At 37.3% G+C, this 144,179-nt stretch overlaps 4 protein-coding genes across 4 annotated transcripts; 2 read left to right on the top strand and 2 right to left on the bottom strand.

Moving 5' to 3' along the window:
- Positions 1–66,497: 66,497 nt before the first annotated feature.
- Positions 66,498–83,509, bottom strand: LIPI (lipase I; the record flags this gene model as incomplete). The annotated part of the gene is made up of 10 exons (XM_079542917.1): positions 66,498–66,585; positions 70,134–70,307; positions 70,662–70,773; positions 73,295–73,387; positions 74,949–75,116; positions 76,249–76,338; positions 77,681–77,782; positions 78,610–78,718; positions 79,913–80,289; positions 83,431–83,509. 10 exons carry the CDS (start codon positions 83,507–83,509, stop codon positions 66,498–66,500), a joined length of 1,392 nt encoding a protein of 463 aa, XP_079399043.1.
- A 3,804-nt stretch (positions 83,510–87,313) lies between these two features.
- On the top strand, positions 87,314–93,233 carry RBM11 (RNA binding motif protein 11; the record flags this gene model as incomplete). The annotated part of the gene is made up of 5 exons (XM_079541112.1): positions 87,314–87,415; positions 91,098–91,260; positions 91,929–92,007; positions 92,713–92,806; positions 92,901–93,233. 5 exons carry the CDS (start codon positions 87,314–87,316, stop codon positions 93,231–93,233), a joined length of 771 nt encoding a protein of 256 aa, XP_079397238.1.
- Positions 93,234–94,980: 1,747 nt separating this feature from the next.
- On the top strand, positions 94,981–127,259 carry LOC306946049 (multidrug resistance-associated protein 1-like; the record flags this gene model as incomplete). Its single annotated transcript, XM_079534976.1, has 28 exons — positions 94,981–95,022; positions 96,086–96,147; positions 99,455–99,596; positions 100,679–100,836; positions 101,905–102,082; positions 104,230–104,484; positions 105,925–105,990; positions 106,606–106,743; positions 108,056–108,202; positions 109,397–109,481; positions 109,594–109,660; positions 110,778–110,904; positions 111,425–111,601; positions 112,103–112,270; positions 113,678–113,864; positions 115,608–115,677; positions 116,556–116,613; positions 117,734–117,953; positions 118,375–118,529; positions 119,511–119,666; positions 120,537–120,736; positions 121,519–121,645; positions 122,965–123,066; positions 123,739–123,882; positions 124,718–124,876; positions 125,389–125,555; positions 126,482–126,676; positions 127,148–127,259. The coding sequence occupies 28 exons, from the start codon at positions 94,981–94,983 to the stop codon at positions 127,257–127,259; spliced, it is 3,864 nt and encodes a 1,287-aa protein (XP_079391102.1).
- A 7,407-nt stretch (positions 127,260–134,666) lies between these two features.
- Positions 134,667–139,318, bottom strand: HSPA13 (heat shock protein family A (Hsp70) member 13; the record flags this gene model as incomplete). The annotated part of the gene is made up of 5 exons (XM_079549231.1): positions 134,667–135,337; positions 136,741–136,908; positions 137,460–137,673; positions 138,392–138,732; positions 139,294–139,318. The coding sequence occupies 5 exons, from the start codon at positions 139,316–139,318 to the stop codon at positions 134,667–134,669; spliced, it is 1,419 nt and encodes a 472-aa protein (XP_079405357.1).
- Between the last annotated feature and the right edge of the window lie 4,861 nt (positions 139,319–144,179).

Here is a 144,179-nt window from a genome sequence, read left to right as displayed (position 1 = left end):
AATCAAAACACATGCTAGATAAAACTAATTTTATCACTCTTAAAGTAACCCTTGAACATCACTTGTAATGGTCACAAGGACCTCTTCTCTACTTTAATCTAAAATTCCAGGTAATGCACATATTAGAAGTGCATTAAAAAGCTCTTAAGCTGATTGGATTTTTAAAGGGGCCAAAAGGTGAATAAATTGGTAGATGTGTTACAGAGAAGTCTGAAAATTGAAATTTCCATTTCTGAATTATTTATGAAAAGGAGCATTGTAAACAACATGTTGAATAGCAGGGTTTTTTTTTTTTTGTTTTTTTTTTTAAACTCATGAAGTGAAATTTTTCAGCCATTTTTCTAATAGAAATTCAAGCCTACATTTCCATCAAAGCAACTTCTCACACACACACACACACACACACACTTTCTACAGCTCTAAAGACAGACAAAAATATTATGCAAAATACAACGCACACTCTTTTTATTTGGCATTACAATTGAGTAGAGCAGGGGTGGAGGTCCCCATGTCATGAGCACCTTGGGACGCTCATGAAGGTAACTGCCCAGATATCCGTGGAGTGTCTTATCAGATATAGATGCTGCTACTGCAGATTGCACTATAAGCAATAATAATAAGCATACAATAAGCCACTAATAGTATTGATTAAAAAAAAATAATAGTCAAGAGCTGGATCTAGAGAACTTCTAGTTTTTGAAGATTTGGTACTATATAGACATAGTAATTTCTCCTATGGATCACCTTCACAGTAAAAAATAACTTAAAAAAAAAATAACATCAAGAAAGACACTATCGGGAATACTATCATGAAAATACAGAACGTGCTTTGATGTTATGTGCTGGGTAGCAATGTTTGGCATTTATTAACTAAGGAAGTGTCAATATTTACATTTTTATTCAGTGGTTTAGTAATTGTCTTGTTTATCTGGCTTAATGACTCTACTCCAAATTTTTAACCTTGATATACTCCTGAAATACTTGATAAGCCTTGAAAGCTCTTCATAATTAACAGTTGACTAATAGCAAGAAAGCTTCATCAAATGTCCTCTTGTATTATTGCTCAGCAACAGTACTTCTCAAAGTATAGCTTCTAAAATGTCCACTCCTACTCTCCAGGCTGAGCAAACACCCAGTTTTCACATGTGAAATCCAAAACAAATGAAAAACAATATACTGAACTGGTATGCCCAGGTTGCTTACATGCACGGAATACTCATCAAGGATGTACAAAGCATGATTTAAAATCATCACCTTGATGAGAAAAATGCTTCACTGAAAGAGAAAGAAAAATAAAGAATTGCCAATATTGAATATGGAAAATAAGCCATCTGAAATGATTGAAACAGTAGTCTGGATACTGCATGAAAAAAAGCTTAAGTTAATTTTTAAATACACTGTAATATAAAATGAATTTCCTTGATTTTATATATAGGTATACACACACACAGGTAATTAAGTGGAAATCTGAAACACCATTTCAGACTGCAAAAAATATTATGGAGATGACAGAATAGTACAGTACATATGTACTCTACAGCACCCACTTGAGTGTATATGTGTATATACATATATATACACATATACACACACACCACATCACGAACAGAACACAAAGTAGTAGCAACGTGAAAATAGAGCAGATATATTGCCACAGATTACAAAAGGTTACATAAAGTGTAAAGTCTGGAACAGTTAAATAGAATTAAAAAAAAAAAAAGGGGGGGGGGGAAATAACAACGTTTTACTGAAAAAAATAACTTCTGCAAGTTTAAGAAAATATTCTGCTTTTTAAATTTTGGATCTGGAAATTAAGAAACCAAACGCACTTATTATTTCTTTTAATTAACTGGAAACAGATGGATTCTCCAAAGTGTGTTACTAGCAAAACTCAGAAATAATTGTAAGAATAAAAGAAAAAACACTTAAATGCAAGATTTAAGTAGAATCAACTACTTAGTTATTCATGATTTTCCATAAAGTTCCATCCCATCAAACTGATTATAAATAATCTCAGTTTCCTTTGAGGTGAGGTTCTGCTATCAGCCATCATTATAATATGTGACCAAACATAACTACTAAACTTTTAGCTAAAATATAAGTAAGTCACTCCAAAGGTAGTGCTTTCTATTTATTTCCATGGAAAGATACAAAGAGCACAATAACACTGATAGAATTCTCAGGTACAAAGCAGTGTTTTTTCAGCATAATCACCACCACGAGTTATGCACTTTCACAGCAATGAGCTGGCGAAATGCTGCTCTTGCAAAAAATCTGCACCACTGGAATGTCACTGGGTGCAATTTTCTTCCTCATGGAGGCATTCAAAAGACAAACCTTTGCTTCAGATGGGCTTCTATGTCAGGCTGCCCCTCTGCTACCATCTGTCACATAGCAACAAAATGTAACAGAATATCAGTGGGAAGGTTCAGCCTCTACCTCCGTGCCACCAATATCTGCCTCTGAAACTGTGAGCCAACATTATAAAATAAAAGGCATTACCTTTGGAGAAGTCTTCATATCAAGGAATAACACACATAGAGAATTATTAGAAAAAAAAAAGAAAAAAAAAACCATGATTCAGAATAAATAGATTCAGTTTTCCTCAAAAAGCAGGTTTTGTTTTTGAAAAGATATCTTCTGTATTCTGACTAGCTTTGTTGCACCCTTATATGTATAAATGACTATTTTCTACAGTATTTTAAGTAGAAGACAGGAAGAGGAAAAGAGGACCACAGAGAAAGGCTTTAGAGTCAATCGCATTTTATCAACTAATGCAACAAACTAAATAAAAGATGAGTTAAATAAATGGATTTCCAATATTTGCAGCTAGCGACCTCTGAATTAGAAAACCTCAGAAATTAGCTCAGATGAAATTTAATTACTTGTAGAATTACCAATGTCTTCATTAGTAACTGGCCCTTTGGTATGGATTATCACATAAATCTTTACCCATATTATATCTAATCAAAAGTAAACTAGCCAAACCTTGGTGTAAACCCATTCAACATATACATATTAAGGCAATACTTATGCTAGATCTTATTTTCTCTGAACTCCAATATCCATTTGCAGCCTCTAATAAAGAATCAAATGCGACAGTAATGCTTGGCTGGTCCGCTGCCAAAGCACTTGACGCTGAGTCCCTGCCTAGCTTAAGTGTATAAATTGATGTAGCAGATCCACCAACTTCAAATCTGAGGCAGCTACTTTGCTCTAATCGCAACCTTTATGTTATGAATTAAACATTAATTTCAAGATGCATGTTTGTGGGCACAAAAGAAGATAGTGAGGAAGGTAACTTCATGCAGGGGCTGAGCACGTGGCAGGGGAAAAATCCACGTGCATGTAGGACATCCCAGCAGGATAGAGGATGCACTGGCAGTTGCAGTAGGGGCTGAACCACTGCCACTTGGTTTTGTTCACCTGAAAGACGGGCAGCTTTGAAGCGCTGCCAGAAACAAACTGCAGCAGCAAAACATAAAAAAGTAAATTTCCTGTCTTTGCATCTCTATTTCTCACAAAGGAGCAAGAACTCCATACAGCCACATGTAACAGTTAGAGATGGCAGCTGCATGGAGCACTGGTGACATACCAATCTCAGGTACCACAACAGGGCAACAAGCAAGATGTTTCTACTTAAGGATACAGCCCTGCACACCTTAAGTAAGGAGCCACTGCTTTCAGACTGAGCGGCTTGAAAGTCCAGACACAAATGTTGAGCTTCATGCACAGCGTGGGTGAGCTGCTACAACAGGTATTGAATTTGAGACCAGAGGTGGGGAAAAAAAAGAATAACAACCAAAGATAGTCAGGGAATCTGAAGTTGCATCATGTTGACAGAAGTGTCATGAAACCAAACTGCATCCCTGTCTCCTTGAATGCCTTTGTGAGGCCTTCTTACAATTGGAGGAAGATACTACACATTGATTACAGCATCACCAGCTCTGGAAATTATAAAGATGCTATCAGATAATTTCCTAGCAATTTTCCGCTGTAGGTATGAGGACTCACTGGAGATTAAAGTACATTAATTACAAGGGATTAATTGAAAGTGATAATTTATATAGTTCATATAGAACATATAAAAATATAGTAACAAATCAGAATTTATTGTTGTGAAGTTTGTATAATTACACAGGAATTTTTCTAGGCATTAAATCTAAAATGGTTAGGTTGTTTTTTTGTTGTTGTTTTTTGTTTGTTTGTTTTTGTTGTTGTTGTTGTTGTTTTGTTTTTAAGAAAAAGAAATCACCATCCTTAGCATACATCTGCACAAACTGAACAGTCTTTGTTTACTATCATAGTACTTTCACTTCCTTTAATTTTTCATCCTCATTCTTGGATCAAAGTGATTATTATCTCTCAATAAGCTAAGCTAATCTAATACAAGTGCTCTAATGGACAGATCCATTTTAACCTATGACAGTTATTACTGTGAAAACAAGCAACAAGAAGAATTAGAACCATTTGTTCTCATGCTTTTACAGTGTGAAGAGACTGCTTCCTTCAGATAGCTTGTAAAGCTTTCTTTCAGAAATGCTTTCTAAACTTCTCCTTAGAACTTGATTAGAATGCTTCACTTCCCAGTACAACATTTGCAAAAATCACTTTTCCAGGAATCACCTCTTCTAAATTACTACTTGCAACATTTTCACAGTATTAGTATACTTATATTACTATCCCGGTTCACTGAGGGAAAAAAACAAACAAAAAAAAAACATGCCTACTCTAGGGAATTTACTTAGTAGGGAGCTGAACTAGATCTCCAAAGGTCCCTTCCAACCCCTACAATTGTTTTCATTCTTCTTTTTTCACAGAAATAAAGCCACTAATTGATACAAGTAACATTCTCTTAAATTTGGACAGTCCCAAAGAAACATCCTTAGTGCCACAGACTTTGTGTTTCTCTGGGAAACTTGAGAATTAATAGTTCTTATCAGTTCTAGATAATGCTGAGTTATGTGCAGTCTTCCTCTCCCCCTTGCCCCCCTCAAAAAAAAAAAAAAAAAAAAAGAACAGAGTATGAGTACTTCAAACCTGTGTAATCTCCAATTAGAAAAAAAAAAATCACAGGCCTTCTCAATGACTGATCTCATAAAGGACCAAAGCTTCTATCAGACAGGATTCAAGACTGGTAAGATTTATAAGCTGATGGTGGTGTAGAGCATAGGACTGCAACGCTGTGGTCTGCACTGGGGTGATGGACAGCCCACTGAAATGGTCAATGGACCACTGCCTGCCACATACAGACATAAGGAAGAACTTTTTCTCTCAGAGTGGTCAGGCACTGGAATGGCTGCCCAGGGAGGTGGTGGAGTCACCGTCCCTGGCAGTGTTCAAGAGGCATCTGGATGACGTGCTGCATGATATGGTTTAGTGCTGGTGGTGGCAATGGTGATGAGGAGATGGTTGGACTAGATGATCTTGTAGGTCATTTCCAACCTTGTGATTCTATGATACATGCTTAAATTAACATAACAATCTTCATCTAGCACTGAAAACACCCTCCTCATCTATTTAAGATTGTCTAGATGTGACATATCTTTCATACAACACCCTTGAATCTTTAATCTCAGGTAGAAAGTGCTAACTATCAGCATTGTGAAGCCTCACACATCTCACCAAGTTCTCCACTGAACTTTACACTACTTTAAATTAACGAATGGTAAAAGTTTACTGCCAGACGTATTGATCTTGTTATTGAAGGCAAATTCCACATGCACTTCACGAACACGTAAATGAGGTATTTCTTAATTTCAAACATCTAAAATGTAGCAAACCAAACCACCAGACAATAACTGGCAAGTGCTTGGTACATGCATATACATGTGTAACTGCAGTGTTACAATGAACATAATAAAATTTCCCTAGACAGCTACTTTATTATAAAGAAAGTGCTTGGGATTTATTACTAGCAACGATTGGTGCCAGATGTTTTGAAAGAAACAAATTGCAGACAGAACATGAGTGTAGCCTGCTTTAGACTTTAGCTATAAAGTTTGGTATTTCTCAGAGAAAAAAAAAACATTCCACTCAAACTTCTTTAATCTTATGTAGTTCAGACACATGTGATACTATTTGCTTAATCTTAGCCAAAAAAAGATAAAATAAATCAAGTAGTGACCATTTATTCACTACATTTAACATGGACTGAGTGAATAACATTTTCACTTTCAGAGTAGCATATTAAAACAGACAATAAATTTCCATTTTCTACTCCATACTGGGTACAAAGTGATATCTTCATACATGTATTTTTAATGCTGCGATCCTGTAACTATGAAGTATGAAGCACTGAACGCTGTTAAATGAGATGAAAAAGCTACGAGTTATATGTATCTGAGCCAGAAATATGCTGTCAAAGTTAATTTTCATGAAATTAATTGTGCATTTACTGGCAATTTTTAAACAGTGAATGAAAGGCTATACTGAAATCGCATATCATTGCAAAATTATCTAATACATTTGAGACAGCTCTTTGAATATCACTTTACCTGAACAGAGTGCTAATGACAAGCTCCTCATTTTAATAAACTGTAAGCAAATGAAGTAATTTTCATCTAATAATCTTGATTAAATGGCCACCACTGGACAGATTCCATAACTGGTGTTGAGATAATGATTCAAGAATCTCCAGAATGAGCACTGAAATGGACTACATGGGAGCCAGTGCAAACTTGAGTTAATGGATTTACATGCAGTTAAATGGTCTTCAGTCCCTCTTTATTCCAAGGGGATCTAGATGAGTTACTGATGACCTTTTCAAATTCATTTCAAATTAAATTCATTATCTACCAAACATATTTTGGGAAGATATCAACAGAAAAAAAATGACGTACATATTCTAAGCATTATTCAGTCAGTATAGGAGCTACAAGTTCAGGACTGTTAGCCAAGTAGCAGCGGTAGAACCTATGATAGGCTCACCGTTCTTATTTATTAAAGCTGTCACAGGGTTTGCAGAGAGTTCTGTTTTTGAAGAGACTAAAATTGACTTTGCTCTTATGTTTTTATTTATTAAAATGTCGGATGTAAATCCTAAAAAGCAGCTGAAAAAGCCTCGCTTAAAAACAAATCTAGTCCAACTATCCAACATATTAAACATGCTTGTTTGAACTATGAGCTTCAATGCCTGAATATCCTTTCACACATTTATTTCAGCTCACCAAGATCCAATAGCTTACAAGCATGGTAACTTTTTAAAAATAAATTACATACAGAAAGTAAGACAATTCAATCCTGACATGCTTAAATTAAAATGCAACATAAATAAGACTCCAAGCTGTATTTCAATAAATATACATTAGGACACTTAGTACTTGTACAGGTTCCAGGATTAAGTGCTTTATGTGACATGCATTGTATCATTCTCCTGACTGCCAATTTTCATTATTTTTTATGAAGCTTACTACCACAGTGACTGCCAAGAACATTCTTGAATCCTCACATTCTGTTTGAAACATCAATAACACCATATTTTTTAAACGAAAGTTATATTTTAAATATAACTTTTATTTTATTATGTATCAAGTAAATGGAGTTTTCAACCATATCCTGTTTTCTAATACTCAAATTTAACTTTTCTAAAGAAAAAAAAAAATGGAAATTTAAGAAAAACAACACTCCTTTGAAGTTCAAGATTTATATATTAATGAAAGAATCTATGAAAAAGAAAAATCACACTTTTCACTGCGTTCTGTAAGCATGTCTCTCTACTAGTCTTTGACTGACTACTGGATATGAGATTCAAAAGATTGCATGCACAGGGCACAGCTTCTCTTTTAATAATAAAGAAAATAAGAAGATCTTATTGTAAATTCTACTTCTGTCTTACAAAGCAACACGTGGACAGGTGAGCATTAGACAATACCTGCAGCAAGAACACGTACAAGGATATCTTAAAGAAGAAAACGTTCACTCAATCCATGAGAAGTTATTGCTAAAGGTATTCCTTTGATGACAGCAGAACTCTTTCCAAAAACATGAATTATTAGCTAGCTTTACTTATCTTTTTTTTTAAAGAAAAGAGAGACTACTTGGCAATTTTCAAGTGACTAAGTTTAACCATTCCATTAAAAACAAAACAATTCCTCCTTTCAAAATATAGCGTTGCTATCCATTAGCAAAGCAGCATAACATCTAGGAGATAAAGGTTAAGTACTAAATCATGTTCAATTGCTTTAAAAAAAAAAAAAACAAAACAGTACTTTAATAGGGCAAAGGAACATGCTGATAGTGTATTTTCAAAATTTATTTTAAGAACTTTATTATGAGACCTGCATTAGTCACTTCGCATTAAGGCTGGAGCTTCAGTTCTTTCATAAAGCCTCCTTCAATTCTCCTACAGAAAACAAAAAAATAAGATTCTTCCTGGCAGATCTCAGAAATTATACAAAGAAATATGTAGACATGCAAACCCCCTTCTCCTTCCACCTATGAAGTGTAATTTACTAGATTTATATAAACAAAAGTGAGAACAGAATTTCTTGATGTATCATCCATACTCATGCCTCCTAGTCTTTCAAGCAAGGTACGTCTCAGTCTTGAGGACAGAGGCTTTGGGCTTGTTGTTTCTATAGAAACCACTCAAGTGTTTCTAAATGCCTTTACAGGATTCAGAAAACAGAGCTAGCCCACAGACCAGTTAATGACTTCAAAACAAGTTAACTCAAGATCTGCTGGAGATGCACAGTGAGGAAAAAGTAAGAGCAGAAGAACAACTGCAGTACTACACAGCATGCCTGAACACTTCCAATTGTCCTGTGTCCAATTATTCTTACCAGATTAGCTGAGTTTAGAGTAGGTCATAGAGCACAAGCAGAAATCACTGAACTTGCCAACTGGGTTTAACCTAAACTTGGATCAAAGCGCAGGTCTTTCAGACTAGGCACAGAACCTCAAGTGAATCTTTTCCAGCTCTCTGCAAAAGGACATTTCATAGGAGAGCAATACAGATCAGTTTTATTTTACTGCGATGAGCTTCAGTTTCATTTAAAGGATATGAACTGATTACCTTAAAACAATCTAATGCACCGTGCAACACATTCCTGAAATCCCTAGAGAGACATTAGAAGTAGATAGATATTTCATTAGTGCCTACATATCTGAAGGGGATAGGAGTTGTAGGAGATTTGATTCAAGTGAAAAATTTTAAGTATATGTAAGTGGAGTTGGTGGTATGCATTAAGACTACAGAGTGATTCAGAAATTGATACAGGAGTTCCTGAACATAACGCCTCCCCATCCCCCCCTCTCCCATCTCAAATGTTTTCTCTCCAGAAAAGAAAAAAAAAAAAAAAATTTCCTGCATGAGAAACAGAATACAGTGATAGGACTTGTACTTCAATGCTGCTTTTGCACACACCAACTTCTCCTGTGACTTTTCTCTACTTCTGATAGTCCAGTTAATACCAAGTCAATCACATTAAACCTATCCTTGTACACATGTTCTCCAGAACACTGCACATACCTAAAATACATAATATATGCATATTAGTGTGTACATGTATGGTTTTTAAACAATAAACTGCAACTTTCTGCATTTACGCTATCAGACAAAAGGACAGGTTTTTGTTGTTGCTTTTTTTTTTGGGGGGGGGGGGGGGGGGGGGGGAGGAGTGCCACTTCACTGAGATGCTCAAGAATGAGGAACAGTTATTCAAATTAACCTAATCCTGGAGATTTGCAAGCCTATTTAGCCTTCCATTCCCTCCCCTTATATCCTATCACCTATGGGTTATTTAGCCTCCTTACTGTACATGCAGGCATTAGGCTGCTTCTAATGAAGAGAATGGAACTAACTAAACTAAAACTAACTAAAGATGCAAGGGGAAATTACAACACAACTCTTGTACCTTGCCCAGTCACAGCAGGTCACTGCATCCCACTGTGCTCCCCAGGATGGTTGCGCTTCTTGGTGCACAATATATCATCTGTGTCTAACCTACCACTGCTATGATCTTACTGGTAGTGGAAATCACAGCTAACTTTTTATCTTGGCAAATTATGAATGGGATTTCATATAATGAGGCAGGAAGAGGAGGTCACTTGTTTAGTCTGAGGAAATCCCTCACGTTGATTATTAATCTGCTAGGCATCAAGGTTTGATAACCATTTCAAAGGGAATACTGAGAGCAATTGTAAGTGTAAGCTTACCCAGCATCTGACAGCCTTCTCATAAGTTGCTGAATGTGTGCTTTTCAGGTACAAAAAAGTAGCTTCTTACAGAGAGTTACTGGGCTAAGATCTTGCTTTATGGTTTCTGGTTGTTGCATTATATTCCTAGTTTGTTAGGAAGCATAAAGTTACTGATTTTTAAATTAGCAATTTCATAAATATATATTCTCACATAATTACAAAAAAAGATAAGGTTGAATAGAACCTCTGAAGTCTGAAGAGTCTTCAGACCTCCTGCTTAAAACAGGAGCAACTTCAGAGTTAGATCAGGTTGCCAAGAGCCTTGCCCTATGAAGCCCTGAACATTCCAAGTACAATTGCTCCTAAATGGTTACAGGTAACTTGATAGTCTTCTCACACCTGGAAACCTTGCATTCTTCCTCTCAGCAGGCACAGATCTCATGTACTGGTGTATCCCACAGGCTTCGGAGGGGCTAGGTAAACTGCTAGCTAGAGAAGCTCCCTCCCCATAGAGAAGGCAGTTCTGGGCAGCAATACCACCCACCCTCCTCAGTATCACCACAGGGCTGCCTATTTTTATATCAGGAGACAAGAGCTCAGTTATGCATATGCACTTGGCAGATTTGGCCATGCTGGAGATGAGCCATGACTGCACTGCCAAAACATGACATCAGGATCAGCTGAAGTGTGAAATGGGAACCAATTTTGAAAGTCTCAGTTTTTATTTTATTTTATTTTTAAAAACACAGTGCTTTGTCTTTTTTTTTTTTTTTGACAAAAAAAAAGAAAAGAAACTCAAAACCAAAAGGCACTTGTCATTTATAAATATTATATGTGTATACACACACCAGCTATATAAAAAATGATTAATTTCATATCTTGTCAGGCAAGCACGTAGTAAACAAGTGGTAGCTGCCTGCATACAGCTGACTTAGCCCACAGTGATATGCAGAGGTTAGAAATAGGTGCTATTCCCATGGGCTACGTTGTGTAGTTAAGCAGTAATTAGTTCAAAAATAATTCCAAAGCTTAGTCTTCTGAGCTTCTAAGTATGGTGAATTGTTACAGTGTTTTAGAACTCTATGTCAAAAATAGTTAATATGGCTAGGTCTTTGGAAAAAAAAAAAATTCAAGATACCCATCATCTGCTTTTCTTCCCACATATAAGACACAGTAACCCCAGGATTGAGAAACAAAATCATTATTCATTGTTTTTGCAGTACATGCGGAGCATATGGGGAAAAAACATATGGTGTCCATATGCTTTTCCTCAGCAGTACAGACAAAAAGATCGAAAGCAGATAAATTGAATGCCTATTTTCAGCTTCAAGCATCAACCTCATGACTCTGAAGTGTAGCAAAGACATTATTTTACTATTTCTGAGGATATATTGATATAGCCTTTATATTGCAAGTTAGCAGTAGTGCTAACTGAATATAACCTGTTTTATTGTCGGCTATAGTTATCAAATACAAAACAAAACAAAAACATCCCCCAGAATATCATTTAAACCCAAAAGTTAAGGTGATTTTCTCTAAATGGAAGAAAAGTGCCGTGAAGGTGAAAGATGTGTTTGCAGGAGGGGAATCAGAGCTCAAATCAGTAGCAACCTCCATTACTTTCTAGCACATTCAGTCTGGGCTCTGAAGTCTCTCTGCATTAGCACACCATACAGCCTTTATCCTTGATCATTAAAGGAACGAAACTGTCAACACTGTACACTGACAACTCTAAGAAAATAGATTCAGAAGGATCCTTTCTACATACAGAAAGATTTTTAGAAGCACACATCCAAGATCAGCAGCCATAGTGGTGCATTTTTCAGAGAGCAGATCTTTTCTATTTAGAATGTTTGGGGGCTTCAAACACTGCACCTTCTTACTCTATACAGCCATGAAGTTGCCCATATGAAACATTCACTTATTTCATAAGTCTAGAAATTATTAGATTCTATTATTCATTTTCCATCTGTGGATTGCATGCTCATATCAGTAGTGTTAGAGAAATCATAGCTGAAGTCTTAGATCACTTTACCAATAAGCAGATTATTGTTCTATGATTTTCTCACAATTTACTAACAAAAGAAACAAGTGCAGCTGCCTCAAGATGTTCGTGATTTCTCACGGTTCAGTGTTAAAGAGAAAATATTTTTTAATTTCTTACAAGTATAAGATATGTTGCAGCGTGCTTCTGGACACAAAAAGAGTGAAGTAATATTTAGCTAACTGAGAAAAATAGAATTGATGCAAAATATGCAAAGTGACACATCTGACTAATATGCAGGAGCTCTGCATAAAAGGAACCAGTGTCATCCATACTTCAGTCTGCATGTGAAACACTGGTTAAATTGGTGGTAACTAATAAGCTTCACGTAAAGAGACCAAGATACGAGCATTCTTCTGCAGATTCACAGACCAAAAAAAAATAAAAAAAATTCAATAGCTTGGGTAACACATAAAAAGAAGCAGGAATAGCTGTTGGAAAACAAAGATTTTTTTGATTTGAGGTTACTATTCACATTGGAAATGGCAGTAGAACAAATGTGGGCTTTCTAACTTCCGTAGCAACACACTCATACTGAAGTTATGCCACTCCGAAGTTGTTTTCTTTAAATGCAGCCATATGGCTTTAAAACCTTTTTGGTTTGATGCCCAGATACAGAATAATTACTGCTTCTTTTTATTGTCCTAGTAGACTCTGAACACTGAAGCACTACAATTCTATCAAATTATTTCAGTTTTCCTTTCATCTTCACAGTTTCTTGCAAGGTTTGCTTTTTACTTTAAGAGAAAGTGCTAATAGAAACCCACAGCAAAATTAAAGATATGACCATTAACTTCTCTCCTACAAATTCCTCATCTTTCAAGCACCCTGTACTTGTTATTAGAAAGTTTGTTTCTTGCTTTTATAATTTGCTGCATAACTTCTAGAGGATTAAACATTCACATTTCACTTGAAAGTTTAAACAAGGAGTCATCTGTAGTTGCATTAAGAATACATTCTCAAAACGATATGCTGAACTTATATAACAGCAGAGAAGTAGTCTACCAACACTGAACATAACAAGCTTTACTGAATTGGGCCTAAGTTCAGTGTATTCCTTAGTATACTCAAGCCACACAGAAACCTCACAAAATTAGTTAAAATAGAAAAATAGCAATGCAAAGTTCACATCTTTAGTCTCTATTAAGACATTATTGCCAATTTTAGGAAAATATTTTACATTAAAGGAGTATGACACTTTAGTCATGTTTAAGGTTCAAATCTTCTTTCTAAGCTGTTTTGGTAACTATAAAAAACAAACATAGGACTACAAGGCAACACTTCTTGCTCTTGAAGAGGTATAATAATACTTAACCAGAATCTGCTGGTCTATTGCTTTGTTTCAAGGCAATGATTTCATGGTTGAAAACTGCCTCAATTCTAATCAGATTAGGACTAAACACACTTCAATACAATTCTCATCAGGAACCAAAAATATCAGTTCAGTTAAAAAAAAAAATACAATGTTCAATGCCTCTTATCCACAAATTCTAAATGTATTTAGAACCCCGGAAGACATCTTTCACAGTTCAAGCATAAAACTCCTGTGAGTTATCTTTCCAGTGTTCCTTTCCATTATACGTAGTACAGATAATTTCACTGTTCACCAATATGTATTATACATTTTAATATAATATCACAAGAAGACTTCAAATATAACCAGCTTTCAAGACAAAGACTGTGTAAGAATAAAAGCAGGGAAAAGAACATCTCTAGGAAATCAAATCACTTCTTCCCCCTGTACAGTTGATATTACTGAAAATCTTTTCTGAATGTCTAATGATTAGCTGCAAGATGTTCATAACTTATTCTACACAAGTGCTTTGTGGGCTTTTAGGTTAGCTTTTACTATCAAGTTCCACCATGAATTTCAGAAGTTTCCTGCAGAACACCGTTCACAGTATACCTAAAACTGTGCCAAGCAAATGTAAACCTGCTATTGTAGCAGCCAAAACCAGTACTTCTGTCTTAAGTGCACACTGGAAAGGCCCACCATCAGCTGCATACTCTAGATATCATCATTCTTCTTAAACTGGAAGTGGAAGATGTACACCATTTCTTCCCCCTCAGCAAAGTAATTTAAACTCAAGGCAAGCTTAGCATATATATATACATATATATATATAAAATTTATTTCCTAAAGTTAGCCTGACATACCACAAAAAGGAACAGCTCTTCCTTATACATCCTTAATTTCAGTGCCCTCTAACTTATTGCACATTTCCCTCATAATTTGACCAAGTAAGTAAACATTTTCCATATTGCTTAACTACCTCTAGTACAACAACACTTATTACCTCTCTCTGTACCTTAGACACAATCTTTAGAACAGAAAGATGCAAATGAAAAACTAAGAGGAAAGTTCTGTTTGTTTTTTTTTGCCTTGAAGGCTTTTTTTTTTTTTCTTGCAGCTGTTGTTACAAAACAAATAAGTAAGACAGGAACACAGCATGGAAAATATTCAAAGCATACAAGAAAAACCTTTTTGCAAAGTTCATTCATTGTAGATATCACAGCTAAGTAACGCAAAATGCCCCAGTCTATAATCCATTCAGCAACAATTTCTCCATATCTGGAGAGCCAACACAGAGAATTTTATTTCAAAAGACATTCCAGCCACAAGGCACAAGAAAACAAGCTCAAGCATCTGAGTAAACCCACAAGGACTTGAGGTGACATCTTTCAAACAGCACTGAGCTCCTCAACTGAAATATTTCAGATTTCAATATTATTCTTCTTTGAAAAAAGTTAAAACAAGTTCAGGACATGACCACACACCCTTGTTTCTCCAACCAAATCACATGCAACACCAAACAAGTGAAAAAAAAAAAACCAAAAAAAACAAAAACAAAAAAACACATTCAAAAGGCTCTCACTTGTTTCCTCTTATTTTGATCAGCAAACAGCTCAATAGAAAGAAGATCTTCACTTACCTTGTCCTTGTCCACTGACCTGATGACTCCACAGCAGCAGAATAATTGCCAATATCCAGTGTATCCATCTGGTTAATCTGATAGTTAGTGGTCTTCCAGCCATTGCATTATCAAATACTGTAAAAAGAAATATTATTGAATGCTTCAATTATACCTCCCAAGAAATTATACCTCCAAGAAATATACTCTTGAGAAGACTTTGGGAGTGAGGAGAGGACACCACAGATTTCCATATTATATATGTATCACTCTAATAAATACTCAAATGTAAAAAATAGCTTTTATTCAGAACCTTCCTATGTCTACTCAAGGCTAACCGCTTAGGCCATTACAAAGTAGAAGTTGATATAAAAACTCCTACACCTACCTTTTGTACAGAAGTCTTAGATTTCACAAGAGAAATAGGTTCCAATACTGTTACTTAAAACTTTTGTAGTTGGAGGTCCTTAAAAGCAGCAAAAATTACTTCTGATAAGTTCTTCATAATACCAGGCAAAACATCACTGGGAATCCCAACAACCACATGCAGGAAAAAGCTGATAAGCAACAGGGTCTCTTAGCTACAGAGCAGTCCTTCTGAAGCAGCACCCTTCATCAAGGAGCTTCTCTCCCTTTGGAAACTAACCCTTAATGAGCCCAGGGAGGGGATGGAGATTCTGGCACCTGGCAAGCACAAGTTCTTGGCTTAGCCACTCCCCTCACCAGGTGCTCAATCAGTTCAAACTGATACAACAGTTCCCTTAAAGTTGTATAGCACAAAATCCTTCAAGCGTGCAACTTGAATTAAAAAAAAAAAAAAACAACGTTTAATAACACTGTGTTATGTTAACAGTTGTCTTCCACTGTGGGTATTCCTGAGACAACTAGATATCAGAATTGTAGAATATCCCAAATTGGAAGTGATCGTGAAATCCAACTGCTGGCTGTGCAGAGGACCACCCAAAAATCAAACCCTGCACTTGAGAGCACTGTCCAAGTGCTTCTTGAATTGCAGCAGGCCTGGAATCATGACCACTGTCCTGGGGAGCCTGTTCCAGGGCCGAACCACCTTCAGATGAAGAACCTTTTTCTAACCACTTTCCTGACACAGCTCCATGCCGTTCCCTCAGGCCCTGTTTCTGTCACAGCGAGCAGAGCTCAGCGCTGCCCCTCCACTCCTTGTGAGGAACCGAAGCCACCGTTCAGGCCTCCCTTTATTTCCCCTGCTCTATGCTGAACCAACCAAAGGCCCTCAGCAGCACCTCGTACATCTTGTCCGTCAGACTATTCACCATCTTCAGGGCCCTAGTTTAAGTACTTTTTAATAGTTTTCTGTCCTTCTCATGTTCTGGTATCCAAAATTGCCCCAATCCCTTCCCTTGCCATGGCTGGCAGCACTGGGCCTGATGCACCCCTGGAAATGCTGACTCAATTCATCTTACCATCAGCCAGAAACCCCCAGAATCCCTTCCTGCAGGGCTGCCCTTCAGCCTTTCATCCCCCAGTCTGTACATAGATGTAGGATTGCACCATCCTGGCATTAGCTCTTGGTAAACTTTATCAAGCCCTCTGACTTGCCAAGATCTTCCAGGAGTCCCATTTTTTTTGCAATTCCCATCATGACCAGATCCAAAAGTGATTTTTATTTATTTATTTATTAGCACTGTGACTCCAGTCTTCTTATTTAGATTTTTTTTTTTTTTTTTAAATCACTTGTCAAAATTATACTCAGAAAAAAATAAAATGCAATTTTTAGTCCGCAGCCCAGGCGGTATCACAGAAAGTGGTATGCAAATAATCACCCTGTATGTAGAAATTCTTCTTGAGCTATTTTAATGAAGATGGCATTGTAAAAAATTCTTGTCATTTTCATTTACAATATTTCAAAATTCTTGCAAACCATGTTGTAGGAATTAAGAAGACATTAGGAAAAATGATAGCAGAAGGGCATGCTTGCATACTGGCTGATTAAGCATACTTTTAATATTGCTATTGTTGTTAATTTTTGTTTTCAGAAAAGAAAGTATTTGACAAACCCACAGTCAGAGTAATGGCTGTTGCTACTCAGGGACTGACTAGACATTGGTGAGTGGATGGTGAGCAATTGTTTTGTGCGTCACTTATTTTCTACATACATACTAACATTTGGGTGTGTGTATATATATAAATATAATTATATATATAATTATTTTTCTCTTCCTTCTTGGTCTTAGTAAATAGCTTTTATCTCAAACTACGAGTTCTACTTCTTCCTTTCCTTCCTCCAGACCCCAATACTTTTCTCCATCCTACTGGGAGGAGACAAACTAGCAAAAGTCTGTGTGGCATTTAGCTTCTTGCCAGGTTAAACCACAACAGACATTCATAACTAGTGAATAGAAGACAATGGTTACTGCTTTATTGAGATGAATTGTAGAGGTCAACATCAATATTGTATTTAAAGAAAAAAAAAAAAAAGGGACAAATTTTGAATTCTCATTTTGAATCTGAGGGGAATTTTCCTTACACTGCAGCAACTATCCAGTGAAGAAAAATAAAACACAACATAGAAGAGGGTACACAGGGTGGGAAGATGCAGAAGATGCAGAATATGTAAAAACAACACAGGATTACAATGGGAGGAGGAAAAAACGTATGTATGTTATCTGTAATGTTTGTGAAGAAAAACAAGCAAAGTAAAACTTCTGCCATATTTGTAAAACTAGAACATCCTTTTGTCAAGAAAATTCAGCAGAAGATAGTCGTGTAAGCATAAAACTAATTCAGAGCCCAAAACACAAATCTCATTTGAATTCAGAACCTTGTTTCCTATGCAGTAGGTTTAGGATGAGAGAGCTATCTTAAGAAAACACATTTTTAATTAAAGAACAGTTGTTCTCAGAGGGTCCTCTGTTGCAGAAGAACTTAACTGTCAAGACCATGGCAAACTTCATATCTTAAGAATTCACACTACTGTTGGTGCAGCCCATCTAATACAGAAAGAAAGTTGCTATCAGGCATCACAGTTCGGTAGAAGAAAATAAAGACTTTTATCTCTCTTTTATCATTAGTTATCTCCCAAAAAGTGACCAGAAATTACACTAAAAATACTGACTAATTAAAAAAGACTTTAAAAGCACATTTGATTTTGTTGTTGTTATAAGAACATTTGCAAGAAAACCAGAAAGCATACAGATTACAGCTTACATGAACAAAAATCTCATTAATCATTGTAACTAGATCTTCAGGGAAAAATTATCTATTTTTTCTTCTCTTAACACTGCTAAAAAATGAAAACGTATCAGAAAAGAGAAAAACAGCAAGCTGACAGAAAAGTGAAGTCTTACCTAAAGAGATAAAGAGTTCTCTTTACTTCTTGTTCTAAAGCAACTATTTTTCCCTCACTAGAGAAGGGGGAAGGGAAGAAAAAAAAGAAAAGAAAAAAAAAAAAAAAGCCAGACCCACCACTTTTTTGGTCTCACTAATTAAGGCTCAATTACATTAATCAGCAACTCAAAACAGCTATGTAAACACATTTCCAACTTTAGAAATCATAGGGAAAAGGTCATTCATGACTGCTATTTATTTTACTTTTCTTCCCCTGCAAACTTACACATATAGAAATACTCTGCCTAAAAGGAAGAGAAGGAACAAAAAAAAAAAAAAAAAAAAAAAAAAAAAAGAAAGGCTATAAGAACACTTGGCAGTAAACAGTCAAGACAAAATAGCAAGACTACCTTCTCTCCATTTATTGACAATTAGCTGTAACTAGTTTAGAGTAAAACAGGTGCAGTCAGCTGGCAAGAAATCAGCTAACATGGATAAATCTGGTGTATCAGGAAGTGTAGCAAAGCTTGAAATTTGTTACAGTTAAAACTTTAGTAGAGGTAGTGTGGGTGATTTTCACAGTGTTACTAGAGACCTACTGCTGCTTCCACTAAAATCCAGAGATTGTTTAAAATTTTATTTGGGGATGACAGTGACTTGCATCTATTTTGCTTTTCTTCTGTTTCTGCTTAGATTATTTTATATACTTTGATCTGTTCTGAATCACTGAATACACTGACTATCTGGACTTTAAAACTATCTTTGTTTAGTAATTTTTTTAAGTAAAACTTCCTTTCTACATAGTGTTTGGTCTATGCTAAAATCTACTTGATAAAATTTTGATAAATAATTAAAAATATTCTTCTGGTAAATTTATTATTGCTTTGTGAATTTACTTTTGAAGGTAACTTAAATGACTAAGTTCTCTTCATTTGAAGTTCTGTTTTTCTCTCTGTACGCCACTGATGAAAATCGAAGGAGAAAAATAAAAGACCAAAAATAAACCTACACAAAGCATCCTTTGTACTTGGAATGTTTTAATAACAGGGATTCACTGATGCCTAAGGAAATTTTAAGGATATATTAAAACTTTTGCTGTTATAGATTGAAAATTCTATGCGATTCATCTTACTGAATGAGAATCTATGATGTACCTGAAAGGATGGAAGATTCTGATTTCCTTAAATGCATGAAAATCTTTGGCATCAGCAAATGTGTTTATATCCATGTAACTGAAATCATAACCTGGTCTGATGCAGTTAGAAATAATTAAACTTATCACTGATGTATTACATTGCCTGTTGTAAAGACTGTGTGCTTTAACCTCATTTCTGTTAGTGCATTACCAAAGACATTATAAATACAAGATCCCTCTGAGGGCCATCTGTGCAACCAGATACTGTCTGATGAGGACCTCACTGCAGTATCAGAATTGTTTGCGCAGCATAATACACAGTAGTGATAAGATTTTTCCTATTTAAATTTTCCTATTTAAACTTAGAAGCAGTATAAGAACAGTACATAACCTCAACTGACTGCTGGAGGATCTCAGGGGTGTTGGCCCTAAGTATGAAATAGGCTGAGGTGCACAGTCATGCTCTTATGAGACATCTCTTCCATTCTGCTCCCACAATGGTGCGTGTTCTCTCAACCATTGCTAGAATACACTAGTGCAATATCAGAATATGTACAGAATATCTTCTGTACTTTCTAACTATTTCTTCAGAGCTAAGCACACCTCTAGAAAGCTGTGTGATGTATTTAAACTTTCTAAAAATTGTTTAGCAGGAGTTATTCATAATACTAGTTAGTAATTATTGATTATTCAGGAAAGTATTAAAACATTATTTCAGAAACTTATAGTCAGGTTTGTGTTCAGTATCTTTCCAAACCTTAGTACTGACCGATTCCTCTATAATCTCTTATTAAAATTAAAAAGTAGTAAATCACTTTTTTAATTATTTTTTTATTTTTGCAACAAATCAATAGTAAGAAGAAAGTAACGCACATGTAGTGCTTAGAGAAATGAGAATGGACAACAGGCATACTATTTAACCTTAAGTAAGTTTCCTCAGTTCTTTTGTATACGGAACACTTCTCAATTTCATTTTTATGACACACTTTGGACTCTCATGGACACCTCACTGAGAATGAAAAGGTTGTGGGGTTTTTTTGTGTTTTTTTTTTTTCTCCTATTCTTCTGTAACAGACAGTTTTATTCTTGGATTACTTAAGCTTTTAAGATTTTTTTTCTTGCAATTGCTCAACTATTTGATATAGGAATTCTCTGCATTACTATAGAGACAAGCTAATTTCTGGAACTAAAAGAAATGATTCTGTTACTATCAACCACTCAAAAAGAGTGCTTAATTTCACAAATGACCCCAGTCAACTTTTTGTTGTTGTTTATCTTCTGATGCTATTACCTTTGGGATTCATATTTTCAAGCCTTTTTGAAAACTGCAGTAAAATTCAATCTCAGAATCTAAGGTTCCTAGACAATGATCTAATCACTGAAACAGAATCCTGAAAAATACACTAGATCTCAAAGAAACAAAACAAGAAATCTCTTAAATCATAGAATCATAGAATTGCTTGTGATGGGAGGGACCTTCAAAGACCATCTGGTTCAACTCCCATGCAATTGAGAGGGATACCTAGAGCTAAATCAGGTTGCTCAGAGCCCCATCCATCCTTATCTTGGATGTCTTGAGGGGCAGGACATCCATGACAACTTGGAGTTTCACTACAATGCACTACAGTGCTTGACTACAGTTATCATAAAAAAAAACCAAAAACAAAAACAAGAACAAACAAACAAAAAAACTTCTCCTTACATCTAATTTTATCTCCCTTCTTTTAGTTTGAAACCATTTCACCTTGTCCTGTCATAACATACCCTGCTAAAAAGTCCATCCTCTATTTTCTTTCAGACCTTTTAGATACTGAAATGTTGCTCCTGGATCTCTCTGGAGCCTTTTATTCTCCAGGCTGAACAGCCCCAGCTCTGTCAGCCTATCCTTATAGAGGAGGTGTTCTATCCCTTGGATCATTTTTGTGGCCCTTCTCTGGACACTCTCCAACACGTCTATGTTTCTTCTGTACTGAGGACTCCACATCTGGATGCAGTACTGCAGGTGAAATCTCACCAGCACAGAGTAGAGGGCAGGATCACCTCCCAAGACCTGCTGGCCATGCTTCTTTTGATGCCACACAGGAAAAAGTTGGCTTTCTGGGCTGCAAGGGCACATTGCTGGCTCATGTCCAGCTTGCCATCCTCCAGTGTGTTTTCAACAGGCCTATGCTCTATCCTTACATCTCCCAGCTTTTATTGATAGTGCAAGACTTTGCACTTGGGTTTGTTGAACTTCATGAGGTTAGCCTGGGCCACTTCTCGAACCTGTCTAGGACTCTCGGGAATGTTTTGCTATATATGGCAACCCATCACTGAGGTGCATCAACCACACAACACAGCTTGGTGTCATCTGCAAACTTACTGAGGGCCCACCTGATCCTACTGTTGATGTCACTGATGAAGATGTTAAAATCCCAGGACTGACCCCTGAGAGACATCTCTCATCTCTTGTTAAAATCAAGTGTGTGCTTTTTTTTTTTTTTTTTTAAGAAAATGAAACAAATTGTGATGAAATATGAGCATCTGAGTTGCTCTCATTTTTTTAAAGACCAAGACAACTTTCAAAACATATGTGTATAACAGGTTATAAAACATCAGCATGTTTTGGATAAGTTTGAAACATACCAAGCTTGCAGAACTTTTGCTTGCATGCTTATTCTTAATCCTTAATTTTCACACTGAAAGCTTCCCTGAATTTCTTAAACATTCAAAATATCACACTTAGGTTCTGACTCAAGGCAAATTGAATCCAAGTTAGCAGTGTACCCTGGCAGTCAAAAGGGCCAACCATAACATAAGGTGCATTAGGGATAGCACTGCCAGCCAGGCATGGAAATGCATTGTCCTGCACTGCTCTGGTGTGGCCTCACCTTGACCACTGGCTGCAGGTTTGGTACTGCAGTGTAAGGAGGTAGCCCTTATACACTTACAAGGGCTACCTTGTACACTTATAAAGGTACACTTATAAAGGAGGGCTAAGAATCTGGTGAAAGGGAGCCTGCAGGACAAGATCTATGAGGAGTGACTGAGATCAGAGGAGAGGAGGCTGAGGGGACACGTCATGGCAGCCTGCCGCTCGCCATGAGGGGGCAGAGGGGCAGTGCTGAGCTCTGCTCTCTGATGACAGTGACCTGAGGAAATAGCATGGAGTTGCTTTGGCGGAGGGGTTAGGAAAAGGTTCTCCATCAGAGAGTGACTGGGTGCTGGAGCAGGCTCACCAGGACAAGTGGCCTGCTGCACTTCAAGAAGCATTTGAACAGTGCTCTCAGATACAGGGCTTGATTTTTGGGTGGTCCTGTGCAGAGCCAGGAGTTGGACTTCATGATCTTTGTGGATCACTTCCAACTGAGGACATTCTGTGATTCTGTGGTTCATCCCTACCTACCCCTGCAAGTTATGATTTTCATATCGCATGAATAGTATTGGCAGGTGAGAAATGGATTCCAAAGTCATTTAGTTCTCCCCATTCTGCTCTGGACTACAACTAGTCCTACTTTCCTCCTCCCCTCCCCCCTTGAAAAAGGGATAGACTTCTAATTATCCGTTACTGGGCAGTAGCATTTGCCATCAGATAACAACATTTACTGACAGATGCTTGCAACACTGTACATTTTCACCTGAGTATGTCTACTTTCTGTGGCTATATGAACATTTCTCATCAACTGCAAGATGTTCTCCGCCACCACGCAAAGGGATTTAATCTTTGGTGAACCTGAACAGTGCACCAATGTTTTTTTTAATCAGTCCTAATTATCCACTTTTGGTTATCACTGTTATTTTGGCCTTTGAGTCTTTCTGATTATTGAAAGAGAACAAAAGCAAGGAGTAAATAAAACTGTGACCAATAAATATAAGTGTCCTAATTAACAATCACTCATACAATCTACTTTTGCACTAGCAGAATAAAATCAATTTAATTGACTTTTGCTCCATAAAACCACTTGTTTTGTTTTTCTTTCCTATCTCAAATACTAAGAAATTAACTTAACAATGCATTATGAAATTCCAGATAACTCAATCTGTCAATACAGCACGAAGAATGAGGAAAAAGTGAGTAGAAGAGTAATATATATTTCACAAAGTAATGGATCCCATGAAAAAGTTAATGATGTTTGCAAGGGAGAAAATGTGAGAATCAAAAATTCTCAAGTTGCTGAGTGATAATAATGGTGCTATCTATTGTGCATCCATCACAGTGAAGTGTCTGACACATATTTTGGACTGCTTTCATGCATTTTCTTTATTATGATTAATAGTAGTATTGCACCATTTGGAATGGCAGCCCATCACACAGAGAACGATATAATAAGTTCATATGATAACAACTTTGATCTCAGAAGCACATGGGGAAAAACTCAAAGGTTAAAACTAAAAACTGAGAAGTACCCATTTTTGAGATAAGGGTCTATTGCAAACAGAAAACAGAGAAAAAGAAGTAAGAAAAAAAATGCACTACCTAAACACAAATGCTTTTCCTTATCAACTGTTATTCTGGCATCTTTTCCATGTTCTCTATTTATATTAGAAAGTGCTGAAGAAGATGCTTCTTCTGTTGTTACATTTTGAAAAGGGGGTTACTATACTAGGTAAGATAATTAAATTTCTGTAACCAAAAGGAACAAAAGGTGATATACATCATCCTCCTATTTCTCACATCCTGGATATGCTACAATGCTCTACTTCATCTCTCACATAAATCACAAGTGCACAGAGTTGATGTAATGTAGAATCATAGAATTTCCCACATTGGAATGGACCCATGAGGATCAAGTCCAACTCCTGGCTCCATACATAATATATTCTTTTCTCCCAATTCCTATAACATTTTGAATAATGCATCTATTCACTTTTTCTTTTAAGCATAGGGAGAAAGCTAAGTTAACATAAAGACACTTTGCCAGTGGTTGGTTGCCTGGTGAGAGTGAGAAGTGGGGTTTCCTCACAAGGTGACCCAACCATTGTAAAGATGTTTCAGGGCAAGTGTGCTTATGCTGATACACTTTATTTTGCTGCCTAGGAGGATGTACTCTTGCTATGGCTTGGATAACAAACTCCAACTTCACCTCTTCAGAGGAGGAATTTTTTATAGGAAAAAAGTTGCTTTGGAGGTATACTCTTTCCTCTGACACAATCAGAACAAATGAGGAAAAAAATTCCTACATTTATCAGAAGAATGGGCATAGTAACAGTCTACATTAGTGTCACAAAGTATTTTAAATGACTAGAAATCATTCTGAAATATGAAGATGTGTCATTCACAATTAAGAATGGCAAATTCCTGCTTGAACTTTCTTGGAAATCTTCTGCACATTCCTGGGAGCAGAGAAACAGCGTCATACATCATCTTCCAACATAGGAACAGAGCTGCACAACTCAATGATTCAGTCCTGCAGCAGTCAACAGACTTGTAGGTTTCGATGGACCATAACTAGGGGATGACAGATGGCAGTCAAATTTGTGGATCAGCCCGGGTACATACAAGTAGTATGTTAAAGTTTGACTAGGTCAAAAACTCTCACCACTCTTAACAGCCAAATATGAATAAGTAAGGGCCAGATGAGTTGTTTAGAATACATAGAATGGTCAAATCTGCTTGAAAGGAAGTTTAGTCCCTTCTGCCTTGTGCTTTTTATTACTTTTGTACAGTTACAGATATAGTCATAGAATCACAGAATGGCCTGGATTGAAAAGGACCTCAAATATCATCTAGTTTCAACCCCCCCTGCTATGTGCAGGGTCATCAAACACCAGACCAGGCTGCCCAGAGCCACATCCAGCCTAGCCTTGAACGCCTCCAGGGATGGGGCATCCACAGTCTCCTAGGGCAACCTGTTCCAGTGCTTCACCACCCTCTGCGTGAAAACCGTCCTCCTAATATCTAACTAAATCTCTCCTATTTACGTTTAAAACCATTCCCCCTTGTCCTATCACTATCCACACTCATAAACAGCCATTCTCCCTCCTGCTTATACTCTCCCTTCAAGTACTGAAAGGACACAGTGAGGTCTCCCTGGAGCCTTCTCTTTTCCAAGCCAGACAATCTCAGTTCCATCAACCTTTCTTCATAGGAGAGGTGCTCCAGCCTTCTGATCATCCTAGTGGCCCTCCTCTGGACCTGCTCCAAGAGCTCCACGTCCTTCCTGTACTGGCAGCCGCAGGCCTGGACACAATACTCCATATGGGGCCTCACAAGAGCCGAGTAGAGAGGGACAATCACCTCCCTCTCCCTGCTGGTCACCCCTTTTTTAATGCAGCCCAGAACACAGTTGGCCTTCCAGGCTGCAGGCACACACTGCTGCCTCATGTCCAGCTTCTTGTCTACCAGGACCCCCAAGTCCTTCTCTGCAGGGCTGCTCTCAAGGAGATCTTCTCCCAGTCACTATAAATATCTGGGATTTCCCCATCTAAAGTGCAGCACCTCACAGTTGACCTTATTGAACCTCATTAGGTTCTAATTAGATTCTCGTGAGCCAAAACAAAATATGTAACAAAATATGCATAATAATATTGCACATGGTTTTTAAGAAAAACTGAATTAACTTCAAGTTGAAATATTGAATACCTTCCAATGAGGCATTATATAACATAGCGAAGAGAGCTTATTGTTTATATACTACATATTTTAAAAATCATTACCGTTATTGAGAAGTATTGGCATAGTAAGACTAGTTTATCTCCTCTGATTAACTAATAATAATCCTGAAAAATATTTCTGGACAAAGAAATTCTGAAGAATGGGACCATTCAATAATTCACTTAATTTTGTGAATGGAAGCAGCAACAAAGATGGGAATAGTTATTTAGTTTTTATCTGTTATGAATATAAAATCCAAGTAGTCCTAAACATGATAGTTAATAAGAAAGTTAATGTTCCACCCATACCAGTAATATCATACCTTCATGTATTCAGAAAGGGCATGATTTACCAAAGAGAGTTTTGAGAGTAGTCTGACAGGTTTTAATATTGTAATTTCACTTGCAAGTCTTTTTAAAGGACAAGTCTCCAGCACTTAGCTGTCTGGACTTGTTAAGGGTAAAAAGCATGATAGCTAATAAATTTTAAAATCCTCTATAAATTCTTTGAATGACTTCCCTACGCATAACAATGTCATATCTAATGACTTAAAAGAACTGATACACCAGGGCTACAAACATATATGTGATTTCAGGAAAAATGCTTACTGAGAGGTTAAAAAGTCTTTTTATCTGGCCAGGATTCTGGAGACATGTTAAATCTATCCTTCATCCAATATTTTATATATTTAAATCTAGGCTCTGGTTATCATATTTCTCTGACAGAGTGTTCTTGTTTAGCGAGTGGAAAGGGAAGAAAATGTTTCTGCTTTACTTTGGATCCACTGCTGCAGGACATTAGTCTTACATTTAATGAAAAAACTTGAACATTCTTTGAGGCACTGGATTCCAGAAGAAGTCATAATGGAAGCTATTTTCTATGTCTTTTGTCAAAAAAAGGTAAGAAAGGAGAAACAACTACACTGAAAATCAACATTCTGTAATTTATTATATATTATATATAATTATATATGTATAATATATATATATATTTATAATATATATATATTATAATATAATATTTATTATAATAAATATTATAATAAGTATTATAATATATATATAATATATATATAATATATATATATAATACTAGGTTTTCCTCGTGACATCCCAAATCCCAGAAGACAATATGAATCAAATCCCATGAAATTGTAAGGTGCCAGATAGAACTGATTAAGAAATTATGCTGATTGAGAACATGCTAGTAGATATAACAGAAAAAAAAAGAAGAAAAAACAACAATAAATCAAAGTTTGAGCATCAGTAGAACGTAATAGCAATAGCCCATTTTGACACCTTGACTGAGTTTGTTTTTGACTAAGATTAGCATTACTTTTTCCCCTTACACCAAATTTAATCCCTGATGTCAAGTTACACATTTTCATCTTGTCCAGTATGGGTGACTTCTGCCTCAGCTCTGGTTACCACCACATTACTTGTTTCTCTCTTGCACAATACCTCCTACATTCTTTTTCTCTGTGATTTTCTCTCTCTCATGGCAAGTTAAATATGCAAATTATCATTACTACCAGAGACTTATTAAATACTGCAGGTATGATACTTGGATAAACAGATGTGCAGGCTCCTGGTTTTTTTTTGTTTGTTTTTAATAAAAAATGCAGACTGCTTTCTCCTTCTCACAAAATATTTCATCAGCAGAGGTTTCATAAGTGGTCATTTGTTGTTTCTTACAATTTCTAGCTGACTATGTAACAGGTTCTCCTACTTCAAAGTTTAAAAGCAAAGCCCCTGGGCTGGAGATCTTCCTCAGCTTTTTCAGTAAGCTGAACCATGGATAAAGATTTAAGCTTTTGGCAATTCCACATGTTCATTAAGCTCAGTTTTTCCACAGGGGAAAAAAAAATTTAAAGGCAATTGCTGTCAGACAAACCATTTTGCCACTGCTCAGATAGCCAACAGAGAAAACCACCAGCTCAAAATGTTCTTTAAACAATAACTTGGCTCCAGTTTTGTAGATACATTAAGCAATTTCAAATGCTTCTTGTGGAAGTATCTCACGACCTCCCTCAGTTTTTAATTATAGTCCATACTTAAAAAATAATCAGTGGAAGGCAAAAAGAGGTAAGAACACCCACCTAGTACTTGACTTTGCCCAAAACCATATATCAGAATCTAATCCTACCATAGTTGAGTATAAACTTGCTAAGAAATCTTTTCGTCTATCAAGTTATATATTTTCCTTCTCAATTCTATACATGATTGGATACAGCATTGCATTTTTTCCACTGTAATTCTGAAGTTTGTATATAACCTGCTTAATTTAGGAATTATGGGTTAAAGGAATGCTCAGTACTTGCATTTTTTTTCCTATTTTAATTTGGAGAACTCTACTGACTTCTACACAGATACCGTTCATTCATCCTGAAGTCAGAGAAAATTGTGTGACTGAAGTTTATCACTATTCGTAGAAGCAGCACCATAAATAATCTATCAGAGCTTTGAGCAACATGAAGATCGGTTGGGAGTCTTGTATAAACATGAAGAGATCATTTAAGAGAGGAATAACCTGCATGTACTCCTAATTTTCTCATGCTAAAGAAAAAGAAGCATATAAGCTTGTTGTTTGTGTTTTCTTTCATAGTAGTATGAGATTCCATTTGCACATAGATTATTAAAGTTACAAGACTGACAATTTAATATACTTTATAACACTAGTTATACCAATGTCCTTATGAAAGTATCTTGATCTATATCTTGATAGAGTCTTGGATGGGCAAATTCAGCCCATCTTCTACTTGCATCAAATTTGATCAATGGTAGAATAGACCTATTTCTCACTGCCCAAAATGAGACAGAAGACAAATGAATTAATTGCTTTCATAAACTTGTCTCTGTGCTTCTGGATTATACCTCAGGAGTGACAAAAAGCAACTACCTGTGCACTTGCTATCTCCAGCTGCCTAAAAATGCCTGAGAAACAGTGTAACATGTACCAATCATACAAAAGTACCTGGAATGTAATACAGAACATGTAACTCAACAATCGATTTCCATCAATCTCCATAATGTTAGGAATAACATGCAGTTGATTTTCCACAAGTATTTTAATTCATTAACAATATTTACTCCAGGTTAAATCCAAAACACATAACAAATATCAACAGCTTCAAGTCATGATCCATATCTGCAGCATGCAGGATTATTTCTCCTGATTTACGGCTAGTACCCTGATTGTTACTGTCCTAAGATTTTGCAATGAAATTAGAGACTACTTCTGCAATCCTAAAGGCCTACATCAGTTTCCAGCTTGACTATTAGTGATCCATCCTGACCATAAATTCTTTATCTGTAAACATGTGTATGCAATGGATACCTTTCCTCTTATTCATGGGAAATATCATCTAAAGTTATGAAAACTGCAGATGAAAGGCTTCTGCTGTGTTGGCTGCAATGATCTTAGATTTAGAAGGCTGGGTTTTCTTTGGTGAAACATGCACGTATGGAAGTGTCACCAAGCTCACTTGCATTTGCATTACATTTCCCAAAGCTAATTACAACTATCTTTATTGCCTAACTTTTCCTTACCATTAACATCAATGTAATTGAACATATTATGCTAGTCCTGGATTAATAAAGGAAGTCTGCAATTTCCTATTTACATACCACAGTCTATTATACTTAGGAGCTAATCTGCTTTGTATATAGTAATCCACAATTTGAAATAAAAGACTGTCGTTTTTACTGCTAAACTGTCCACACCACAAGATTAACGAGAAAAACTCCTCGGCCCTTTCTCCACAAGAGCACTTCACTTCAGCTTTGCCATCAGAGGAAGTCCAGAGCAGCGTAAGGGGGGAGAAAGAAACAGCTTTGTGCCCTTGTCCCAGCAGCTGTTCCGCCCCCCACCAAGCCGAGGCCGCCCCCCTAATTACCTGGTCGTGGCTGAGGGGGAGGCTGCCCGTGGAGGGGCGGACAGAGGTGGGAGATCTCACAACCTCCGGGGCCTCGCAGGCAAGGCAGGGGCGGCCCGGCTCCTCCCTGCAGCACTCAGCCCCGGTTCACCTCGCCGCGGCTCCCTGCTCCCCCCGGCCGCTCCCGGACACTGCTCCTGGCAGAATGCGAGCTTGCGTGGCAGGCAGTCTTGGGGAGTCCCCTCCCCGGAAGGAGCATCGCACTTTCTGCTCACCCAGCGCAATAAGTCTCCCTCTGAGGGGTCGAGGGACATCGCTCCCCCCCGCCCGCTCTTTTTTTTTTTTTTTTCCCTTGTCATCTCTTCTAAAGGAAATGCCACTCTTGAGTCCCATGCCCACTATTTCCCTGCCAGCATCTTCCTCTTTCTGCCAAAAAGGGTTCTCCTTCTTCCCCGAGCCTGAGCGCTGCTGGCAGCCTCCCGTGGCGCCGGTAAGGGATCAGCGGGGTACGGCCGATCCCAGCCCCGGCTCTTACCTGGGCATCGCCGCAGCAAAGCCCGAGATGCGGTCCGGAGAGCGCCTGGGGGCGTGCTGCCGGCCGAAGTTTATCAGGGAAGGGCGGCGGGCAGATCTTGCTGAAATTATATTACCCCCCAGCCCCAGATCTCTGCGTCCGCAGTCAGCAGTTCACCCAGTCCAGGCAGAGCAAGTTTACTTGTTCTGATAAGAAAAAAAATAAAGGAAAAAGGAAAAAAAAAAAAAGAAGTGGGTGTAACAGGCGAGCGAGAGGATGGCATCCGCTCCTATGGGCTTCTGGCGGTGCAATTATTACAGCTGAAGGGAGGAGTTAGTTTAATTACAGGCCGTGCTCCCAGGAAATGTGCCCTCGTGGACGCACGCACGGGCGGGGGCGGAAAGTTGCCGCGCTCCAGTGGGCGACGGCGCCGCTTCAGCACCGCGGACAGCAGCGGGACAACCCGCTGATTCCACCATTAGGTAACCTGGGACAGGAGCTACAGACCCACACAGAGGTCAGATTCATACAAAACTCTGCATCTGAGTATATTTAACTTGTGAGCTCACCTTCCTTCTCATTTCCTTTCCTCCTTGCTCCATAGCTACAAATGTCTCAGTGGTACCCTGTATGGTTTGTATGTCAAATCAGGAAGATTTTATGGACCTCACTCAAATAATGAAGTATGATTTGATGCCCTTCAAATATAGAAAACTGCTGTTCAGATTTTAAGGCTTCAACAAAAAGAAGCAGAGTTTTATGAGGAGCAGTCAGTAAGGATCATGAATACCAGCCCCTTTGTATTGTCAGAGATGAGTATTAAAGAAGTTGGATAAGAACTGACACCTAAACGTCTCCCAAGTCAAAGGGAGAGATAACAGCTTCTGTAAATCTTGGAGAGAAAAAATAATCCAAAGATGAAATACTTATCATTTTCTCCAATATTTAATATTAAATTTAATACAATGTTAAAAAGCATTAAGTGTTGTAGAGTAAGCATTGAAACAGGAATGGAGCTAAGTTTATTTTGGAAAATAATAATTGATATATGAAAGTGAGAAAGGGAATTTGGTTTACTAATTATTCATACAAGTATTAAGTAAACCATGACTTGCTGGTTGTTAGAAATAGTTTAGAGATTGGAAAAAAATAAAGGAAGGGTTAGGAAAAGATCATTAATGATCAAGGCAGACATGAGGAAGGCAAAGTGAATCTTAAAAATGGTACTGCACGGCTGTTCTCTTCATCAAAATGTATATGATCTATTTGTGTGTGTGCTTTTTTGAAATGCACATATGACATGAGAATACAAATTACAACTGTGGTAAAGGAAAGAAATACGACAGGCTGGATGGATTGAAAAACACTGAGCTTTTTTCATTAGCTAATAAATTACATATGTAATTATACATACAGATAAATACGTACATACATCTACATATATACATACATGACAAAACCTAATGCCATTAATTTGTGACGTGTTGTAAAGTGGAGCAAACTAAAGGAAATATAGACCCTGAAAACATAAGATTTAAGATGCAGACAGTAACATAGGATTATAAAAAGGTTTACGGAGTAGTAACATAGTTAAAATCACGCAAGCTTTCCCAACAACAGCCTGAAAGCAGGTGTGCCAATTAGTCTGGTCACAGATTGTGCAGTAAAGACAGAGTCCTCTTTAGTGAAAGTGTCTTGGAGCATATCCAGTACTAGTACATGACAGTGAATATGACAGTGTCAAATCAAGACTGCTATGGCTTCGTGTTCATAAGTCACCTTGCTGTACAGATGGTCTGAGAGATGAAGCATGGAGGAAGAAAACTAAAATGCTAGTGGCAGAAGTCATGAACTGAGCATGACCAACTGCACGAAGCAATATGTGACATACTCTGCTGTGGCAGTTTCTTTCCTTCACCATGCTTACCACACATTCACAGTCAGAATGCTCGTTTAGGGCAGTGAACAGTTTGGTATGCTCATTTTACAGGATAATCAAATCCTTATGGCTAACCTTTGACACTGCAGGTAAGATTGCTCTAATACAGATTGAGTTATGGGCATCCATAGTCTCAGTGCACTTCCTACAGGGCAAATTTTTTTGCTCAGGTAGTACAAATCAAAGTTAAGCAACATTGAAGCAGTTATTCTCAGAAATGATTAGAGACTGAGTAACAATCAACTTTGATCAGAATTAAAAATGCTACAAGAATCACGCATTATTTTCAGACTTTCTTAGTACTGTCTACTTTTGCTATAGAGCAGAGAGGATTCCATTATGCTAGATATGGGATAAGTATGGAACAGAAACAGCAAAAACTTTCCTTCACTGAAGAGCTTATAATTCAGTAAGGTAAAAATTTTAAAAAGAGCAAAGTGCTTACTGTGTAGGCAGCATAAGTTTTATGTGTTCTTAATTATTTATTTCTATGCTTCTTAGTGCTTTGATTTATACATGATATGATGTGTACATGCAGTGTTGATACTCAGATAACTTAATTGTGTTGGTAATATAACAAGGCATATGATATAATGTCAATTGACTGCACCTTGTGTGCATTATAGAGCTTTTCCATATTGATGCTTATCCTCTAGTGGCAAAGCTAATGATTCCTAATATGTATTCACAGTAAGAAAGAGACTATAATAGACACTTAATAAATGGTTAAATAGATTGATGAGAGAGCCAAACTTGAAATCAAATATTGGCTTTGAAATGTTTTTGAAATGGTATAAACAGATGCAAAAGATTTGAATGCAACTTAAAGTTATGTTTCCAGAAGTAATCAAAAAAGAACAAAAGGGAAGGGAAGGAAGGGAAGGGAAGGGAAGGGAAGGGAAGGGAAGGGAAGGGAAGGGAAGGGAAGGGAAGGGAAGGGAAGGGAAGGGAAGGGAAGGGAAGGGAAGGGAAGGGAAGGGAAGGGAAGGGAAGGGAAGGGAAGGGAAGGGAAGGGAAGGGAAGGGAAGGGAAGGGAAGGGAAGGGAAGGGAAGGGAAGGGAAGGGAAGGGAAGGGAAGGGAAGGGAAGGGAAGGGAAGGGAAAAAGAAAATTAATCTAACAGTGGTCCAGCCACTTTTTAGTATATGTAGCATTTATTGCTCAAGTCCTCTTAAAAGAGTTTAGATTAGGTAGGTATCAGCAGCTGGCTGTTCAGAACAAAGAAGAGATGCTTAACTTTATGCGCCAACCAATCTGTACCAAACATCAGCTATTCAAGAAAATTCTTGTATCATCCTACTTCTACTGAAAAAAATATTTTTTCTGAACAGATTTTCCTTTTTTTAGATATTAGTATTACTGCTGGGTAGTGAGAAAAGCCAAAGATCACCTCTTATAGTCAAAATAGGAAGATCAGCTAGAGCAACTTTCAGTAAGTAGATACATATCTAGCTGCATAAATTTCAAAAAGGCTGAATTTCGTGTATAAGCATTTGGCAAACTGAAATGAATTTTGGCAGTAATCTCAGCAGGATTAGAATATTATTAAAAAGTTTTTGTATGTGTGGCATAGGAACATATTAACAGAATGGGAGGAGGATGGAGAACGGGCCATATATGTAACAACATCCCTAATTAAGCCTCTAAGAAAAATACTCAAGTCACTACCATAATTGCTGTGATTCACATTTTCTTTTTAGAAGGATATCTACTAGCCCCTTTATTTTCCTCCAATTAGCCAGATTTACATTCTACCAGCCCAAAGAGGGGCATCTGACTCTTCCTGTAGTAAATTGATGGCACAAATAAGAGCAAAACCATTATTTGTGGTATCATAGTCACATTAGTATAAAATAAAAAATTTGATTACCAGGAGAAAATAAGAGGTCATTTCCTTTTTTCCAATTAGTTAGCCTAAAAATTCATACTTTGAATGACGATTTGATTTGAGTTGTGTCAAGATCAGATCAGTTACACTACAAATAACAGTACTGCCTAATTACTAATATAATCGTGCTTTTGTGTGAAAATTAACCTCATAATCCCCATATGGTGCTATGGCATAGAAGGTTACGTACTTAGATTATTTTGTATCTAAAATCTGATCCAGGTTCTCAGTTTCATAATGCCGGAGCAATTTGTAATTGATTTTATACCACCATTGATTCTTACAACAATGTAAGTCTTCATACAATTGAGTTATGGAGGAGAAAAAGTCTGTCACAAAGATACAGGAGCATCCATCAAAGATACATTTAGGACAAATGGACAATGTGCTTTTTTAAAAAGTTGCAATTGTATTCAAGGGGATGACATTTAGCAGTCATCAACTGTAAGTTATTGAAATATTCTGTGACTTGGCTCCACTTGCAATTGGAAAGAAAAACCACAAACAAAACTGCGGGGAATAAGGAAATTGAATTTTGGTCTCAGTTACTTTGTTTTGAAAATGTTCAATAGTAAGATAACGATCTTAATTACTCTCACAACTACCAATTTTGGTATCAGTGCTTAACCAAAAGCCACATGCAAAATAACCCCATAATCAGTAAATTCGCAGACTTAAAAGTATTGCAGCTGGAATCCATCTACATATAGGTGAGTCAGTACATACTTACTAGAGCAGGAAAATTATTTTGGTAAAAGCATGGTTTTATTGAAAAAAAAAAAAAAAAGTAATAATATATTCTTTGGAATGTTTAAACCTAAGAAATACACACGCAACATATTATAGTTTATTTCATTAATACCATATAAGATTAAACTATGGTGATGCAGCTGCAGTCAGATTGGGTGGGCATTTTCCACTCTGATATGTTCTTGTATATAAAGCAATATGTTCAATATGTTTAGGAGTAAGGCCTTTTTTTTTTCTTTTTTCTTTTTTTTTTTAAATTTCAGAAAGGACGAGAAAGAAAAGAAGTCAAAAGCCAAGGCTCAAGGATCTAGTGAATAAAGATTTTTATTTACAGATTGTGTCTGTACATTGAATTTAGCTGATAAGTAAAGAAGTAGGAAGAGAGGAAAGCAAGAACAGAAGATCTCTGCCTGACAGCGGTTGTTAGATCAGCACTCTTGATTATCGTAATGGGTTCACTTGTCAAATGCCTTTCATACCAAAAGCAAAGCTGTTAGATGTTAGACTGTCAATTTTTTTCTCCAAAGATAAAGCACTTCCTCCCCCCAACCCCTGAATGAACATTAAAAGCATTTTAGTGCTTGAAACAATTTTATTTCCAGGGGGATATCATAGCATCTACCTGTCTTGGTTGGCTCTGAACACTTTATTCTTAACTTCAAATAATGAGTCAGCATGTAAGGTTTCTTCTAGAATTTACTAGCAACAAAGATACAATTTTACCTCTTTTGACCAATAGCATTCATAAATAAGCTCTAGTTCTTGCTTTGCATTTCCTAAAGAGATTGAACATTGTACCAAATATTGAAAGCCTCTGCACATTTTTCAGCTCTTCAGTGCCGAAGTTCCCATAAAAAATCAAACGTCAATACAGTTTCTGTATTAGTTATTAATCTGACCCTACACAGTGACAATGTGAATATTTGAACTTTTTAAATTAAAGAACAACAGCAACAACAAATTCCTCTACTGCCTCAGAGGCAAAAAAATTTGAAAAGCAGAAAAGGAAGCAAGACATTTTATCCATTTAAATTAATGCTTTCTCTAGGTGTTCTCCAGGCAGGGGCTGCCACAAGTGTGGCTGTTCCAGCTTGGATGGCAGAGTACAGTACTGTAGCAAAAACAAGTGTCTGCTACACTAAAAGGGAAAGAATCTCATGGATTCCTTCTCTTATTGTGCTAAATGTGAAAAAGATGTTACAGTGAACAGATGGACAAGTGTTCAGAATTTTAATAGCTGAAAAAACAAATGATTGCTCTTAACGAGAGTTGTTCAGGCTATCAACCTGAACCTATCAGGCTATCAGGCCTCAATCAGGTTGTTCACCACTACTTATAGTGGTGGAAAGGAAATGATTTTAGGCATCGAAGTAGAGCTGAAAATAAGAAGATGCATCAAGAGCAGGAAAGAAGGAAGCTATGCTACTTCTGTTTTTTTTCAGTAAGCAATGCACAGTGAAGGCAGTTATTCATGGGGTATGTGGAAGTTCCATTGGTAGTGGATTAAGAAATCTATGAAAATATATATCTGAAAGACATGTGAACCTAATGAGTTTTAACAAGGTCAAGTGCAAGGGGTTGCACTTGGGCTGGGGCAATCCCAGCTATCTTTACGGACTGGGGAAGACCTTCTTGAGAGCAGCCCTGTGGAGAATGACTTGGGAGTCCTGGTAGATGAGAAGCAGGATATGAGCCAGCAGTGTGTGCCTGCAGCCCAGAAGACCAACTGTGTTCTGGGCTGCATTAAAATAGGAGTGGACAGCAGAGAGAGGGAGGTGATTGTCCCTCTCTACTCGGCTCTTGTGAGACCCCATCTGGAGTATTGCGTCCGGGCCTGGGGCCCCAGCACTAGAAAGACACAGGAACAGGTCTAGAGGAGAGCCACTAAGATGATCAGAAGGCTGGAATATCTCTCCTATGAAGAAAGGTTGAGAGAACTGGGATTGTTTGGCTTGGAAAAGAGAAGGCTCCAGGGAGATCTCATTGTGGCCTTCCAATACTTGAAGGGAGCATATAAATAGGGGGGGGGGGGGGCGGGGAGGGGGGGGAAATGGCTGTTTATGAGTGTAGATAGTTATGGGAAAAGGGAGAATGGTTTTAAATGCATTCAAGACCTGACTGGATGTGGCTTCTGGGCAGCCTGGTCTAGTGGTTGGTGACCCTGCACATAGCAGGGGGGTTGAAACTAGACAATCTTTGAGGTCCTTTCAATGCAAGCCACTCTATGATTCTATTAAATATATTACCACAAAACATGATTATGACATTTAACGGTTATTACAAATAAATACTATATATGTTTTTCCTCACCTCTTTATTTTCAAAGAGGTGTTTTGAAACAACAGTGGTATTGCTAGGGCAAGATTGAGAAACTTAAAAAACACTAAAGACATAGAAGTCTCAGTAGTCTCTGAGTAGTAATTGATTTTTTTTTTACATTACTTTAGGCGACTATAGGATGTACCACTTACACTTCCATACACACTCAAATTTCTAGAAGAAAGAGTGTTGATTTTTTTGGCGTTAGACAGAGAAAGTTGATTTTCTTCCCTTATCCCTTCATGCAGGGCAAGTCATTTCAGATGCCTATGTACTAGCTACCTCGTTTCAAGGACAGGAAAGAATAATGTTTGTATGCCTCACAGATTTGACAAAATACATTTTTCTTTGCTGCATATGTAGAAAGGACAAATATCCAATTCCATGTTAGAGCAGAGATGAGTACAGAGTTCTGTATCTCACTATTGCTTGAGATTTATTGGAAAATAAAAATTTCAATTATTGTTCCCATATTACCTAACTCAGTACAGATCCAAGTTATGATGCATTTCTGAGGTGTTCCTATTGGCTGTTAAGCTATCAAAACACCTGGAAGCCATGTGAATTCTTTAAGATGTGCAATTGTCTTTGCTAGCACACAATGCAAAAATTCTAAGTGTGGTATTCCATTGCAGATACTGCAGGTCACTAGGCTACTTTCAGAATTTAAAAGGACTATAAATAAACATCTTAAGGGATAATAAAGAGAAGGGATAGACATAATGGGGAAAATAATCCCTTTGAAAGTGAAACTAGATTTTCAATGATTTTTATAAACCTTTTTTACTTCAAGGCAATGAAGAGAAAAAGCTAGTACATTCAAAGAAACCTCAGTTCTTTTTGCTACCATTCCCTAAGAGATAAACTCAAATACCATTAATATCTTTCTGAAAGACAGAGAGTTGGGAATGCAGCATTACTTTTATTAGTTTTGTCTTTTAATTGAAAGAAAAATGGTTGCTCTAGATTTTCTTATTATACATATTGGGGGGAAGAAAAAAAAAAAGTTGCAAAAGGATTAATTCTGCAAAATAGTACCAAAAAAATTTGAAAAAAGATCAATGCCAACAGGAATCTAGGGAATAAAGTTTTTGAAAAATATCAGAAGTGCTGGAACAATTACTTGAGAATGACAGATGAAAAGGATAAATCAGTAGAAAGCTTTGAAGAAGGTACCATAGGAATAAATGAATATTTACTCCAAAAATATTAATGTGTTTCGTATGACAGGCAAAACCAATGGAACCAGTCATCATAAAATGGAAAATAATGTAACATCCCATAACATTCGGTAATGACCTGGAAGAAACTGTAATGTTTCGTGTCCTATCTTAAAAAATGTTTTTATCTTCAATGCTACTCAGCATACACTTGGGTTTCAATGATCTGGTACCTCACAATTGAATTAGTGCATTTTTGAGAGATTTGACTTTATTCCGTTCACTTTACTTAGCTAAGTAGAAAGAAAGCAAAAAAAAAAGGGATATTTAAACTTCATTCTTCCTCTTTCTGAGTATATACAAACAAAAGTCTAAAGTCAGAAGAATCTTTATGGAAACTTTGGGAAAATAGCCACAGATTAACAGAGTAATTGGGGAAAATGTGAGTACTATTTCCCAAGTTTTCTAGTCCACTGTATAAACTAATTTCACAGCTTCCTTTCATCTACTAACATTGGTTTATATATATACTAATCTCACAATCTATAGCTATTCTTCAGGTACGCTTTAAAAGCCTATTTCCCTTGTGTCAAAAATAATTCTGTCCTGCCTCAAGCAACTTCTCCAGACTTTCCTTTTAACCAGTGTATGAGAAGTCATTTTGCTCTCATTTCCTGATAAATTCTCAGTCGTATCCTTGATATATTTTAAATCAGGCTTTCTCTCTTACCAAAGGATGGATACCTCCCTTCCAATTTGTTAATGGTTTTCTACTTTCTCTTGCTGTTTCCCTCTCTCTCATCATCCTCCTTGACCTCAGGGTTGCTGAAACTCTACAGTTAGATTAGACAGACCCAAATCATCCTCACAGAAGCTGATAAAACACTTTTGCTTTTTGTGTCCAAAAGCATACTTGGACTCACATGCTATTGTATGAATGCCATTAATGGTAGGTGTGTATGGATGGATATGACTACTTTTTGATACAAATTAAGGTATGAAAATAATGCAAACCAAAACAAACAGGACTTGTTTTTGTAGCCAATCACAAGCTACGTATAAGTCTCTGTAAATGATGTATTCAAAACATTGTTCATTACCCTGAGAATAACACTTCGAGTAAAAAAGTAGAGTTAACAAAGTCAGAAAAAGTAATATAAACAAATTAGGAACGGGTTGTTAAAAATGACACTGTGATTGAGTTTATGTGCAAAGGAAATAATATTCTTAATGCAAAACAACTAGTAAAACTAGCAAGCTGGAGTGGGAAAAAGGATTTTTTATATGGATTGACAAACTTCTATTTTACCAACTTCTCTATTTAGTGAAGAAACAAGGTTCACCCAAGAATGCTCTCTAACTCTCACTTCTTATATTTCACAAAAATGTTAAAAGGATAGGAGCTTTAGGGTAAATGCTCATTAAGAGTCCTTTTCTGCATTTCGTTAGTGTTGAAATAGTAAAGTGAAGGCTATGTAAGGAAAACATTTCCTGAAACAACAGCTGGTAAGAGAAGCAGAAGTTAAAAACAGCAGTTGATTACGCAATTGAATGAAATGCTAAAAATTATTAATTAATTGCAGTTTAGCAAGCACCCTTCACAAATATGTAGGTATGGCAGTGTCTATACTTACTATGCACACTAACCTGCTAATTAAATAAATAATGATAAATAAACCCAGCAGTGGTGAAGTAGTTTTATTATCTATGATTTGTGTCTATCTTCTGACTGTGTCTTGCAAATGGGAAACCCATCACTAATCTTAATGGAAGATATTTCATGGAATGTTAAATCTTTTTCTCTTTTTCTCAAAGAGAAATGTAATTTAAATTTTGTACTCTTAGCAGTGGCTCTTCTTGCACCTCACTGACTCTCTGCTACTAATGTAGGGGCAGGATCGCAGAGATGCTTGGGCTCTAGCACTGTTGCATTCACATTTCAATTCCTGTGACTGTGACAATTCAGTTTTGTATACGAGGGCTACATGTAGACTGCTTGAGCTCTTTCCAACATCCAGGATCAAACTCACCATCCACATCTCCTCTTAATTCTTTTGCATTTAGCCAGAAAATGATAAATCAATTATCTGAAGAGTTCTGAAGAGTTGATATTGTTGAATATAGGACATTATACAGATCAGATTTTTCAACTCTCAGACAGCCTAGCTGATGTAGTCTGAATGCCAATAAATAATGAAGCTTCTATTTTTGTGATGCCATTACTTCATCTATTATAGTAAGGTAAAAGAATTTCCATCATTTTACTGATGTGAAACAATATTTTATTAACATTAAGAATTTCTACCCTGAAAGATATGTCATTAAAGAAGAAAGTAAAGTGCAGTTTCTAAGTTATAGTGAAAGTTAACTGATAAATAAATACTAGCAGAAACTGTCAGAACATAGGATTCCCCATACCAAATGAGTCTCTTAAGAACTGCAACTAATCTGAATAAAAAAATGAAGAATATAAAGCAGGATGTTCTCCTGTAGTCAGCCATCCTTTTAATGATAGTCACTCGAAAAACTAAATTCCAGAAAACTAGATCAATATAAGCAAAGGAATGAACAAGCTTGATCTTACTAATTATTTTAGTCCTTCATACAACTAAACTAAGGGAAATCAATTCACTCAGTGTGACACAAGACAAAATCATTATTGTCAGGTCATGACTACTGTGCATATCAAAACTAACTTGATCAAACTAAGATATGCTTTGCTTAGAAAGTCAAAAAACTTCAATGCTATTTCACTGAAATCAACAAACCAGTCAAAAAATCAATCAGCCTCAACTCTAAACCAGGATTTAACTTCATTAAAAACAACTGTAAGAATTTAGCACCTGAAATATATTCAGATGAATCCACCTTATTTGTAAATGTCTATGCTTTAGGAAGTCAATCTGAATTAGATTTATTTCGCTCTCCTGAAATGTATGATTATCTCTCCAGAGTAAAATTGGTATTCTAGTGGTTCCAGTTGTACTCTGGGTTCAGAAAACCTTCCTTCTACTGGCACCTTATTAGTAATATGATGTATTTCAGTGCATTTTGATGAGTTCAGTGCATTTGGATATTTCCATTTAGTGTTTTGTGTATCCTTTTCAATACTCTGCCATGTATCAAACTTTGTTAATTATATTTCAAATAGTGGGGCAGACAAATTGTATCTGCCAAGATATACTTTCAATTGAGTATTGAAAGTACCTGCTTAAAATTCCCCTTGAATAAATTTTTGTTAAAAAATATGTCTTACCAAGCCATTAATTGCCACATAATTATTTGTAGTAGACTATCACAGTAGTATATATAGTACTACAAACATGTTTTATAAATAAAACGCAAAAAAAAGATACTGATAACTTTTCCCTCTGAAGAATTTGCTAAATAAGTAAATAACTTTCATGTCTTACATAAAAAGAATTTTAAGGATCAAAAGCTGTTATAAATCTGTGTGTTTTCTTTCTAATTAATTTTTTTTACCTTCAAATGCATGGTAAGATATACTTTTGACAATTTCGATCTGCAGCTTATGTTTTATTTTGTGTTGAAATTGAAGAATGGTCTCCACAGAAGAAACTTAAAAATATTCAGAGAAGTATCAAAACCCCTTCCAAAGGCATCTCGCATCTGCTTTTATTGTCATCTTCACTAGATCATTTGACAGTTAAAACTCCAGCTCCTTCATACAGTTAGAAAACATCAAGAGCTGGCCATTGAAAGTCTCTTCTTTAACTACAGGTCTCAATCTAGGACAAATATCACCAAGATTCCCCTACTTTAGGAATAGCAAAAACTCACCACAGGTATCAATCTTTTATGTTCTCCATGACTATGCTGTCTTGGTGAGATCAGCTTTCTTCACAGCAGTCTGTATGGTGCTGTATTTTGGATTTGTGAGTAAAACAGCGTTTGACAACACGTCTATATTTTGGCTTTTGCTGAGCCATGCTTGCACAGGTATCAAGGCTTTCTCTTTTTCCCACATAGCCTCCACAATTAGTAGATTGGAGTGGGCAAGAACCTGGGAGAGGACATGAATGAGACATCACCCTAATTGTCTGGAGGGATGTTCCATGGCATAAAACATCATGCTCAGGAATAAAAACAGTGGTGCAGAAAAAAAGGCGGTGCAGGTGGAGAAAGGGTAAGTCTTTATTCCAAAGCAATCATTGCTCAGAGATTTACTGGGCATCAGTCTGCTAGCCAGGAGGTGGTTCATCACTACTTGTGCAACTTTTTTTCTTTTTTTCTCTATTTCTCCCTCTCTCTCTTTTTTTTTCTCTCCTTCCTGCCTCCCTCCCTCCCTCTGTTCCTCCCTTATCCTTCCTTCATCTACTAAACTGTTTTCATTTTGATCAGTTATCTTATTGTTCTTCCCATTATCTTTTCTACTCCGCTGCAAGGAGGGAGAGAGGGAATGAGAGGCTTTCTATAAACCAATCCTAATGTAATAGTTTTAGCAAACATTTTCTAAACTTGCATAAATATTTGCATAAACTGGTATTTTTTAGTACAAGCACACATAGATGAATCTTTTCAGTGTCTACCTGAAACACAATCCAAAGTTTGGACTTTGAGTAACTTTAATCTTGTTAGTTTGGGTATTTGTAGCTAACTACTCAGAGCAGCATTCAAGCTTTACCTGTATTAAATCACCTGGGCCACAGGAGGGGGGTACACCGCCAGGGAAAACATGAGGCTCTGCTCCATGTAACCAGATGAACCCACAAGAAATTAGCTGGGGTCTGTGAAACTTCACTTTAGAATCTCAGGGCAGCAACAACCTCAGCAATGACAGAGCACACAGTGGCTCAGTACGTGGTCTCTCACAACACATAATTATACAATTTGTTCTACACATATTCTCTATTTGCAAAAACTTTCTCTCCAGGTACAGGAATCATAAGGCAAGACAAACTATTTGTTCTATCTAGTAGTCTGTGAAGTTTTCATTAAATTCCTGGGGTAATCATTTAGATATTTGGAGAAAGAACAGGGTTACTGCAGATATTGCAGGCAAGATTGTCTGTAACCACTTATTGGTTCCCAAAAGGTCATAGATTGTTACAGTGCCTATTAAAATCCAATTTTATATGACATTTTAAAGCCGTGTTGGGCAATAAATGGCTAGATTTAAGGTGTTTTTCCAAAGAAGAGAAGGGGCAGATATGCATTGCACACCAGTAAGACTGCAATAAACTGAAGTACACTATCAATCTGCTGATTTAAAGTAGGGGTTTTTATCATTGCATTTGCATAGAGATAATAGTTGTCAAAGCAGAAGTATAGGATTACCAGTCTTGATAACTATTACAATAATAAATATTAATGAATAAGACATCCTCATCTCTGTCCCTAGAGAGACGATAGAAGAGCTTGTTCCTGATGTCATCTCCAAGCAATTGGAAGAAAGAAGGTCATCAGGAATAGTCAGCATGGATTCACAAAGAGAAAATCATGCTCGACCAACCTTGTAGCCTTCAGTGATGGCATCACCAGCTTGGTAGATAAACTGAGAGCAGTGGATGTAGTCTAGCCTGATTTCAGCTAAGCTTTTGATAATGTCTCCCACAACATCCTGAAAACGAAGTGGGATAGATGAGTAGACAGTGAGGTCAGTTGAGAACTGGATGATTGGTTGAGTTCAGAGGGTTGTGATCAGCAGTGCAGAGTCTGTTTGGAGACTTGTGACTAGCAGTGTTCCCCTGTGGTTGGTGCTGGGTCTGGTCTTGTTCAATATCTTCATCAACAACCTTGATGAGGGGTAGTGTTCACCCTCAGCAAGTATGCCAATGATGCAAAGCTGGAAGGAGTGGATGACACACCTGAAGGCTGTACTGCCTTTCAGCAAGACCTGGACAGGCTGGAGAGCTGGGCAGTAAGAAACCAGATGATGTTTAACCAAAGCAAGATTAGAATCCTGTACCTTGGAAGGAATAACCACAAGTATCAGTACAGTTTAGGGCATAACCTGCTGGAGAGCAGCTCTGTGGAGAAGGACTTGGGTGTCCTGGTGGATGACAGGTTGGCCATGAGCCAGCAGTGTATCCTGATGGCCAAGAAGGACAGTGGGATCCTGGGGTGCATTAAAAGAGCATGGCCAGCAGGACAAGGGAGGTGATCCTCCCCCTCTACTCTGCCCTGGTCAGGCTTCACCTGGAGTACTGTATCCAGTCCTGCGCTCCCCAGTACAAGAAAGACAAGGATCTCCTGGAGGGAGTTCAGCAGAGGGCAACAAGGAAGATACAGGGCCTGGAGCATCTCCCCTATGAGGAAACGCTAGCTGACCTGGTTCTGTTCAGCTTTGAGAAAAAGAGTCAGGATCTGATTAATGTTTATAAATATCTTAAGTGTGGGAGTCAAGGAGACATGGCCAACTTCTTTTCAGCAATCTGTGAGAACAGGATAAGAGAAAACAGCAGTAAACTGGAGCATAGGATGTTCCACACCAATGCAAAGGAACTTATTTACAGTAAGGATGACAGAGCACTGGAACAGGCTGCCCAGGGAGCTCATGGATTCTCTTTCTCTGAAGATATTCAAGACCTGCCTGGATGCCTACCTGTGCAGCCTGCTGTAGGGAGCCTGCTTTGCAGGGGGGCTGGTCTCAATGATTTCTAGAGGTCCCTTCCAGACCCTACAGTTTTGTGATTCTGTGATTCTGTAACAGCACTTGAGAACTGATATCTAATTGATTGCAAGTGGGCCTGCAAAATATTTTACCATCACACTTTCCTTTCAGAGGACACTGTCATAAATGTGGGCCTGAAGAATGGATATAGGTAAAGGTTGAAATCTCTCAGGACTCTTCTCCCACCGTTCTGTCATGCAAGAGACCCTTAGATCCAGTGCTGTGAGCAGCTGGGAAGTCTCCTGTTTGTGATTATTAGAACATCAACAATCATTTTCAATAATGGGTTATCCAAGCAGTCCTTTCATGATTTACAGTGATCCATATCCTCTCTGGCGCATTCTTGTTTCTTCCAGCTACACAAAAAAGACAGTAGTAATTGATCAGAGAAGTCACTTTTTTACCAATCTGTTGATTTACAAGTAGCTTCAGGAACAGCAAAGCATATGGAACCAAGTGTTACATAATATTCTTTCATACTTGACCTCTCTGGTGTGTATTAACATTTGAACTCTGGAAGATGTCTTCCTGTGAATTGGGCATCAGTAACATTTTTGTCCTTTGTGGGTTCCCTGGTACATAATATGGTGATGAGCTAAAAGCATCTCTTCTCAAGCACCTACTCATAAGATGTGTAAGCTTCTGTCTCTAACATGAAATGTTTGTTAAAATAAGAGTTAAATGTCAAAAGGAATGGTTGGAGAAATAGCCCAAAACCATAACCAACACTGTCAAAGAAAAGCAGCATTTCCTACTGCCTACAGGAAGGTAGCCCTCAAAATAAACATTTATGCTTAATTTGCATAAGTTTTATGTCTTTTGTTGTTTAATTATTGCAGTGTTACTAAGGCCCAATGTTACACATTTCAACAATAAACTACAGCAATGAGGAAGTAAAAAAGCAAACATTTCCAACAAATCACTTCTCACTAATGGCAGCATAAATCAGCAGTTACTCAGCTGACTTCAATGAATCTACTTTACATTTACACTGCTGTAGTCAAGCATGAAATTTGTCCTAGTGATTTATTCCATAGATGAGATAGATCTAGGCTGGACTCAGTTCTGCACTTAGAAAATGGTCCATAATTGAAACATTCCTAGTAAGTGAAGATGAAATTCATGGTAGAAGAGTCTTTCCTGAATAAAAAATTGTAAATGTTTCAAGAATTCATTACTACGAAGAGCCAGAGATATGCTGCCACCTATGACTTCAAGTATGTGCGTTGCAGTTATGAAGAAATTCTTAGCAGTGGGCTGGTAGAAAATAGTTCTGTAAAGGTGATGGCTGCTTACATTTTAACAAAGGATTTATGCAGCGTAATTCCTGTATCTGTAATACAAATTCATACAACAGAACAAAAATTTTAAACTACGAGAAAAAATTGGTGAAGGAAATGGAATAAGTCCAGAATGTAAATCAATTAATTATCTTACAGCAATTTGGAAATAAAAACACTTTTAAAAATTTCATCATAATTACATAGGCGTTATGAAGGTAAAAAAGCAAAGCCAGACTCTTCTCATAAAAATCAAGGGCCATGAAAAGAGGCCAGGGACAGCAGAAACTGAAATACAGAATATTCCTCTTATACAGAAAAAAAAAAGAGAATACAACAAGGCAAATTAGATGTTTTCTTCCTCAACTGATTACAGTCTCCACCCTTTTCAGTCATTGTGCAAAACATGCTCTGTAACAAAGTTCAGAAGAAATTTGCATACCCATCTGGCGAAAATATAAAATTCATTAACACCTTATCTTGTAGATGAAAATTGCAAATTTAAAACCTTTCTTCTTGTGAAAATCTGAAGTCTTTTTTCTTTTTTTTTCTTTTCTTTCTGTAGTGTGAATTGATGTTCCCCATTTTTTACTTTAAGTGTTTGGTGGGAAATGTATAATTTGCACTTCAAAGACTCTCTCCAGATTAGTGTGTGCTTTGCTGCTGCAGGAAAGTCTTATAATTGTATCATTAAAGTCAAGAGATTTCCATATATTTAAAGTGACAAGCTTCCATTTGTTTAATTCTGTAGGAAGAATTACATATTGTTCAGTACAGCATTTTAGCACATTTCATTCTTTGGTCTATTTGTTTATCCATACCAATGATGAACTGGGTATCTATTATAACATAGTGCATGTGAAATAATTTACAAAAAATCTTGGAATGGAAGGTTAAAATAAACCATATTCAACAGCCCAAAATAATCCACTCAAGACAATTATTCCTGCCTCAAGCCACTACATTGCACAGTTAAGCTTTAAATCCATATGGTAACAGACCAAACCCTGACCATTTACTCATCCAGTATTCCTGATGTAGAATGCTCCATCATGAAAATTCTGGATGAGAAGCCATCAAAGTACGTGTCAAGTTCTTTCACTGTCAAAAATGAGTTCTGCTCTATCTGTTTACAGTGCAGTTGTGAAATAGCACAGAGGTTCAGAAATGTTCTTTCTTCTGTTTCAAGTCCTATGCAGAGAATATTTCTTCACAAAAGGATTTGGAAAGCTAATGTGCCATAAAGTACTGTCACAGCAAGTCGATTAGAAGGCCTTGCTCTCAGCTGTTAAATCTCTGCCAGAGCTCAAAGCCAGATTGTTCACACCATGACACTGTCATTCCTGACACTGCTGTGCAGGAACTTAACATCACCTGTACAGCTACATATATCCAGAACAGAGAGCCCATCATCATTTGGTAGTAGCTGTCTCTCATCTACATGGAAACATATTAAAAAAAAAAAAACAAATAAAACAGGCGTTGCTGCCTAGGAGGACAGGGAAAGCCAAATGCATCCCTCTGAAATTACCAATTCTTGGAAGCATTATTTGCAAGAAACTCTGCAATGCTACTGTTCAAGGGAACATTACATGCACTGTGGATCACACCATGCCTCTTGGTGCTGAGGCTGAGGGCAGCTGTGGCCAGTGGGCATTCCCTCCCTCCCTGACCAGCCTGTCCCACAGCCCCTTCAAGTGAACTGTGCTGACCTGGAGATAGTAATCAGGGTGGGCCACAGGCATGGCTGGGAAGGAACAGGGTCCAAACGGTGCCCAAGCCAAGGGCAAAGCCAGGGCTGATGGCTGCTCCAGCACAGGCCTCTCTATGCATGTCTGACATCCCTGAGACCGTGCCCACTGCCACAGGGTTGTATTCTTCAGGCTCCGGGACGTTGATCTGCCACCCAAGTTGATGTACAGTGTTTTATTAAGCTTTTTAAGCTTTGATTCTGTGTTGTCCATGACAGCTTAATGCTACCATCCTCCCCAACACAGCATTCAATTACCAGAAGTAGTAAGGAATTAGAGCTCTCCTGCCTGCTTGATATTGCTGATTTGAATGCAGTCACTCTGTTCTCAGAGATGGGAATTACCACAGATCTGATTTTCCTATTGCACTGATGGATCTCCTCCCACTAAAAATTGCAAACAAAGAAGTTACACAAGCAACAGAAGAGAACCACCCCCGTGTTTTTATTTCCATTACTTGCTAAATGAATTATCTGCTTCAGCGATTAGAGGTTACCAAGCACTTCAGCTGTGGGGGGGATGGGTGGAGCAGAGAATGGATCTTGGCACCAGTTGCAGTGAGAACCCCTCATAAGGAGGCACTGTGTCCTTATCTCTCTTCTCCTAGGGCTGGTGAGGCTGTGGTGTGTGAACCTGTATCACCACATCCAAACTATCAGTGGTTATGCACAGGGCATCTCTATGTGGGCACATTTTGATCAACTGGAGGTTGTGCCCCATATGCGTTCCCCTCAAGTTATCCAAAAAGCTTCCACTGCTTACCTATAAAATCAAGTGTTTGATTCCAGCAGTGTCCTTGGTCAACAGATGGCCTATGAGATTATTTCCTCTGGTTGGTATGAATGATAAAGTAATGAGAAATCTGGAAAGTCTGTGGGAGGAAGGGGAAGACAAATTCTGTTCACAGAACTTGTCTTGGGGTAGGTTATTTATGTTAATACTCTGTCCATACACATAATCTATTTGATAACTATAAAAGGCAGTGAATGCAGAGATTTTGTTTGAGGTAAAGGTTTTAATCTGACATCAATTCTAGCACAGTTTGTCCTAACTTGAAATTGCAATTGTACTTATAATTTAAAAAAATGAAAGAAAAACACAAAAACCTCTGAGAGCTCTATTGGTAAAATATTTTTAGATTAAACTGATTAATAAAGGTAAAATGCAATGGAGAATTTCTTAGTAGGAAAAAACTTCTTTTTTTTTTTTTCCACTGAGAACTCTGTACTTTCACATTCCCCATTTTTAAATAACAGGCACTCCACAAGTCTTAATGCATCCACAGAACATCTGGGAGGCAGAGGTAGACCAGTGCTTTTCGTTTTACAGTTGGAGAACAAAGGCAGAGTAAGAGAATGTGAAATGCTTTTCCATGGCCATGAGATTGAACTGTCATTTCTGGGTTGCTAGGCCACTGCCCTAAATACCAGGATTTGCTTTCTACTATCTTTTTTTTTTTTTTTCCTGACTATGGAAAGTCCTAGGTAGAAGCATTAGTAGCATTTCATTATGAAAATGTAAGATATTCTTCTTTCCTTCCCTAAGGGACCAATGCTGAGATCTCCTTCCTTAAAAAGTCTAGGAGATACAATAGTATTGCTTATAGACAGCTGAACTGCTTTCAGTAGTTCCTGCTACTCATCATTTTAAGTCAGAGTAGAGAAGTCTATTCTGAAAATTTTGGCCTCTGAGTACCCAAACAACTAAAAACAAACAAACAAACAAACAAAAACAGTTATGGTAGGCTTTGCTCTTTATGTCCAACGTGGTTTTGATCTAATCTGACTCAACCATGTAAAGCAACTTTTGGACATTGGGATACAGGACCCACAGAGCTAGCAAGGTCAAAATCTTTCCCAAGTGCTGAGCAAATAGGGTGGTGTTTAGGAATAAGTGACACTTAAAACCAGATAAAAGACTACCTTGTTACAGATCCACTTAGGTCAGCATTGTCTTTAATGTGGGCTGACAATAGAAGCCTATCTCTCACTAATATGCAATAAACCTCTTTTTTTTTTTTTTTTTTTCTTTCCTGGCAACTAGAGCTCTGCAGAACCTTTTGCCGATATATAGGAGTTTAGGATATACTGTTAGCTTTTTGAAATAATGTTATGCTCGATAAGAAAAGCATTATCTGAAACCAGGACAAAGGCCTGAAACCAAGGATGAGCTCATAGTTTTAATAAACACACATATCTTTATGGGGTCTGTTACTGCAGCTATTGGGAGAAGCATGTGGGTAGCTAGGCCCTAATGTTAGAAAAACAGTAGCTCCTTTTGCAAGAGATACAGACAAAACATCCATCAAAATCACATCTTCTCCCTTGATGAGGCAATGCCTAGCCTGGGATTTGATTTGGTCAAGCTGGTGGCTTCTTACAAAAGAAGATGAACAGATTACAGCTTATTACATGTAGCTATTCACAAATACAGTAGTACATTCATGCTCATTCATATACACTACTTGTGTCCTTGCCTCTGTTCCTCATATTCATCCTGATTCCACAAGAAAACACCTCTTGTAACAACAGGAGTCTCATAAGCACCAAATTATATGGTGTTTTGCTGCTGATAGGGATCACCTTGAGGATGGAACACAGACTGGAGATTCTTTCTGCACGATTTGCCACATAACTGTCTTGGAGAGCAGACTAAGAAAATGCTACAAGTCCTTAGTAACTTACGATTGTTATGGCCCCACTGTCTCAAGCCATTGCTAGCAAAGGAAATATTGTGCCATCAGTAGCAGTGGGGTAAGTGAGAATATCTACTCAGAATGTTGCAGAATGTTTTGTTTCCTGGCCTTCTATAAACACACCTGAATTCATCACTTCCTCCAAACACATATTTTATGATTCCATTAGAGAAAAAAACAATATGAAAGTATACAAATGGCACATTTCCACTACCTTTTGCTTTTTGCTGCAGCATTTTCTGTGGAATGGTATTCTCCACAGACACTATATACAGCACAATTATAGCATGCCTGTATAGGTCATATTTTTTCTATACTCCTGATTTCTGATCTTTTCTCCAGCTCTATTGCATTCTTTATCATCTTTTCTCCCTGTCTGTAGCTTAAAATGTGATGTGCGTGTGTGTTTTTAAAGTCTTTCTTTCTACTAGGTAAATCAAAACCATATATACATTTAAGGAATAAATTACATTGTTTCTGACTAGAACTTTTGTGGTTAAAATCTTCATGTCATAAACCTGTACTGCTTATGAATTCTTAATACAAGTGGATGTAATCAGGGCTAGTCATTGCTCACATTGATAATTTTAGCACTTCAACTTAAAAAAAAAAAAACAAACTGATTATAATGATCAGTCTCTTGGAATTTGTTTTGTATTTGCCTCTCCTTTTGTTTTTACAAGCTGCATGGCCCTAATAAGATAAAAGGAATCTGTACCACAAAAATGCTTTCTGCTTTCTTCCTCTTTCAGGAATTAAAACTCCTTCACTGTATTACAGATAATTGAAAAATAAAATTATGGGCTCATTCTAACTCAAAAAAAGGAAAACTCTTACAGCACAATTCAATCTGGGAAGCCTGAAAGATAAGAAGAGCTGTTATGCAGCATTCAGATAAGGTTCTTTGCAATCAGGCAAATTTTTATCCCTTCTAATAGAAATTTGCAAAAGGCTAGAGTGCTTTGATATTAAAAACTTACACTTATGGAAAGCACGGACACAGGAAAGGAAGCTGTTAAACAAGTATCTATGTAATAGAGTCTGACAGAAAACAGTGAGGTACAGAAAGTAGATCTACTGCCATCTCTACTATCAGGGTTGCGCTGGATTTGGAAAATGGTGTAAAACCAAAACTTATACAGAAAGCCAAATTAATAGAAAGCCAAAAAATTCATAGGTATCAGCACAGTGAAATATATAATGAAATCCCAAGATCACTATTGTATGAGTGCTTGTTTATTTATACACACCTACATCATGAATGCCTTCTTGCTGAAAAACGTTTTACTCTAAACATATATTGGCTTTAATAAAAATCTTACAGTTTCGAAATCAGAATTTGCTGTTGGTAAAATTTTTAACTTGTCCTAGAAAGTGCTGAAATACAACTGAAAATCAAATCTTATGTTTTGTTTCTGTATTTGTTTTTTGTATTTTTTTCCATTATCAAATGGCAGCAGAGTAGCAATAGCTCCTACTGACATGTCATAATATGTGAAATATTTTCTTTAGTATTTCTTTTCTAAAATCAACAGGAAAAATTGAATGTTATCTTCAGATGGAAAAGATCTGTAGCAAAATAAATTCACCACAGAAGAAAACCTTTTACGTTCTTTGGAAATACACCTCCTGTACTGGCTGTAATGAAAACACAGTGAGAAGCACATCCACAGGCATCTTTGTATTGATTCCCAAAACTCCTGCTATTTACCATCTAGCTATAATGATTTCAAAGCAAATCTGAAATACAGACTGAAGGTGCTCTTTCACACGTGTTTCTTTCTTGCTGTAAAACCAGACCATTCCCATTCTCTGCTTCATTTCATCTTCCTGGAATTATTCCATAGAACTGTTTGGAAACAGGTGCAGTAAGACTGATTTCTTCAATTTTCTTAAAAATATATATCAGAAATATCTCTTAGCTTGTTTTTGCCATGTAGGGTTGTTGTGGTTTTTTGTTATTGTTTGTTCTTCCATTCATCTCATTTTACCTTTTTAATGGTATTCTGGTAGAAACGTGAGAACAATAAATTATGGTGAGGAAGGGGAAAGAAAAGTCAAGATGGGATGTTTCAGGCCAGCTTGTCAGTTTAATAAAAACAGAATAGAAAATGTAAGTGCTGAAGAGACTGACCTGTGGAAAGCTGACATCACTGCTAAGAAGGCAGACTGCTCCATTCACAGAAGAGATTTCTGAACTCAAATCAGGCTTACAGTCTGTTCAACAGCTGTGGTAGCATCGCCTTGTACTAGCTAGATTTGGGACAGGTAGCTGTAGGCACAGCAACCAGGAATTCAACTGAACAAAATGATGGTTTGTGAGTGTCACCTATCACCTGTACCTCAGAATTAAGCCAGGTCTTGTTTTTGTTTCAATTACTTTCAAGCCAGTCTGTTTCCTAACCTACTCTGATCATATTGTCAAATCATACCTTAAGCATTACTTGGACAGGATTTCCAGTTTATTTCATTTTTTCATTACTCAACAAACAAACAAATCAACAGATAAGTAATGAGGCAAGGAATACTCTGAACTGAGCAGATCAATGCATGCACAAACTATTTCTTGAGGAAAAAAAAAGTTAACCATACACACTTCCAAATAAGCACTCATCAACAAATCTGCACAGTGCTTTATGGGGTGGAGTACTTCACAGCATAAGCATGCAAAGTAGTTAATTACTGCCTTGCTTCCTTTTCTTACCATTCTGCAATTTTTGTTTTGTTTTGCTAAACTTTTAAATGAAAATATGGAAAAGGAATAACAAAGAAAACAGACTTGAAGGGTGACCATTAACAAGTTAAAAGACATGAAGGAGGACTTTAATAATATTCTCTGGAAAGTCTGTAGTGTCAAAGCATATTGAAAAAAAAAAAAAGTGAGCTGCTTCAGAATAAGCATATAATAGACATTTAAACTCCTAAACTTTGCAATACGCAAGCGTATAATTAGGAAAGTGCTATGTAATAAACACCAATTAAGCCAGAACCATCACAAGCTGAATAACAAAATGAATTCTAAAGCAGGAGGACCAAAAGTGTCTGCACACTGGAAAATAACAGGAATTCAAAACAGTGTGTGCCTAACTGAGTGCCTGAAAAACTATTTTTATTAGGGGAAAGGATGCCGTAACAACAACATTCTTCTTACAAAACTCTGCAAAATAAAAGAAGTGAGAATAAGAGAACATACAGTCAATTATTTTAAATGAGAAGTTTTGGTCTGCTCACTGACAAATGGAACCCAAATAATTTAGATAGCAAGAAAACTATGTTTTCTCTTGCCCATTAGGATCTACTGAGCATCTTCTTTTTGTGGCCCCCCTGACCACAGGTATGTAAAAGACTGAGAGCAACAGCCTGCATCTATAGCACTTGCTGCACCCTTTTCCTAACTGGTATCAATCCATCCTCATCATATTCCTTTTTGCTAACGTAATGCACTCCTAGCTATCATAACTAAAACACAGAAATATCCTTTATTTTCCAAAATATAGACTCCTTGCTTTCTTTGTCCAATAGAGAAAGATCTCATTCTTATGAGAACTTTAACCTCATTTCAGGAGGAACTACAACAGTGGTAAAATTCACGTCGCCTGGTATCTGTAATGAAGTAGTGCCCATAAAAGCTATATTTAGTTCATTATCTGTTACAGGTAATAAAATCTTAATCATTAATGAAAAATATGTGAATTAACCAATGGCTTTTCACAGATGAATTATGAAAGGAACAGTACTTCTGTTTCATCTAGCATCAGCACTGTAACTTTGAGCTCCTGTGGAGGAAGATATCCAATGACCTAGCAAATTCCCCTCCTAGATCTCTGTGAAGTGATGGCAGAGGCAGTAATGACAACAGGAAGAAAATAAGGAAAAAGGGAAGAAGGACAAGACACAAGGGATGTAGTTTAATTATCTGACACCTTCATTAAATCTGGGAATATTTCTCAGCAATAAATTGTTCCTCCTTTGATCACTCCCATCCTATTTGGGAGAGCATTTATCGGCCCACAGACACAGTGGCAATCCTTCAGTGCATCCTTGGCTGCAAATTAAAGATCTGATGACTGTTATGTGTTACCCTGCTGCCTCAAAGAATACTGTTACTCCGATGCCCTTTCTTTATTCCTGACAGCTTTTTCACAGCCACTTAACTAAACTTAGCAAGGGGAAATTTAGATTGGATATAAGGAAGAAGATTTTTACAATAGGAGTGGTGAGGCACTGGCATAGGTTGCCCAGGACGGTGGTGGATGCCCCTTCCCTGGAGACACCCAAGATCAGGCTGGAAGTGCTCTGAGCAACCTGATCTAGCTGTAGGTATCCCTGTTAATTGCAGGGAGTTGGACTACATGACCTTTAAAGGTCCCTTCCAACTCAAATGATTCTATGATTCTAAAATATTACAGTTCTGGTTTTTGGGGTAGTTTTTTTGTTTGTTTGTTTTTGTGTGGGGGAGGGGGTTGTTTGTTTGTTTGTTTTTAACAGAACAGAGTTTCTATAGAATTAAAAGTCATCAGAGAAAATAAAGTACTATACTCAAAAATATTGATCAGTATAAATTATGCATGACTCATTTTGAATTACTTCAATTACCCAATATTCTTCTTTTTCTGGTGGGAATAAATTAATTATAACATTAGGAGCCATTGTACAAAGGTTAAAAAAAGGCATACATGCCTACAGAAAACTAAAAAGTCTAGGTTAATGAAATGTCTGAGGAAAAGTCTTATTAATTAGCAGGTTCACAGCATTCTTCACAGCTATAATTTAGAGATGCCAAACTGTTACATATATCAACACTGTAGGCAAAAGCTGTACCTCCATCTAGAGAATCATTTTATGCTTATTTCATTCAATCTTGGATCTTTTTTCTACTGATTTGTATGCTGAAAAGCCCTATATTTTCTTCAAAGACTTATTTGAGACAGAAATCAAGTGGAATGTTTATGGCCCTGCAGATAATGAGATAAAACTGCTGAAAGAGCTCTAGTCCTATTTATTTTTTAAAATGTTATCCTTATTTTTTAAAATGAATTGCATTTTCAGAGTCTCAATAACATTGTACCTGAAATAGGTATGTGTTTATAGAGTTCTCTTTATTTGCTTTAGATTTGATGTTGGTATAACCTGTTATTTTCTTCTTGATCTTTTTTCTCTTTTTTCTTTTTTTCTTTTTTTTCCAGTGAGGGAACCATCAATGTTGGATTCATTCAAACCCACTGGATCAGCAAGAGTCTTCCCATAGACTCTGCTGAATACTTCTGTATAAAACACAGTGAAAGTATGGATTGAGAAGTACTGAGACTATTTAATCACAGTACTCCTTTTACTTCAGTTATGAAATAAAGCTCATTCATAAGTAGATTTTCTAATGTTTCACTTTTTCTCCTTCCAACTTTTGCATTTTGGAGAATGTCAGTAATGCTCATTGTGATTTTTTCTTTGAGATGGACACACGCATTTTTTTAAGCAGAACATTTGTTGTATGTCTGCTCTATGTCTTCTAATAATCAAACAGTTAAGTAGCACTTGTCACGTGGGTTGTATTTATTAGGAAGATAAATCAGTCTTGGAGGTAGAAACAAGATTGGGTGAGCTGCCAGATATTTGTGCCCAGTTCCAGGGATGGGGACTTCTTGTTCTGTGCATGAGTGGGAAAGGGAAGGAGAAGCTGCCCACTGAGCCAAGTTTGGGTGGCATGGCTCCCAGCTGAAAGCATACCAGGTTGGAGAGCAGAGCTTACTGGAGGTGGCATCTCTTCAGTTGACAGACAGATCAGGATCCAGCTTTTAACTTTAAAGATCACTCATCTGAACTGGGATGAACCCCATCTAGCTCAGCCCTGGATGCAGCTATGTTTAATGACAAAGCTCTGCTTTGGTGGGAGGTCCATCCTTAATAAATCAAAGCTCTTTGTACAGATAACACTGCCCTCCTTTCTTTTTACTCAACTTCTTCCAGAGCTTGCATTTGTCATTATTTTAATTTTCTCTCTTTCTGAAAATCTCCCTACATTCTTTGTTTCTGTCATTTTACACTGCTGATTAGGTTGAAGACTTGTATTCCTTCTTTTTGGCTCCATTCTTCAGGACTTTTCATCACTCTCCTGCTGGCAGTTGCACTGCTCTCAAATCTTCATGTTTACTAACATATTCCAATAAAGATGACACAGTTTAGCTGGAGCAATTAAAACGGTAGGTCTTTGCTATCACTTAAAGTACACAGATAGATTGGGCAGCAATTGTATTTGTAGGAAAGGCAAAAGACTGAGTAGTTACCAACAGATATCTGTCAGTTTTCTCCATGAACAGTTGCTCTTTGTCCACATTGTTCTGCATTTAGTATAGCAGTCCTCATGGAAGTACTTCAGTCAGTGAAGTAAATCAGCTTCAGTTCCAGTCTTGACACCTACTTGGATATACGGGATTTAAGTCTTTGTCACTTCCATTTCCAGTAAAGAGGTTTATCTATATATTCTCATCCTGCCATCTCCAATCTTACTCACTCAAAAAAAGAGAGCAAAAAAACCGTACCAAAACAACCAATAACCCATAATCTTTCTTAAGTTGCTGAACAGCTGGTAGGTAGTCTTGATCAGGAGTCAGTTGGGCTTTTTTTCATCCAGTGATACTACTTTTCTTTCCTCCATTCATTACATTAAATAGAATTTAGATACAGATATGTCAAAGAATAACTAGAAAGAGAGCAACAAAAAATAGGTTAGATTTAAAAGCTATTAGGAAAATCTGTTCCGTTTGCAGAAGCAAGGGCATATGGACAAGATACAATATAATCCATTGCAAGTAATTCATTTGGTAGAGCTAAATACTACATCATCTGAAAACCTGACCCTTTCTTACATTTTTGAAAAATTCATTCTATTTTAAGACATTTCATGAAAATTAGGACTTTTTTCGGTAACAGTTTCACTGTAAATCTGGTAATTTTGCTGATTAGAACAGATCTCCTTTTTTATTTCAGAAAGAATGGAAGACAAAAATGCAAAAAGGAAAATACTTAGTGGATTTTTATTAGATTCTTACTGATTATTAAGAGTAGTCTGGGGATTCTATCGGCAAGTTAACAATAACCTATATGAAGGCTGAAAAGTTTATTGCATATATATGCATATACAGACTACTACCTTCAGTGAAACCTGGCTCAGGAGGAGATCGATCAAACAGACAAGGAGAGTCATATTGTTTCTGGAAATTTTCTAGTTAATATGTATCTCTTCAATAACATGGTGATGCCAGGATCCTGTGTGTTCTTCTGGTCAAAACATTAGGAATATTCAAAATTCAGCTATTTTAAAATACCACAATTTGCATCATATATACTACTGCACTTTCAATATTGTAAGTTCAGATCTGAAACATTTCGTACAGCCCTCTGTTCCTTAAGGAAAATGAGTTAGAAATAAATAATAATAAAAAAAGCCTTTAAAGTGAAAAAATTGTTTTGTATAAGCACTGAAAAGCCAAATCCCCATCTGCTCTGCATCTACAGTGAAGTTGTCTTGCTATAATTTGTAGGAGAAGAGGAGTGTCTTGGCATTCAGTCTATAACAATACATGCACCTAAAGTTGAGCAGTATGTCATGCTACGATTAACTCCCTTCCCCTTAGGCTTGCCGGCAGGGTGGAAACTACAAACTAAGTATCCTTAAGCATCGAATAGATGGGTGGGAGGGAGAAGAATAGTAGAGCTTTTAGAAACCCTTTGCTCCTTCCTTTTTCTCTGTATATCTGTTTCTTAATTGTAACAAAGACACAGGTTTGCATAGTATGCCCAAACTAAATCTTGTGTGATAGTTTTGAGCACTATGGAAATCACTGATCTTCAAGCAATTAGCCACATAATAAGAAAACATGCGTAGTGTTGCATAGCAAGCAGGTGGGTTTTCTGTTCTTAGAACATAACAGATGTCTATTCCGCATATAATTTTTGGTTTGTTTTTACACCCATCTTGAAGTTAAACAACAATAGAAACTTCATTCTACTTCTCATCTATTACTCACTATTTCTCATTCTTCTGCAGAATGCATGGGGAGGCTCTAAATCTCTCTGTTCCCAAGAAAGGCTACAAAAGCAATAAAAAAGAGATAGACGCATCATGCTCTGTGGCTCAACAGCAATTATATTACAGACCACTTTTGCACTTCCTAAGGGAATAGAGGGTCCAAAAACACATGGATTGCATTCCACTGATGTAAATCCCTGTATGCTCAGGGAACACCACTGATTTAAGTTTTATCTATAAAGCTGGTTGTCATCAACCTCTTTGGCCGGTATTCATCTTTTACATTTTACCCTTTCCACATACAGCAGATGAGCAGCTACAGGTAGATGACATAAAAGCTCCCTCCACTCCTGCTCTGAGCCATCAGATAGCTTTTGTATTCAAGTCACTTAGAAACAATGGGTATGTTAATAAGCTTTGCTGAGACTTTGGACATTTCAACTTGGGTTTTAGGGAAGGTCTTATTGCATAAAAGTTCCAAGAGATACAGATACATAATGCATGAGGATGTCATATTTGTGTTCATTTTTTAAGAAGTATGCCTACTTACATTAGTGGTGATCTTCATAATACCTTACCTTGAGTTTGGGATTTTCTGTTCATCACCCTGACCTCAGAGCTCAGTTAGTCACAAAGACACAGCCACAGACTGCTCCTTTCAATCAGGAATCAGAATTTAAAACAAACACAACCTCAAAATCTTTTTTATCAGTTCACAAATTATAGTCATTGAGATTTTAGGTTTTCTCTTTTTTCCCATTGTGATACATTTATTGGATAAACGATAGACTAGTTGTAGCTGGAGTTTGCCAACAGATGCAAGGCAGTCAGTAAAATCAGTTTAGTCCGTCAAAATTGCTTCTGATATAAATTTCCCTATTTGAAACAGTCTTCATGACTAAATATTGCATTTGACACATAGTGAGTGCTTAAAAACACATTAATAAATTGTAATTCAATTTACTAGTTTATTGAGCTGGGATTGTTTGGTCTGGAGAAGAGAAGGCTTTTGGGAGACCTCACTGCAGCCCTTGATACACAAAGGAACATTATGAACAGGAGAGAGATCAACATTTTAAACCATCTGATAACGATAGGACAAGGGAAAATGATTTAAAACTAAAAGAAAGGAGATTTAGATTAGATGTTATGGGGAAAAAGTTTACTCATACAGTGATGAGACTCTGGCACAGCTGCCCAGAGAAGCTGTGGTGCCCCGTCCCTGGAAGCACTCAAGGCCATGTTGGATGGGGCCTTGGGCAGCTGAGCTGGTGGGGGCAGCCCTGCACACAGAAAGGGCTTGGGTGGCATGCACTTTGAAGTCCCTTCCAACCCAAACCATTCTCAGATTCTGTGATTCTATGAAATATTGGCTTAACTCTCTGCAACAATATTTAAAGTAAATAAGCCTTGTTACCCACAGTATGCAAAGAATGATCAACTTCCTTTTGCTGACTCATCTTAAAAACATTTCTGACTCCACTGTCCAACATAACAGAAAAAACTCTACAAATTTAAGCTTCTGTCCTTTGAATACCAAGCAGCACAAAAGAGAAGCATTTGTGTTGTGATCTAGTTTTGTGCATGCTGCAGTTTCCATAAGAAGATTAACCCCACACTGACATGCCTGGCTACAGTGAAAGGAATAATTTGTTTTCTATTGTTATTAACTTATAGTTTATGAGAGAAGGCTGCCCTCTTCTGACAACTTTTCTGTTTCTTCTAAATTCTTAGCATCATTTTCTCATTTCCAATTATACTTTATCGTTTGTTTCTCTGAAAGTTGCGTTGATGAGATCATTATCCCTTTCCAGCGTGAGGGAAACAGAACAACGTAAGAAATGTAAAAGTAAGAAGAATACATACAGTTTGCAATTAACATGTAAACTGCATGTAACCAGTAGGCATGATAAAAATCAGCACCCTTCCACTACTCAAACAGCCAAATAAGGAAGTATGCAGATAACTGGTAATCTGAGGCATGGTAGAAATATCACTCGCCACAGGCATCACGCTTTCACTTCTCAAATGTGTCACCTTCACAATTTCTGAGGCACAGTGTGGATATATTTATCCATGGCACTTTGGCAATATCTGCCTAAGCCTTTGGGTCTGAACCAGGTCTGTGTTTCTGACACAACCTTTCCTACTTAGCCACATCTAATTTGCATTGCAGAGCCATCTCTGAGCACACAGAGTGGGTTGCTCTGAAATTAAATTAAGTGACCACATCCACTTTCTGCAGATGCACTGAAGCTGAAGCAGGTCAGGGACCTGGGAGCTGAGCTTATTTAAAAGCTACCACATTACTTTTCTTAGGGCATAAAGATATTTATTAATGTTTCTCTCCTATACTCCTCTAGTACACAGAAAGATGCAAGTGTTGAAATTAAAAAGGGAATTCAGTGTCACAGCGCAGAGGCTCTCTCAGGGCTGCAGTGAATCCAGAGCTCTGCAGCAGTAGGTATACAGGCTTCTTTCTTAGAAAAGAAAAAGAATTCCATTGGAATTGAGAACAAATGAACACAGACTTTTAAGAGTAAGCTCATTTAACTAATTGATGATTTAATGTGAAAAAAAAAAAAAGCCAACAAACGTATCAATGGCATCTGAAGTAAGGACTGCTACCTAAGAGGTCCTCTCTCATTGAATGCTCCCCTTGATGAGCTTCTATTTGCTTTCTCTAGCCTAGGTAATCTTGGCCCCACTCTGAACATCATCACAATTGCAAGAGGAGGGGAAAAAGTGCACCCAGCCCAGGGCAGCTTACAGCATAAGATCAAAAGCACCCCCTTAGGAATCTGGACATGTAGATCTAAATGTCCCTTATACCATGGCTGAATAATTTGTTCCCAAATGACCTTTTTATCCTAAACTACATCAGCTAGGGAGCAGCAGCATGCAATTTTCCTTACACTTTTTTTCTTTTTTCTTTTTTAAACAGAAGGTAGAATCCTTCTCAATATTTTGTGTGGAGTTTTGTCCAAAGTATTTTGTGTGCGTCACGTATACCCACTAGGCTGAAGGGAGAGGTGCGTGAATGACTTCAGGCATTGATTATCTAGAAGAGGCAGCATCAAATTGTTCAGATCTGCATTTTCTCAGAAGAAATATTGCAAATGTCAAAGTGAAAACCGAGGTACACGCTGAGTGCCCACAGTGGCAGCTGACAAATGCAGTGGATAACTTTGTATATAGCATAGATCCTGATTAAGCACTTCTTCAAGTCCCCAGTTCTGAGTCTTTCCTTTCTCACTCACTTCAGCTATGCTGTACTGGTCGCTTGCAATCCAGAGTCCTGTGTAATTGTTCATTATTCTGAAATGTTCCTTTAGGAGTAACTGCTTATAACATTCATGTAGAAAGAGTTGATGTATTTACAGATCTTTCTTCTTCCTTAAGTGTTCCCTGCCTTCCTTTCAGCCTCTCCTTAGAGAATTGCTTTCAACTTAGCTGCATATAAACCTAGCCTGTAATTCCAACTTACACCGGCACTTTACCTTGTACAAATAAGGAACCCCAATGTGAAATCAATCCTGACGTTATCTGAGGCAGAGACCATAAAAAACAGCCTTAACTGTGTATAGCATCACTGAAAGTAACACAGCCATCTCAAATTGCATTGGCAAATGGTGTTGTTCTGCATATCTTTAACCTAGGCCATTTCAACCTCTTTGCGAATTGTATGAGAGACACAGTGAACAACTCTAAAGTTACATGTCATCTCTCCTCTAAGTAAACTACTACTTACTCTAGCACTTACAAGTGCTTAATGAATTTCTTGACATATCCCTAATGTCATGACACCTAAAGTAGCATGGTTAAAAAAAAAGATGCATTTATGACATATAAACCAGGTCTCATGCAAATATGGGAAAAATAAACTCAAATTAGCTTTATAAATCTGTCATTTAACATTTTCATCTTCCTGTGAATAAGCACTAAATATAAGTACTGCATAAAATATTCCAAACTTGTCACATTTGGCAGTAATAATTTAGAATATGTTGCTATAAGTATATATTAACAAGATGACTTTGGTACCACTACAAGAAGCTGCTTATTGCAGAACTTATGTTTACTTGTGGGGATATATCTTTCTTCATACGTATAAAGAACGTTCCTTACAATTGCAAACGTTGTCTATAAATAAACTACTATAATAAAGTTTACAATTTATAAGTTGGGAAGATTTTCTTTTTTATTGGACAAATTTCCATTACACAGGAAAAACCCAGAAAACTGATGCATGGAGGTATCACCAGGCCAGGTAGCAGGCCAGTGCTTACAGCCTAATACTGAACCAGGAGAAAAATAGAGTTCAGTGTACTTCTATAAAGCAAATACTTCATTTCTTCTGAGTCACAACAATCTGAAAAAAACCTATTTCTTCATTTTGGATTTTTCTCAATGGAAATTGACTTGGGGTTTTCAGTGCATTCTGAATCTTCCCAGTGAAGACTTACGAACAACTTCTTGTGGTAAAAATGAAAAATGCTAGTGAATATTTAGTAATCTAACAGAAAATACAAAATAGTACTATCATGAGTCCAACCCCTCTTTGGCTCTGATGCAGAAGTTTGTTCACTGAGCTATCATCATCATGTGGTTCAGGAAAGGGAACTCCTTGGAAGACTTTCATTTTCTGCCTGACTGTGGCATCCTCTGCTGTGCTTAGGAGAGTTGACAGAATCAGTACAAAGTAGCATGTGGCAATGTGCCATAAAAGCAATGCATTTCCAAACAATTACAGCATATTTTTGCTGGTTCTGGGAGATACAAGGATGTAGTCCAAGTGCTTAGCCGCTTGAGAAGGGCAATTATGCACTGGAAATGCACTGCCTGAAACTGTCTCTTTTACAAAATGGAAATTACAAGTTAAACTGGGAAATTAGAAAAAGTATTTATGTCTCGTGTTGATTACTGGAGCCTCCTGATCAGCCCCACTGCTCCTCTCCTCTTTACCAAAGTTTACTTAAAACAAGGAAGCAAATTGTCATTTCTTTTCTGCTACAACTTATATAGGTATGGTCCTCACCATAGCTTATGTAGATATGTTTAAAATATGTAAAAATATTACCATTAGCTTTATACTGCATCACTGTTTAACAGCATTAGTCATACCTTACCACATCTCCTTGTATCTTCAGAAGCATCTTAGCTGGCATTTTTTACAAGCTTTTACAATGGAAAACGCCTAGAAAGGTATCTTAGTCTTCAATTCTTCACATTTAATTCCTCATGTCTTACACTCCAACACACAATTCAATATATTATGATTGCTTGTGCAGGCACCATTTTGTCTGTATGTTTACATGATAAATTAGGGATGCCTGGGGCTAGCAGCTTGTTGTATATACGAGTTATGACTACTGCCTAAAAGAAAGTTGCCCTTTCCAAGGACTTAAACACTAGAGTTCTTGCCTATTTTGTGAGCAAGTAAAAGGCAAAGAATATATTTTACAGTGAAAATGCCAACCACAGCAAATACTGAAAAGGCAGACTTTTTTGTGTCTCTATTCTAAATAGAGAAAGCTGCTGAAAATTAAGCTCATATGGGAAAACAACCTGGAAAATAGTGTTAAAATCTCAGCCATTTGACATCTAAGTCAACAGCAGTTGTAGTAGTAAACAAGGCCTCGGTACTGGAAAGGGCAATCCATCTATCCATAACACTGTCAATTTACAAATGATACAGTTTCATTAATTTTTCTGGATAGTAACTTGCAATTGACATGTGAAATACAAGTTTATATGCAAACTGATAATCATGCTCTGTACTTCAGTTCTTTTCAGTAGGACATAACATCAGAGCAAAAATAGCAATAAATAATAATTTTAAAAAGAGAAGGAAACACTGAAGGAAACTTAGGCAGTCTGAAACGTTTATCTGCCTGAAAGTCTGTCACCCATGACAATATTTCTGTTTGACCCATGTGAAATTTACTCTCGGGTGTGTAAGCTTCCTTTTAAGCAATATGAGTAACAGGTATTGGGAGGTAAGATGATGAAAAAAATAATGGCTCAGAACCCATACAGGGGATTCTAAAGGTGCTGAGAGACAGTGTGTAAAAAACTACATAATGAAAACAAGGAGCTGATAAAAAAAAAAAAAAAAAAAAAAAAAAAAAAGAGTAGAATGAAATAAAGAAATACAAAACACTTTCACATAACCATACAAAACAAAACAAAAAAAGCATACAATGAAATGCCAAAGTTGTGTGAGACTCCACCTGAGATAACCCACTTCCATGGAATAATGAGATTTCTGTCCACAAGTGTGTATGTATTTGTCTTGATGTATCCCAGCTTGTCTTGTCTAGACAAGTAAAAGCATGTGCAATAGCAGCTTTGGAGCTTTGCACACATTAACCTGCATGTTGGAGCTGCCTTTTGCAATTATAAAACTAAGTTACAGCTCACTTTTTCGTAGTTGGGACACTATCTTCAATTTGCCTTCTAACTCATCTGCTTACTTTCAATAAAACACTCTTCATAGGTTTTGAACATCCCACACTATTGACATTCAGGTGAAATTGGCCAATAGGTTCAACCAAGTATTGCTATCAAGAGCAGGAGCACTAGGGGCATGAGAAAAGGAGGAAAAGGAAAACATGCCTAGAACTTACTTACATTAGAAAAGAGGATTAAATACATGTAATATTCTTAAAGAAAAATAATGTATGTATCTTTTCTTCAATGATCAGTATCACGAAAAAAGGCAAGCTGGCATTGAAAAACCTTTTTTGAACTGGATTATTCCTTAAAATAAGTGAAAAACTGTCATCAATTTTAACCTGAGCAGCAGTTCTAATCGGAAGAGGCCCAAACTGAAATAGAATATAAACGCATATATTTCATCTTCGTTCTCTTCAGAATAGACTTTCAGAATTACTTCATATCTGAAACATCACTGCCTGTCCATAACTTTAATAGTAAAAGATCTGAGTGGGTGCAATGACATTCATCTTGGATGAGGATAAAGATAATTGATTTAAACAGCAAATTTATGTATGTGCTCACAAATCTTATTGTGCCAGTTCTCAGAGACTGAGACATTAAACAATGAGAAAATGTGGATTAATTTATCCAGTGAACATAGCACAGCAAAACTGCTGTATATTAGATCTGTAGATCACATGTACAGTATATTAAATTCACTTAGTAGATAGATAATTATGTTTCAATGTAAAATCCATTATAAATAATAAATAATTAAATACATCTATGACTTGATTAATAATGTGACAAGATTATGCAGATAATTCATCTTTAATTCAGTAGTTGTCTCACTGCTAACAAATAATAACTAATAGATCACTGTATGTTCTTTACCACGATACATTTATTTTATTAAAATTTCCAAAATGCAGAGGTATCTGAACATTTCAATGAATTTCACCCTAAGGCACTCAAAGGAAGTAATGCATATTACCACATAGACTCTTGAAAATAAATCTAGTTTATCTCATTTCCTCCTGTTGCAGTCTTTATCCTGAGGAAGGATCAAAATGTCATTGCCATGAGAGAAATTATGTTAGTAGAAGCTCTCTCTCTTCATGTGCTCCTCTCTGGGCAGGGGATAGGTTTGAAGGTCAGTTCAATGTTCTCCATCAGTACAAAATCATATCTGCACAGCTGTAGCCTATGAAAGTAAAAACAGAAAAAATGTGCATAACAGAAATTTTAAAATTAATTGAAAAATCTTTTAGCATCTGAATTACAATTCCAGTATTTACCACCTCTCAGAGATGGTACTCAGGACAACAAAAAATGTCTTCTTGTCTAAGCTTATACCCTGTATAATATAACACTAGCATAGTTTTGCCAGACTACAAACAATCAGAACATGAAATAGATGAAGCATAGTAGCATGAGTATGAAGAGTCTCATATCAATCTGAACTGAAAGCTACTAACAGTAAAATTAAAATTAAAATTAAAATTAAAATTAAAATTAAAATTAAAATTAAAAGTTAAAAATGATTATTTAGAACAATGGTCCAGGCACAGCCCAGTTTCTGTGAACAATGGGAAATTCAATTTATTTTGAATTCCCTAGCTATGAAAGTTTTTCTTCTTTCATTCCAAAGAAAGCATCTTAACACTGTTTCTGTTTTTCAGATGTAATGAGAGCATGTGCAAGAAAGTTTCATGCAGAATGGTAATTTGTCATCAAATGCCTAGAAAATCCAGAACTGTGCAATACTACACAAACACATACAGATGTCATGAAAAGTGCCTCTCACAGATAGAATTTTACCTTTTGATGTCAAAGGAAGCTAACTGCACATTTAGAGCAGAGATGATAGCTCTGTCCTTCATGACCTACTAAAGATAAGTACTGTGATCTGGATTGGAGAAGCAAATGACTAGCACATCCTTTCCTCTAAAGGCACATAAACTATGTTACTTATTTTATTCAAAATTATCTGCATTGGTTTGAACTGGCTGTACAACACAATTTACACAGAACTGACACATACAGTGAAACACTTAAGGGAAAAAAGCCAAGAAAGAAGGTGCACCTTTGCTGTTGCCCATTAGTGTAAGATTTCCAACTAGTGATGGCTTCACCTACCTGCATGGGATACTGCAAGATTTTTGAGCCTCATCAAAGTCCTCACAAAACTAAGGCAGTAGAATTCACAACTAAGATGATCAAGACAAATTCTGGTATTTTGTACAGTGCAAAATAGAATTTAATGCAGTCCCTCATCCATGATTTGTTTTGATTTGAATGTAATGGTTTAGTCTTGTATTATTTTTGTAGAGGGAGAAAAAAAGACATGAAAGCACAGAAATCGAAAGTATTTTAAAAATCCTTAAAAAGCCTGTGAAAAAATTTAGAGGACAAAATTTCAACCAGAATAATGTAAGATTATTGCTTGGATACATTTCTTGAGTTCAATTTCAGTTCACATTGCTGCATTTCAGCACAATTGCAACACAACAGCCAAGAATGTTCACAGAGCCTGTTCTCCAAAAGAGGTAATACGGGAAGGATTCTATCTAATCATGAGGGATATAGTACTTAGACAAGATGATGAATGCTAGGAATAAAAACATAGTTTCCAACATACTGTATCTCATTTAAAGTGAAATCCATCCAACTTTGTCATTATCAAGTACAAGGAATGGGATTGTGGTGAGTAGGTTTGGTGCTCCAAAGAAGGAACAAAACACAAATATTTTGGGGAAGTGAGACATTCAGAAACTTTCACTCCATGTGGTTTCTCTTATGTCTCCTAAAAAGCAAGGGCTTGGTCCATTCTTTTGTTCAGTAGAGATATTAATAAGGTCATCTTTTCTGTTATACCTATTCTTGCTTTTATTAAAAGAAAAAAAAAAACAAAAGAGTGGCTGGGATAAGTATTTTTGAGACTCACCTTCTCTGTCAGTTGAGTTTAACCTGACTGACAGATTCAAAAGGTTTTAGTGAGAACTGACACCAGGACACACACAAGTTACCAAAGCTGTTTTTACGTGTGAGCCAGAATTATTTATCTTAGAAATTAGAAAAAGAGTCAGAAAATTATATGTATTCCTTAGCACCCACATTTACACAACACCTTTTGAATAATGGGTCAGTAAACAATTTTCAGTGATATCCCACACTTCACTATCAACTCAAATCAGAGAAGAGTGAGACTCCTACTATCTTTTATCTCTGCACCTGTTCCTGTTTTTCATCTACTAGTTTGTTATGTGAATAATTTAAATATTTTTAAACTAGTTTCTAGTTGATTATCCTGTATTCAAGTAATTGGTGTAATTACATGTAACTAAATAAGGTAAATATAGGTAGTTACAATTACATTGAGCAATTATGTAATTATACTAAACAATGGCAATGTAACATCTGCATTTAAATTACCTTCACATGCTGATTCAGCACACTTCTTTCCATCATTATCTTAAAACATCAAATGTGCCTATATGACTGCCATCTGATAAAGCTCCATAAGGATTTTAGGGGATCTTATATTAAACCAAGTACACCTCACTTTAAAACTAACAAGAGTCTGACTAACAGGCATGAAAACTCAAAACCAAAAAGGAAGATTCACTGTAAGTAGAATATAAGTATAAATGAATGAATATTCCCACTCATTAGTTATTTGGGAAGGGAACATGGGGAGACTGGAAGGGAAAAGAAGATCAGAAGGGAAGGAAAGGGGAGACTGGAATAGACATTCAAAAGTCATTAAGCCAAATGCCTGATAATTCAGAGCTAACCAAAAGTTAAAGCATATTACCATGGGCATTGTTCAAATTCCTCTTGAACAGTGACATCCATGGGGCATCAACCACCTCTCTAGGAAGCTTGTTCTAGTGTCTAAGTACACTCATAGTAAAGAAACTTTTCCTAATACCCACTGTGCACATTTTATTTTAAATTTTGTCTCTGTTGAATCTGCCTTCATATGAAACAAATATATGTAATAACTCTAAAACACAGTAATGCTGCTACTCCATGGCATTTCTTAACTATTGTTTGTAGTACACTATTATCACAAGTTGAAAATTAAAAACGTAATTGCTGATGCTACGGTACAAGTAACTTTGGGACTTAAAAAATGAATTACAGTAATGCTGCTAAAATATTTGAAAACATAAATAAATAATGAAAGGATAGTAGCAGCAATCAGCAATAAGCACTGATTATTTCATTTTAAGTGTAGACAGGCACAGACTGTATGTTTTGGTCTTGGAGGATCTTTACCATCAGCCACAGGACTAAAAGCTTATTCCAGTCATCAAAGTATCTAAAGTGCTCCATTCTGTATCTGAATGTGAAAAGATGTGTGCAGACACATAATTAAAATCAGAAAAGTACTTCATAAAATTCATCTGCAGGAAGAGAATTCACCATGTAGTTTCCTGCTGTAAGTCAGGCTGGTCTACATAAGTGGTCCTGAAGAGCTCCCTCAGACCTGAAAGCAGCAACAGCCTGCTGTAATAAGGAACATGCATGACTTTTACAGGCTCAAGAGATATAAACTGAGGATGCTGTGCATTAAACATTGATGTACAGAACACTTCTTCCATATGATGAATTTGAGAGAGGATTAGAAGGATACTTACGCATTTATGAATATGTAATAAAAAAATCAATAGAGGCAAGTACAAATTTCTGGGGAAACATCCTGAGCAGTCTGGCAGATACACAACGTGGATACATTACACTTACCTTTCTGGATTATTGAGAGCTTTCAGTCTCATCTGAAGAATCTTAAGCTTGTATTTCTGGCCTACTAAAGTCTTCGTAGAAAAGGTCAATGAAATTTTGGATATTTTCTCAAAATCCTGGTAAAATCCAGTTAATATTTTCACTCTTTTGTATTGCTGAAATGTCGTCACTTCACTAAAGAAAAATATCATTTCCAGTCAGATTTTTTTTAATCTAAGAAATATTCATTATTATTAATACTTATTACTAAGAGCAGAGGTCTTGCAGGATGGATCACCTGAGAGCATTCAGAATAGCGACACCAAGAACTGGATTCAGGGGCATAATTTGTAAAGGGAGAGAGGATCATTTCAGTATGAGGAGTGTTGCCTGTGACACAGAGCCATATCAAATCCAAGAAGAGGAGCTGTGGCCAAGACTAAACAACTTGATAACTTAGACTAACAAGTCTGAAGCAAGGATTAGGAAACTCAGGAAATTAGTTTGGTAAATAGATAACAAAAGGTTTAGAGACAAATTATGACGTACCTATTCATCTGTGACTCTACTGTATTTCCAGCATAATCTGTTATTTTAACTTTAATGAAACCTCTTCTAATGCTTTTATTCCAAGTAGTAATATCCAGTAAATAGTTGTACACTGCAAAAACAAATAGGAAATAGTAAGATCCAAGGAATGAACCTCAACAGTTATGACTGCTAGTAGCACTCTGCCAAAAGTATTTACTGGGTAGTAATAGTGATCCTTTACTTCCAAGATACCAGCTCAAATCAAAATAAAAAGGCTATTAAAAAAAAAAGAAAGAAAGAAAAAAGAAAAAAAAAAAAAAGTAGCTTCTTCCAAATGGCTGCTTAGAGTTCTGTGTAATTAATGCATAATTTCTTCCAATTTTTATATGGAAAAGATTTGCATAAGAAAAAAACCTGTTGTCAGAGTTAACATGAAGAGCTTGACCTGCTTAAATAAACAAAGCACAAGTAAGTCCTAACTGGCACCTTCAAATACTTGGCAAGCTTTGCAAAGTGGAGATGTTTGAGTTACTAATGTGGTGAAACTACCACATTATCTGCAAAAGTAAAGTGTCCAAAAAATAGAAGAGGTACATTAGCAGGAAGAGGGAGGAACAGCATTCATGCAAGCTTTATGGATTGCCAAGGTAGGAGGTTAGTTAGGCGAGCAGATTACTCATGATGCAACTGCTGAAGAGAGAAATTGTTCTGGAGTACAGTACTGATCTGTCCTGCCACATGTTAAGAAACTCTGACCTGGCCTTCTAGTGCACTTCTGCAGCCGGCACTCATATTGTAGTTGTGCTATGGCTATCCAGAGGAGATACAGCTTTACTAAGTAAGGAAGCCAATTCAAATTTTTTGTGGGTTTTTTTTGTTTTGTTTTGTTTTTTTTAATTTGATGTTGATCTTTAACATTCCCTCCTAAGAGACCAAGCCTCACCTTGAATGAAAAGCTTGTCAGGTTTACAGTATTAGCTTAGTTTACAGACTCTTGTTTATTTCTATTTTCTCATGTTTTTAAACATCTAAGAATTCAAATAAGGTTAGTTAGTAAATTCCCTCTTTTTCAGACCAGTTTCTTAGACTTATTTTTATTTATGACTCTGCATATTTTCCCTAAAACTTATCCTGTCATTATAACACTTTTACTCCTTTCCATATATCTCCTGTGTTTGGTAGTATTACCCTGCTTTCTCTCTTCTGTCACCCTTGTTCTAGACTACTGTATGTAATCCTTTTTATTCTGTGTTATTTCTTTCCACAAGGAAGAACCAGGATTCTCCCTACGTGGATCTCTGATAAATGCCCAGACAATTAACAATTGTGAAAGCAAAGCCAAGCCATATTTTTCTCTGGGAGGAATGAAGCAAGGAGAACTAGTGGCCCATTCAGCCTTAAGAGCATAAAAGAGCAAACTCCAAGCCGACCTGATAGAGGGAGAGGAGTGGTGTTAGCAAGCGTATAGGTTCAGCAGAAAGATCACTGGGAAGAGGAATTGTTTTTCTTCTGTGGGTCAGGAAGGGCCAATGGGAGAAGATTTGACTTGGCTGGTTTAGTGAAGGAGGATCAGGAAGACTCTGGAGCCTCTGCAATATTAAGCTTGGCACACTTGAAATGCAATCAGCAACCCAAATGTTCTTCATACTCCATCTGCCACACTGAATGCATGTATGTAAGCAAATTGAAGTTTGTACCTTGGGCTTTGTTATCCAAAACTTCTTCACTGCACACCAAGACAACTTTTTTTATTGGTCAGCTGTATAAATAACCCTACCACCATGCTATGTAGTATCTACAACAACTTCATTAACCTCTCCCAAGCCTTTTGGAAGAAACGGTGATACAAGTAAGCACAATTAACATAGTAGCAAGAGATATTCAGTCACAAAACTAGCCAAGATTATGAAAAAAGCTAACAGGAGAACTTGATTTCACTTGAATTCCATCTAAGCTCATCCTCATATACCAAATCAAAGAACTTGTAACATTATCAATTAGAAGAGTGTAAAGTCTCTTGATAAAAACAGAAATTAGATGAGAATATAACCCTCTGGATGGAGAGGTAAATATCTGAACAGTTCTAGCTAAACCCCATGTCACGAGTGTTCATTCCATTGTAGCATTACCCTAATAAAGTTAGCTAGGTTTTCACTCGGCTGTTTTCCTCACACAGAGATATGGAACTTAAAAAGCAAGAGTAGCTCTAGTTTACTTTGTACACTTCCCTTGCTAGGGAGAAACATACAAGTGTTCCTTCCTCCAACCACAGCACCAGGGTATTGCTCTCTGAAAATATTAGGAATTATTCCATCTAGGCAGGTTCACTCAGTCCATTTTTTTCACTGTCACTCAATTCTCATTTTTTGGCTTCCTTATTCCTCAGACAGTACAGCTCATTACTTTTAAAGTCATATTTCTTTCTCGGTTCTAACTCTTCTGCCATAATCACTCTCCTCCGTGTCCCAGTCTGCAAACTTTTGCTTAACTCATGGTTTATTCCACCCTTTCATAATGCAGTGAACAATACCTTTCTACTCTTAACGTGCATTCACTTCAAATCAGCTAACAAATGGCAACCATAAAACTTCACAACGAGTTTGCTGTGAATATGTGTATATACATGTATGCATGTGTATTCAGTCACTCACTGCAGAATGGATCTTCATCTGAAGTATCAAAAAAAGCTTTCGTTGGTGAATTCCTGAGATTTAACTGTTTTTTCCAGCTATCAGCATAATAACCTGAAATTGAATGTTTAAATATTTTATTTCAGATATTTAGCAATATAATGACATATAAAAGTGACAGATTTGGCTTTAATTTTCTAAAACATTATATTAGAAAATAATTGACTCGCAAAATGCAGGAATCCCCTAAGTATAACAGAATGTAATGTATATGTATTTCATTTTTCTGATACATCAGCAATAGTAGAATTATCATAATCCAATATTTTGAATCTATGTAGTCTAAGTGCTAAGTTCACAAGAACAGTGTTTATAAAACCGTACAAGGTAATAAAAACAAACCTAAAAAGGTAGTTCACATATTTGGAGAGAATAATTACAAAACAGGTTCACATTTAGTAAAATTCCTTTCTTTCTTGAATCGTTAAAATAAGCATTTTTGAAACCCTGTAGTCTATAACTGTGGGTATTCTCTAATAAGATAGAATAAATAAAATATTAGACATGTATTACATGACCTGAGCTCTTGGATGCAATGTATTTTCATTTTATGCAACTTGCTTTTTGATTTTGGGTCTTGACAATAGTTCTTATTTCTAAAATAGCTGATGCCATTTTGTCTGTCTTATTTCTTTGACTAGAATGGACAGTGAGGGCTAGTTCTAGTCTGCAGAGATCACTGCAAGACAGCAAGTGGAAGAGCCTGTGTCAGAAGGATGCTGTTTTTCTACCCAGTTCCCAGATGCAGCAACCTGCCATTTCCTCATTAGTTTTACAGGTATTTAAAAAGAAGAAGAAGAAAAAAAAAAGTGTCAGCTGATTGGTCACATATTTCTCCTTCTCCAGCTCAGGCATTCTGTCAGCTTGCATCAAACATGGCTGGTAACCATTCTGGGAAAGCACTCAAGTCTTCTCATCCTATTATAAAGTACTGTAATAGCTGCTTCTTATTATAAAGTAGGATACAGATACGTCTGTGCTTTCTCTTCAGACATGATCTCATATATGTATTTAAGGATGTGAAGAAGATAAAGCATGAACTGAAAGTTAACTTCTATTTGAATATTATAAAAATGTAATTCTTGTGAAAATCCTGCTCTGCCATCTAGCAAATGCTCACATTACTGTAGCTGCTTTCAAACTGTCCCTAGATCTTCTCTAAAATAATAAGTAATAAAGCCCCAAACAACTAAAGTGTCTACAAATAAGAATTTGATTCAAAAAGAGGAGCCAGAGACCCCATGAAATTGGTATAAATATTATTACTCTGAAACAAAAAACATAGGCACTCTAGAAACAAGAGCACAGTATGAAAGCCTAACATGATGGACTAAGTAGAAGCAGTTTTTCTATAAAGAGAAAAAGCATTCTGAATCCACTTCAGGCTAGAAAGCCCAAGAAAGGTTAAGAACATTCAGTACTCTAACAGAGATAACTATGAAGAAGAAAAAGCCTTAAACTTTTAACGGTTTAAAACAGCATGCAGTTCTGTACCCAACCAATCTTGTTGATTCTTTAACAGTATTCTACAGATCTTTGAAGAAAGCCCAGAAAGAGCAAGTCTGAATTCCTTGGAAAATCTCACCCATCTCAAAGTAGACCGAGTAATTCTTACCCAGTACTGGACAGGATAATGGTTGGAAAACTTCACAGTCATGACATTTTCCTCTCTTGTAATCTGAGTAGGAGGCACAAGGATATGCTATTATGTTGCACCTCTTTTTCAAAGATGATAAGAAGAGGAAGACAGATCTTTGATGGTCACATTTAAAATACTGAAAACCTTCAGGAAAGAAGAAATAAAATAATCATATACATATACCATCCTTTTTCTTCAGGAAAGAAAAGATATTAACCAGGTTTTCAGTTTAACTAAGTCATTCTTTGTTAGCCATGATTTTATTCCTGTTTATTTGACCTTATAAGTTAATTGAACATTTAAAAAACAAAAAAAAATGGATACGCAAACACAGCAAGAAGAAATTGGACTGTTTTGAATGTTACAGGTATGAAGAAAAAAATCTGTGGGATTTTATATGCAAGAAACAGTCTGTCTACTACTCTGACAAATTGTCACCACTTTATTATCAAGCTTGAGCCTGCATTACAATTGGCCTTGTGCTCAGTTGGCTATGTGTAACATCAAGGTAGAAAAGCCACTTTGAGTACTACTTTAGAAATTCTTTCATCCAAGTTTTTAGGTAATAAAATCCTTTCCCTCTTAGCAAAACAGAAATGCGTGGGTAACAATGATCCCTCTTAAGGGATGTGCCATACTCACAGGCACCCACGTGGAAGCCCTGTGCTTTTGAAGCAGCTCTAACTCATACCAGCAGTATGCAGATTTGTAATAGAAATATGGGCATTCCAATATATACCAAAAATGAGTAAATAAAAATGATAGCAACTTTTCTTCCGATTTACAGAGGCTGAAACAAGCACAATTCTGCAGGAAAAGATCGTGCAATAAAGTGCTTTCTTCTTGATGAGTATAAAAATCCTTGTTCAAAACCTCGGACATCTTTGCCAATCAGGTGGAACCTAAGAAACATTGCTTTCTGTGTCATATGCAGGTAACCTAGTCCAAACCATTCACATCTTCCCCCACAACATCTTCCCTCATACTTGGCCATATATAAATACAGGAAGATAATGATAACTACTGCAGATAATGTACACAATAATAAAGATACAATGGAATATGTATGCTTATGGGAAGTTCTTTATAAACAAACAAACAAACAAGCCACAATATCTTTGTTATTACTCATCTGTTGAATGTGAATGGGAAAGGAAAAATAAATGCTCTCAGACCCCATATTATTGAGAATGTGCAGTGTCTATTGAACTCAGGTTAATCTTCTCTTATTTGCTTTTGGAGTCTTTTCCCTTTAATTGAGCAAACCTTTATTTACCGCTGAATACAGTTTGTGGACAACCAGGCTGATCCATTCCTCCATTTGGATAAAAATCAATGCTTCCTAAAGGTTTCTTGAAACCTAGTGCTAAAAATATTACAAATTAAAACATAAGCAGAATTACCCAGTGATCGATTTATTATCTGATTGCATTACAAAATATGGAGATCTAAAAAAAAAGCATTTGAAAATATATTGTTCTTTCTTTAAATGAGATTCATCTTGAGTTAAAATTCATGGCTTTTTTCCTTCTTTTAAGAAAGTTATTCACTCTTACTGACTCCTATTAAGCAATATAAAATGGATAGAACAGAAGCAACTCTGCAGTACTGTAGATATGACACATCTGCACAAAGAAATATATAAAACTCATGTTCTCTGTAGCAACAAAATTTCTTCACCAATGTATAATTGAGTAGGATTTCCCATTTTTTTTGCTCAAGATTGGATTCTGAACTACACTAATGTAAACAATACACTGAAGTAGAAAAATCCAAACTTCTGTCCTATGACAGAGAGATTTAGCTCTATCTTTAGCTCTATCTGGCCTAACTTCCTTTTTAGCTTCCTTACTTTTATTCACTTAATGGGAGTGTTACAGAAATTGGTATTTTACAGCTTCATATATAAGTTTGTATAGTAAGATGCTACATATTAGTACCATTAAGGAAACTGATAAGAAATTTGTGACAAGTTTGGTAGATTTTGAAGGTTTACTTTAGATTTTTGGGAAGAAAACGAAACCAGATTATTGTACAGATAGATTGTAGACTACAACATCCTAACAGTGATGAGATTCCATTTTGAATTTTAAGCAGTAGATCTGTTCAGTGACAGCACTGAGACTGGTTTTCTGAGAACAGGCTTTAATTCAGTGATAATGACTGAATTGCAACTTTCAGATTCATACACACTACCAGAGTAAAAGGATGTTTATGCTAAACGATACTGCAAAGAATAGTATCATAAATTAATTCAATATGAATGTTTTATTCAGTGTGCAAAGTTCTTTTTTTGTTTTTATTCAGAAGGCATATGCTATAACAAACAAGACATAAATGACTACATTTGCATGGCATTCAATGGATTCATGACTCCCTGGTTATCTACATGTGCCTTCAGTTAGCTGTTGGAACTGAGAGTTACTCCAATATTTTCAGGTTCAGTTATGAAACTAAATCAGTGAATAACAGGTCATGATTCCTTAATTCATCAGTGAAGATGAGTTTCATTTACTTGACAAACAGGCATGATAACATACAAGAGACTTTAACAGTATACATGTCAGGAATCAACAGCCCAGCATTCCACACAATAACACAAAACTACTGCAACACTCTACAGATGTTCCCGAAACAACTTTTCCATTCCCTTTCCCCTTCCTGCCTTTCCTCAAGTTGAAATAGTAAAGTTCAAGTTTTGTTATTACCATCAGCATCCGTATGAATTACATCAACGAATTGTGCATCAGTACGATCCAATCTGTCCTCTGGTAGTACTCCAGTGAATAAAGGGCCCGCTGGATCAAGACCTACATGAAAAGAATGCTAGCATTACACATCCTAAAGTCTGTTTCTAAAGTTATACTCAAGACTGACATTAGAGCATTATTTATTATTGACTCACGCATTTTTCTAGGGGTAATAATAATAAGAAAAAAACCCCACAGTTTCCAGTCCTCTACATGCTAAGCAAAGCATGAGTTCCTAGCACAACACTTATCAACTCAGATCCTTGAATTTCTCTCTCTCCTAGTAAGTTGTGCTCATCTCCCCATTCTCCAGAACTATAAGCAAACTATATTAAGGATGAAATCAGGTGAACTCATTTTCTCTTCTCCCTCAGAAAATATTGTTCCTATTATATATTTTATAAGAATAAAAAGTGAAGTGTAACTACTCTTGTCACCAGAACTCAAGATAGAGATAACTTGGATGGAGACAGCTTCAACCAACCTCAATCATTTCACAGGTTAGTGTTGGAATTCATAACAGTGTTATAGGAAAATAAGTGAAACACTAATTTTTTATCACATTTTCATCTGAAGGAGTTTTGAAAATCTTAGACTCCATCAACCACGCAGAAACTCAGCATATTGCTTAAGTGGCATTTGGACGTAGCATTCAGTTTTCATTTGGGAAACTAGAAGTAAACAAATTGGGAAATTAAAACTGTAACTTACAAGTCCTCAAGGAATAATTTTTTTAACTTATACAATGGATGCATTTTCCTTATTGTATGTTTCTAAATAATCAGTACTTATTTGTCATTATTTTAATTCTAGCATCTATATGATCCACAACTATGACAACCAGGCAAAGTATATTAGAATACATGTATCAGGATTAAAAGCATTACCTGTAATTCTGCCAAGTTTGCCTTTATACTTTTGTCCAACAAAACCAGCAATATGAGCCCCAAGACTAACACCAATCATATACATAGTGTTAAGAGAAGCTCCAGCTGCCTATGAGAAAACAATAGAAAACAAAACGCACACACAGTTAACTAGATATCAGGAGATTGATTTAATGTTTGCATTTGGTTGATGTTCCATATCTAACTCTGTAACTTTAAAAAACAAATGGAAATTACAAACTTTGTTTCAGTTTGAAATTCTGTACTGGTTACATAATGTAGTAACCTATAAATGACTATAAGAATATAGAAAGGAAGCTTGAGTCACATTTCTTCCAAACAGTCTAAAGTCTTATTTGGAGAAGGAGCGCACAGAGAGACAGAAGTGGAAGACATTTACCAGATACAAGAGAGATGAACTAAAACTATGAACTAGAGGGAAAAAACCTTCTGCTTTATCTTTCCTGTAAAATAGATTAAAAATACAATACAATTAACAAAGCTCAGGGCCATTCCCCAAGGAAAGCAGTACCTAATTAAAAAACCCCTCCCCTCGCTCAACCACCAGAGCCCTCCAAAAAAAAAAGAAAGCAACTAAAATCCACTGTCTACTGAAGGACTCTGCAATAGGGTCAGTCCACCTGTCAGAATATCTATCAAAATGATGGGATGACAAGTAAAATCTGAAATTTTAAAGCATCTCAAAATGAATTACCACAGACCTTTCAACAGCTAGCAAGTATGGAACAGATCACTGTGGGATAAATGGAATAAAAGATGCTACAAGATTTTTTATTCATTTGATTAAATACATAAATTTAAGGCTCACTGAAGAACTCTGGTACCAACATTGTTTCATCAACTACCCCTAGAATTCAAAAGCGTATGTGACTTTGAGACAAATGTTTATATATCAGTCTGTGATTTTTCATTTAAAATCCTTAATTACAGTAATTTATTAATGGTAAAAATGTGTGATGTTTTGCAGTATTTTATTGTTGTGTGTTACTTGACTATCTCTCATTGTACCTTCCCACTGGTGCTTTCTCTGTTTCCAGAAGACCTAAAAATACCAGCTGGCTAAAGAAACGAGATGCACTCTCATACATATTTTCAGTGAAAGAGAAATGAGCAGTCAGGGAAATAAAAATTGCATGCAAAGTTAGTAAGTACTTTGTTAAAGACACATCACTTAATACTGCTCATTGTGCTCCTCTTTAGACATAACTATATTTTAAATATTCATTTTCACACAAACTATGCTATTTAAATTTCTTAAGACAGATACAGCTCTACACCTTACCAGCATCTGGTCAACATAGTTCTTCAGTATTTCTGCAACTTTTCTGCAGTTGTCAACAGCAGTTGTATAAATCACAGTTGTAGCACCACGATTCCAATCGACTATAATGAGATTGATATCCCCAGAAGACAGTAAGAGCTTCTTCATTTCACCTAGCCATGCCGGTTGAGACCCTGTTGGTCTGTAGCCATGAATAACAAAGATAGTCTTCTTGGAGGTATTAAGATACTTAGATGCAGTAACATTATGTTCAATGAGTCTCTCAGAACAATTTTGATTTTCCTTTGTGTATAGCAGTAGCTGGACTTGAAGTTCTGTTCCAGACAAAGCATAGCCTATATTAAGATCTGTAAATTCAGGACATTTTTCCTCCTCATCTGGAAAAAAAAAAAAAAAATTATACAGTAATTTGGAGAGTCGTATCACATGAAATATCACCTGTTGTATTTCTTTATCCACTAAAGGTGAATAACCCGCATTGTATTCACGACAGGTCTTTGAAATGAGGTACCAGAATGAGCACTGAAAGTCAAAGAACCACAGTTAAACTATTTACTTTGCAGATATCACTATGTTCTTTCAAACTAATATGAAACAATCTTTCTAATTATTTCTGAACCATAGTTGTTTTAAATTACAAATTAGCAGCTAGTGTCAATAAAATCATTTGCTTAACCATCAAATGTATGTTCTTCCTTTATCATAACCAGTGTGTGTTGTATAAACAGGAAGACTGCTGTGTTTTTTTCTTCCTCTTTTCAGCCAGGGGTGTGAAAGTTCCTAAATCTTACACATTTTTGGTTGATATGTGAACAAGAAACAGACTGACAGTAGAAAATGATCCAGCATCCTTCTCTAGTTATGGAGCACCACAAGGACACCATTACCAACAAATAAAGAAATAAAGGATACTGTTCTGGATCTGAAAAAATCAGAAGCTGTAAGATCATTGCATATAGAGGACATAAGAAAAAATGCATTGTTTAGCATTTCTGTACTCAGACAATTGTGGTACAACAGATTAAGCTTTAGATAAGACAGGACCAAAATAAGGATGGAGATTTCCAAAAGAGTCTACAAAGATTTCTTTTTTCCCTGTGTATATATTAATACATAAAGAGTTAGAAAAGAACCTTTGGCTATTGAGGTGATATTGTGTGGAAAGCGGCTTCAGGATTCTGGGCACAGCTCCTTTGCCTGTCATAGTTCTTCTATATGATCACTCCAGATTCTCTATACATTTAGCCATTTAATGAGCAAATAAATTTGGGCCAGCCTCTGGACCTCTTGTGGGCTACTTTATATAAACCTTTTGTTTGACATTTGATTGCAGCCATGTCAATATTCTTGCTATTACCCATTTTATGAAACAAGAGTCAGCCAAATTCTAGAAAGCAAAACTAGGAAGAGGAACAGTGCCTATTCAGTTCCTTTAAAAAAAAAAAAAAAAAAAAGATTTTCTTGGTAATTTTTAATTAAAGGGGAGGCAGTTCTAGCTCTTCTTTTACCAGCATGCAATCAAATCCACTATATTTGCACATTTTCTCAGACAGGAAACCCCCTACTGTATTTATTACGTCTTGCAAAGGATGCAAGCACAAGACATTACAAACTAGATGAAAAAGATATTTGATATCATAGTGGAGGTCTAAAAACCAAGCAATGTTTGCAGAACTTAACTGCCAAATTAAGATGCAGGAAAGATGCAGTGAGAACACTAATAATACTAACTTACAAAACATTAATTTAAGAAAACTAACTTAGTTCCTAAAATAACACTATCTGAGGAAATAAGACCAATCGTCTCTAGGACAAACCAACTGTCTACAATGACATCAGCAGTCACCATTGGAATGAATATCAGAGAAAATAATGGATATTTGCAAACCTGAATGAAATTGAAGTTACAGCATTTTAAAAATGGCCTGAAACTTCCTGTCTCACACTGGCAAAAAGTGCGAGACAGAATTTTTGTGCCCATTATTGCCTTATAATAAATGACAATGCCTGTAAGAATAGTGTCTGGAAAATGTTAAAATTGCCCATATTTCAAAGCTAACATCACACTTCTCTTAATTTAGACATTGAATAATTTAAATAACTTCTATTGTGATTACTGGACTGGTTATTAACTAACTACTGATACAGGAAAGCAACTCAAATTCATTGTGGAAAAATATCCAAGAAAAATTCTGAATTCAAGAACTGTTCAGCTGTCTTGAATTCAGTAAAAGTGGCATTCAGGAACCTGGCAAAATGCCATACAACTGATATGATTCTGAAATGGTAAAAGGACATTTCATGCTTAATGTCTAGTTTTCATACAATAATGCGTGATGACAAAACTAGAAATTCAAACACACAAGCATCACATACAAACTACATAATAAAAGAACAGGCACAATTTTACTATCCAGATTCATAGGTACAGCATGAAATTATTTCATTTTTTTCCTAATATTCTCAAATCCAAGTTCAGTTCCTGATCCTTGCAATGTCACTCCTACATATCTAATACATACAAAAGAATTCTAATAAGATACTGCAAAAGCTGATGAGTTCCTTTATATCACTCTAAATGTTTTGATTTCTTATTGCATTATTCATTATTTGGTTGGCAAAAATAATAGTTCATTTTTTCTAAATCAATCGAATGATACTGACATACAACAGAGATGCACTCTGGTCCATGTAAAGGAAAAAACTATCACAAGAAGCGCATTTTAACTGATGAAACCTACTTACTTGCTGAGAAACATCAAACAGAATAAAACTCATTTACTTAAGGCTGAGAAATGGGAGCATAATCGTTGTGTGAAACATGAGTAGAGAATAAAAACATTACTGTGAATTAGGTAATACATAAACGTGCCGATTTACTGTTTTGAATTGTTTAGTAATGAATCATTAAAGGGACGTTTTTCAAATGTCCCTTTGTCTTTGACACCTGGAAGCAGTACCCAGGTGCCTTTTGTGCACATTTGTGGGAGTACTCAAATACATTTTTCTGTACAGTGAGAAAATACAAACAGGGGTTGGGCAGTTAAATATGCAGTTTAATTCAGGTAGAATACAATTTCAACTTTTCTATGTATGTTTGTAGCCATCATAAGCGTCTTAAGTTTACAGTGCCTCCCCATAACTAAACTTTTACTATTTAAAATACAACACTTAACTTGAAAAGCTGTCAACATAGTAAATTGCCAATAAATTTCAAACTTACTTTAATATGCTAGAACTCGTTTACAATTACCTCTGTACAAGGTGCAAATACCTGAGCATGTCTCTGTACAAAGTACAGCAAGAGATAAAGTATCAGACTTTGTTCTATTTACTTTAAAATGAGAACCTTTGGCTCAGTTTCAAAGAGATCAAATTCTCTTTACCAGCCCTCTGCTTCATTAGGCACAGTACACAGGATTTAGTCTTTTGGCCAACTTAAATAAAGAAATATTAGTTTTCAATACCTTAATAAAGCCATGAGTCTATATCACAGACAATAAGATTATAGTTCTTACCTGATTCCACCCAGTACACCAAACAGATGAAGAAACACAATTTTAACATGCAGAAACGGAGAAAAGTACTATGTAACATTCTGAAATGATTGACAAGCTAAGTGCTTCCTTATAGCATGCTGTATTTTTAACTTAACTGAATGCTACTGATGAAGTAGGTGACATGTAGATTAGGAAGCAGAAAGTAAAACTGTATTCAAACTTCTGCAATTCATGACTCCTCCTATTGAATGACTTCAGAAGGTAGGGTGGTTTCTGGGCATTCAGAGTTGGGACTATTTTTTTAATCTATTTCCCCCTCTATTTGGTTATCACCAGGTTGACACGTAAGCAATTGACGTTACATATTACTGACAACTCTATTACACCCACGGAGCTTAGGAAGCAGAGTGACCAGGTGTACGTCACATTAGATGCTCACCATGTCTGCTTTTTTCAAGTGTGTCACTCACTTGTAATTAGGAATACTGAGCTGGATACAAGAAACTTGCCACAGAAAGTCATTGGGGTGACAGAAGAATTGTTCTATAAGAACTTGAAAATAATCAGAGAGTCATGAAATCACAGACTATTCTGAGTTGGAAGGGACCTGCAAGGATCATCAATTTCAACTAAAAAAATCATAGAATTATAGAATGCTATAGATTGGGAGAGATCTTAAAGATCATCTAGTTCCAACTCCACTGCTGTGGGCAGAGTTGTCACCCACCAGCTCAGGCTGGTGCCCAGGTGCCCAGCACCATATCCAACCTGGTCTTGAACATCTCCAAGGATGTGACAACCACAGCTTTTCTGGACAACATGTTCCAGTGCCGTACCACTCTCTGAGTAAAAAAAAAATTCCTCCTAATATCTAATTTTAATCTCCCCTCTCTTAGTTTAAAACTATTACCCCTTGTCCCCTATCCTATTTGCCTGTGTAAGAAGTATTCATTTACAGGTACTATAAGCCTTAATGTAGAACCAGTACTAAAATAGAATTTATAAGCAGGAAGAGAACTGTTTCTACGTAGCCTGATAGGGATAGGACAGGGAAGAATGGCTTTAAAATAAAGGAGGAGAAATTTAGGTTAGATGTTGGGAAAAAATTCTTTACTCAGAGAGTGGTGAGGCACTGGCACAGGCTGCCCTGGGGGACTGTGGATGCTCCATCTCTGGAGGCATTCAAGGCCAGGCTGGATGGAATCACAGGCAACCCTGTTCTACTGGTTGACAACCCTGCCCACGGCACAGGGGTTGGAACTCAATGATCTTTAAGGTCCCCTTCAACTTAAGCTGTTCTATGATTTGCTGTATTTATGTAACAACCTGTCACTGATCTTAGAAGAAAATCTTATATATGCATCTTTACATATACCTAATGCCATTGCTCTTATATCTATACTTTGCTCTTTTACATATGAACAGAGCAAAAAAAAAAAAAAAAAAAAAAAAGATCCTTCTAAGGTAAAAACCAATACGCCCAGTACTTAATATGTATGTTAAGTACTTTGCCTATGTTGATAGAATCTATAATATATCACCTACACTAATTTAGCAACTCATTAAAAAGAAATTAAATTTTTTAAGTCCTCAGAAATCAAGATCTGAAAACGTTTTTAGCACCAAATGAATGCTCAGAAAATGTCGTAATATTAATCAGCTTGTTGAACTAGTACTTGTGGGACAGACCACTGTCACATGAAAGGGGAATTTCGTTCACCAACAACAGTGAACACTCCACTTGGAAATTCAGAAATCTGAACTACTGTTTACAGAATGGCTTCCACTGGCATCCCACTATCATAAATCCTCCAAAAGAACAGTGAGCTTCAGATAACAAGTTCACTAATAGATGTGAGAGCCTTGAAGTTCAGGTTTTATTCATGCCTCTTCACTGCATATTCTGTATGATGCTTTTGTTGGGTTACATTCTTCTTGCTTCTCTCACTTGAGGATCACTGTACTGTCTCATAAGTACTCTGCTTGTGTCCCAAGAGCTCAGAAATGTAAAGGTAGTCCCTCCTGAATGAACTGTGGTTGCATTTGGGAGAGCCCACAGTGCATCAGCTATTACAAAAACACAAAAGACTTGCTAAGTATTCAAGTTAAAAAATACCTAAAAGCTAAATTTTATTGCAGTGCAAGACTGTTAGATTTACAGATAAGAAAAGAGCACTTAGACTTCAGTTCCCTCCCCCCAAGATGCTGATAAAATAACAGCCAAAAGTACTACGGAATCCTGGCATGGCTTTCAAAATTAAGATCAAATTCTCATGAAAATTGTAACATCCTGATCTGCAGTCACGTGTATTTCCCCTTCTACTCAAGAATGTCCTTATCTTGAAAAATATTCTTACAAGAATTCTGACTTCTCTTGTGAACGAAGGCACTTCTCTGGAACAAATATTGACCCTCCTCTACCCATGAGCTTTTGAGTGCTAGTTCCTTCCAGGCAAGATGAAATCAAACTTGTTTTTTAAAAAGCCCTCTAAAGATTACAAAAATAAATAGACTGACTGGAAGAAATTTAAATCTCATGACTGGTTCTACACTAAGGCTTATAATACTTGTAAATGGATAATCCCTTTCTAAACAGATTGAAGGAAAACATGTGGTCTGTTACTAGTTATTAACTGAGACCTGACAGGTCAGTAACAGAACCTTTGTGAGAAATTAATGGTATTGAGGCAAAGCACACAGTCAAAGCTCGAGAAAAGAATAAACTTATGGAAAAGATTTCTTATGCTGCTGTCATCAAGATGACCTCTGGGAATTTACTCAGAAAAAAAAAAAATAATAATAATAATAAAAAAACCCAAACCTTTAAAAATATGTACTGAATGCTATATTGCTATATGTGTGTACATGCTTGAAAGCTGATTGTAGCAATCAGGTAAGGACCTGGGGGTACTGGTAGGTGGCAAGCTGGACATGAGTCAGCAATGTACTCTCACAGACCAGAAAGTCAACTGCTTCCTGAGCTGCATCAAAGAAAGCATAGCCAGAAGGTTGAAGGCGATGATCCTGCCCCTCTGCTCTGCTCTGGTAGGGTCCCACCTGGAGTACTGTGGACAGATGTGGAGTCCTGAGAACAGGAGAGACATGGATCTGTTGGAGGGTGTCCGGAGGAGGACCACAAAACAGGATGGTTCTGAGGGATGAAACACCTCTCCTGTGAGGACAGGCTGAGAGAACTGGGGCTGTTCAGCCCAGAAAAGAGAAGGCTCTAAGGAGACCTGAGAGAGGCATTTCTGTATCTAAAGGCGGGGCTGTAAGAAAAAATGGGACAGTCTCTTTGGCAGGAATAAGATATGATAAGACATGGGGAAATGGTTTCAAACTGAAACAAGGAATATTTAGACTGGAGTAAGGAAGAAGTTTTTTACAATACGGGTGGTAAGATACTGGAGCAGGTTGCCCTGACAGGTGGTGGTCTCCCATCTGTGGAGATGTCCAAGGTCAGGCTGGAAGTGCTCTGCGCAACCTGATGTGGCTGTGGGTGTCCCTGCTCATTGCAGGGGAGTTGGACTAGATGACCTTTAAAGGTCCCTTCCAACTCGGATGATTCTGTGATTCTAGGTGACAGTGGGCTAGAGTGCAAGCCTAAAGGTAGCAATCATGTTTTGTTAGTAACTGTCAGAGCGCTTTATCGTGTTGAGGACTAGATACTTGAGGGCTTCAAAGCGTTTCGGAGCATTTGCCCCTCAGTCCCGACGCAGCATCTGCAGTACCCACCGACCCCACAAGAGGTCAGGAGGAGCATTTTAGCTCTATTTCTGCAGGGCGCTGATCCCGTTGCCTAGCGACGAGCTGTCGTGCAGCCCTTTACGGCAGCGGGGCCCTTTCTCCCGTTCCGCCCTAGGCGGCGCCCGGCGGCGGCAGTGGCGGCAGCAGTAGTGCCATGTCGGGGCCGGGGCGGGCGGGGGAGGCGGACCGGACGCTGTTCGTGGGGAACCTGGAGAGCCGCGTGCGGGAGGAGATCCTCTACGAACTCTTCCTGCAGGTGGCGGGCGGGCTGGCGGGGCGGGGCAGTGGCTTGGAGGCGCCGCAGGGCAGCGGTCTTGGGCTGGGGTGCGGGCAGGGCAGGGCAGCGCAGCGCAGCGCAGCGCCGGCTGGCATCCGCACTGCTGCCCACGGCCTGACAGCACCCAGCCTCGGTGAGAGCCGGCCGTGCCGTGGTCCGGCGTACCCTGCAGTCCCTGAAAACTGAGAGTTAGGTTAGCTGTTAGGGGGAATTTTTTCACTCAGAGGGCGGTGAGGCGCTGGCCCAGCTGCCCAGAGAAGCAGTGGTGCCCCATTCCTGGAGGCGCTCAAGGCCAGCTTGGATGGGGCCCTGGGCAGCTGAGCTGGTAGGGGCAGCGCTGCCCATGGCAAGGGTTGGGGCTGGGTGAGCTTTAAGGTCCCTTCCAACCCAAACCAAATGCAGTTCTATGGCATCTTGTGCTCGTGATGTTCATGGCAGCTTCTGTTTGGCTTTGAAGGCTCGGTGTACTGCTAGGCTGAGCGGCCCCTCTGTCACCCATCTGCAAGAAGATTGCGAGTGTTAAGAGAGTAGGACAGGTGATAGGAATGTTTTTCAGGTGGGATGTGGGACTTCCACTGCTATAACCTTTATAACAAAATGTCTTCTAATGCTTGAGATGATATTCTGCTGGTGGGATCCAAACTGTTCTCTCCGTTCTCTCCCAAAACCTGAAAGACTTGCCTTAGGGGTGGTCTATTTTAAGACACCGACTTGGCTAAAGTTTTGATTTTCTATTAACAAAATGTTTGGCTAAGCCAGGCTTGCTAATCTGAAAGTGGTAAGGAAAAGCAGGTGTGTGTGGAATGGAGAACTGTGTCAGACTGCGGGATGGATTGACAGCAATGCATGATGATAAATTTCTGCTAGCCTGAAACGGTCTGTATCTAGCTTACACTAGGCAGTTCTGCCAGCAGTGTAATGATGCACTTGCTTCTGCTAACACTGATTATTCCCAGTTGCAAAAAGAACTTTGCTGCCTTCTGGTGTGTTTGAAAAATAAAGAGCATAAAAAAAGAAGGCGTCAGACTAATCTGCTCCATTCCTATTTCATTTAATAACCAGAACTATTTTTACCATTTTTATTCCATTGATTAATGTGATATTCATCATCTTAAGTAGGCGAGGTATCAGCACACTACTCTATTTGCACTGGAAAGCCTTTTTTCTTGGTATATTCCAGCCCTGTAGCCTTTTAGCTTCTTCAGTTTCTTAGTAACTCTAAGTTTGTAACTTTTCCCTAAAATTGTGTAAGAGGTAGTCATGGATGCTGCATCTCTGGAGGCATTCAAGGCCATGCTGGATGTGGCTCTGGGCAGTCTGGTCTAGTGGTTGGTGACTCTACACCCAGCAGGGGTTTGAAATTCAAATGATCATTGTGGTCTTTTTCAACCCTGGCCATTCTGTGATTCTGTGATTTTTGTGTGCAGTATCCCTGTTTCCAACAGTAAGCAGTATTTTGTCGTTTAGCTGTAAAAGCTAAGTTAAAAATGCTCAACTTACCAGGAGACATGAGTAATTTACCATACAAATCCTGTCACAAAAGCAATGAAAATAAACAATGTCCTCAGAATGCAGTTTTACACAAATCTTTGTGTAATCTGCTTCACTCAACGAAATGTTAATTTTTATCTGGGTCTTTAGATCATGCCAATAACACCTACTTAACTTTTTTCTTCTCTTCATATTCTCACTCAAGTTTCTCTGCTTTTGCTGCAATAGCACATGCTTCTCCCTGAAGTATTGTCCTTTCTTGGAAAGTACACAGATTATATTCTTGATGTAGTTCAGCCCTTAAAATGTACTCCTGAGCTGTAGCGTTCCCCTCATGAAATTAGGATAAAATATCTATTATTAATACTTTTAAACTATTAATATTTTTTCTATTATTAGTACTATTATTAGTACTTCTAAACTATTAATATTTTTTGTTTATGAACAGGAAGACTACATATTTAAGACTGATCTTCAAAGTGTTTGAGCCTGTTACTTCTAGAGCTGTTACTTCTAGTTCTTGAAGATCCAGGACCTCCTCATTAGGCAAATAATGTGAAGACTGGATATATGCCATTTTTAGAAAAACTGCAGTGTAGTGCAGAACAACAGAAAAATGCCTTAGAACCAAATCAAGTAAAACCAAGCGTGTTCAGAATATCACTGAAATCCCCTCTTAAAAAACAAACAAAGCAAAAAAAACTAACACATCAAATTTGAAGATACTTGGAAAGGTGAAATCGACGTATTGAAGACTCTCTGCGCAAGTCAACCTAGGTAGTATCCATTGCTATATAACCTCATCCTCATTCTGCACCAATAATAAAAACGATACTTTATTTTTGATCCTTTGTCTGTATGGCTCTCTTGCTTTCATCAAGGTTGAGGTGAGAGGAGGAAGTGTTTCTCACGTTTCAGGAAGAGCATTATATTTAAGTGAGGAGTTGTTTATACTCAGATAGCAAAAGCATACAGCAATCAAACGTTATCACTGATGACAGTCCTTCATATCCTCTATCTAACATCACAGTGGCTAAAATCAAGGAAGATGGCTCCAAATCATTGCCATTTAATTAATGTGTGTTTGCCTGTTGTAGTTTACTTTTGAGTTCACATAGAACTCAAAATTCTGTAAGTTCTATAGAGTTCACTACCACTGCTGTTGCCAACGCTGAGTGCTAGTTTTTGATTCAGGACAATGAATTCTCCATCTATGATGGTAATTTAGACATTCAGAAATTTTGTTACTGTATCTGAAGGATGTTGGTATTTGCTATGAAAATAACAATTTATTTGAAAATGGAGCCAGTATTTATGTAATATCACTGCTTTAATTTTGTTCTTCTAGAAGTATTGGGCAAGGATTTTAATGGTGCATGTAGGCAGAGATGGGACTTCTTTTCAATGAAGATATGTCGTGGTATATCCTGAGCTGGAAGGAACACATGAGGATCATCGAGTCCAAACAGAGCATTCTTAAGGGGGAAGAGGGAGTGGTTTTGTTCCCTGGTTTATGTTGAGTTTTTGTTTGTTTTTTCTTGGTCAGTAACAGTACACTGTCTCTGGTTAGATGACGACAGATTCTCTTGATTCCTTGTCATGCATTTGTGATAGGACTAGGTAGTATAGAAAATTAGATTTTGTTGTGGTTCCAGAAGAACTATTCTCTATTTAAGCTTGTTTTCCAACAGTTTTGATGCTTCCCACTTCTGTATTCCTTAAATTCCTAGAATCAGACTGATGGATTACTTTGGTTTTACACAGCTGGTATTGTCAATCTGTATAGATGTGTTAGCTGTGCAAAAACTGTTGTAATGGTTGTACTAGAAATTGTACATGCATGAGTTGACCTTTGTTACGGAAACAAAGGAGCCTAATACTCCTTCTTGCAGCTGTCTTAAATATCTTAAAAATAATAAAAATAATCAGATTATTAAAGTAGAACCAATCTTCACCCATGGACTGATGGTTGGTTCCAGTTTTAATATTTGTAGGGCTCCTTTTTGTTTTATAAACGCTCAGAATTTGAGAGATTTTTAAAATGAAATAATCTCATACTTGAGAAACACTGTTTCAACCTATGGCAATATATATAATCATGAAATGATTGTGATTTTTTAATTATTTTTTTTTTTAAGTACTGTGAAAAAATAACGTAGATTTCTTTCAGGCTGGACCATTAACCAAAGTGACGATTTGTAAAGATAAGGATGGAAAACCCAAGTCTTTTGGATTTGTCTGCTTTAAGCACAAAGAATCAGTGCCTTATGCAATAGCTTTGCTGAATGGAATCCGTTTGTATGGAAGACCAATTAAAGTACGGTATCGGTTTGGTAGGTTTGCAGTCAGTGTGATTACTTAAGTCTTTTTCTAAAGCCGTTGTTTGAAGTATGTTTTTCTAAAATTACTAGTTTTTAATCCTACAAGTGACTTTCACTTGCAGTTCTGACTCAGTTAAGAGCAGCAACTATCAAGCTGTTTGAAAGCTTTTGTACTAAAGCCCTGAAGCTATCAGTTTTATTTTAATTGGAAGAGAGCGTAGTTAGGAAAATGCAGTCAAATCAAAGTCTTATTCTTCATTTTATGTTTATGAAAATAAACCTTCTGGAATGCTAATGATTAGGCAGTATTTGCAGTCCAAACATTGACTTGTTCCTGGTCTGCACTGTGTCACTCCTTACTTAGAAGGCTGCAGAGGGCAATAATCGTTTAAGTAAAAATGGCTGAGCTTCCTGAAATCAGAAGCAGTGGGAACGATTCTGTTCATGATTATTGAACAGTCCTGATTTATGTTTCTGTAAGTGGCTGAGTGTAAATGATAAAGAAACATTTTGAAGCAGTTCATTGATGGTATAGATTGTCTGCCATAAAATGACACCTTTCCATTATATGCCAGACTTGATATACTAGTACAGTACAGTGACAGAATACTTTCTGTGTTTTAACTTGTTAATCAAATAGTTAAAACTGAATAGTCATTACAGTCTTGTCTTATTTACAGGGAGTTCACACTCTTCAGAACTAAACAGCCCAACACATGGTTTTGAGAACTATGCTGACTTATATTCACCTTCATATAGGTAACAAAGACCTCCTGTGAATGAATTGTATGACTATAATTTAAAAATGTTAAAAGGGATGTGGTAGATACAGTAAGGCAATCTTTAGGCTCTTCATTAACACGGCAGTTGCACACTTTAATTGCATCTGTACTAATGACTTGCAATGGGTTTTAGTTAATGTTTGGTTGTTTAGCTTGCTAGAGGTTCCAATAGTTAGATTCCAAATCCTAATGATTTTTGCAAGATACAGGAATGTGGAAAAATATTATAAGTATGGTGTTTGTACTAGGAATATTTGCAGTTCTTAGAGGAGAAGAAAATCTGGCAATTGAGATAATCATTTTCTACCCTACTGAGTTTACTTGCTGTGTGTATATATACAAGCAAATGTGATGCACACGTGAGTGTACAGGTAGAACTTGTACACACTGTTATAACAGAATTCTGAACATCCCAATTTCAATGTTTCAGCATCTCAAATTCTATTTTTATTTTTTTGCAAGTATGCCAGAACTCTCTGTCAGGATTACTTGTTAAGTCTTTGGAAGTGTTTTCCTTGTTTTATTTATTTATTTGTTTGTTTGTTTTTGTGGAAGTCCAGTTGTTAATATCTGTATTATTCTTTCAAATACACTCATAATAGCCCAACAGCTGAATATCATTACACTACAGGATAGTATTTGTTAGAAGCCTAGTCTTTATATGTTTTCCTGTTTTTCCTAGGTATCAAGAGCCTTATGGAAATCCTCCATTTCCTGTTACTCCTTTTCCAATGAACAATTGTTTACCTCAGGAACACTCCATCTTTCAGAAGATGGTGAGTTTGTGATAAAAGCTGTAATGCATGTGAAATATAACTCTTCAAAAGTTTCTCTTAACAGTATTAACAACTCAAGTTTGTATTTCTTCAGATGAGCCATTTTTTAGAACAGCAGTACGCAGTTCACAGTCCAGTGAGTCAGCAATTTCCTTACTACCAGATGACTCTGCCACTGCCTTCAAGCTTATCCATTCCTCCCTATCAGAATCAAGCTGCAAATTTTAAGTGTGGGCAGAGTTCTTTTGAGTTGGCCGTGCCACATTCAAGTGATGGAAAAGTGTACCAGGTGGATGAAAGCACGTCTAAAAGAAAGAGGGAACAGCAAAGTTGTGACAGTGACACTAGTGCTGAAGATGACAGAATGAGACAAAAAGATAATGACCAAAAATACAATAAGTGCAAAGCCAAGAAAAAAAGGCATTAATACTGTAAAAGTGTATTATTTTTACTTATATTTTCTATTTTTATTTGAGAGAAATTCACTCATTGTTGCACTTTATTACAAAAGGAATGTACAAGACTCATATTAATTTTGAAAGGCATTGTGCATAAATTATACTTTATTAACCTCAACCAAGTAAAAGAAGAAAGTATGTTAAGATATAGGAAATATTTAAAAAGACAGTTTTCCTATAGAAGGAAAACGTTGGTAATCATGCTTCTGTTTTCTGTTTAAGAATTACAAAAGTCTGTTAGTTTGCTAATTTAGACACTGTGAAAATGTATACTTTGAGCCACTCATAAAGCATACGTATCACTTCGATGACTTGTGGAATTTACTATTGTGACTGCTTTAAGAATTCTCTGGAGCTGCTGAAGAACTGAACGGACTAGAAGTTCTAAGCGCCCTATTAAAGATTTGCTCATCGCTGAAGAATCAATGCCTACAACTTTTCCTCTTTACTGATCTATCTCTGCTCTTATGTTGCATTAGGATCAGTGTGTACACTTACTGTAACTTTTCTTTTTTCTAGTAATAAATGCAAGGTAAAAAAAAGAAAAAAGCATTTGCACTAACTACAAGGCTTACATATTGTATCAGTTCTCAAAGTGATGTACTTTATGGTTATGCTCTGACTAGACCTGCATACACTGTGGATCTTTCAATATACTCACTGTGGATCTTTTGATAAACTTACTCTCCAGTGCTCAATTTGCTTATTTGAGACTCCAGTCGTTAGTTATAATAAATGGATGAAAAATAACTGAGCTTATGGCTACCAGGATGATCAGAGGGCTGGAACACCTCCCCTGTGAAGACAGACTGAGGAAGCTGGGCTTGTTCAGCCTGAAGAAGAGACAGCTACGAGGAGACCTCATTGCAGCCTTTCAGTCTAAAGGGAGCCTACGAACAGAAGCGGACCCAATTCTACTGGGATAGATAATGGCAGGACTGGGAGAAATGGTTTCAAATTGAGGAAGATTTAGGTTGGTTCTTAACCAAGAGAGTGGAGAAGAGCTGGAACAGACTGCCCAGAGATGTTGTGGATGCCCAGTCCCTGAACGTGTTCAAGGCCAGGTGGGACAGGGCCCTGGGCAGCCTGGTCTAGTATTAGATATGAAGGTTGGTGGTCCTGCATGTTGCAGGGGGGTTGGAGATTCATGATCCTTGAGGTCCCTTCCAACTCAAGCCATGCTAGGATTCTACAATTCTTAGGAGATTACTGCTATAGCAACATGATATGGCACCCTTAAAATTTCACTAGCAATTGAATTTAACTCTTTCTAGAAGGAGCTTCTATCTAAAACTTAGAAGTTCAAGCCTTAGATTTATACCACATGTATTGAGAAACTTGTTAAGTGTCCAACCACTTTTGCTTCCTCCCACACCAACACATGCCCCTTCATCTTCCTTTTCCCCACCAGTAACTAGGATTAAGCTATGCAGGTGTGATCTCACATCTGCTGCAAGATAGTGATGACATTATACCAGTAGGCCACTGATTTCAAAAACTGACACAATAAAGGAAAACCTTCACAAGTGAAATACAGCAGATTGCTTTACAGAAGCAGAAATCGCACGGAGAGCCTCGCCGCAGCGGTGCGGGTCCCGCGACGGGGAGCGATCCGCCACCAGGCCGGCTGCGAGAGCCGGGGGAGGCGGAGACCGTACCGCCCTCCCACGCCTCGACCGCGTAGCACGCACGGGCGATGCGCGTCCCGTGGCAGCCATGGCCGGCTTGTACGAGCGCCTGAGCCCCGTCGGCGGCAAGGTAAAGCCGCAGGGGGTGAGCGGGAGGGAGGAGGCGTTATGAGGTGGGCAGGTCCGGTGGGTCGGCCGCGGGGGAGCTGTAGTGGAAGACGGCGGGGCGCGCGATTTTTATAGCAGGGGCAAGCGCGTTCTTCTTGTGTGCTTATTTCTTAGGTTACCATTTAATCGTTTTGTGGTTGTTTTTTTTTTTTCTTCTTCTTTTTTTTTTTTCCACTGAAAGTACGAGGAAATTTTTGGGGAAAAAAAAAAAACAAAACAAAAAACAACATATGAATATGTCAGAGCACCAGCGGCATCTAATAGGTGGTTTTTTCACACCACCTATCGAATGGAACCGTAACTGCATCTCTTGTTAGCGACTGGTTTTTTGAGGTGATGCTGAATTCTTTAGCAACAGGAATCACACCCTGGGGCTGCTGGAGTCCGGCCTGGCACGCATACAGGCTTCTCAAGATGTGAGGGAGAGCCCATAGGTGTTTTCCTCCCATATGTGTTTCCCTACATCTACAGTGAGGTAGGAGTGGGCAGCAGTCTGCACAGTGCACTTGGAAGTACTCCATCCCTTATGGCCTGAAAGGAGGCTGCTGCTCTTCAGGTATTAGCAGTTGATCACTTTCAATAGCCAGGTTTTCAGTAGGGGGGGGAGAAATCCACAAATCCACAATCCACACTTTTAGCAGTCAGAATTGTGCGTCTTGGACATGCTTTCCTGTTGGTGTAGTACTCCAGAGTGTACATAAACAGTACAAAATCAAGCTAAGTTGACACAAGCTAACACAATCAAGCTAAATCCTCTTACAGCACTGTAAGTCCATACATTTGTCGTGTCTTGTGTGGGGAAAAAAGAATAAATATATACTTGCAATTAAATATCTCCTGAAAACAATTAACAATTGTTAAAAAAAAACAAAAACAAAAACAAAAAAAACAACAATCCTGATAAGGATTAAAGAATAAAATGAGGAAAAAAATTATTTAGTATTTCAAGTGACATTAATAATTTTTCCCTTTTTTATCACTTCTCTTTCTTCTCTTTTTTTTTTTTTTTTTTTTTTTAATAACAGAAACGCAGCCCTGAAGAAAATGTTTCTTTCTTCAATAAATTAACGTATTCCTGGTTTAGCAGGTAAGAATTCAATAAACAGCTCGTTGATTTTTACTGATGCTCTCTCAGTAAAAGGGTGCACATATTCCATACCATCATTCAGACTGGATCTGTAGCCTGAACCCAAAATTGCTGTTTTCTTGTTGTATAAAAATCAAAGTTTACAATTTTTAGGGATTGTATTCAAATATTTTATAGAATACTGTTTTATGTATATATAGTATATGTAATGTATAAAGTTGATACTTACTTTATATGTTATTTAGTATCTATTTAAAACATGATTTTTTGATAGTTGGAATCTGTGTTCTTTTCACAACAGAAGCTACTTTTAGAGAACAGGATTTAAACACCCAAATTAGACTCTCCTTTTTGATTTGTTACTTTTATTTTGTAAAAATTTGGTAATAGACAAAAATAAATAAATGAATAAATAATGGTTTTCTTTGTGCTTTATTTGCTAGATCTCCAGGAACAAATATTCAGTAGTTCATTTCAGTGCATTTATGAAGTAGCCAATGTCAGACTTATTTTCCTCTCTCTTACATGTTAGGCCAAATGCCATTACCCTTGAACCCTTGTTCAGAAAAACCAGTAGAGTCCCTCTGCTTCTTAGGAATTATTTCACTCAAAAATAGGAACTGAAAGTTCAGCTATATCAAGCCATACAGCTTCCTGTCACTTAGTGTTTTGAGTAGTAGTTGAAACAAGCTCATGTGTTACATCTTGTGACTGTTTGTAATGTTTTTCTTATTCCTTTTAAATCATTTGAATCACACCCACATAAAAACTGTAATTGAAAAGAAAATATTTTGAGTGTCATAACTATTTATTGCTTTATTCAATATTGTTAGTTTAAACAAAAGCTGAAAATGTTATCTGTAATTTATAAGCCGAGACTGAAAGAATCAGACTGTATAATGCATTGAGTGTAACTCCAGCAGGGCCAGAGTTTAGGAGTTCAGCCATCATTTTCTGAGTAACCATGCTTTTTATCAATCACAGAATCATTAAGGTTGGAAAAATACCTGAAAGATCATCTAGTCCAACTATCAACCTATCACCAATATTGCCTGCTAAACTATATCTCTAAATACCACATCTACATGTTGCTTTAAAGCCTCCAGGGACAAGTGACTCCACCACCTCCCTGGGCAACCCATTCCTGTGCTTGACCACTCTTTCTGAGAAGACATTTTTCCTAATACCCAGCCTGAACCTCCTCTGGTGCAAATTGAAGCCTTTACCTCTCATCACTGGTTACCTGGAAGAAGAGGCTAACCCTCACCTTGCTACAACCTCCTTTCAGGTCATTGTAGATACCAATAATGTCTCCCTTGTTCCTCTTCCAGACTAAATAATCCCGGTTTGCTCAGCTGCTCCCCATGAGACAAAAGCTCCAAACCACTTACACTGCCCTTCTCTGGATGTGTTCCTGGGCTTTGATGTCTTTTTTTGTAGTGAAGAGCCCAAAACTGAACACAGTACTTGAGGTGCGGCCTCACCAGAGCTGGGTACAGGGAGATGATCACCTCCTTGCTCCTGCTGGCTGCATTATTTCTGATGTAAGCCAGAATGCCATTGGCCTTCTTGACCACCTCAGCACAATGGTGACACATTCAGCCAGCTGTCAGCAAATCCTTTTCCTCCTCGTAGACTTCCAGCCACTCTGCCCCAAGCCTGTAGCATTGCCTGAGGTTGTTGTGGCTGAAGTGCAAGACCCAGCACTTGGTCATGTTGAACTTCATCCCACTGGCCTCAGCTCAGCTATCCAGTCTGTCCAGATCTTTGTGTGGGGCCTTTCTCCTCCCATGTGGATGGATTCTTCCTCCCTACTTGGTGCCTCTTACAAACTTACTGAGGGTGCACTCGATTCCCTCATCCAGATTGTCTGTAAAGATATTAAACAGGACTAGCTGAGGGTACCAATACTGAGGAACACCACCTGTAACTGGACACCAGCTGGATTTAACTCTGTTCACACCATTCAGCAGTTCTTGCATTCCATATATATGAAAGTGTGTAGTATCCTGACTGCAACATGTTCAAACGATATTTGGTCATTATGTCACAGTGTTAACCAAGGTGTCCAAGCTGGGATATCTTGTGTGGTTTTTAACCACTTGTACAATGGTTAACGAAAGGAGAGATGTAGGGAAATATGATTTCAGTTCTGATAAGTGAAGGTGTGCTTCACTGTGAAGTAATTAATGGGATACAGCCAAACTAATAGTGTAAATGTTAGGTATGGTCATTTTTCCCAAACAGAAGCAAACACGAGCAATAAATTGTTAAGTATAAACTTGTACCTCTCTCTGGGGGACACATGGGGATAGTGAAGACCACTCCCACTCGAATTTTGTTACCAAAGTTTTTCTGAATCTTATTTTCCATCCTTTGCTAAGCACAATGGCACACACATCAGCATGAAGCCCAGCGCTGGCAGAGAGGCATACATTGGGAGTGCACTCTTGAGAAGATGTACTCTGCATCTGCATTTCAGCCCTTAGAGAGTGAAGTTCCCAGCAGTGCAGAGGCATTAGTGCTGCCACTGTCAGGTCACCCGCGCGTATCCAAGCATGAGTCTCTTGTTCCTTCTTAGCTGTTTAGGGCTTTCTCTGAGACGGATGACATTGTCAACATAAGTCTCTTTGCATTTTTTCCACCTCAGAAATGGGACATTGCTTTTCTTTGAGTTCTCTGAAATGTCTGCTCATCAGAAAATACACATCATCTATTACTCTTTGAAATGGAGTTCCTGTAGGTTCAGCGTGTTCATCAGCCCTATTTTGCCATTTTCAAGAACAATTTCTCATCTGTTTTAACAAATAAGTGAACAACAGTACTTTGCTGAAACAAAATTATAACACATGAGGATCTGCTGTAAGGAAACTTCCATCATACTTGTGCTGAAACCCGGCACATTAAGGTTGTTACCTTGGTTAAAAATGAGTTGCGACATGATGCAGTCTGATGATTTATTGATTTATTAAAAAGGGGTATTTAATTTCCAGTTGTAAAAGTAACTGGGTAGTGATGCTACACAAGTTTATTCATTAAATACTCTATTTTCATGTGGAAATATGTGAGATCAGAAATGCAGACAGACTTTGAAAGTAGAAAGTTTCCTCAGTTTGCTCTTCAGATGTGACAATGTGTTTGGGCTCTCCATATGTCAGGTCAATTTCAGTTGTCAGGATTACGTCTATTATTTTGAATATAGATTGTACTTAGATACCCTAAATGATATCATTACATTTTGAATTGCTGCTTTGGTTTGCTTAGTTTGCTGTATTTCATGCTGTCTAAATTCATTCCTTTTTTTCAGACTAATATCTATAGGCTATAAAAAGCCTCTGGAAAGAGATGACCTGTTTGAACTGAATGAAAGTGATTCACCGTACAGTGTGGGTCCTAACTTTGAAAAGCAATGGAGAAAAGAAATCCAGAAGTCTTCTGCAGGATTGACGGTAGTGAGAATTCTGAAAATAAGCAAAATCCTTTTCTAGATTTAAAAAGACTAGAAGCTAGAGATGATTTTTTAAATTCCTATTTTTTGTTGAAGAGACTACCTGCTGTAGATTGCAAAGACCAATCAGTATCGTGATCTCTGATCTCTAACGTGGCAATAGGATTTTTCTTAGTTATACAAATCCAAGCGTATCTCTGATAAAAAAAATCCAGTTACATTTTAACGTGTCAAGTGGTGTGGAAATTACCACAACTTCTGCTTTGTTGATTAAGCACCATCTATTTTAAATGTCTTAACACTTCCTGGTTTGTCTTTACTTCTGTATGCGTGGTGTTTAGAGAAATCCATTATCGGCTTGTTCACCAGTGGATGCTCTGACCTGGAAAACACACAAAGCAAGCTTCAGTTTCCTTTAATTTCATCAATATTGAGTCTTACAAATATTTTGTTTGTTTTGCTCGAGATTGCCTGTGTGATTTTCATATAAGAACTTGGGATTTTCAGTCAGGGTTGTTCTTTTGTTGTTGATGTTAAAATACACTAAATGCTGCACAATGCCAGGATATTCACAGGAGAGAGAGTTTAACCTGTAAATCCAGTAAGAGTGTAACTTTTATTTTTGAATTACTGAGAAGAGGGCTGCTCTTGCAGTCTGGCTTTACTGCATCTCTTGAGTATTTTTCATTTATTTCTAGACTTGTTTTTTCTTCTACTGTTGAAATATCTATTGAAGCACTTTCTGCTGAAGCATTCAAAAGCACTTTTCATTACAGATTATTTTTAATTCATTCAGGATTATTTTTAATTCTGATATTAATATTATGTTGTTATCCATCTGTAAAAAGTATTCTGTCCTTCATTACTGTAATAATTAAGAGCAGCTAAAGCTTTTTTTTGGGGCCAGATTTAGTAAAACCAAAGTTCATTTCTTACCCCAAAGCAGTTCTTCTGTTCTGACTGTTAGAAATGTCCTTCAGAACATAAGTACAATAATGATTTTAAGTGGACACTTGTTTAATAATGTGATTTAGTGGGGTAAAATAATTTCCTAATTCTGTACATATTCTTGTAATCTTTCAGGATTCTTATATTGAAAGAATGCTGTTTAAGTCAAGAAGTTTCTGTAAACCATCTTTGATTTTTCCACTGTGGCAAACATTTAAGTTTTTGTTGCTCAAAGTTGCATTTTTAAAAGCTGCAGCTGACATCCTGGCTTTCATGAGTCCACAAATAATGAAGTAAGTTTTAGATGCATTTCACCTTAAGTTGAGAGAACAATAGTAGAAGTAAAGCTGAAGGATTACCAATATCAAAGCCAAACTGAACAGCTTAGATGTAATGATAGGTGGGCTCTCTGTTGGGTTTTGTTTGTTTGTTTGTTTTTCAGTGATTATCTGTAAATTATCTAGTGAAGAAAAGCTCAAAGAAATTTCTTGGTCAAACAGTTGAGATAAAAGCAGTATAAGACTCACTTCCACGGCACTAAATATAATCAAATACAGAATCAGATATTAAAATATGTATATATATATATAAATACATGTAACTTTTCTGCTTTTTGTCAATATTTTTGGATCTCTATTTTTCAACAAAACATTTAAATATACATTCATACCTACAATTTCAACATTTCAGGGGAAAGTGTGGCAGCTCAGCTGTAACATTATTGGTAGCATGAGGCCGATGGAAGTCATCTTTAGGTATTTGCTTAGCATAGAGGTGTTAAGAATTTTTCAAAGAAAAATGGTAATGAACAGAAATATTGTTAATCTTCATACTACATCCTGTGTCAGTGTAATTTGTTGTAACCTGGGATGTTAAGCAAAAGTAATGACCATAAGATCTGTTAGAAGACATTGTGGTTTCTGGTTATTTAAGACTATCTTTTACTAACGCCAAAATAAGAATTAATTTTCCTTAACATTTTTTTCTCTATCTCACTTTGGAGGTTGGTATTAGAAGCTTTGGTTAATAAGCACATAATTAGAAGCTTTTTTGATAAGCATCTAATTAAAATGTCTTTATTTTTCTTTGCCATTCTTTATTTGTACTTTGTTCTCTGTGAAGTCAGTGGTAGCTGATTAATTTGTAGAATGGTGTTTGAGGATTGTGTCTAGGGTACCAAATTGGAAAGCACAGATAAGAACTACCGTTTTTAATGTGGTTTTTTCGTGACCTTCTACCATACCTGGACTTAAATCCACCATAAATTGACTTAATTAAACAAGTTGCCAGTGTGTTCCTTTACTGTTGTCAGATGTTGATTGTATGCACAGAATTCTAAAATTATGTTGCTTCCTTTTCAGATCAATGATAACTGTAAGTGAAAATCACACGAGTTCACATGGGAGTGGATATGGCTATGCTGTTGCCCTGTTTTTTGTAGTTCTCTCACAAACTCTCCTGCATCAGTTATACCAGCGTAACAACATGCTTACTGCTGTCAAAGTCAAGACTGCAGTTGTTGGCCTGATATACAAGAAGGTGATAAGATCTTCTGATTTTCTTTCACAACAAAAATTTAAAATAAGCACTTTAGTGTTTAAATATAATGTATTTACCAGTATGATCAGAACCCAAGATTGACTTTATATTTTGACAATTGTTTGTTTAAGAATTTGGAATTTCAACAGTTTCTACTGTATGGCTCTAATGGAATGGCTTGGGTTGGATCATCGAATTCCAACCCCCCACCACAGGCAGGGCCAGCAACCTCCAGATCTGGTATTAGACCAGATTGCCCAAGGCCCCATCCAATCTGACCTTGAACATCTCCAGGGATGGAGCATCCACAGCCTCTCCAGGCAGCCTGTTCCAGCACCTCACCACTCCCATAGTGAAGAATTTCCCCCTGACATCTGAACTAAACCTTCCCTCTTTGAGCTTAAAACTATTCCCCTTTATCACTGTCTACCCTTGTAAAAAACTGATTGCCTGTTTTAAATACTGAAAGGTTGCAATAAGGCCTTATCTCAGTCTTCTCCAGACTGAACAAGCTCCCTCAGCCTGTCTTCATAGGAGAGGTGCTCCAGCCCTCTGATCATCTTTGTGGCCCTTGTCTGGATCCTCTCCAACAGCTCCACATCTCTTCTGTACCGGGCCCTAGACCTGGACACACTACTGCTGATGGGGCCCCATGGGCAGAGTAGAGAGAGACAATCACCTCCCTGTCCCTGCTGGCCACCCCTCTTCTTTTGGAGCCCAGGATACCACTGGCTTTCCAAGCTGCAAGAGCACAATTGTGTTAGTTAAATACTTTTATTTAATCATGCAATTAAATACTTTTGTCAGCCACCTGTGCAGAGATGATGTTGGGCAGATAATGTAGAAACTGAACTCTGTTTTTGTTGCATTTAGACTGGATATAAGGGAACAGTTTCTCACAGTGAGGATGGTGAGGTACTGGAAAAGGTTGCCCAGGGAAATTGTCTGTGACCCATCACTGGAAATGTTCAGTGTTGGGTTGGACAGGGCTCTGAGCAGTCTTATCTAGTGAGTGCCCATGGCAGTGGAGTGGACAAGGTGATTTTTAAGCATCTCAAACAGTTCTAGGATTCTGTGATCATGAGTTAATCTTCCCAAATTTACTGAATGAACTGGGAAAGCATGTTAGGCTGAATGTCCAGGGAAAAAACAAGGACATATATGATCACTGTTTTTACTATGTAAATTAAAATAACATTAAAGCATTTATTATACTACTAATATATAGCATCTGAGATGAAGCTCAGGGCTGCACCTTAGCTTTTTTATGAACATGACACATTGGAATTTGTACTGCAATATTTGTCTATGAAGCAAGAGTCAGGGAAGATGAGACACAATCCAGACCTGAAATAAATACAATCCAGATCTGAAATAAATAACATTTATTTGTCAATTTAAATTTAAATTTAAAATTGTCTCTTAAATTGCCTCTGTTTCTCAAATAGATTTAAACAAGTCTTTTGGTATAGACTTCTCAGGTGTTTTCTGAACCAGTATACAATGTTTTCTTGTTAGCTGCAACTCAAGAAAACAGGAAAATTCATTCTCTCATGTCACATATGAGGGTATGTCAGTGCATCACATCATGAGCAAGGGAATAGTATGAGGCTGCAGTTGAGGTAAACGTATTCAGGCAAGTTTCAACAGCTACAGGGTGGAGAGTCAACTTGGTTCACTCTTTGAATATAGTCAGTCAGTGAATGCCAGATCGGGTTTTGCTTTGCTTCTGGAATGATGCAAAACGATGGTGGAGTGAGTTGCTGCGGCACTGTCTTTTTATGTGCAGGAGTTGCAGGTGGCACAGTGGATAAATATGAGGTCCTCAGAGAGGATGTGAGTGTGTGTGGGTGGTCTGTCTGTGAATCTGTCCCCAGACACCATGTAATGTCAAATTGCCACACTGGGATTATACCTGTGCTTGCTATGCAGCTTGCTGTTCTTGCCTCCCACATCAGCCCAAAGCTAAGATTTTCTGAGCTCTCTATGAGCTGGTATCTGTTTATTTATCATTAAGTGTTACAAGTGTGTTTCACTAAATTCAGCTTTGTTTTACTGTTGGTCATCCTTTGCTTTTAGCTTCTCCTGGGAAAATAAACCCATCAAAATTCTTGATTTTTGCAACTTTTACCCTCTGTATTTTGCAGGCCTTAACTTTAGCCAATTCCTCACGACAAAGGTATACAACTGGAGAGATGGTTAACCTGATGTCAGCAGATGCTCAGCAACTCATGGAGCTAATTGTAAACATCAACCTGTTGTGGTCAGCACCTTTTCAGATCATCATGGCTGTCATCTTCCTCTGGAAAGAACTTGGCCCCTCAGTACTAGCTGGTGTGGCAGCACTTCTTTTGGTCATACCTCTAAATGCACTTATTGCAGCCAAAGTAAAAACTCTGCAGGTGAGACATTTAATAGGCGTGATAATGAGGAATTTAATTGTCATAATGCAAGACTGAAGAAGAGAGGAAGTATTAAATTGTTTAATGGTATAGAAATACTATTGATATGTCAAAGTTAAAAACATAGCGATAAGCAACCCAGAGCTGCAGATGTTTGTTACTGAGAGAATGGGAGCTCAACTTTGTAAAAACACCATCTATTTGATAGCTAAATTAGAATTTAGATGCATGCTTGTATGGGAACTTCTGAGTCACAGCTGAACCTCTGATTGATCACCTGAGGTGAGCCACGAGTCAACCAGAGGAGCACAGGTGAAGGCAATTCACCTGCGCTGCCGGTGACCTCCTAGACCTATTTAAGAGCTGGCTACGAGTGGGGAGGGATCTCTTCTGGAGATCGCCTCTACTGGTGTTTTTTGGGTGAGCCCAGGATAAGGGTAAGCCTTCCATTTATTCTCTTTTGTTATCATAGTCTACTTTGCCTAGCTCTCTTGTTTATTTTGTGATTATAACATCCTAATATCTTTGATTATACAATACCTAACTTTTCATTATACTAAAACAGTACTTTTGTATTAGCAACAATTACTATATGACTCACTGTAGGGAGCAGTTATGGTTTTTTCCGTTTAAGTTAATTATTTTAAATAAAGGATTTTATATGAGATGGTGGCCCTCTTCCACCTCTTATTATTTGGGGTAAGCAGCTCTTTCAAACTTAATACGTTTTCCTGAGGTTATGGGAAATCCCCCAGAGGTGCTGCTATTTCTTTTCTGCTTTTCTCATGCTACAGTTCTCTGCACTGCTTTTTTACTCTGCCTGATGACTTCTGTGAAAAACTGAGGAAAAAGTGTTATAATGCTAAGTGTTGTGTTGTTACCAAGACAAATACCAGTCTCAGTGTTATTTTTGCCTTTGGTAATGCAACATCCAGTGAATACTCTTTTGTGGATTTGTATATTCTTTTGTAAAGCTGTGATACAGACATTGCAGTAAAAGCCCTCACCTCTTTTGCAGTCACAGAAGGTACGTTTGCACTTAGATCCCTACTGTGTTAAGAGAGAAGGAAAAAATATAAAGGACAAGAAAATAACTGTTTAGAAATTTGCAACTTGTATTTGCAAAGACTTGAAGCTGTAAAGGGCTTAATTAGTATTTTATAAATGTTTTGTGCAGAACAGACTGTGTAGTACATGAATGAGAATAACTTCTTTATTCCTTTGATTGGTTCTTTCAATAACAAGGTATTAGTAATGGAGGGAATGGCTTCAAGTAATGAATTGTACGACTACACATATATCTGAACATGGTGTAACTGCAGTGCTGGTGTGTTTTTCAGGCAAAACTAGCATAAAGTATATGTATTCACTAAATACACCACATATTTTACATGTTATTTTCCTCACTGAAAAATGGGAACGTTGTTATCCTTTAACCAGAAAAGCCAGATGAAACATTCAGATCAACGAGTCAAGTTACTGAGTGAAATGTTACATGGAATAAAGGTAATGCTACAACTAATGAATTGTGAAATTTGTTTTATCTTTGTTTAGTTAGCTTTTGAACTTTGAAGATGAGTTATTTAAAAAAAAAAAAAGGGCTCTTTTAGTAATCTTTCAGCAGATATTGATTGAAATTAAAAAAGAAAGCATTTTAACATAGTGTACTTAATGTGTTTTTTTTTTTTTTGAAAAATATTTAGATTTGACTTCAAAAACTGATTACCCGTTATGCATTAATTTTACTATCACATTTTTTTTTTTATGAGAGTGTAAAACGTATTGATAGCTGTCTGAAAACCTGTACCAGAGTGAAATTTTGGTATGCAGGGAAAATACTTCTTAAAGTAGACTATTTGAATTTGTTATTTATACTGTTTGGAAGTAAACTTATTTATTGTTTATGATACATTGGGAATATATTGAAATGTGTAGGGTAAGGGGAAACTGGAACACATTTTCCGTAAGAACAACCTAATTTTGAGTTATCTTGCTTCTAACTTTTTCTTATAAAACATTGACATTTTTACAGTTTGATGTTGCTGAATATTTGAAAATGGCATTTGGAGCTTAAGCTTATTTTGTGAAGCATGATCACTGCGTTTTCTTTCATTCAAATAGATCCTCAAACTTTATGCGTGGGAACCTTCATATCAAAGGAAGGTCATGGACATCAGAGAACGTGAAGTGGATGTTCTGAAGTCATCAGGATATCTGAAGACTTACTCCATGTTAACCTTGACCTGTATTCCCTTTATGGTTTGTTTTATAAAAGTATTCTTTCAAGCAGAACTGTTGCTCATGTTGCCAGTTGCTGTAGTTGCTGAATGGATCAAAAATGTTGCCTCACAGTTTCACAAAAATACAGTATGTGATGAAAGTGGAATGAGACAAAGAGATTATGGATTAGCTTTTGGAGACCTCTGTTTAAAAGCGAGAAATCAAATCCGCATCTCATGAAGCTCATTTTGCTGTCTTAATCATGCGGTTGTTTTCTATGCAATAGAAACATTCTACTTTATATTTCTTCTGTTTTAAGAAGATGCATTTTCAATCTGAAAACGTGACAGTCCCCTCCCAAATGCTCACCTGCTAAATAAATGAAAAAATAAAATGAATATGAGACAAATTCATCCCAGCCTTATTTCAGTGGGATTGGAAGGCATTTGTGCCTTTGAATCTTTATGTCTCTCTGTTAAACTCCAATGAAAAGTAAAAGGATCAAACTGCAACTTTGTTTAGATATAAATGAACACTCTTCAGGTCAGCTACACCAACTGAAATCTTCAAGTGCTTAACTTGTAATATGTAACAGGTGAGGAGGAATATTCCTTAGGAATAGTGAAAGGGAGAGTTAAGGCTGTCCAGTCTGCTAATGTTGATAACTGAAATACTTTAAGCAGTGGGTCAGAAAAAGCTGAAGTTAAAATTAACTATACTGAAATTATCAACTTATTGTTTAGCAATTTCGTATGATTCCATCTTGTTTAGGGTTCCTAGCTGAGTTTAAGACTCCTCCTGTACTCAAGAAAAAGCGCAAGAGACCTGTAGGATTGGTTCTTAACTTCAGGCTTTTCTGGGTGATTCTGAAGGCTTGAACATCTGTTGTGTAGGAGGCCAGTGTAATTTCTGATGACGACAGACTATAATATTGGGGGGAAAAAATTCCAAGTGGTAAAAATATCTGTTGTAAATAATTTTACTATGATACTGTGACTGGTATAATAGCAACAGGAAAAATTAAAAAGGTAAATTTCCTGAAACATCATTTGAGTGTTTTTAAAGGGAAGAAATCAATTCCTGAGGTAGGAAAAGTGTTTCATACAGTTTTGTACAGATCCAGTTGGATCAACCAGAGTAGGCAGGTATTTTACTTGCTGAAATTGTAGTATTTCTGCACACAGCATTGCAGCCAAGTGCAGCAGGTGCAGACAAGTCCCTGCTTAACTATGAACAGAAACAGAAGTCCACATCTTTGAAATGCAAACAAAACAGAACAAAAACAAAATTATATGTGCATAAATTTGAGTTATACCATGAATTTGCTTTTTTTTGTTTGTTTGTTTAAAAGGTTTCATTGTCTACGTTTGGGTTCTACTTTTATCTGGATAAGGAACATGTTTTAACAGCTGCTAAAGTTTTTACATCAATTTCTTTGTTTAACATTTTGCGACTACCCTTGTTTGATTTACCATCTGTGATCTCTGCTGTAGCCCAGGTAAAGCAATTATGAGTAAGTGCTGTAAAGCTGATGTTTACTCTCCTTTTAATCTTGTCTTGCTTCATCTATAACTATGAATGATTAAATCATTTAATTATCTATAGTTATGTTTAGTTGAGATAAAACTGCACACTGTAGGAGAAGCATGAAGGATGTTGAAAGAGTGCCTTGCAGACTTAATGAGTGATAGTGGGGTATCACAGCTGATTGGTACTAAGCTTTCCATTTCTTTTAGTTCTTTTAGTAGTTTAGTAGTCAAGACTAATCTTCTGCTCCTACTCTCTCAACTTCTCATCTTTGCAGTCCAATGAAAAGTGAAACCTATTTGGGCTGCACCTGTTTAAACAACCTGTTATATGTTGGAACCCTTTGTACCAAGTGGTGGAGGCCCAGTGTGGGAAGCATGTTTCTCCAGTCACCACTGAAAGAATTAGAGCAAAAAAGGAGTAAAGCTGCTGAGGGTACCCCATCAAGAAATTTCAGCTCTAATTGTATACCAGTAGGGATGCTGCTAGCTTTTAAGACTCTGTTAGGAACATACTATGAGCTGCCCATGAATGTACACTGTCACAGTCTTATACAGTCCAGCTTTTTGTAAGGATAGAGACCAATGAAAGCAGCTACCTATGCTGATTTGTTTTCTCTGTGGTCTGTATTGTGTTAGATCAAAAATGAATCTGCCTGAGATCTAGTTCCATTAGCTTAAAAAATTAGTGAAAGGTCATCTCATTCTGTGTCACAGCACAGTCATGGACTGCTCATGGTGCACTCACAGTAAAATACTTTCATCTTTGTTGTTCTGTGAAGATAGTTACTGTACACTGTTGCATTAAAAATATATATATTTCATCATTTGATTTGAAAACAATCTAATTGAGTTGGAAGAACCAGCCATTCAAAGATTAACTATGTCTTCTAACATTGATAACTTGAGCATGTTTTGTTATTTTCTAATTACCATGCAGCACATTCTCAGGGAAAAATAAAGCAACACTTACTTATGTCTTTAGTTTCTTTAGTACTTTAAACAAAATAAATTTTTAAACAGGTGAATACCCTCTTTTGAATGCCTGTAATTAAAACAAGGAATATATCTTTCCACACTGTCTAAAGTATTTTAATGTTTTATTTAAGAATTCAGGTATCGCAGGCATGTTGTGCTTGTTATAAATTTTTGTATTCTTCTTGCAGACCAAGGTTTCTCTGAGCCGTTTAGAGGATTTTCTGTTTGCTGAGGATCTTAATCCTGAAGATGTTGATACAAACTACAGTGGAAGTAAGCAGGAGTTACTCATTTGTAATTGGACACTAGTTTACATGGCTTTCATTAAGAATCTCAGCTGATGGAATGGATTAGCAATTCTGCTCTTTTTTCCTTCCTATGGCAGACCATGCTGTTGAGCTTACTGCTGCTTCTTTCTGCTGGGAGAAAAATGGTCTGCCAGTCTTAAAAAAGTAAGATTTTTATTATTTTTTTTTATGAGCTCTGTTAGCTAAATGTGAGATCTATGAAGATTTTTTTTTTTCAGGATTAGTATATACTGATTAACACTAGTTCATGGATAGAAGGATATTATTATTTCCAGGGTATCCCATGTAATCTGCTTGGAAAGTCAGATCTGACCTGGTTTCCCTCATGCTTCAAGAGGAGTCTCATAGCATGTGATTTCCCAGCATCTTAGTGAGTCATTTCTTAGGTGTAAATTCAGCTGTGTTTAAACTGCTATACAATGCAGTCCTTGGAGTGTTAGTAAGGAAATGGAGTAAACAAGCTCAAGTGAAGACTCTGTTTGATAACCTCTGTTAAATTTTGCTAGGGCAGATAAAGAGGTTACAGCTTACCCAGTCTAACTCCCTTACCGTGCTGTCTGCCCTATTAATCTCAAGGTTAGAGGAGATGACTTCCTGTGATACGGCATGGATGTCCACATCTCAGACAGTGTAGCCTGAAGTGTAATATCCAGGCATAAACTACCTTCATCAGCCTTAATTAAAGTCTGATATAGTCTCTGTGTGAAGTCTTTCTTAATCTCATTTGCTCTTTAGACTCCGATCTGAAGGAAATATGTTTATCTTAGCATGGGATGTTTAAAGAAGTAGGTGCTAAAATCCACACAACATGGAGTACAGATGCAGTAAGTGACCTCCTTGTACCAAATGTGAGAGATCAGATCATACTTATTTTGCTAGCAAAGTATTCAGAGGATGAGGGCCAGACTTCCAATACTCAAATGTTTTTCACACATTGTCTATAGTAGATTCTACTTGAGAAGTCTAGCAGTTCATTGTCTGAGTAAGGTAGAAAGTCAGCTACAGGCCTAGGAAGAATAAATCCACTTACTGGTTACACATTCTGCCATTTAATTGTGCTGTGATGAGATGAGAGCACAAGCTCTTAATCTGCAGACAGGTAAATTCTCATTATTGCATATCAAAACATATGTAAACTGATGCACTGATTTCTCATTGTTCTGAGGGTAAAGCAGAATTTCTTTCTTACAGTGACCACATCCTAAACATATGATGCAGTATTTAAGAAGAGGGTGACTAATTTCTTCCTCAATATTTCCAGCTTGAGTGTCAGCATACCTGCAGGCTCTTTAGTTGCTGTTGTGGGACAGGTTGGATCCGGAAAATCATCTTTTCTTTCTGCTCTTCTTGGAGAAATGGAGAAACTTGAAGGAACAGTTCAAAGAAGAGTAAGATTGTCTGTCTGTCCCTCCATCCTCCCACCCTAACCCACTAGCCACTGACTAAATTAAGCAGAATTGCTTTTCGAAGTGCAGCTTTTACTTTTCATCTATTTGTGACTATAAAAATACTGGCAATAGAAGCTTTAGTACTACAATTGCTTTCAATCTAAGTAATTGCAAAGCTATTCTCATTTCTTACATCTTGTGTCTAAAATGGATGCCCCTAATTGTCACTGAGATCTTTTCCTAAAAGACTTTACTTAGGGTCTCAGCTCTGTCAGGCTTATTGAAAGTATGTGCACTTACAGTAATTGGAGGCAAGCTGTTGTATAATAATATTAAACAGATTGTTTTTATTGTCTTAGTAAACATTTTAAAACTTTAATGTTTGAGTTATGTAAGTAATGTCTAGTTACTTTGAGATAAAGCTAGAATAGCAAACATATTTTTAAATACTGATTTTTTTTTGTGTGTGTGTGTGTTCAGAAAGCCCAAATAAAATTAATTTTCAATTCTCTTTATTTAGGGTTCAGTGGCTTATGTTGCTCAGCAAGCTTGGATTCAAAATGGCAGTTTACAGGAAAACATTCTCTTTGGCACAGATCTAAATAGATCATACTATGAGCTTGTTTTAGAGTCTTGTGCTTTGCTGCCAGATTTGGAACAATTACCCAATGGAGATCAAACAGAGATTGGAGAAAGGGTGAGAGTTTGACATGTCAGAAATTATTTGATAATTCAAGTTATGGCTTTTATGTTTTTATCTGTGATCCATTTGATAATTTACACTGATGACTTCAGTGCTCAAACAAGTACATACAGCTCAACTCCTTACTTAGCTTTCAACTTCTGTTCAAGTACTGAATTCTCACTAGTTTTTAAAATGGCTCTTTTCTATGCAGATATTTAAGTCACTCTTTATTTTCCAAGGGTTTCTCTGTATACTGTAAATAATGCCTGTAAATAGCAGTTAACAAGGTACGTTACATTTGTCCATTTTGGAATGGTAAGTTAATCAACAAAGGACAAACTTCCATAAGTTGGATTTTCAAGTAATTACTTTTCTATTTTACAAAATTTACCTTAGGTATCTGAAAAAAATATAACAAATTGCCTGTAATGAACTGGTCTTCTTAGTATTTTGTATTAAAATGTGAATTGTTCCAGCTTCATTTTGTTGTTTGTTTTTTTTTTTTTTTTTTAGGGTGTCAACATAAGTGGAGGGCAGAAACAGAGAGTGAGTCTTGCTAGGGCTGTGTACAGCAATGCTGACTTGTATCTTCTGGATGACCCTCTATCTGCTGTAGATGTACATGTTGGAAAACACCTTTTTGAGAAGCTCATCGGGCCTTCAGGTCTCTTAAAAAGCAAGGTAAAGCAGGGTGGCTGCTTCTTAAGTTGGAGGTTAACTGTTTTGTATAATTCAACTGACATAACTGCATTCTCTCTCAGTCATTCTGAGAAAGTTTCTCTCTTATCTATGTATTGAAAATTATTCTGAGTTAAGGGAATAAACAACACAGATGAATCCATAGCTCTGAAGCCTGTCAAGTGGCCATAGCACAGACTGGAAAAAAAAATATAGCTGAGAGCTGGCATGACCTGGTGTATGGTCAGTAAGTACACAAATGTTGTAAAGTATTGAATGATCAATAAGTATACAGAGAAGTTAATTAGTAAGATTATCACATTAGAAAAAATAATCAGAGATAAATGGAGAGTGCTCACTGGTGTTGTAGTCTCCCAAGAAACTTCATGAGAAGCAATCTCCAGAGAGAGATCCTTCCTCAGTGGCAGTTAGCCTTTAAATGGGGTCTAGGAGAGCTGCAGCCAGGCTCCACCCCTTCTGGTCACACAGCTGAATTGCCTTCACCTGTGTTCCTACAGCTGACTCAGTGCTCACCTCAGGTGATCAGTCAGAGGTTCAGGCTGTGATTCAACAGTTCCAATACACCTGGAAATTTGAGTTTTATGACATCTGGTCATTTCCACTTTGCTCACAATTGTTGACAAGTGCAGTAATGTGTGTGGCGTGACAAATCAAGATGAAACCCTTTGTGGTTACTCTTGATGCCTTGTTGCTGTGAAGAAGTTATAGCCAGCATAGGTTATAAAAGGAAGGGCTTGTTGACTAAGAAATTCCATAAGAGAAAGCGGAATCAGAGGAAATAAGTTTTTTTTTTTTTCATGTAAGAACTGTTAACGTGGGAAGATCAGATGGTTGTATGAATTAGTGCAGATTAGTCCTGCTGATTCAAGCTTATTCCTGCAAAACACATGTATCATTGTGAAATGCTTACTTATTATGAATACTTTACTTATAATAAAGTATGTCTTTCACTTCCCCGCTGTACCTTTCCTCTTTTCTTACTTTGCCTGCTTCATGGCTGATAATATCTGACAGAAGAAAGAACTCCAGTAATGATAGGCTTCTTGGCAGGTATAACAGTAAGACTGTCAAACTATATCTAGTATGTTAACAGCTGTAGTATCTGCTTTTTCTCTTTATGATTGAATCTAAACCATTCCTGGACATAGCGTACAGAGTAAGAAACAGGTAAGTACAAGTAATAAGAAATAGCTATAAGCATAAACTATTTGACATTACACTTGGCAATTTAAGGAGAAATGTAGTAAAGCTGGCAAAAAGAATGACTGTAGTAATAAGGTAGATAAATAACCAAAATCCAAGAAAAATTCAACTTCTATGTTAATAAAATGCCTACTTTTAATACTTGCTTTGTTTTTATATGGTGAAATGGAAAACACTGTGTTTCAGACTCGTGTTTTGGTGACACATAACTTAACATTCCTGCCTCATGCTGATCTTATAATAGTAATGGAAGAGGGGAAAATAAGTGAAATGGGCAGCTACCAACAACTCATTTCAAAGAGAGCTAAATTTGTTGAGCTTATTGAAGTCTTCAGTGTAGAGAACAGAAGTGAAAAGACAACCCCAAATGAAGGTGAGAACATTCATTATAGTATGATGTATTTATTTTGTATTTTTCCTTTTCATTCAAGCTTCCTAAAATATTCCTCTTCCCCTTCCTTGTAACAAACTGAATAACTTCTGGAAAATGTAAAATATTTTCATACGTGTTTTGATATAAAATTATTGGTTGAAATTAAAATAGAATTCAGGCTTTAGTTCTCTGAGATCAAATGACTTACTCTTTCACTTAAAAGATATATGATCAAGTTGCCTTAAGCAAATATTTTTGCTGTTATATACTGATTAAGTATTTTGCTAGATTACCTGATTCTCTTACAAAGGTTATGTTATTCAGTAAATATCCAGAGGACGCTTCACATTTGTCTTCAAGTGTCAATGACTTATACTGGACACTTCCGATTTCTTGCATCTTAGACTGCTGTAATAAGGTAGAAGGCATAGGAAAAATATTATCCATTTGTAGAAGATAAATGAAGCTTTTTGTACTCTTAAGAGATACTTCAGCCAACAAGTGGACAGCATAAACGAACAACAACTTAATAACAACTTAATACCTTGAAAAAGCATGTTTACAAACCATTTGTGTGGTTTCAGATTCAGTTCTGTACCCTGGTTGTTCAGTATGTGCTCCTCAGGCCTTATACTGGGGCCAGCACTCCCAAATATTTGCTGAGATTTGATGGGGAGGAGGGGGAAGACAGAACAGCAAATTTGCAAGAGGCAGCAGGAAGCAGTCTTGGGCTGACTGTAGAGATGGTGGTGTGAGAAAACATGAACTAGCCATGAAGAGTGAGGAAAGATACTATGTTTAACTGTCGTTAATTTGAAGTTGCTCCTTTCAGATGTTCAAGCAAATTATAATGTTGCAATTTTTTTTTAATATGCTTTTTAACTTCATATTGGGAGGGAAATTTACTTGCTGCCATAGTTCTAGTATTTTATTAAAATCATAGAATTGTTTGAGTTCTAAGAAGTTGAAAGTCATCTAGTCCAGCTCCCCTGGAATGAACAGGGAGGGACACTGACAGCTGCCTCAGGCTGCTCAGAGCCCTGTCCAGCCTAAACCTTGGATGCCTCCAGGGACAGGGCACTTTGGTCAACCTGTTCCAGTGTTTCACTACCATTATTGTGTTAAAAAAAAAAAAAAAAAAAAAAAAAAAAAAAAAAATCTTATATCCAGTCTAAATCTCCCCTCTTTTAGTTTGAAACATTTCCTCTTGTCCTACCACAACAGACCCTACCAAAGAGTCTGTCCCCTTCTGATAGTCCTCCTTTATATAGTGAAAGGACTCTGTGATTTCTCTGGGGCCTTCTCTTCTCCAGGCTGAACAGCCCCAGCTCTCTGAGCCTGTCCATGTAAGAGAGGTGTTCCATCTCTTGGAACATTTTTGTGGCCTTCCTCTGGATGTACTCCAACAGATCCATGTCTCTCCTGTCCTCAGGACTCCACATCTGCATGCAAGCGCTCCCAGTGAGGTCTCAGCAGAGCAGAGGGGCAGGATCACCTCCCTTATCCTGCTGGTCTTGCTTCTTCTGATGCAGCCCAGGAAACAGTTGTTTTCTGGGCTGTGAGGGCTCCTTGTTGCCTCATGTCTATCTTGTCTTAAGACCAGGTTGACTTACAGGATTCATAACTTAAAGTGCACCCACCCACTCATCACTGTGTTTCCTTTTTATTTCTAGATCCTTTCACTGTGCCCATCTACTCACTGTATAATGATTTAAACGATTTTACTATTTTTCACTTTTGCAGTGAGTTCTTCAAATGAAGAGTGCCAACTAGGGAGGAGTCTGCAGCAAAGAGAGTTGTTGAAACCCAGGCAGTAAGTATTAAAAAAAACAATAGCCATTGCCCATCTGGTGCAATGCTAGAGCAACCCTAAGTTCTGTAGGCTCTGTCGTTATCCTCTGCTTTGAAAACATAGGTTAAGACTGAATGTCCCATTAGCAGTTGGCTGCAGAGTATGCACTTGGAGCTCATCATCTGGTTTAGTTTTGCATGAAAGAAGTGCATTTGATGTGCTGCATGAGTTCAGGGGGTCTAGTTCATGGGCTGCTTCCCTGTCTAAAGTATGTTGAGTGAGAGTGAAGGGCACTTTCAGCCTTGGCAGGAGTTGGAGTTTCTAGTATATTAAAAGGTTGTTTATGTTGTTTCTTCCATGTTGATTTTTTTCATTTTCAATCTTTTAAAAAATACTTACGGTCTTTCAAGTAGTGAGATGAGCTCCTTGATGAATTTGTAGTGCCCTTTAGTGGGAGGAGATAGTGCAGAGCTCCACCAAACAAAGAGACAATGCAGGACACTTGAGCTTAATCACCTTGGATCAGATGTAGTAGAAACAGTCATAGCAAATAATTAGCCCCAATAATTTGGCTCAGACAAGGGCTGAGATCCAAGTTTCAGCGTACTTGCATGCCTAAAAAAAGAGTGGTATTACATTTCTAGCTGCAGAGTCAGTCAGTGCAGGGCAAGCTCAGTTTTATCTGTATGTGACAATACAAGAAATGAAAAGTATATACCTAGTGTGGTCCTCTGAAGTTTTTTTAAACAAAAAATTAGAACAGCTAACAGCTAAGAGTGGATTGTTTGTAAGAAAGAAAAATTTACAAGATTTCGTAGTATACATTTTTATACTTGAATAAAAATGAATATATTTTAGTGGTTTACAAGGAGATTTGAAAGTGTGTTTCTTACTTTCAGTTCTTCAGGTCAGTGGAAAATACTCAGAAATAATAAAGAAAAAGTTGCCACTGGTGGTGTAAGTATCAGTAATAGAAAAAACTCCAGTATTTGTTTTGGGTTTTTTTTTACACTTAAGAAAAAATATATTATTTTTACAATTCACTTTCCTCTTCCTTGTTAGGACTTCCTGGCATTTAATTGCTGCATTTAAAATAAATCTTACAATTTTTCACTCATCTTTAACAATTTACCCTGATATTTTCTATTTATATGATCTCTAGGCTGTGTCTGTTTTGCATATTTCAGAAAGAAGATATTTAAAGGATCTTACTTTGGAAAAAAATCTCTTTGTCTCATCTGTAGGTTTAAATACCTGTGTGCTGGAGCAGAGACTAGAAATCTTGCATGTTATTAGTTCTTCAGTATTGTTTTATGTTAGAAATGTACTTTATGCAGTCCTCAAAAAAAAAAAAAAGTCTGCCACCTGCTAGGGAGATGGAAAAGAACAAATGAAGTAGAATGTGAAGAAGATCAGAATTTCCTGGGGAAATAAAATAAGAACAGAGATGTGGACGAGAACTGAGTTTCCAGCAAGAGAAGGCAGACATAGGCACAGAACCTGTATTACTGCTATCACTTCTACCTTCCTGTTGGCCCGAGTTTCTCCCTGATAACTTCAATTACAGGGATGATGGAAACTCTATCCTGCTATGCCAAGTTCCCTTGGCTTCAATAGCCCATAGAAGCAGTTTTAAAGTTTCTAACTACAGTGATGAACAGGAGTAATATTTGCTTTAAATAAACTGCATGCTGAGGTGGTTTTTTTTTTTTTTGTTTCCTGTTTTGTTTTTGTTTTTGGTAGCAGTGGTGGTGTGTTTTTTTTTTTTATTGCTTATCTGTTTAATAATCTGCGTATCTAAGATTATTGAAGTCTGTTGCTGCAAAGTGTCACAAGCAAGGTTGCCTAGGATACATATGATCTAAAAACAGAATGTAGTCGATGGTGAAACCTTTTAGCACTATGATTTTATATACCTTAGTTAGCAGATTTAAGAAATAAAGAAATTCTGTGGATTTATTGTGAATTTAATATATTCAGTTTCCATTGTATAATATCTATTTGTCTTCAACAATGATACTGTTTTTATGAGTAATTCTTATTGTTGTTATTATTAACAATTATTTTTATAATTCAGATGAAAATGTCAGTTGTTTTAAAATACCTTCAAGCCTTTGACTGGCGATGGATGTGGCTGACCGTGGCTGCTTATTTAGGACAAAATGCACTAGCCATTGGGCAAAATCTGTGGCTTAGCACCTGGACTGCAGAGACAGCAAAAATGAGTGATTTCACAGAATGGCAACAGTCACGAAATTACAAACTTGGTATTTATGGGCTTTTGGGATTCTTACAAGGTAAGCATGAGCATTTATGACTGGTTTCCTACCATTTGCCAACTTTGATCTACTGAAATTTTTATTACTAGAGAAATAATACAAGTTGTTCCATAAACAGATTTATGTGCATTATGATGCAGTTGTTTAACCTGGGAGAGGAGCAGTAGAATAGATATACAGCAATGTAGAAAATGCTTTTTAACTTTTATACTTCTGAGTTCTAGAACATCTGAATGTAACCAAATGAAGTTATGTATGTTAGCATGTTAGGGAGGGAAGTGTGCTAGCTTGAGACTTAATTGCAGGGAGGACATGCTTACAAAGTAGTAAAATTTATCAACAAAATGCCAATACAAAAACTTGTTAAAACCAAGGTATGAAGTTAAATCCTCTCCCTCCCCTACCATTCAGACTGTCTTTTACTTCATCTGTTCCCAAGGTCTGCTTGTTTGCTGCGGTGCCTATGTGCTCACCCAGGGCTCCCTTGCTGCTTCTAGGACACTACATCATCAGCTGTTGGACAGTGTATTGCACCTTCCTCTTCAGCATTTTGAAACTAACCCAGTAGGTCAGATCCTCAATAGATTCACGAAGGTAAATGGAAAACTCATGAGTATTCTCTTTTAAGAAAATGAAGCTTGAGTGGCTACAGATTTAATCCTGTTTAGTACTATAGAAAAATAAAAGATATCAAAGTAAATGAACACAATATCTAACGATTGAAAGCTGCTTCACTGCATAAGAACTTACAGAAAGGTTTGTAGCTACTTTCATGCGAAATTCCCAAAATATATTATTGACAAAAGCTGTATAGAACCTATTTATGATCATTAGGATGCCATTTGTCAAATTTTACTCCTACAGTACAGTAAGTTTACTAGACCTAAATCTAATCCACTTTTTCTAAATAAGTAGCTCTGTGATCTTCATTTGCATATCAGAATCGGATGTCGTTGCCAAAACCAATGAATACATTCTCTATGAATTCACATTCTCTAGTGTATATATAAACTTACAGTGAATGTTATTTTCTGGTGTTTTTTGCTTGGTTTTTGGAGTACTTTGACTATTGGGAGTTCTTATTATACAGACAAATGTTATTTACTATGATTTTAATACTTCCTGGTCTTGTCAAAAATAGCTTGTTCAGACTGTTGCGATGCATGGCAGATTAATCCAAATGCAGTAAATGGTGAGGGCTGTGTATTTTAGAATAGAGCTGATCCTATCTGTGTCAGTTGATACAGGTTTCATTAAAGCCTCTGTTTTTTAATACCATTAGATCATAAACAAGATTTGAAACTGTGTTACTGTATACAGTAGGAGATTATTTCAGTACATTTCAGAGTTATTAACTGGCTTACATAGAAGAGCCTGTTCTCTGACATATCGTGAGTATTCTAAAAGACACTGGATCTACTTCACCTTCAGAAAAATAATATTCATATATGAAAATATTTCATTAGGACGTAATCAGGTGGGGGGCATTCCTACTAACTTACATTGAGGGTGTTATAGTTTGATGTAGTTGCAAAATTTATTCAAAAGTCTTGATTCTTCTGTGCATTGTTACAGGACTTATTTATAGTGGACATACGTTTTCATTACTACTTACGAAGTTGGCTGAACTGTACACTAGATGTTATTGGAACCATTCTAGTTATCACGTTTTCCTCACCACTGTTCATAGTGGTAGTTATTCCCCTGGGGTACTTGTATTTTATTATCCAGGTAAGTTCATTAGGCTTTATAATGTTTTCTAGTTGTATGTACATAGGATTTCAAAAAAAAAAAAAAACCCACAATGTTACAGGCTTAAATTATTACTCACAGTGGGGGGAAAAAAAATCTACAGAATGCGTCTAAATTTACTTGCACAAAAAAAGTCTTCCAACTTCTTTGGGAATTAGAACAGTCCTTGAATATATCCTGTAGTGCTTAGGAACTTTTAACGATTTGTATTTTTCTCCTTACGTTTTCTTTTCTTAGACGGATACAATATTGATGTAAAAATAGGCTGATGCCTTGTTACCTTTGCTGGTTTTTTTGGCTAAAGTGTCGGTTATGCTATGGAGAAACTGAACGATAATGTTTCAGAAAGACTAACAGTTGCATTCCTATTTCTTGAGGCTCAAAGTATGTGTGTAATTAAGACCTTCAGTGTTCTTAAAATAAGAACATATATGAAGGAAAAGAGGGCCTGGATTCAGTCTCTATTAAGGAATGTAAATGCAGGCATTACTACAGTAAAGAGGTAAAAGACAATTTTCATGTGAATGAGAAACAGCATTCTGTTTTTCAAGTTTACATGGAAATTTTAGTTGGTTGCTATGTGCCTCTTGTAGTATAGCACATTTGTTAGATAATTTGGGAATGATTTGCTTTTAATTCAACCTTCCCAGTAATACGTATAACATTTTTCAGCATTAAAATGTTGGTGTAATTTTTTTTCCAACTTCTTCATATGCAACACTTACAGGAATTACTTAACAGCTTTAGAAGAATTTGAAAAAAATATATAAAATAATATTTAATAATTTAAAATAATGTAAAGGAAACTGTAACAAGTTGTCTGTTATTTTTCCTGTACTGTTTGATTAGCGATACTACATAGCAAGCTCACGACAGATTCGACGGCTAGCAGGAGCATCACATTCTCCTGTCATCTCCCACTTCACGGAGACTATCCTAGGAGGGTCAACAATCCGAGCATTTGGCCACCAGGAGAGATTCATTAGAAAAAATAATGATGTTGTATATGAGAACTTAGTTTATTTCTACAACAATGTCATCTCAAACAGGTACTTTATAGCATCTCTGAGACCTTTGCCTGTAGAATTCTGCAATGATTTTGTTTCCTTTAGTCAGAGCAAAGCTACTTGAGAAACAGGATAAGAACAATTTATCTAGTGTTCTCTGTAATGTGTGCACAGATGATGTCTGAGCACTAGGATGATTTCTTCTTTGTGTACCAGAAACTAGCAGGTTAATAGAAAGTATGCATGTGCTGTTTAGGATGAGAATACCAACAACAAAAGTATACAGATGGATTATAAACATGGACTATATACTGTATTGCAATTAATACTTCCTCCAACAAGCTTATAAATGAATTACAAATGAATTTTATATTGTAGTAGTTCTGTAGTAGTAACCTGGCTTATACCTACAGTCCTGAGAATGGAATCTCAGGTTTAAGGGAATAAGAGCATTTCTCCTCCCACACTTGTGATTCAGTTTAGCTACAGATAGAGATTAGCATGAAGATGATTTTAAATTGTAGTTTTCAGTCATATACTTGAATTTTATCTGGATAGGAGGTGTTGAAAAGCCATATGAGTAGTGAAGAGAGCATTAGTCGTTTGTGGAGAGACTGCATTTTGTTCTTAACTGTGCTACTTGTTTTATATCATCGTATTCCCTCCCCAGACCACCTGTGAAATTGAATGCTGGTACATACCTTCTCTGAAAGGAAAGTTGAGACGCAGCTCTAGAAGAGCCACTATATTAGCAGTATGTTCACTGCACTCAAAGAAAAAGAAAAATTTGTGGTAACTCACTTTCTTTGACTTGTTTACTGCAGGTGGCTATCTGTCAGGCTTGAATTTCTAGGGAATTTAATGGTGTTCTTTGCTGCACTGTTTGTAGTACTGGCTGGAAATACAGTGAGTTCTTCTACAGTGGGTTTATCAATATCGTACGCTCTAAATGTAAGTCCTGGAGTAATTTTTTTGCTGCTATCACATTCCCTATGAAAAGGGAGGAATAGGTACAGTGAAGTTGAGTAGATAATGTATACAGTGGGGGTAGTTACTAAATCCCGAAACAAGGAAAACTTTGTTCTGTAAGTTCCTTTAATTCTGGGAAGCCTCACAGTAAATATTTTTTTTTTTACCCTGAATTTAGATGAAATAAGAACTATTAGAATATACTTTAAAATCAAGTTAATCACACTATGTATGGCTTACTTTTAACTATATGTTAAATCAAGAGTAAGAAACCAGGTCATATTCAAATATATTTCATATTTGGTTTCTTGTTCTTCTTCACTTACTGAATACTATGTGGGGATACTTACTTTATTTTAAAATATTGAAATTTTAAAATTAAAATTAAAGTCATTTACTTTTTGCATTGCGCTTGTAAAAAAAAAAAAAAAAAAAAAAATTGAGAGCTATGTTAGCAAAGTGTCTTGTAGTAAGATGAACTGTATTGATAGGTTTCTAATTTAGGTAAGTCTTAAGTATCACATATAGACTCAGACTAAAGCATCCAGAATTTCTTTAATGTGTGTTGCTTAAGAGCCTAGCAACGTCCAGATTCTCACCATGGAAAATGCTTCAGAAATAATAGAAACTGGGAAGGGAAACATGCAGGGGGAGAGCCTGGGGAGAAAAAGTAAGAGAGGGGGGGAAAAAAAAAAGGGAGAAAGAGAAAAAGAATTGCCAATCCTGTTATACCTACATTACCCCCGACTTAGAAGAATTCTGTTCTTTACTGTTCTCTCTGAATAACTGTCATTTATATTATGTACTCAGTGATGACAGTGGCAGGTACTGCATGGTGTTCCACCTTCATCTGACATGAAATTCACACCAGTCTTTATTTAGCTACATAGAAAATCTCAAAACAGTTGAATCATACAAAAAAAAAAAACAAAAACAAAAACCTCTTTGGGCTCACTTTTTTTCCCCCGTATTTAGTGACAGAATTGTTACTTACTCGATTACACAAAAATCGTACTGATTCTGTCTGCAGAAACATTCCACGTGTTTGAAGAATTTGGCAGGCACAACAGATCAGATGATTGTCTCCAATATAGATTATTTTATGTGTGTGGTGTTAGTGTATTTTATCTAGGAAGTAGTGTAATGATATGCCCACAATATGAGCCACATGTTGTAGCTTCCTTTCACGTGTTATACCGTGTGCTTGTGAAATTATTCAGTTTGGGTAATTTTTGAAATCATTAAGCTATGTTGCAGTACAGTTGAATTGTTACATTCTACAATGCAACTTTCTTCTCCAGATAATTCAGAGTCTAAATTTCTGGGTGCGTAAAGCATGTGAAATCGAGACCAATGCGGTTTCAATTGAAAGAGTTTGCGAATATGCAAACATGGATAAAGAGGTGAGCATTCTTTTTGGAATAGTAAATGGATGTTTAATTTGTGTACAAAGAAAGCTCAGGTTGAGTTTCCATGCTTTGTGCAACCAAGAGGAGCATTTTAAGAGTGGCAAACAGGGAAGAGAGGCATTGTTATCCACATGTCTGAGGAGGCATTTATTTCAAAGCTCTTGGCCTTGGTTATTGTGCTTTTCTGAAAGTAGTACCCAGAGAAGTAAAAGACTGTCTCAGAAACAAGTCCCTCTTCTGTGCTTTTTTTTTTTTTCTTTTACTCTCCCCCATGTTTTTGTTTCTTTATGTTAATATCTTGCTTTTCTTTCGTACTCCTTAAAACAAAATGTTTCTCATAGAATGTGTGTTGGAAATACCTGGAAGATTAGACTATGGATAAAATTCAGTTCCTTGCTAGTCAAATAAGGGAACTACTAGCAACTATACAGTTCAGCTTCTTGAATGACTATATAATCTTCTTAAAGCAAACAAACAGATAAGTTGGAATGTTGTTGCAAAATACATCACTTGAAGAAATTTCTCCTTCCCTTATGTCACAATGGAATTATCCTAAACTACTGGGAGTTCTAGATGTATATAATTTTCCTTTTTTTTTTTTTTTTTTTTAAATGAGTTGGGATTATTTCCTGGTATATACTAAAATAACAGTGCTTTCAATTCTAGGAACCATGGATTACATCAAAAAGGCCACCAGTAGGGTGGCCTGATAGAGGAATAATAGAGTTTGTTAACTACAAAGCTCAGTACAGGAAAGATCTTGGTTTGGCCCTGAATGACATCTCCTTTCAGACACGGAATAAAGAGAAGGTATTGTATATAATAAGAAATAAGTCAGATGTATAAACTTCTGTTTCTGGACTTTTTATTTCAAAAATATCTCATATAAAGAGACTCCAATACTAAATATACCAAGATTATGTTGAACAGAAAAAAATAAGTGATTAAGGTATTAAAGAAAAAACAAACGAAAAAAGGAAAAGTATTTTCTCCTACTCTGTAAAAGTTCTTATCCCTTTCAGAAGTGGAGGTAATGTTTTACTTCCCACCCTTCCCCACATACTATCACAGGCAAGTATCTCCTTGAATCTGAGATAAAGCTTTATTTAACTTTGGGGGGGGGGGGAAGCATAGGGAAAAATATTACAGTTAAAATACTTCTAGCATTTATGCTAATTATTTTAATGTTATTTGTTATAAAGATTACGTTGAAACTGTTCTAGACTTTTCAACCAAATAGGACACTTCTAAGATCCAAATTTGAAATAAAAACCTCTGTCCACTGTGCTGAATATTTCTGTTGAAAACTATATTAAAATCATACATATGATTGGAGTTAAGCAGCTTTGGGTTTGGGATCGAGGAACACTGAACAGGACCTCGTTTTGAGTAGTTCAACTGAGGAGTGCTAGACAAAAGGAAGGCTTAAGTAAAGGCTTCCCATTGAACAAGGCATAGGCTGGAGGCAGAGCTGTGATTGTAAGCATGTCAAGAGTGAGTTTTAAACAATTTTATCCACCTATAATGTTGGTGAAATAAACTGAAGATTTGAACTGAGAGTTAAAACTGAATTTATTAGTCACTTTATATGTACAGCACTCAGCATAGAAAGTCATAGTCTTTACCAGAAAACTTTCTGTTTCAGGTTGGAATTGTAGGGAGAACAGGAGCTGGTAAATCAACACTCACAAATTGCTTATTTAGAGTTCTGGAGGGATCTGGAGGCAAAATAGTTATAGACGGAGTTGATATATCAACTATTGGACTCCATGACCTGCGTGGTAATCTTAACATTATTCCACAGGTGAGATGTTTTTGAGATGACTTTTTGGTGTGTGTGTGTGCTTGTAACACAAAACATTTAATCTTTGTGGAGTATTTTTTTACTTTGACTTGAGAATTTTTTTTTTGAGAAACTACAAGCCAGAAGTCTATAGACTGCCAAAAGACAGAGGCATAAAACTCCAATAGAATGTTACTGCTTTACATACAGGTTCTGTAATGGCATGTCAGGTTTTATAGCCAAATTTTTACTAGTCTTAGCTTTTCAACTGAACACTAATCTTTAGTAATGCTTGCAAGTCTATGCATGCTGTTTTCAAGACTTAACTGCATCACCAATTCATAGGGAATTAAATAATATGTAATCACGAATCATGTATGTACGTAAGTTGCCCTGAAAGTAATGCCTCTTGTCCATTTCCATGGAAATGACAACAGATCCAAAATTATTTATTTCATTTTCCTACGCTAATAAAATGTTGTGTACTCTTTAAGTCTGTGTTGGAACTTTGTACTCAAACTCTATTATTTTAGGATCCCGTCTTGTTTTCTGGGACACTGCAGTCAAACTTGGATCCACTTGGAAAACACTCTGATCATGAACTGTGGGAGGCACTGGAACTGTGTGACTTAAAGAGTTTTGTCCAGTCACTTCCAAAAAAGCTCCTTCATGAGATTTCAGAAGGTGGTGAAAATCTCAGGTATATAAATAGCAAGTGCTATCGTAGTTATTTTCTGATACTGTAAAACTATGTTTTCTTTCCACATAACTTATTACAGAAATTGTCAATATAAAAATTACCCTTCTCCACTCTGAGTAGAATTATTGGTAGTAGGTTTCTTCACGGTTTTCTTTGAGCTCGTAACTATATGAAGTCCTGTAGCGTATTTGTATGGGAAACGAAGGAAGTGGAGTAGTTTCAGCTCAAGTTTATAAATGAATGGGGGCTTCGTATACCACCTAATTAGATCTGGAAGAAAAATGCTTGTTTACTCACTTGCTTTGCCTTTTTTTTTTTTTAAATAACAGTGAACTTTTTTTGCTCTGTGTAGTTAGGCAAAGCAACTCATCTTTAATTTGTAGAATGTTACCCCATAGAAATGTAGGGAGAGTGACACTTGAAATATAAGGACTCATGCAAATAGTGAAGTTTTCAGCAGCAAAGAGACAAGCATTAATTTAAATGGAGCATATTGAAAAATACCTTGAGTTTTTTAGGACAGATTATTTTCAGAAATATCTGCAAGGCATTCACCAGAGGTAACATACAGGAATATCCAGACTTTTATCTTGAACGTTATTATATTCAGTCTGGCTTATTCAGATTCCCCATAATAATATGAATACCGAAGTTGAGGGCAAAGCTAGGTTTAAAAGTCACTCCATATTTACTGTTGGTACACAGTGTGGGAAGGAATAAGGACTTCAAAATTAGGTGAATATATTTTTTCAGAGTTTTGAGAAGTATAAAATGTTGTTGAAGTTGGAATAAATAGGCTCCATACTAGTCCCAGCTTTATGTCAACAGCATCTGTTCCAGTGTCTAGGTCTTAGTAGTGAAGAAACAAGATCATTCTGCCCTTCCTCAAAGTGCCTAACCTGACCTTCTTGATGTATTTTTAACAGTGTTGGCCAGAGACAGCTGGTCTGTCTGGCCCGTGTTTTGCTACGAAAGAAAAAAGTCCTAGTTCTTGATGAAGCAACAGCTTCTGTTGACATGGAAACTGATAACTTGGTGCAGTCCACCATCAAAAGAGAGTTTTACAACTGCACAATATTAACAATAGCCCACAGATTACATACAGTCATGGATTCAGAAAGGTAAGTTAAGTTTTGATATGCCTTTTAAAAATTAATGGCTTCTTTTAGATGCATGAGTTTGCAGACCTATGATATTTACTCTAATTTGTTCCGTAGTAGCTTTGTATCTGTACAACCCAGTGTTTCACAGAAGACTTGGGTATCAGTCTTAATTAAAGTTTTATAACCTTGTGTTCTGTTTCCATGTTCTAATTACATTTTTTTCCTGCTTGGTTGCACTGGTATTAGCTACTGTTATGAACACTTAATTTTCTAGAACAAAGGGACACACTGCAGAATTTTTACCAGCTGAACAAACGTTCCATTTCCAAAAGGCTTTATTAATATGGGTATAACTAGTTTTAGAAAGCAATGATACATCTTCTAAGTAAGATTTCCAGTTAGTAGGTATCTGTAGAAGGACTGGAAAATGTTTTTTTTTTTTTTTTTTTTTTTTTTACCTCCTGTAATCTTTATGCTTTTGTGTTGTAGAGTGCTTGTTCTGGATGCAGGAAGGATTCTAGAGTATGATACACCACATAATTTGTTACAACGAAAAGGTGCCTTCTCTAAAATGGTTGCAGAGGCGGGTATAAAAAGATAAAGAAAACTAATGAATAAATTCTTATGAAGATGAGAATTCCTTGAACCGGTACACTCTCCAAAGATATGCAGCATTCCTGATGTTATGAACTTCCTTGAAAGTTTCTGACAACACTGCTGTTTACTACGACTACAGTCCATACATAATGATCAGGTTTCTTAAATCAACTTCCTGTTTTTATACAAATCACTGATTTTTATTGTATTGGTACTGGACCAACACAATGAAGGAATGATTTTCATGATATATTTTAAATTTTTTTAATATTGCACTAGTGAAGATGGATGCCCAGGACCCCATCCAGCCTGGCCTTGAACACCTCCAGGGACGAGGCATCCACAGCTTGTGGATCCACTTCCCCCTGATATCCAACCTAAATCTTCCCTCCCTCAACTTGAAACCATTTCCCCTTGTCCTGCAGTTATCTACCCTTTCAAAGAGTTGACTCTCTTCCTGTTCTGTAGTCTCCCTATAGGCACTAAAAGGCTGCAATGAGGTCACTCTGTAGTCTTTTCTCCAGGCTGATCAAGCCCAGCTCCCTCAGCCTGTCTTTGTAGGGGAGATGCTCCCAGTACCTGATCACCTTTGGCCCTCCTCTGGACCCTCTCCAACAGTTCTCTCCTTTTCTTGTATTGTTTTTACAAAATCACATTGTGAAAGGGTACTACAAAATAGGTACAGCTATTTGTTAGCAGATTTTAATGCAAAACTCTACTATTTAGAGCTACTCAAAAGAATATGTGTATTATTTAAAGTTTCAGTTAAACATTCCTGTGCTGCTTAAGCCATCTAAATATTGCCATTTTTACTACACATCCTTAACTCTTCAATACTAGCTGTGGTTAGAATGGGTTAAAAGATTGGCGAGGAGGATAAGAACTGAAGACTAGTGAGAAGCACTGTAAACATGCTCAAGTGACCTTGCAGCATGGAGGGAAACATATTGTACCTGTTGTTTATTGTGTATTTGACAAGTAGAACATCTGTATATAGATCACACAGGTGTGTGGTAGACTTGGAAGCACCTGTTGAATAACTTGAGCCCCCTGCCTTTACAAAGAAGATCAGACCACAATGAAGGTCATGGCATAGTGGTAAACAATGTCTGTAGAAGCCCTTGATCAGCAGGTGAAAACAACAGGTTCCAATAGCATGGACTGAGGTTAGCAATGCCTGCAGCTGCGCTTATGAGCCTCTACCCAGGTGCTGCTTTGTGAATCCCTTGCTTGGTGAAGTAACAAAGAACTTTTTTCTTTGTATTTTAGCAGTGAGTCTGTGGTTGTTTCTGCTGCCTGTGTGGACTTGACACATTGGGTGTAGTTGGTAGGATCACAGAACTGCCAGAGGTGACTTTCCACATTTTGGAATGGCCGAGCACTGGTGCTGTGTGGCTACTTTCCTGGCTACCACAACTCTGATGGAACCATGGCCTGAAACAGATGTCAAGGTAGTGGTTACCCCAGATGATTGAGACAGCTGTGTATGGATTACCATGAAGATTAGGATGGTTGTTTGTTGCCAGTCTTAGAGCTCATGACTGTGAAGTTGTCACATCATGGAGTAAAATGAGAGAATGGGAAAGGGTAGTCAAGACTTTATAAGATGTGATGGCCATCATACAAGAACTAATTACTACTGAAGCAGAGCACTGCTGTGGACTGCAAGGCATTGCAGAAGGCACAGGTATAGAAAATGGTTTTGATTTCCATGAAACCTTCATGGGATCCCGAAGAACAGTATAGAAGATTCTGAGATTGAGTCTGAGTCAGAATTAGATCAGGATGTGGTAGTAGCACAGCAGATGCTTTGGCAGCAAATGTCAAAACAGCAGAAATTAAAGTTTGGCAGGTCCCCTGCATTACTGTTACTGTAGCCTCTTACCATGAGGGAGAGCAATGATCCCATGTTCTTTTAGCTATGAGGTGGTGATCTGGAAGAATTTTAAAAGCGTTAGCTCTAGTAGGCACTGGAGATGAAAATTCTGTATCATGTAGCAGTGTTAATGATAAAGAAACCACACACAGATCCATGATCTGGAAGCAAATCCGATCCCTGCCCTATAAAATGAGATTGCCTTAACAATAGTAAATACTATTCTATTTACCACAACAGTGTTAATTGCCCCAATTATCTTTGGAGTATCAATGCAGTGGCAGGATGGACAGTTGAAACATTAAACAATTATTTCTGCTTTGGGTCTTTGCACGTGGGATATATTATATATTATTTGATCTGTATATATTTTGCATGGGTTCCCAAAGGATCCTACTGTGCTGCCCATGACTGCCAAGGTGGTGACCATAAAACAATATTACGTCTTGGAGAGAAGAGGAAGTTACTCAAACCATCCAGACACTTTAACAAGTGGGAATAGTTAAAGAAGCCACAACTTCTTGTAATAATCTTATTTGACTTGTTCAGAAATCGGACAGTACTTAGGGAATGGCTGTAGATTATAGAGAATCAAATAGTCACCCAACACTTGTAGTTATGGTATTAGACATAGTTATTCTTGTAGAAAAAAATTAACAAAAATGTACAATGCTGAAAGGTGATAACAGATCTTGCTAATGCTTGCTTTTGAACAGTGATTGGTTTAGAAAGCTAAGGCCAGGTTGCCTTTATCAGGCAAGAAAAGCAATATACTTTTCAAGAACTATCTCAGGGAAATAAAAAGTCTCTCCATTTGCCACCAAATGATAGTGGCTAATGTTTGGTTGTTTACCTTTCTATTGATTATCTGTTGATTACAGTGGAGTCACAACAAGAAATTTAAGTAGCTGCTGAAAGGCTGAAACAGCACTTACAGGACTAAGGCTGGGCAATTAATCCAAACAAAATACAGGAAGCTACTCTTTATTTTACTTCAGGTATCTATCTTTGATGAATACATGTCTTACCTCGGAGCTGTAGTATTGGAACAATAGTATTGGTGTCATGAACCAACATCAACTTGAAGTTCATTGTGAAAAAGCACAGGCTCTAGCACTTCAGTTTGTGTGAATCTCAAAGTTACCAAACCCAGAATAATATCAGCAGGAGTTAGTATAACAGACTATGTATTACTGAAAGGAGATGACATTCCTATTTTCCTCCCGTATTACAGGCTGGCTCATTATGCTTCGTAATCTTGTACTACAAGCATATACCCTAGATATATTTCTGCAAGATCAATATGTAAATACTCAAGTTTGGTTAGCCTCTATTCTTATTCTTTCAGGTAGCAAATACAGACCACCTGACACAGGCTCCCATGAAATATTTACACTGGACATTGAAAGTAATTGCTGCCTTAAATTTGGAAATAATGGCTGTATGCCAAAGAACCTTACAACATCGATTTGCAGTGGTCTGCCACCCACTTCAACAACATAAAATGCTGTTCTGAGTTTGGAGGCATGCATGGGTCCAACATCACTGATGGAGTAGCTAGCATGGGGGATGACTTTCAGCATCTCTAGGACTTAATACATCAAGTGAAACAATCTAGGAGTGGTGCCTGGTGAGCTGAGCAGTTCAATGCCTTCAATGAGACATTTAATTCAAAACAATATTGTAGGGATATATTTATTCCTTTTCCTACATGTTATACGCCTCTGTAAATTACCCTCTCCCACACTGCCACCCCTAGCAGTAGTGGTCTCTCAAACAAAGGGGGTCAAATGGAGGAAGAAATGGATTAAAAGTAGAAGACTGACCAGGAGGATTGTAAACACGCTCCAGCTGGCAATACACAGTTTGGATAGTAGTCATAAAGGAAAATACATAAATGATATTTATTCTTTGAGTGTTTGACAAGTAGAACATCTATGTATAGGTAACATAGGTAGGGGAGCTCTATTAAACATGGTTCAGATCCCTGCTTTACTAAGGAGAAGATCAAAACACAGAACTAAACTACACCTCAACAAGCATAAATGGTAGGCTTGTAATTCTTCAGCACGGACCAAGCATGGACACGGTGCCTGTGTCTCTACCTGTGTACTTTGGTCTGAGTGCCTGCTGTAGGGATCCCCAGGCTGGCAATGAAAATACACATACTCTACCTTTTAGCTGTGGGGCTCTGGTGGTTCCTGCTGCCTGCACTGCTAGCTCACACATCAATGCAAGCAAAGTTTGCAGTTTTAGGAAAAGGGTGAGAAACAACATTTCTTCCCCTCTTCTTGTCCCCCACCTGAGGGCAGCAGTGGCTTCCCTGTAGAGCAGAAACTACCATACCAACATTTCAAATGGGGAAAGAAGTCAGGTGCCCAGGAAAGGCTCTTCTTGGGTCCCATCTCTTACTTACCTTCACACTGCCCCCAAAACCCACCCTTTCCTAGAAGTAGCACAGAAGAAACTGGAAAAACACAAATCAGGTTCTATTTCCTAAACAAATGTTTTAGGATTAATACTAGGATAGGTATTGACTTCAGTACCAACAGCGACCAACATCTCTTGCAAGGTACAGAGAAAGTCCTGTATGGTAATTTTATTTATTTAGGGGGAGAAAAAGGTTTTTTGTACTTACTACTGGTGTTGTCAGCAACATACTGGACTGACACAATTCAAAGAATAAACAGGGAAACAGTGCTGTTAAAATAGTTCCCTGGGAAACTGAAACAAGACAGGGCTGGAGGACATAAATTCTTTTTATTAAAAACATTCTAAAAGGTTATTTATAAAATGCATTTCATCATCTGCATTTGGAAACAATTCAGGAACATACTGCTGGTGAGGCAGCTTAGACATTTCGAATTTCAACTTGCAACACAAGCTTTAACTGTATAAACTTCTCATACACTTAACACCACAGGTAACTGTACTCAAGATTTCCAGGAGAGCTTGTAGAAAGAGTTCAGCCTTTGAATACCAATTTATTTAAACAAAGGCTTCTGATAAGCAGTTAGTGCAGTGTCCTACTCATCTTTCAAATATGAAATATATTTTAATATATGACACAGTAGTCAGATCAAAGACAAAACATAATTTGATTGCAGAATTCAGAAAATAAATAAGGATGCACTGGGAGATATCTGCTGTACAGTAGCTTTTTTACTTCAATCTGCATAGAAAACTGAAAGAATAAATACCCTTTTGTGATTTTTTAAATTATTTTTCTTAATAAACAACTCACCCTACCCTTACCCAGATTAAAACTAGAGATTTTGTTTTTAACCTCCTCTAGACTGAAGGAATATGCTAAATACTTCCTTTATTTGCATTGTTTAAACAGTTTAAAGTTACACCCTCTCTTCTGCCTAACTTTTCCTAAAACTGCAAAAAGCCTTTAATAGTTTAGCTCAACTGCAATGTGGTTTTATTTAAATCTATTTTATTACACTGTATAAAATAAGCAGACCTGCATTAAACAAATACAAAACAACCTGAAGTCCTACAAAAATTCCACAGTATTTTGAGATGAATTTACAGTAGGGCAGCAGAAAGGCCACAATGACTCCAAATACTCTGGAAAAAAATATAGTGAATGTACACAAATATATCTGCAAGGCAACTGCATATGAGAACTGTACTGCATATTGGCATCGACTTCACTAAAAGACTTCTTTCAACTCAGTTTTAGTTCTATTTACCTTGGTCCCTTACCTCACTCACTTTTCTTTTATAAGCATGCAATATTTTATTTTAATACATTATCAGATTTTACTAGAATTCCCGTATAGATGTAAAAACAGGTCATTTCCAAAGGTATAAAGGCAGGGAAAAAAGCATCCAAAAAGTTCCTTTAGTTTTCAACTCAGTGAAATTAAATGTTATCAGTATTTTGGTAATCTTTGTGAAGTTAAACACCACCCATGGAATGGCTAAACAAAACTAAAACTCAAGACGTTTTTAGTAGGATTACTTCAAAGGTATGTTTAGACCACAGCTATGCAAACAGCTGCATCAGCAGAATTTTGGGAAGGCAGTGCCATAGATCTAGTCTATGCCAGGAGAATAATAGGCCTATTTTAACGTGGTCAGGGGTTAAACCATAGATCTAAGCCCACACCTGATGCCTTGGCATGCTTATCAAAGTTATTTTTTGGAGCATACAAGAAAATGCTTAAAATCACCTATTACTAAAGCTTACCTGATACTGTGCTGATGGATAAAGACAATCCTGAGTTGAATGCCTTCACTTGAGAGTTATAAACAGATAGAAAATCCCTTGGCTCATTAAGTAATGTTTTAACTTTCCAAAAAGAAATTTTTAATTTTATCATCCTTTTCTCCTCTTTCATTTGCTAGATAGGTGAGTGGCAAAGTATTTGCTTAAAATACAGGCTGAATAAACTTTACCTCTAATCCTTAGTTACAGGCACTGCTTCTTTCTCAGATGGACAGCTACCACCTGTTATCTATGCTGAGTTTAGAGTAGGAATATGACACAACTTAAAGATACTAGATACTAACAGAGATACTAGCTAAAATGTATAAACAAAGCTGGATGAGTTTTCATCAACGAGAGGAACTAGATTTCATCTAAGCAGTTCATTTGGTCCCACACTTCTTCCCCTGAAAACAGTAGAGCTGGGAGGGGGTGGTGGGGTAGTGGGAAGATGTCATACACTTGTAATTGTGTGACAATTTAATTCATGTTGGTAAAATTCAAAGGAAAACATACACATGTAGCTTCAAGATACATAAAATTAATATGGTTTTCAAATAATGTGGAGAGAGGTATAAACAGTTGGTGATACGCACTTGTTCTTAAGTGTAAGACAGCAGCACCTCTATGTTAACCATCCAGAATGTTTCAGGAATTTAGCCATTGTAGACACACTAAGCAACCCCACATTACCAAGAGCTAAATTTCTTAATATGTTTTGACTCAAACATGAGACAGTAATTTGCCACGTGGTCTTCATAAAACTAGTATGCTGTTATGAACAGCAGAAGATTCAAGTGAATGTATAAATCTCATTCAAGCTGCAGTATGCCTTTTAGAAAGGTTTTTAAATGCTCAAATGACTCATTTTAATAAATAAATTTTAGCTCAACACTGCTAGTGCTATGTGCGTTAACACTGCTTCACATTCTTCTAAATAAAATATACTTGACACAGGAACATCCATACTACAATGCTGCATTATTTCTAAACTTTGGTCACACTCTCTTTAATTTTTAAACAAACACCTCTTCCAGATTTGCTAATAAAATTTAGCAAAAGAATATGAGTGTGTCATCTTTAGGATTTTCACTCTGTATCCAATCTAGAGGCAAATACGACTTCAAAGACTTCAGAGCTTTAAAAATCACTTGTACCTTTAAGATAACATTTAGCTCAAACACATTACAAAAAAAAAAAAAAAAAAAAAAAAGAATATTATATGGCTAAGGTTAGGCTCCACTGACAGTCAGATAAGTATGCACCATCCGAGTATGCTTTCGGAGAAATGGGATGCAATGGGAAAGAGTTTATCTTTAATTAAAATTAGTCTTTCGTAAATGCTTATTGGGAATTTCTATTGCGCTTACTTGGAGAGGCCAGGACCCACCAACAATTCCTGCTTGGATAGCTACACCCATTACAACTGCTAGATCAGGGTCTACGGAGGTGTTGGGTTCCTTTCCAAAGAAATCCCGAATAACTTCACGTATTTTAGGAATCCGGGTGGAGCCCCCAACTAACACAATTTCATCCACTTCCTCTTCGTGTAGGTGGCCTTCCTTCAATACCTGTTCAATGGGAACAAGAATTTTCTTAAAAAGGTCCTCGTTCAACATCTCAAATAGTTTCCTAGAAATTTCTCTTTCAAACACAACTTTGACAAAGTTGTTTTCTCCATCTGAAGCATCTCCAAGATTTTGCAAGTCTTTTGTTTTCTGTGAAGGCTTGCTGTTAGGAACAGTATTTGGCTTTACATCACTTTCAGGCAGTTCTTTTGTAAGCTTCCTTTCTGGCACAGTCAATGACACCCTTAATGTAGATGCCTCATGAATAGTCAAATTCAGCTTAACTGCTTCCACAGCCTGTCTGAGGCGATGTATTTCTTCTTTTCTTGATGGCAGAGAACCATATACTTGATTGAGTTGATCGTATAAATGCTGCATCAACCTCTGATTAAAATCTTGTCCTCCAAGTTTGTTGTTACCTAAAACATCAGAATAGAGTGCATCAGACATCACCTCCGAAAATTCAGAAAGCAGGTCACATCTCCTCTTTACTGGCAAATAGAACTCCAGGGCCAGAACTACAATACTAGGACCGTAAGCACCGAACAAGAGCTAACAGAACTAGGAAAACAGATTAACAAATTATCAACCACTGAAGAGTACGATTGACTGTAACTTCCAGATTTTTTTAATTATTTTTTTTTTCCTACAGACAAAAATAAATTACAAGAAAAATCTGTAGCTGGTAGCATGCCACTGAAGTGCAGTATCTCAGAGCAAATTATTTTCCCAGCTAAGATTCCCAGAAAATTTACATCTCTCTCTCTCTGCCCAGATGGATTTTTCTGTCAATACTACCACCGTGCAGCTTTATAGGAGTTCTGTTCTAACATTTTCAAGTTATCCAATGGTTTCATCCATTCACATGAAAAAGCTGCATACCATTGAAGCATATGGAAATATCCTAAAAAAAGCAAAAGAAAGTGAGTAAATGCAAGTAGTGGGGTTCAAGTTCTATTAATAGGTTTGTCTTACGTTAGCCTTCAGAGAAGGTATTCTCTATTACTTCTACAAGATTATTCTTGCACCTTATTTCCAAAACCCTTTCAAAGAGTTGTTCATGCTTTACATTAAACAGATTTAAAAGTGGCCTGGCAGTTTTCATCTATGTTGAATAGTACTCTCAAAGTTTCTACCTGTCTGCTATGAGTGAAAACAGGAATTCACTTAACAGACATCCATCCAAATAAGTCAGAATGAAGTAATTAAGTATTGTTATTCCACTCTTACTGGACATCAAACATTGTTCATTCAAGGCAATGCTAAGAGCATCTCAGATCTGTCCAAATCTGGGTCACCTGCAAAGCAGTTGTGCATTCACTCCAGTTTTACTAAATGTTGCTGCCAAAACTCTTTCCCAAGTGATGAATCACTGTGGCATATATGTATTAAAAAAAAACACCGAAAAAAAACTTCTGGGTTAACACAGTGCAGTCATCAAGTCCTACACAACTGCACTGGAGCCAAATGCAAGGCAGTGATGTTGTAAAGCACTCAGCTTTAGTAAACTGACTTGGTAAATACTCAGCTCAAACAAAGGTAATAGAATGCTTTAGAACAAAGTATTTTCCGTAAGCAGCAGCACTTACACCAGTAAATATCAACAGCCTCGGATAAAATTAAGCCACAGTTTATAACTTGGAGTCACTTTAAAACTGAATTTCTCTTAACTGGTGAAACCAATTGCAGACCTGGTTGCACATGAAAGGCAATTACAAGCACTTTGTTGTGAGACTGGTATGTTTTAAATAACCTCCCTAAAGGTGATGTGAGGTGTTTCCTTTCCTACTACTCCTTCAGAAAAGTAAAGCATTTTTCTCACCTGCCATGGCTCGTGTGAGGAACATCCCTCCCTGCTTGTTCAGCAGAGACACATCCAAAGTTCCTCCACCCAAATCTACCACCAGGACATTAAACACATCAGCTTTGTGGAGTCCATAAGCCATAGCCGCAGCTGTGGGTTCATTGATTACTCGCAAGATTTCTAGCCCTAAAAAGAGCAAAGCAATAGTCACATACAATTCCAAAAACTGTATTTCTCACTGTCACAACATTTACTATTAGTTATTTAGAACTAACCTTAAGTGAAATGTCAGCTATGTGGAAATAGTTAATCAAGTATTATTGCTTAGAAAATTATTTTCCTTATTTCAGCCAGAAGTAATACTATTTCACTGTCAGGATGAAGGCATCTACACAAATATGTTTCCTTGAGAGAGCCTTTGGCTAAGTAGATTCCACATCCTATTTGTATTTTAATTATTGCCCAATTGTGCTCTGTATGTTCTCTCTATTTGGAGATGACAAAAAAAAATAACATCCTTAGATGAAGGGTCAATTCTTCTAGCCACCTATGCTTGCATTAGTCTGTTGCATCTGTTGACACCCAATAGTTCTGTGCTGTTCTTCATAATTGTTAGCAGTCTTAAAGAAAAAAAACAAATCCATTCTAAGGCTTTCTATTCTCCCTAGACTTTACCACTAGTGAAATAAACATAATGTAAGGCTCCACAAAACAATTCTGGAATAAAAAGACAATACCTGCAAGGTTAGCAGCCTTAACAGTGGCATTCCGTTGCCTTTCATCAAACTCTGCTGGCACAGAGATGACTGCCTTTGAAATGGGCACACCAAGATGGTCTTCTGCCATTCTCTTCAATTTCAGTAGCAGCTGAGAGCCGATATGCTCCGGAGTGACACGAAAGGTTTCATTAGTTGTCACAGAAAATTCAGCTGATCCATCGTTGTTGAAAATCTATGAGGAAAAGCAACACAACTCATATGTAAGACATCTTTTTCATACATTCCCTCCTCTGCTACCACCAAATATTAGGTTCGCATATTGCTCGTTTATTCTGGGAAAGATATGGATGTATCCATCCAGTGAGGCTTTGGACACCCCCTCCCTGGAAGCATTCAAGGCCAGGCTGGATGGGGCTTTGAGCAACATGGATGAGTGGGAAACGTCCCTGCCTGTAGAAGGGAGGTTGGAACTCAATGATCTTAAAGGTCCTTATCAACCCAAACCATTCTACATCTCTGATTCTATGTACTTTCTTCACTTCATTTGATTGTAAACAACTGCTTAATCATCTTTAATGCTACATGATACAACCACACATTTGAAGATGACAGTAATGCTTCTTAATCATTACACCTTTTTTTTTTAGTACGTATCTCGAAGTAAAATAAGGTACTGTTAAAATTTTGAGTTGGAGCTTACGCTGGAACATAACCTAGAAACACATTTCACAGTGGACGACAGGGTTCCCTAGAAAATCATCAGCTGTCATGCTGAAGTACACCACTTCCACCAGCATTTCCTCCTCTTCTCTCTGGGTACATCTTCTGGTTTCCAGGCGTATCAGATTTAGCCGAATGACTCAGAGTCAGAAAAACTGGTTCTGTATTACATATTTCAAGCTTCCTACATATCACTGGCCTGGAGAGAAGCAAAGATGATGTTTGCTCACCTTAAATGGATACCTGCTACTTTCACTCTTCAGTTCTTCTGAAGTGAAGATTTTCCCAATGAATCTTTTTGCATCATATATAGTATTCTGAGGATTTGCATCAGCAAGTTCTAGGCCATCATATCCAACGTATACATCTCTGTCCGTGAAAGACACTATACTTGGAATGCTGTTGTGCCCGTTTTCATCTGCAATAACCTTCACCTGCCCTGTTCCAGGAAGAAAGACACCTACAGAGCAGTAAGTTGTGCCAAGATCAATCCCAATTACTTTTGGTGTGGGCATTGGTAAATACTGTTGAGCTAGATAGCCAGCTAGCAGAAGAGCCAGAATTGCCGAGCCTGAAAGACAAATCAATAGGTCAACTACTATTTTGGGAGAAACTGCTTATGAACAATTCTCATAGGAGACCTAGTTAATGAGGCTGTACAAAAATCACACACATGCTCACTGCTGCTTCAGCCCCAGCTCCCCAAGAGCACCCTCCCACAGCCCTCAGTCTTTCCTATGCCTCGAAACAAACAGGTAGCCTAGTTTAGGAACACTGAATGATTTTTCCATTTTACACGTAACCGACGTACAAAAAAAAAAATAAAAATAAAGAAAAAAGAAATCCAACGTAGCTAGGACGGTCACGGCTGTCTTTCAACAGAGCAGAGAGCGCAGGTTTCTGTCAGTTACTTCCCCGCACAACGCGTATCTCCACAAGAAGCAAGGGAACACCCCGAAACCATAACGGAGCCATCACGAAAAGCCGCTCCATCCCGGCAACGCCCCCACCAACCCTGCACAGTCCCAGAGACGAGACCCGCCCGGCTCAGGCCAGGCCACTCTTCCGCACCCGCCCGCCTTCCTGCCGACCCCAGCACTGTTCCGGCCCCCAGCCGGCTGCCTGCACGTACCCAGCACCGCCATCTGCCCTGCCATCGCTGCTCGCCGGCTGCCGCAGCACCGGCCAACTCCGACTGCTGACGGGTCCTTCCGGGCCGCGCCGCGCGGCACGCCGGGAATTGTAGTGCGCGCTTCCCACCCGCCCCGCCGGTGTTCGCGGGCTGTCTGTAGGGAAAACACTACACCTCCCAGGAAGCACGTGGGGACGTGGCTCTTTCCTGCTGGTGCTGGCCAATGGGCTGAGAGAAGGGGTCACAAACCAAAGTGTTGGTAGGGAGGATGCGTGGTACCTATTTTGCGCATGCGCAGAACGGGTTCTGCCGCCTCGCGGTGCTTACTGGGAGTGGTAGTTCTGTTGGGGCGGCGCTGCGCCCGCCGGGCGCGACGGCCATCACCGCGGCCTGACGCTTGTGGCGGGAAGGCGCGCTTCGCGACGCCGCCGTGAGGTGATGGGCTGACAGGCAGCCCTACGGGCCCTGTCTAACTTGTTTTCCCAACACTGGTGTTGAATACTTCCATTGCGTCTCTTTAAATGGCATCATTGTACAAGTGGCCATTCTAAAACTGAGTGGAGGAGAGCTCTTATCATAGAATTATAGAATCATTAAGGCTGGGAAAGACCACTGATACCATCTGGTCCAACCACCAATCCATCACACCATGCCCACTGCCCACGTCCCTCAGTGCCACATCCACATGGCTCTTGGACACCTCCAGGGACAGTGAGCCCACCTCCTCCCTGGGCTGCGTGTGCCAATGGTCGTCTTACAGTATTTCTTCACCCATGTAACTCAAGCAGGCACTTTTACATATGGTAAAATAGCAAAAGCAGGAGTTTGCTGAAATTTTTATCTTTGATAGTCACCACGTGCTTTAGTACATATGGACCCCATTGAAATCTCACACTTCTGAAGACTGACTTGCAGGGATGCTTTAAAAATACTGTGACAGATTTCATCCTTTCTGAAGCGCAGGCCAGGCTCTGTTTTTATACCTGAGGCATTGCGGTCACTCAGTGAAGTGCATGCTGAAGGAGATAATTCACATGCCCTCTCCTATACTGCTTCTGTTCCATCTCCTCAAAATAAAGCTGCCTCATAAACACAGCGGATCAGCCAAGGCCTCCCCGCCTGACTGTCTCCCAGGAGGCCTGCCTGTTCCCTACAGAATTACACAGCACAGGACACCTGCCTGGGAGTCAAACCAAGGAGAACATCTCTGCTCACTGCAGCAATTGCACATCACACCAGCCGCTTCCTCAGGAGACACCTGCCTCCTTGTGTCTGTTTTTGACTTTTGTCTCATTGAAGCCTGTATCCGCCCATTTTTTTCCTATGACACTTTGAAGGCAACTTTTGTTCTTCAGCACCTGAACTTAAATGAAGTCCAGAAGTGCCTATTTTTAATCCTACATCTCCATGACGTATCAGGGTCTGCGTAGGGCTAATCCATGACCTACAGAAAGATGATTCCTCTTGCATTTGCAGAATAGGCAGAAATAATCCTAGCAAGCTTGCATTTTTTTTTCTGGGGAATTATCAGAGTGTCTTCTGGATGGAGTTCTTAGTGGTGTTAAAGCCAGTTCTTTTACTTACCCTCACAGCTCACACAGCTCTCATTTTCTTCCCTTACCTCAGGGAGCAGACACTGGAAGGTAGATCTTTTTTCTCCTGAAACGATGTGTTAGCCACATCCCTGTAATGGCAGGCAATGCCTATATTGCAGTGCTTAGCACTTACCCAAAGGTAGGCAATGCAAGCTCATCAGACCATACACCTCAACTCCAGTAGATCAGGGCCTCTGGTGATACTTTCTGGTATCTTTGCTGATTTGTCTGTTTGTGCTGGCTGTACAGTGCCGATAAACCCTTGGGGACAGCACACCAGGCTATCAACATTACCTGCCACTTGATGTGAGCCAAAGGTAGACATGTAACCTGTCTCTGGGGGTCTGGGCCAAGAGCCTAGTTAGGTTTATTAGCGTATCTATTCACTCTGATAGTAAGCTTTTTAAAACATTTCAAAAGCTTTTGGGGGATTAATTTCCTTCAAGGGGATAATGTTTTTTCCTGGTGCTTTAACAGGTGAAGGTAAACATGTTTATGTCTACAAATAGCTCAAGGGGGAGAATTGTTCTTACAGTGTAAGAGCAGAGACTGGTTTTAAAGCAATCTCCCATCAGATGGGAACTAGTACCTGCAGGAAGAAACTATTACACCAGGGAATACCCTGGAAAACAGACCTATGATGTGTTAAACATAGTTCAAGCATTTGCTGAATCAAATAAAGCTTGTTTTCATTTCTAGAATGCTTTGCATCAGCTGTATTCCTGCACTTTGAGAAAAGGAAACTGAGTTTGCAAAGCATTCTCTTTCCTGCCATTGCACAGAACGGGGCTTCCTCTTCCTAGGGAAGACTCAGTGAATTCTTTCAGCACCACTGCAGTAATTTCCAAAACATTGTCCAAAACCAAAACACAGAGTACCAGAGTTTGCTCCCAGCAGTACTGTTTGATCCAACAGTGATCCTACTGTGCAGGAGCAAGCATGAGAGAGATTGGAAGCCGCTTCCCAGGTGGAGGGGTGTGGTCAATGTCTCCTTGAGAAAAAGAGCCAATTTACTTAAATGCTATAATATGAAATCTCATGTTTGAATTTTAAATTCGATAAAGGTGGCTTTTTAGCCTTGGTGCAATCATACCAAAATTGCAGAAATGCAGACTACTGTCTCCTCTACATAATTAAAACATTGACCTTCTCTGGCTGTATCTAGTTGGGGAAGGAAAGGATTTCATCAGTGTCCAATCTTCCTCCGTGACAGACAGTTCAATGTCAGGCAGTTGGAAGAAAAGTATAACCTTCAATTGAGATGCAAAAGTTTCCATTTAAATTCCCGAGTATAGCTTAAAGATTTCTTGCTCCCACTGCCTGGATGTTGTGAAGGTGTGCAGGGAATCATTAATGAGTCAGGAGCTGGCTCTCCGACTGGCGGCACTGTGAGTTGCTGCAGGGCTGCTCGGAGATTCACAGCCAAAAGCAGGGGTGAGACACTGGCGTCAAGCTTCCAGCAGATGTCCCTGCTATGCAGGATTGCTTTTTATATTTAAAGGTAACCTGCGGATTCATATAAAGCATATTAACCTTTTGCAGTCGTTATCCAAATTCTTGTAAAAGCATAAGTCATGAAAATGGTGTCTCATTTTTCAGTGCAGTTTGTTTAATTCTCTTAACATCTCCATTTCACTGAACCCTTGTGAAATCATTTTGAGGTTAACAATGAAAATTTTATTTCCTCTCTCATGAATACATCTGCAGTCATAGAAGCAGTTCAGGAAAAAAAGTCTGCGAGCAGAATGGGATTTTCACTGGTCTCCCTCCTGCCTCAATACTTGAATTTCTGTTGATCTACACGCTGATTACAGCTTGCTGTGATGTAGGGGGGAAAAAAAAAAAACACTAAAATCAGAGACCCCTTTATTTAAGAGATGAGACAAGTAGACAAGTTTGGCATTTACTGGCCTAATGACTGGGAGCTTCTCTCTTGCTTCACTGCAGTGTCACTTATGGGAGATGTTGCAAGGCCAAGAGCTGAGTGCTGCTGTGAGACCAGCTACTTCCTCCCCACCCACCAGCAGCCTGACTTGGTGGGCCTGGATCTTAGGTTAAATTTGTCCCTAGGTCTGGAGCACATAATTCAACTTCTGCTCTGCTAAGGTGTCCCATCTAGAAGCAGGGACAGCCATATTGCTGTAACTGTGTGACAGAAAAATCAATCACTTGTACAGTGGTTTGGTGGAAACAATGTGCTGCATATCACAACCCGGAGCACGGGAATGAGAATACGATTGGAAGTCTCATCATCTGCTTGAATCATGAGAGTGATAATGATAATGAACAAGAGTCCTAGAGTCTCCCAGGAGACCGTTTTCTCATTTGTGTCGTGATGTGTATGCAAAATCCATACAGATGTCAGTCAGACATATCAATTTTATCTATTGGGCGTGACAACAAAAGAATAAACAGAGGAATGCGCTCAGATATAACTACTTTAGCACACAGCTCCCCAGGCCAAGGTTGAAATGTTTTGCAAAATATTTGGATAGAGAAAAATCCTTCTTTTCTGTTTGTGGGGTACTGATGCTGATGTCTCAGAATATTTATCTTACAGTGATTCTGTTCTTTTCCTGAAAGTATCACCAAGAGGACATCAGAGAGTTTGTACATGGGCGTATAATCAAAGAATATTAGGATGTTATAACCACAAAATAAACAAGAGAGTTAGGCAAAGCAGACTATGATAACAAAAGAGAAAAAAATAGAAGGCTTACCCCTATCCTGGGCTCACCCACCAAACACCAGCAGATGCAACCTCCAGAAGAGATCCTTCCCTACTGGTAGCCAGCTCTTAAATAGGTCTAGGAGAGGTGCAGCCAGGCTCCACCCCTTCCAGCAGCACAGGTGAATTGCCTTCACCTGTGCTCCTGTGGCTGACTCATGGCTCGCCTCAGGTGATCAATCAGAGGTTCAGGCTGTGACTCAGCAGTTCCCATACAATGGGATAAGAACATTTGGGTCTTTCTGATGGCGCAGACAAATCTATTTCATTTAACACTTAGAAATAGTATTCTGGTACACTAGGAGCAACTGTGCTATGTCATACCTACTTTCACAGAAGAGTTATTCCACGACCCAAATTATTTCTAATCTAAGTATACGAAAGAAGTAATTAATAAGAAATAGAATAGAATAGGTTGTTCTTTGCACAGTGTGCACTGGAGAAACACAGAAATTGACTATACAACTCAAGAACAGACAATGAGCATGGAGACCAAGTATGGCTTGAAATGAGCCGTATCAAACACCACTCAAGAGAGGTCCTGACAGAATCAACTTTCTTCC

Source organism: Tetrao urogallus (genome assembly GCF_951394365.1).
Source record: "Tetrao urogallus genome assembly, chromosome: 1".
Lineage (NCBI taxonomy): Eukaryota > Metazoa > Chordata > Aves > Galliformes > Phasianidae > Tetrao > Tetrao urogallus.
Note: the sequence above shows the minus strand (reverse complement) of the source record. Positions and strands in the feature narration are given on the sequence as shown.